Below are 144179 nucleotides of genomic sequence, written 5' to 3'. Positions count from 1 at the left end.
TGAACTAGAGCTTCTCATTTTATCTTTCAAACAAACAAACAAAACATCTCGGTCTAATCTGATCTGGCAAAAAAGAGGACCTACTTTTGATCATGCAATGAGCACCACTACTGGATAGACTTATAGTTATCTGGATGATTTGTCTGTGTATTCCTGCATCTTAACCTACCTCAGTTTCCACTAAAGCCTAACTTTCAGTCTGGGGGATCTGGTTAATCCTTAGTTTGAGCATAGCTACAATATCTTACATCGGCCTGAAGAAGACAAAGCTCTGGTGAGACCTCATTGCAGCCTTTCAGTACTTAAAGGGGGCTTCTAAAAAAGATGGAGAGCAACTTTTTACTCAGGCAGATAATGATAGGACAAGGGGGAATGGTTTTAAACTGGAAGAGGGTAGATTTAGATTAGACATTAGGAGAAAATTCTTCCCTCAGAGGGCGGTGAGGCCCTGGCACAGGCTGCCCAGAGCAGCTGTGGATGCCCCATCCCTGGAGGTGTTCAAGGCCAGGCTGGATGGGGCTTTGGGCAACCTGGTCTGGTGGGAGGTGTCCCTGCCCATGGCAGGGGGCTGGAACTGGGCAGTCTTTAAGGTCCCTTCCAACCCAAACCATTCTGATTCTATGATTCTATGACCCTCATAATGAATGTTGGCATCATAGGCACATTTCAATAACCTCAGTTCATGTTTAGCATTTTTTTCCTTCCCCTGAGAATACATGTGAGCTCAGTTGTTCCTAAACCTGAAGCGTTTATCTTTCTGTGAATTTCTAGCCTGTGTTACGTTAGCAATTGAACTTTCCCTCAGCAACAAAACCATGATAAATGTTCAGTTTCCAGTGAACAAAAGGGAAGTCAGAGTAGAGTCTGCTTAGCTTCCTTTGCCTGTGAACTAATGAACAGAGACCATAAATGACTGTCTGCAAGATCTAGTTATCTATCTGTGTGAGAGGAGCATATACTGCAGGAGAAAATGAGATTGCAAGAAAGAGGGAAGCAGGAGGATTAATGACTACAGGAAAGGAAACTCATTTAGAAGCCTAACATGATCATTACATAACTAAGCTTTGTTCATGACCATTCAGATAATAAAGCGGTATAAACTGAGAGTCACCTAATGACTTGCTCAAAATGCTTTAGAAGCTAGCATTTGTTAGCATGAGCCCTGACCAAACCTAGACCAAGGTGACTTATTATTAATTGATTATTTTTAAATGTGTTCTGTACACATGAGGAGTGCTTTCCTTTCCCCAGAAATCCAGAAGAAATAAAAAAGGCTAATGGGCTTGATTTTTTCCCCAGAGATGCACCTGCAGCAGGAGGAAACCTGTAGATATACTGGAAAAAAATCATGTGGGATCAAGATGTAAGAAAAGCCTCTAAGGACCAGGCTCAAAAAAGGGCTGGTATTTTGGTATCTGTCATCCAATTCAGATCAGGGGTGTATAGTGAAATGCATTCACTATCTCTCTACACTTCAAAAGACTATGGAAAAGCATTCTTAGGTAGAACAAGAGACTGCCAGGCCCCTCAGCAGACAAATTGTTGTAAGGCAACTCTGTCACAGCTGTTCATGAGGACTATGGTAAGGGTGGGAATGGCGTGTGCTCTGCATGCCTGGACAGAAGAGACGGGGCTTTTGCTGGGAGCGTTTGTCTTCAGAGGGTGTATCTGAATTCTTCTCAGTCTCTTTATCTGTGTCCACCTATCTCCTTCAGCCTAAATGGACTGATGGGGCAGCATCCCGGTTCACTCCTCCAGTGAGGGGAGTGCCATCTGGTCCTGCACTTGAGGGACACTTTGCCTCTTAAGGCAAGTAAACACAAGCAAGAGGGCAAAGCAGCCTACTCTTCAAAAACCAAGCAGCCTTTTAGCAGTCACCTAGCAAGACACAGAGCCCTTAGGCCAGAAAATCCATCTCAGACCTCAGCCCAAATCCACATTATTATCCCCCACCTATTCCAGGAATCGACTTTGCTTCTCTGTCCCAATGTGAGTGTGTGTGTCAGACTGTCTGTCTTCTGCTAGATGGCAGCAAAACCAAAAACCTGTCTCTTCAGTTTTGGTCTTGTAATCATGATTTTCCTGGTCTTCCTTCCTGGCAATCCTTCCTGGTGAAGGTAAGTAGCAACATCCAGCTCTTCATGGCACATTTCATGCCATGCCAGACACCCAGCAGTTGTTCCCCATATCTCCCCATAACCTTCCCTTGCTCACAGTGGAAACAATGTCAATATAAAAAAATGGAAGAAATGGAGTCATGAACAATAACTCTGCACTTATCTAACATTAGCACAGGGACTGTACATCAAGATATAAATCAAGCCAATGTTAAAGTACGCTAAGAGTTGGTGGAAATCTGAGGTTCAGAAGTATGTATGATTTTCATACTTTTATGAGCATTTACACTTTCTCAATGGTTCTCATCAAGACTTCTATTGCCTCACAGTGCTAGAGAGATCTCCTGTAGCATATAAAACCACAGCATGAGAAACAGAGGTACATCATTGGGGAATATTAGTCTGGAAGCACAGAAACAACACAACCATAGCTACCATAGCTGCCAATGTCTTCTGGAGATTCAGCATAAAATAAATTTACATATTTCAATCTTTTGCCATTTTAATTGTGCTCCCAGGTCTAAATAAGATTCTGCTGTTTGCTTGGGAAATGAGGGACTTTAGATTGTGTATCAGTCCTGATTGAGAAAAAAATCATGCTGTAGTTGCTTGGAGCAACAAATACTTGCTCCATGCAAAAATATTTCCTCTCCAGCATAATTTTTTTGTAAAAATGAACACAGTATGTCCATTAATTGCTGTAAAAGATTAGTCACTTTTAGAAATTGGACAGCCAATGACCATGTAGATATATAAAGGAATTTTGTAGCAGATAACAGCTATGTGTAAGATTGATGTGAATGATGCATTTATTTGTGGGATGGTTACTGCACTCCCCAGCTGGTGAGTAGGATGCAAAGGGTAACGTGCCCTTTTAATCTCAAGAAATTTAGAGTCATTAAACTAACAGCAGTATTTATGTCTTCAGAACACTCCGTAAACATTAGCTAATGAATCCTCACTCCATCTCCGGGAGAAAGACACTTAATAGATGGGGATATGCATGAAGTGATGCAATAATTTACCCAAGGTCACAGGGACAGTCAACATTTGCAAAGATTGGTACACAGTATTCATTAGAACACATTCATATCGGGAACAATTTCTTAAATATTTGATTAAAAAAATATATTACCCTTCTCATCCAAAACAGAACAATTCTGCAGCTGTGACAAATGCTTTGTCCAGAAACAAAACGACCTTGTGCAGTGTCATTTCCTCCACCTTTTGTCAAGTAGGGCACCCTGCTTGGTTTGATTCCCACAGCATCTAATCTGAAGACAAATTATAGCACAGTATAATTACCTACACAATCCTCCACAACTTGAGTGATTTTTGATAAGCACCTTATATATCAAATAAGACAATCACTTGACAAAACCTGCTCACACAGACCTGGCTACTCTCTCACATGCCATAGCTAACTCTTCTAATGCAGTTCTAACTGAAGGCATCAGTAAAAACATTAAAATTATATGCCTGCTCTTCAAATTCACAGCTGGAGCCAGCTCCACCTTAAAAGGGTGATAAATTCAGTGGGCCAAATTCACAGGCGGCTTGATACCAAGGACAAATACAGCTGTGCCAGCCAAAGAGATTACTGCTCTAAGCTTGCTGCCAACCACTTGTCACCACTCTCCCTGCTTCTCAGGGGAGCATCTCCTCAACCACTTCTCTTTGTCTAAACAACTGCATTTGTAGGCATTGGTTAGCTTGGACTGAAATGAGGAAGAGAGGTTCATGAGTAGCCAAGACAACAGATCTGAGCAAACAGAAGCTTTCAGCAGACCAACAGAAAAGAAAGGGAAAAAAAAAAAAAAGGAAAAAAAACTTCCACTGCTGTGTAGTCCAGGATATACGTACAGATTTCTGGAGTATGACCCTGCAGAAAGGGATCTGGTGGTTTTGGTTGATGGTACGGTACATGTGAGTGCCCTAGGTGGTCAAAAAGGCCAATGGTATCATGGGGTGCATTAAGCACAGCATAGCTAACCAGCCAAAATAAGAGATTGTCCCAGTATACTCAGCACTGATGCAGCCCCACCTTGAGTACTGTGAGCAGTTCTGGGCTCCACGACATAAGAAGGACGTAAAAATATTAGAATGTGTCCAGAGTAGGGCTACAAAGATGGTTCAGGGTCTAGAGAGGAAGATGTGTGAAGAGCGGCTGAGGTCCCTTGGACTTAATGACCCTTGTGGATCCCTTCCAACTCAGGATATGCTATGATTCTACGATCTGTTTGCAATTCATGTTTACTTGCATGCTGGGGCAACACAGCAATGCCGCTTACACCTTCCATCATCAGGTACAGGGGATGCTTCAGTCCCACTCCTACTTCCACTCCATCATAGCATCAGTCCTGTTGTGTATCTCAGTGCAGCCTCGCATCGGTAATTCACTCACCTCTGAAGGAAAAGAAAGAGAATGTCCATCCTGTGTTGTTTCATCGTTTCACTTTTTGAAAATTTTCTTTCCCCCTCTGTAGTGGAAACTAGTTTTGTTTCATTGTTTCATATTTTTTGTCCTCTTTTGCTACATGCTATACTGTAACCTGTTTTTCTCCAACTGTAGTTAAAGGAGATACAGCCTCAAAAGGAGAAACGAGTTTTAATATTGGCAAAATAGTACAGAGATCTCTCTGAAACAAGAGACACCTATATGCCTACTGAACATCTGCAAGTTGTTAAGGTAGTTATAATAATTCTTCCTTCTTTTTTCCTCCTAAACTATATTCCAACCTGTTCACTTTTTGGTGTTCATCTAACCATAACAGAAATAAACCTCGAGATTCATGCTGAGAAAAAAAAAAAAAAAAAAAAAAAAAGATTTTTTTTTTAGGCAAGAAGAATTTGATGCCTTTTCATAGTAAAGCAACATTAGCTCATTTCTTACTAGACCAGCCATCCTTTCTTTCCATTAACTTCTGCATGTTCTGCCTCAGGTGTATGATTAAAAAAGGGCCAAAGCTGGATCAGTTTATTTATCCAAATAATCCAATTAAGAACAGTGGGGAGTCCAACTGCTGGTAAGGAAAATAACCCACCTGTTGAATTGTTTGGACCAAGTAAGAGAAAATGAGTCCCATCTGTTTTCTCTATATTCTTAAGGCAGAATGAATAGCTCTGCAGGAAAATACATTTCTGGTGTATTTTTAAATCATCATAGTAAAGTTAGAGGCTATTTTCAGACAGTAGAAAAGAAAAAAAAATCTGGAAATGAGTACTATCCCAGATGCCTAATTTTTAAGTCGGGCATAGAGCTTCATTTTAACAGAACCATCACTGAGCCATCACTGGTGTGCCACACTTGGAAAAATGGAGTTCTGTTTTTCAGTGCCATTCTTAAATGCTTCCATCATTATAGGCACCAGCACTGTGGCAGACTGTGTCTCCTAAACATGTGTGATTATATTTAATAGTGTTTCATCTCAGACATCACATGCAGGGAATGAAGAAACTGCCTACGTGTAATAGAGCTGTCAGGCCTGGAAAAGAGATACCAAAGGGGCACCAAGGAACATCTGTAATTCTGGAATTACTTCAGAATGGGGTCAGTCCCTAACTGATTTGTCTTTTGTTGTTGTTCACTTGCTGATCAATTCCATAAAACAGAGTATTCTTTCCTATATATGCATTTCTACTCAGAAAAAAAAAATGGGGAAAATGCCAGAACAAGAAAAAAAAAATGCCAAACCACACATCCAAACAGCAGAAACATTACAAATCCTATTACAATTTACAGCAATTGGGATTAGAAATGCCACAGAATTCCCTCCTGCCATCCTCTTACTGACAAATCTGGGCTCCTCCAAGGAAATAGCCCGAAAGCAGTGACTGCCAGATTAGGCCCACAGCTCTGACTTCCAAGGAGACATTTGTTAAGAGCCAGTCTTGACAGGTAGGATTCAGGGTTGCTATCGTCTTGAATAGGCCCTTTGGCACTGAAAGCATTGTGGATCAACACCATGATCTAACGGATAATGAGGGCAATGGTCCTTGGGGAGAGGAGAGGCTGGGAATGTACAGAGGTCCTGGACCCACCGTTCACGCCACGTGCCATGGTGGTGCCCACATGACGTGTGGGTGTCACACAGAGTGGGGGTGACACTGACACGGGGTGTTGATGCCTTCCAGGTCCTGCCATGTCCCCTGGAAATGACCTGCATCAGACACAGGCCTGGGCTCCAGGGAGGCTGATGGCCACCACTCAGGTGCAGTGCAGGTACAGCTCTGATCCCTCCAATTAATATTCTCAAGCATCTCATGCACAACAAGCAACGAGTAAAACAAATTGAAACCCCCTGTCCTGAAGTATTCCTGAGTATCAGGACATTAGCACATTGCTCACTTTATATGAAGCGTTCAAGTGCCTTGCAATGAATTCGCACAAACCAGCAGAGAACAAAAGCTCCCCACACCCATGCTCACCTCCACAGATGTTTCCTTCCTGCACACAGGCACATGGGTGTCCTTTGGAAGAGAAACCATGGTCTGTTCTTCTCTGGGGAAACAAGATAGCCATCTACTTACGAAAAAGAAAAAACACACTTCAAAGTCATGCAGGAACACTTGACTCCAGAGTCCTTGTTGTCATTGTAACCCTACAAAACAGAACCACCATGGGCTGGATCAGCCCCCCACTAGCTGCTGGAGGCAGAACAGCTTCTCTGGGTTTCCTGTGTTGTATGGCCAGGAGGTGAGATGCTGCAGCTGACAGCACTACCTGGGGAGTTACACCCCCCCCGACCACCCCACAGCCCAGCCACCTGTCCCAGGGGTTGAGAGCCCATGCCCGCAGAATAGCTCTTCCAAGTACTGCAAGAGTTAACTATTTCCGTACAACTCATTTCTGTCTATATAAATTATTAATTCTGTCCACATAAATTATTAATTTATGTACATGTAGTTTTTGTTTTGTTTTGTTTTGTTTTAACAATTTCCATCTTCCAGATGACGTTCCTCAAACAGGAACCTACACCCTCTGTGGCCAGGCTTACACAGCACTCCAAGACGCCACCGATCAATCTGTTGCTTAGAGTCCCTAAGGGGTTTTGGATACCTCGGGGACATGTGGAAAGTTTCAGGACTGTTACACATTGCAAAATGAGGTAAACGTGATCTACTGCAAGGCAAAAAATGAGTTAATGCAATGAAGCACTTGGGTTTTTCCACTTTTTCAAAACGATGTTTTTGTTTACAGAAATGAATGTCATGTCCAATAGATGCACAATGAAAGGAAAAAGGATTTCCTACACTTAAAGATGCTTTTATACAGGCATGAAGTACACACTGAAAAAAGGAAAAGAAGGAAACTAACACTCAGCATGTGCTTTCAACTTCAAACAAGTGGGTAACTGTATGAAACAAAAGCTATATGTATGTTTTGATATCTGAACAGGAAAGCCAACATCTTTTATGGGTATCAACACCTTTATTTTATAGGAACAACTCTTGAGGCTTGGAATGTGTTTTCCAGGCTCACAGCGGGACAGAGGATTTCCAGGATGCAGACAACCTTTAACACCTCAGGAATCACAGCATGGTCCAGACCTGACCTATAGAAGATGGACAACAGAGAAAGATGGGTATTTTCTGGTGGTACCTGAAGCAAGCTAAATAAACCTAGCACCTGGAAGCAGCTCTACTGGCCAGGCTCTTTGGTACCTTGTTTAAGTGCCTGAAGTTGAGAGGTAGAAATCCAGGTCACAGTTTTGGAAAACCTTTCATGATGTCACAGCTGAAACTTGCCTTCACAGTGCCCCTTTCTTTTTCCATCCATAAACTGGCAACATATACTTTACTTAAAGTACAGAAGAGCTAGCGCTTCCATAAATAAATAAATAAATAAATGAAAATAAAATTAAAAAAAAAGAAAAAGAAAACTGAAGGGGAGACATAACTACATGTCTTGGAATGGGAGAAGGCAGAAGAAAGGGCTGTGACATCTTTCAGAATCAGTGTTTGGAGATGTTGTACCTGATGCTGGGAAATAACGTGGTTGAATCAAACCTTCTCAAACACTGCAACTGAGGTCCAAGAGGATCCAAGATGAGTACCTGCTATGGAAATATTTAACAGGAGGTGACCTAAAAGGGCTACAACAATGGAGACAGAGTTGTACATAGCTGCACAAGGAAGCTCATGGAAATCTTGGAAGTATGTCTGCTCCTTATGCACAACCAACATGACAAATCATATTGCTCTCACGGTATGAGATCTGATGAGTATGAGGTCTGATGTCTCCAAAGGAAGGACAGCTGCAGCATTTTGACAGCATTTAGCTGCTGTGCTGGCTCACTTGGGGGAGGGAAAAAAAAAAAAGCCTTCATGAAGCTGTTTTACAAGTTTAAACTTTATTCCCTTAGCTTACCTCATCTGTCCACAGCAGAGACACTTAGGTTAATAGCTCTTTTGTTTCCTCTGTAGTGTCCTCTAGACTGTGTGGGTAGTGTGTGTCAGCATGTGTCAGGCCAGAGCTGACTCACCCCAGTGAAGCAGTCAGCCAGAAGAATTAACCACATCTCATAAACTTTACATAGACAAAAAAATCTAGACTCTGACTTTTAAGCTGATAAACAAAACCAATCAACCAAACACACAAACCAAACCAAACCAGAAAGTCTTGGAGTGCCTACATTGCTCACACAAAGCTTCCTTAAAGAGGGAAACAGGTACCCTGAAAGAGCAATTCAGGTTGTAGGAGGACTAAATTGCATTCTGGAGCTCCTTGTCTACAGCAATAAGTGAGCTTAAGACAATGAGGCTCTTAATTCAGGCACCTTGTTAAATGCCTAAAATGAGATGGGATGAATTTGGGCGAAAGCGTTCATGCCACTGCAACACCTGCAGACTCTGGTGAGGGTTGTTGCTGTGCTTCTACCCGGAGAAAGGCTAGCTCATCATTTTCCCACGAGCCTTTGATCTCATCCCAGTGGCTCAGCTGAAGTCACTAATACCCAAAAGCCCAAAGCATTCCCTTTTCTTTTCAATTTAGAAAGAGAGTGGGTGGATAGATGAATATACCAAAAGAGTTTAGGGAAACCAGAGAAAGAGAGGGAATATAATTTCAAAACCCTGCTCTCAGCAAGGTATGTGCTTCTTTCTCCTCTTACATGTTTTAGAAGAGAGTATCAGACTTCTGCTATTGCTCTAAAGTCTGAGCGTTTAAACAGACATGCTGTCCTCTTGCCTGAGGACAGCTGCAATGCACAAAGTGCATTTTAAGAAATCATTACTTTTATTAACTGCAATAATACGGGGCTGTAATGAAAACAAGTAAAGACTATTACCCAGTCCATCCCACCTATCAAAATTCAAAGCAACAAGCATCACTTTGCTAAGGTATAAAGTCAATAACTTAAGCCAGCCAGAAAGAGCCAGGGTAGGAGTATGACTGACCAAACTCCCAGCTTTCACACACCACATTCCTGACCTTCTGCCCACCTGATGATTTCATGGTAAGTGTTCTTGTCTGGGGAGGGAAAAGATGCTTTGTGAACATCTTTATGCTTTATGAACATGTATTGTCTCAAGTTCATATTGATATAGAGAGAGAGATCAGCAGAATCTTTCATCCATACTTTCTCAGGAAACAAACAAAACAAAACATTAAGTTATTAAGAGACTGAACTGCTGTTGAAATTGAAGCCATGGGATCATGGAAATGTTGGTTGGAAAGCACCTTCAAAGGCCATCTAGTCCCACCTCCTGCTCAAAGCAGTACAGTTTTGGATCCCAAGGATGAAGATTTGACAACGTTTCTGGGCATCCTGCTCCAGCATGGCACTACTCTCCTTGTGAGAAGTTCTTCCGTACCACCAACTCCAACCTCCAAAGGCTCAGTTTGTGGACTTTGTTCCTTGGTACACCATCAGATGTTGCTGAGGAAATTTTGGCTGTCGTCTTTGTAACTGCTCTTCCAGTAGCTGAAGTCTGCCTCTAGATCACTCCCCAGCCTTCTCATCTGCAGACTCAGTAAGCCCATCTCTCCCAGCCTCTCTTTGCCCTTGCCCACCGTAGCAGCCCCTTGTTGGATCACTCCCAGTTTCTCCACATCTTTCCTGAGCAGAGGGTCCCAGATGGACACAGTATCTCAGCTACAGCCTCACAAGTGCTACGTAAAGGGGAGTATTGCCTTCCCTAAATCTGCTGGCAGTGTCCCTCATAATGTAGCCCAGTATGTGGGTTGTCTTATTGGCAGGAAAATGTCCTGTCAGCACTCATCCACCACAGACACAGACATTTTTAGCATGGCTACTACTAACCTGTACTGATGCATGGGGTTATTCTGCCACAGGTGCAAAACTTTGCATTTCTCCTTTTTAAACCACTAAAGCTCTTTAGGTTAGCCCAGTCCTCATGTCTTGGACTGAAGGTTAATTTTGTGTTATCAATCAGGTTGTTGATGAAGATGTTAAATTCCCGTAGTACTCCTCTCATAAATGGCCACCAACTGGATATGAGTTACACTTTGAGCCCAAAGCTTCAGCTGCTTTTCAATCCACCTAACAGTAGTTTCTCCAGCCCATCTTTCTTTGGTTTCCAAATTACAATTCTGTGAGTGATGGCACCAAAATTATTAACAAAGTCAATGTGTATTGCATTTGTGTCTCTCACATTTTCCACACAGCTATTCAACACATTCGATCCATGTTGACTATTTCTCATCACCTTCTTATCCATCCTGTCTGTGAGTGGATCCCCAGAAGACATGTGCCATGATCTTTCCAAGAACTATGGCGAAGCTGGCTAGCCTTCACTGCAGTAAAGTTGCCTGGGCCCTCCCTTTTGCACTTCTTAAGGACTTACTGCTAGCCTTTTTCCTGTTGCCACGGACCTCTCCTAACCACCATGATTTTTCAGAGGTAACAGACAGAACACTAGGAAATCACATAAGCCAATTCTCTCAGCTCACTTGGGAAAATATCATCCAAACTCGACATGAGCCAGCAATGTGTGCCTGCAGCCCAGAAAGCCAGCCATGTCCTGGGCTGCACCAAAAGCAGCGTGGGCAGCAGGGCGAGGGAGGGGATTGTCCCCCTGTTCTGCTCTCGTAAGACCCCACCTGGAGCCTGCATTCAGCTCTGGGGACCCCAGCACAAGAAGGACATGGATGTATTGGAGAGAGTCCAGAGGAGGGCCACAAGGATGATCAGGGGTCTGGAGCACTTCTCCTTATGGGGACAGGCTGAGGGAGTTGGAGTTGTTCAGCCTGGAGAAGGGAAGGCTCTGGGGAGACCTTACAGCGGCCTTCCAGTACCTAAAGGGGGCCTACAGGGAAGCTGGGGAGGGACTCTTTTAGGGTGTGTAGTGATAGGACAAGGGGTAATGGCTTTAAACTAAAAGAGGGTAAATTTAGGTTAGATATAAGGAGGAAATTCTTCACTCAGAGGGTGGTGAGACACTGGCACAGGCTGCCCAGAGCAGCTGTGGATGCCCCAGCCCTGGAGGTGCTCAAGGCCAGGCTGGATGGGGCTTTGGGCAGCCTGGTCTGGTGGGAGGTGTCCCTGCCCATGGCAGGGGGTTGGAACTGGGCGGTCTTTAAGGTCCCTTCCCACCCAAACCATTCTGTCAATCCATGAATTCTTGCTATCCTTAAGATTCCTCACTAATATTAGCTCCAGGGCTTTGACCTTCCTGACCTTCTTGAAACCAATTGTCTCATACAACCTCTTTGCTGCCCATACTTGTATTAATGCCTGGTATTCTCCTTTTTTGTGTTACAGCTCATCAGGTAACTCTCTTGCTCACTGAACCTGAAGCTGCCATCCACAGGTACATTTGCTCCCAATTCTTCCCTTCCTGGAAACAGCACAGAAAAAGAGCATTGCCCAAGTGGATATTTTCAGAGTTTACATTAGAAAATGGTTACTGACAGGTTGGGATCTGCTAAGTAACCTTTCCAAAATTCCCCCTGTAAACTCAACTACACGGTCTTCAGGAGTTCATGAACTAGAAAGGTTTCTTAACATTCCTCCTAGATGCTAAGATATGGAACCACTTTTAAAATATATCATTTTTTAATAGCATACATAATCTGTTTGTTATCTAAACACATCCGTTCTACTTCCACGCATATAATGAATTTGGTTCTATATCGGGCTGCTTCCTTCTGTCTTCTGCTGCTATCTGAAGAAACTTGATTTGATGCTTCCTCTACAAAGCTCACTTTTGCATAATGAAGAGAACAACAAAGATGAACCATAGCACAGTCAGGGGCTTAGACGATGAAGTTCTGGTTTATTTTTAGAGCAAAGCTAGAGTATAGAGTCCTGTACAGACTTAACATTGAGATCTTACTGCACTGCAGCTTCTGGGGCCTTGCGCTTTCTGTAGTCTTTTCCACTTGTGCAAAGTTAACAACAGTAATAACAACAAAAGTGAAAAAGCTGGCAAACCCAAAAAGTCATTGCATTTCTTTATTCATTTTGGTGTCCCCCTGATTTCAAGCACTGGGGTAGTGCAGACTCAGGCCTCTTATACTGTATTAAACTGTATCCTTAAAAGGATGCATATAAGAATGTATGCATTTTCTTGCAATATGTACAAGAAAAAAAAATCTCTGATGTAAAAGGAGCCAGAACTTACCCTCTCTTGGGAGGAGAAGGCCACAGTCAGCCAGGCTTGCTGTGCAAAGACTTGATGTGGTACTAAACCAGATGCAGCAGGGAGGTTTGTGTGTCAGGGAGCTGAGTTCTACCAGCATTGGAAACTATCAGTGTCTTAGCAGTGTCCATGTCCTACTGTCCAGGTTTTTCAGTCTTTCATTTCCCCCAGATCTATACATATATATATATATATATTATTATTATTATTATTTTTGCTGGGAGAGCTTCTCAAATAAAGGTCTGGCAATACTTAAGCTCTGCCCTGTCATCCTCCCCCTTCCCAAAAGCATATGCTTTAGCCAGAAAAATGGTTGAGTATAAAATGAGTAGAGGAGAAATAAGGGCTCTGCCTCTGCTTCTATCTGCTCAAGTGGTTACTTGTTCAGCAAGAACAAACTCTTTTTGTCCTTCTTGTATCATGCATCTCAGGTCAGGAAGATGAGAATCCTGTTACCCTTAGAAGCAGGGTCTCCTGCAGCCTTACCAGCTTTCAGAATCCTGTTTCCATCTCTTAAATCACACCGAGTGACTTAAACAGAGCCGTGTTTGTTGGCCTCCTTCCTTATCTTACACATACAGAGTTCTGTAACTCCTTTCAAAAGGACTTCTGAGGTTTTCTCCAGCACTTTGGGTATCAAGTTATCCATTAACACCGTCTCTGCTGTCTGAGGTCTAAGTGCCCAATGGTAACACTTAGCACCAGTTCTCCAGCCTCTCTTGCTAACCAGGATGTTTATTTTCCGTAAGAGCCTTACGAGTTTAAGCTCCTCACTGGATTTTGCATTTGCCTAGTGAATGTAAATTCCCTCCCCCTGGCACCTGGTAGCCTCTAACAAGGTAAGCCCTTGTTACAGGGTATCTGGTTCCCAAGAAAAGATGAAATCTCATCTCCCTGAGACCTCTTTGGCTTTCACCCTGTGCTGGCCCCAGGAACCCGTCAATGTGGGTGTCTTTTGCAGTGCCTTGGGGGTGCTCAGTTTGAAGAAATCATCGGTACCGTTTAGCTCAGTCTGTGGGAGCCAGCTGGTCATGATTTGCGCCAAGTGGCTTTTTAGTAACATTTACTGCTCTTGGCATGGCTTTTATGAGGACTTATCAATAACAGGGATTAGCCCTGATTTGAGCACTCGGAGACCAGACACTAGTACAGGCACACCAGTGCACACCAGGAACCAGCTCCTTGTGCACCCGAAGCCTTTCCCCATTTGGAAGCGCAGCGTGCTCTGCCACTGAAAGCTGCTGCTGCCTGCAGCTGTGCTCGGGCTTCGACCACAGCAGCCAGCATCCACCAGCAGGTGTGTTACACCTTCAGAGTGGATAATGCAGCCTCTAAGGCTTCTGCTCCTCAGTTTGCACAGGAACAGCAGATGCTCCTGGTTCGATCCCCCACGCAGATGCCAAGAGCTGGAAAGGGGCTCTGTTGCTGTTGTACTTCGTATATGCTGTGCTGGCAAGAGCACTTTTTGTTAGCATGACTGCATCTACGCTACGGCTTTTGCTGGCACGGATACGCTGTACTGAAACACATGCCTCTACCCCAGCCAACATTCCTGCTGCAGCCAGCATTTCCAGTGTAAGCCTCACTGGAGAGCTGGGCAGGCTGGGGTTGTACGCGGCCCGCAGCGTCTGTCTGCTCTAGGGTGAATTGTCTGTCCTGGGGCATCGTGTTCCAGCAGTGCCTCGCCTGCAATGCCTACCCAGGCGTGGAAACGTTTCCCATTTTTCAGTCTAAAGAAGCTGTCTCAGAGCGATGGTAGTACATGGTTACATATACATATACATATGAGTATACATATACATATGTATACATATACATATACATATGAGTATACACTCAGTACATGGTTACCTTTCCTGTGATTTCTGCCTCACCAGGAATTTTTCTTGGGCCTCAAAGAGCGTGGAAAGTGTGGAGCATAGCTGTTTTTAAAGCGAAACCACTCCAAAATACCCATCTTCAGCCAAACAATAGAGGTTTGGCACCATCCGTCGCAGTCTAGCCAGCTTTCAGCTCCCTCTGAGCATGCTCACCAGAAGTCACGCTGAGACAGCCACTGTCACATACAGCTAGGGAAAATGAGGTGCAGGGAGAAGCTCTGCCTCTCACCTCCCACTGATTCCCCCACAGTAAATCATTCTGGAAAATTAATTAAGGTTCTTTGTATCTTCAGTTCTATATTTGGCAATAACTCTTTACGCTTACACATTTTATAAGTGCCAAAGGGAAGAAAAATGCTATTAATTGTTACAAGTTATGTTGCAGAAAAGCTTTCTTCCCAGGGGGAAAAAAAAAAAAGGAAATATAAAGGAAAGGAGGAGAGGAGAGGAGAGGAGAGGAGAGGAGAGGAGAGGAGAGGAGAGGAGAGGAGAGGAGAGGAGAGGAGAGGAGAGGAGAGGAGAGGAGAGGAGAGGAGAGGAGAGGAGAGGAGAGGAGAGGAGAGGAGAGGAGAGGAGAGGAGAGGAGAGGAGAGGAGAGGAGAGGAGAGGAGAGGAGAGGAGAGGAGAGGAGAGGAGAGGAGAGGAGAGGAGAGGAGAGGAGAGGAGAGGAGAGGAGAGGAGAGGAGAGGAGAGGAGAGGAGAGGAGAGGAGAGGAGAGGAGAGGAGAGGAGAGGAGAGGAAAGGAAAGGAAAGGAAAGGAAAGGAAAGGAAAGGAAAGGAAAGGAAAGGAAAGGAAAGGAAAGGAAAGGAAAGGAAAGGAAAGGAAAGGAAAGGAAAGGAAAGGAAAGGAAAGGAAAGGAAAGGAAAGGAAAGGAAAGGAAAGGAAAGGAAAGGAAAGGACACTTACCTGAGCTTAATCAGGCTGTATCCTAGGGCTTGCCTTAACAGAAAGCATTCCTGAGATAAAGCAAACGTCATAACAAGATGAAATGTGATGAAATGTGTGGTTCAGTGCTGGTCATGGATGGTCAGTGTGAACAAGACCAGATATGTTGAGTTCAAGGACACCCGTCTGAGGGGTACCCACCTCAGAGGACAAGGACTAAGAGCAAGATCACTCCAAGAGCACACCCCTGGTACGGACTGTACCAGGCTGGGGAGTACACATTTTCAAAGGTCTCTAGCTGGCCCATGCATGCTGGCCAGACCAGGCCTCGATTTAGGCATTCCCCACGTGGGGAGAGTAATTTTGGTGGCCAGGAACCCGGCCTGGTGCAGGAGAGCAGTGGGAGCAGCTCTGGGGGCGCAGGCTGAGCTCTGAGTTATGCCTGTTGCTGCCTGAGGGCTAGCACAGAGACGCCAGCAGGCAAATTGTTGTACAGGCTCCTGGGAGAACCCCGTGTTGAGCAGGAAACCGAAGTGCTAAATGGCCGGGGAGAACGGAGGGGATCCATCCATTTAACACTCAGGATGTAAGGCAATAACCGACTTCAGACAGTTTTGCTTCACATCCCCAGGAGTCTGACAGTTTGTCTTATTGTATTGCCCCTCAGTCCCTGCCCAGGGACAGTGTGCATGCCAAAGTTCACCTGCTCCTGGCTGGGATCTTGCCTTCTCCGCAGAACCTGGAGCTGTGGGCTGCTGCACGGGGAGCACGGCCTCCAGCAGCCTCTGCTGTGCTGCCAGACAGACCTGAAGCCACGAAGGGAGCTGCTGCTGCTGCTGTGTCCAGCTTGCAGCTGGCTGCCTCCCAGGGAGGAATTTACAGCCCTTAACTAAGCAAACCTTGAACGGTAAGAGGCAGAAACCCGAGCTGGCCAAAAGGAAATGCTGAGGGGAAGTGCATAAAGTAACCTCAGCCCTGCTCCTTGGGGCCTGGATGTCCTCCCACAGCTCCATGACCGGGCAGGGGGTGCTCGCCCCTCTCAGCCACGTTGCTCACGTTGCTCCTCATGGGTGAAGAGATGTGTATGTTTTTTTCCTTTTAGCTTTATGTAATAAAGCATTGCCTGACTCAGCAGCAGAGACATCTGCTGTGTTCTTCTACCCTGTGCGTACAGATAATGTGAACGGCTCAGGCTCAGCTTTCCCTCTATCAGAACAGCACCTTGCTTTTTCCCCATGCCAACCCTGAATTTCACAGGTATTTTGTCTGCACCTACTGCACACATCCTGACCTTGTCCTGCCTTGCCTTGTCCTGCCCTCCACCAGCTGCCAGGACCCTGGGTCCTCCTAACCCAGAGACCCCCGGAGCTCACCCAGCTGCCATTAGGACCTTGGCCCTCCCTGCTGTCCAGGAAAAATGGGTCTTACTCACCATTGTCCCAACAGGTTTCATGATTTCTTTCATTGCACTGGGCAATGAAGGGCAGGGTTTGGGTAGCCATGGCTGCAAGGGAGGTGGCCAGGAGCTGGTGCCAGCTGTTTTCCCAGCCAGTTTGCCCAGAGCCTCAGGCATTCAGGTTAAGGAAAGGGGCAGGAGATAGGAGAGGAGGCACAGGGGAGGCAGATAGCTGAGAGGAGGTAGAGGACACACATGGGGAGACGTTGCTGGGACACAGCTGGAGATGCAGTCTTGGGAGGAGCACCATGTGCCAGAGGAGGTACCTCTGCGGGACCATGGCCATGGGTCACCGTGCAAAGAAATCAGTGTCCTGTGCTGCCTGCTGCCTCGCCAGAGGAGCTGGGAGGGACTGTGTGCGAGGGGTGGTGGAAACAAGGGGAGCTGAGTCTAGGGAGGGGGTGGAACATTGCTTGGCTTAAGTTGAGTCTGGGGAATGGGAAGGAAAGGTTCCCTAAGTGTTCAACTGTCTTCTTTTTCATCAAAACAAGTGATTAAAATTTTATGTTAACTTGCAAAAAAAATATATATATGAACTAAAATTTTCCAAGTCAAGATCATTTTGCCAGTGACACTCTTTGAAAGCTGCTTTTTTCATTAAACAGTAGTTTACAACTAGTCCCATCAGTCTATTTGGGACTCCAAAGTCCTTTGATGAGAGACCATGGTCTGAAAATAACACTGCTCTTTTATAAAGATATACTTCAAAAACAGCTACAAGTCCCTTATATGCCCCAGTTCCTGCAAAAATCCCTTTACCACTGTTGCCTAGTTGTGTTCTCTGCAGGTCTTTCAGTTTCTATGTCCATAAACGCTCCTCCTGAAAAGTACAGTTCATTTTCTCTGATAGCACATACTGCCTCATTCTCAACGTCTTGATGCACATTGCCTGGAATAAGCAAAACAAGGTTTCATATCAGAGGTTCTCAAAATGCAGCTGACGTGCATGCTCACCCATACACTCCCAGACTTGCACAGTGACTAAAATAGTTGTTTTTTTCCTATTTGTTTTTTAAACAATTGGCCAGTCAGCTACCCTGCATTTGGATAGGCAAAAAAATAAATTGTCCCCATGGGACATCTTTGCTGGCACCTTAAAGCTTGTTCTCTTCCGGGGGTTCACTCCTCCCATGCCCTCAGAGCGGTGGAGGTACAGCCCACCTCACTGGACCATGAGATATTTTTTGTGTGCACAAAGAGTGATATCTCCATGCACAGCCCTGCCTCACTTTATGTGGAATATGGGGAAACAGTTGTGCGAACCCGTTGTGCATGTGGAAACCATCACTCCAAGACCTTGGCTAGCTTCACTGGAACACCAAAAGGCCCACTACATCTCTGAGGGCTATTTTCCTATAGAGTTTCAGTCTTTCCTTACCCCCACCCATTTTGACACCAGAACACTTCAAAACAATCTATTGCTTTTTTTTTTTCCCTCCCTTCAAATGAAGGGAGAATATTTTCCCCGTCTGCAAGAGTAACTGAGCTCTGTTACACGCGCCTTTAAATTAAATTAATCCCAGGGAAGAAACCCAGTCTGGAAAACTTCAGCTCACATGCTGAAGGTTTCAGAGTGTAATTAGCATCTGAAAATAGAGCCACTAACCAGGAGTAGCTTGACTGTGATATTCCAGGTGTGTACCTCTGTGAAGAAATAGGGAAAGAATCACTCTGTTCCAGGCAGAATACAGATCATGGAATGCTAGAATGGCTTGGGTTGGAAGGGACCTTAAAGATCATTTATCTCCAAACCCCTGCCATAGGCAGGGATGTCACTCACTCCATCAGGTTGCCCAAAGCCCCATCCAGCCTGGCTTTGAACACCTCCAGGGATGGGGCATCCACAGCTGCTCTGGGCAGCCTGTGCCAGGGCCTCACCACCCCCTGAGTGAAGAATTTCCTCCTAATGCCTAGTCCAAATCTATCCTCTTCTAGTTTAAGACCATTCCCCCTTCCCCTATCATTATCTACCATCGTTTTTATAAGACCCCTTGAAGCATTGAAAGGCCTCAATGAGGCTTTTTTTTTTAATTTGATTTTTTTTTATTTTTTATTTTATTATATTTTATTTTAATTTGATTTTTTAATGAGACATTATTTTTTTTTGCCTATCCAAATGCAGGGTAGCTGACTGGCTAGTTGTTTAAAAAAAAAAATAGATAAAAAATGACTATTTTAGTCACTGTGCAAGTCTGGGAGTGTATGGGTGAGCATGCACGTCAGCTGCATTTTGAGAACCTCGGATATGAAGCCTTCTCTTCTCCAGGCTGAAAATCCCCAGCTCTCTCAGCCTTTCTTCATAGGAAAGGTGCTCCAGCCCTCTGAGCATCTTTGTGGCCCTCCTTTGGACTCACTCTAACAGATCCACATCTTTCTTACGCTGGGGGCCCCAGACCTGAATGCAGCACTCCAAGTGGAGCCTCATGAGGACAGAGCAGAGGGGCACAATCCCCTCCCTCCACGTGCTGCCCACCCCTCTGTGGATGCAGCCCAGGATGCAGTCGGCCTTCTGGGCTGCAGGTGCACACTGCTGGCTCATGTTGAGCCTTTCCTCCACCAGAACTCCCAAGTCCCTCTCTGCAGGGCTGCTCTCAAATATTTCTTCTCCCAGTCTGTCGTCATGTCTGGGATTGCGCCGACCCAGGTGCAGCACCTTGCATTTGGACTTGTTGAACCTCACGCCATTCACATAGGTCCAGTTCTCCAGCCTGTCCAGGTCCCTTTGAATGGCATCTCTTCCTTCTTTGGTATCAATGCACCACTCAGCTTGGTGTTGTCTGCAAACTTGTTGAGGGTGCACTCAACCCCATCATCTATGTCACTGATGAAGATATTGAAAAGCACTGGTCCCAAGACAGACCCCTGAGGGACACTGCTCAACACAGGCCTCCACCTGGACATAGAGACATTGACCACCACTCTCTGGGTGCGGCCACCAAGCCAATTCCTTATCCACCGGATGGATAAGATGTAAATGGTCAGTCTTCCCTGGTTGACTGATGCAGTCACTCCATCACAGAAGGCCACCAGATTGGTCAGGCATGATTTGCCCTTGGTGAAGCTGTGCTGGCTGTCTTGTATCACCTCCTTGTCTTGCATGTGCCTTAACATTGGCTCCAGGAGGATCCTTTCCATGATCTTCCCAGGCACAGTGGTGAGACTCACCGGTCTGTAGTTCCCTGGGTCGTCTTTTCTACCCTTTTTAAAAATGGGAGTGATGTTTCCCTTTTTCCAGTCACCAGGGACTTCACCTGACTGACATGATTACTCAAATATGATGGAGAGTGGCTTGGTGACTACATCAGCCCATTCCCTCAGGACCCTGGGATGTCATCAGGCTCCATAGACTTGTAATTGTTAAGTTGCATCAGGAGGTCCTGAACTTGCTCTTCGCGTACAGTGGGAGGGACTCTGCTCTCTCAGCCCCACCTAGAAGTTTGGGAACTTGAGAAGTGTGAGAAGCCTGACCACTAGTGAAGACAGAGGAAAAGAAGTTGTTAAATACCTCTGCCTTCTCCACATCTGTTGTTACCAGTTCTCCGTCTTCATTTGTCAGAGGTGATACACTCTCCTTAGTCTTTTGCTGAAGGTGTGCCTGTAGAACCCCTCTTGTTATTCTTTGCATCCCTCTCCAAGTTTAGTTCTGCCAGTGCCTTGGCTTTCCTGATCCCGTCCCTGCACATCTAGGCAGCATTTCTGTACTCTTCTCAGAGCCATGGCCTTGTTTCCACTGTCTGTGCATTTCCTTCTTTTGCCTAAGTTTGACCAGCAGATCCTTGTTCAGCCATGCTGGTTTCCTACCTTTCCTGCTTTCTTCATTACCTATGGTATAGAGAGCTCTTACACTACCTGTCTCAGTGGAGAAACAGGGGAAAAGAGGTCTCTGATGGAGATTACCACTTCTTATGGACCAGAGCCCGGAGAAGGTCTGTGCCTGCAATAGCCCCAGCAGTCCTTATTTGGTGGATTTAAGAACTTTTATGCCCTTTCATTTCTATCATTGAACCACCCTCATTCTTCAGCATACTTAGCATATCTGATGTAGAAAGTACTCTTTTTGCCTTTTACAGTTAGGAACTCTAAGAAAGGGATACTGAGATCAGAGACCTCAGAGATATTTTAGTTCCTAATTCAAAGGAGGGTCAAGTGCTTAAATGCATGTAAATGTTTGGGATTTACCCAGCCCGGACTTTTCTCCCAGCTGGGAAGGACACACTGCAGTATGGACGGACAGGCACATGGCATCCCACTGCTGAAGGTTTCTGCCTTTGTTGCTTTGGCCATGGCCCTGCACCAGCTTCTCAACCACCATAAAACCACCATAAAGCAATAGCTAGGAGCAAGTGCGTGGCCACACAACTTGCCTGTGCCAACCTCTTGCCTGACCTTGCCCTCACATTGCACGCAAAATTTGCCATTAGCCCCTCAAAGCTCCTCCTTTGTCTCTGTGAGCCCCAAGAACAGTGGAAAGAGCTGCCCTACAGAGAGGTATTTCTTCCTCCGTCAGACTTTTACTGAATTCCTGATGAATTCCTGAAGCTATCACAGTCAGCCCTAATGGCAGCAGATTTTCAGAGAATTAGTTCAGGTGTTTTGGAGCTGAGCCCTTCATAAATCTTCTTGAAACTCCATGAATTTATTGCTAATGTTGGTTCCTGAGAATCATACCTTCAGCCTCCAAAGCACAAAAATGTCTCTTTTGTTAGAGGATTTAACTACTGCTTAGATTCATTAGCAAAGGTAATTTTGGCCTAATTAGTCTTCTAATTTATATGTTATCCCTTGTAGAAATATGCCCTCAGAAATTAGTAAAATGGCTTATAATATATGCTAATCACCATAATCTAATACGTCTTTAATTATACATGTAATAGGGAAACTAATTGGCAGATGAAGGATATTCTGAAGGGCCAAAATATTTAAATCAGGAGAACAGAATACTATCAATTAAACGACTGAAAAAAAATATGTTTTCCGATATGTGGAAGAATATGAGTTTCCTAAAGCAGAAACATCAGATGGCTTAATTTCTATTAAAGCTCCTTATTGCAGCAAAACTGATTAATAAGTATAATGGTAATTGAGGTCTTGGTCTTACAATGCCTGCCTGGGCTGAAATGGAATATTTAATACTAGGGGCAAAATTTAGGAAAAGTTATTTACAGAATAGAAGGCAACGCATAAATAAAGTTGCAAATTATAACAGTGGTTTCCAAATGAAATTTTTGTACTTTCAATTTTTTCTCCTTGCAGGAATAACGTCACTGTAGTTTGAAGTTTCCTTTGTGTTTGAAAAACTCTTTGGGCTGTTGGGTCTTGTAGCAACTTTTCAGTGTATTTTTTTCCCATCCCATGGATTTAATTAGCAATGGCAGAAAAAAAATAGCAATTTCCTGGGCATTTACTATTTCTGTACTTGAAAAGTACACTTTGTATGAAGTACTGTCAAGTTCTATCCATGCTTTAAAGGTTGCAGTGTAATGTGACTTTGCACGCACAGCAAGAGAGAGAAAAGGAATAGGTATTCTGTAGTGATGTCAGAAGGGGGTCATTTGAGAAGATCTTATTACAAAAAGAGACATAGATTAATAAAAAATGAAGATATCCATGGTTTCTGGCATAAATATTTGAAAAGATAAGCATTTTCTGAATTGCGTGCTTCCTGATTAGAGAATTCAGATGAAGATTTGGAATTTGTCTGGATGAAGACCAGGTTTTTGTTTAATAGTGGTTTTTATAATGCATTTTTGTTTAGTTTACTTTTCCCGTTATTAGACTATAGTTGACCGAAAAAAAAAACACATGTTTTTGCACTGTAAGCACTCCAGTCCAATCAGTACCTTACCGAGCTCTTGAACTCAGTGCTGAGTCTGGAAACACCACAAGGCCACGGGGGGAAGCTGATGCATGCGCGCTGCTCTCCCAGCCAGATATTTGCCAGAGCTTGTCTAGCAGTCCTGCCTCTGCTAGCCTTACTTTGTGCCTGGCCCTGCAACTTCATCCATAGAAGATTTTCTATTAAAAACAAAACAAAACAAACAAAAAAATCACAACAACAAACAACACCACAGTTACACAGATTTGCACCAGTTTTTAAGCATTTGGTGTCCAGCTTCGCTGGTTCCAAGGGTAAGTTATGTATCTTAATCAAGTACATGGAGAGCATCCACACTAGATTTTGGGGTATTTTAAGAAACTTAAATTATCTGTTAATTGTGCAAGTGCATAGTGAAATCCAGGATGTCAGAAAGCTGTGTGGGGCTGTAGCTCTTCAGCTCTAGCAGGCACGCTGCCTCCTGTCATGTAGCACAGAGGGAAAGCAGCTGTCCCCAGGGAAAAGCACATCATCACCCCTTGCTGCAGCCAGTGCTGGACCTGCTTGTGTTCCCATCGACAGCAGAATTTGGCCCAACAAGTTCCAGCATAGTTTTGCATGGGTTAAATCTGTTTTCTTCAGTACAAAAGCTTTCAAGAAGACTTGATCCCATTGTTAGGCAGGTTCTTTTTGAGCAAAAATACATTGGTATCTGACAGTATTCAGCATTTCAAATCAGAGTGCATTTAAGTTATTAGAAAGATACTCCAACACCCCAAATTTCTCCTTTGTACCTTCAAGCTGAGATACTGCTGGACACAGTGCTGGCCACACCAGGGTTGGGAAGCTGACAGAACACATTAAAGAAGAATTACTTGGTTTTTAGCAAGCACAATATCAGATGCAAAGACTCTCACTTGAGCTGTCCTTTGGCATTTAAACAACAACAAAAAAATCATACCTGTTCAGTTTTTTTTGTTTGTTTTCAATATGAAATCTTGTACTGAAGGCTTTTCTAGATTGTCCAAATTTTAGTTTCATTTGTACATTTTTTTTTCTGTCGGTTTATGTCAGCAGTGGGTTCAGCCTAATGAATATCATGCACTGACATCTCCTAATTTAGGCAACTTAAAATACCAGTGATTATATTTTTTAATGACTTGTGCATACATGGGGGAAGATTCCAGCCTTTCAGCAACTGGCAGCCAAGGTCCCAGCACACTGAGGACTGGGATGCCATGACATCTGCTAATCTTCTTAAGAGAACCAGCAGCACAGTGGGACATGCCTTAAAGCTTGTTCTTAATTTTTTAATATATTTTATTAAATAGGGAATTTGGGAATCAGAGCACATTCATACATGTGTTGCTTCCTCTGTCAATAGGACAAAACCAGGCCAGCTACACAGAATAAATTAAACATGAGCCAGTTGAAATATTAATTTAAAATAATACTCTATATAGACATAGATTTTTCATGATGACAAAATATTCAGAAGACTTTCTAATTGTCTGTGAATTTGGAATATTTGCTGAATAATTTGAACAAATAACTTTCCCATGAGGTATTACAAATTGTTTGTTTCAACTATCCACCAAGTCTTCTCTTTTGGCTGGTAACTTAAGTCATCTGGTATTGATTACTGCTGTTGGAACACGAAATGGCAACAAATTTAAGCAAAAACAACCTGCCCATTTTGTAAGTGGTCACAATAATTAAATGATATTGTTACAATTGGGAAGCCTTCAGAATAACGGTAATTTTCTGAACATGTACGAACCATCAAAAAAACATGAACGGCCCCCCCGGCCAAGCACAAAAGGGTGACTTTTTTTTTCAACAAGCAGAGTGTATGTTATTCAACGTGTTATTCTAAAACAAAGAGAGTCTTAAAAAATCTCAGTAGGTCAGTGGAAGTCCCCACAGACAAAGTGGGTCTTGAATCAGACCTCTACTGATAACACCCTAGAGCAGCACAGGAGCTTGCCAAGGTGCTGGGAGATGCTCTGCCCGCCTGCAAGCATGATCAGAGATCAGCCCTTGTCTTCTCCTTCCCCATCAGACTCACTTAGGAAGCCACGCACATGCACAGTGCTGCAGACGTTGCCGCAAACGATCATCATGTGGTTCACCGCGCGATCCAAACGCTGCCACTGCTGATGACCCTTTCAAGAAAATACGTAGCGGATGTATTTAAACCTTTATATCCAAGGGGCTTTGTGCGGATGCAATCTGTCGGCAAATGAAGCCACAAACTAGAAGTGGCTTCCATTTCTAAAGCAAGCGTGTACTTTAAGGAAAAGTCAAACGGGAAAGGTTATCACCCATCCCTCGCGGGCTTCATTTGAACTTCATTTTAATTTTTTCCACAGATGTATCGCTGAGCGAGCCCAAATGTGGCCACACACCATAGATTATGAAAACACACGTACAAAAGATGCAGAGCAGTGAAGAATGATATGAACAAATCTGGATGACATTTAACATAACTGTTAATGGTCATATTGTTCTTGGGTTTTATTGAAAATTGCCAGGCGGGCTCTGGAAAATATGCGCTGTTGGGAATCTGTTCAGAGTTTTTATCAAAGCTTCTTTGCAATTAGTGGCAAATTATTGTTCATTCCTCTGGAATTCTTTGAAATAAGATCACCCTGATTTCAGCCTGATACTATTCACGGCCCCGCAACGCACAGCTCTATGGGAAATGAGTTTTAATAATAAACGTAATAGCAAGTATTAGCAAGCAGCAGTGATAAGAAGCTAGTGCCATTCATGGCATTTTCCCCTTCAAGGGACTTGACGAACCTTAATCTGCACGGCTCCCTGTGAGGTGAGCCCGTGAGCAGCTTATCTATCTCGGTAAACATGCCGATAGAAGCAGCTCATCCTTCGGTCCTGGGGCTGGTGAGTCACGGCACGATAAGCTCCAGCTCGGCGGCAGGAGGAGGCGATGGCCGGGCAGGCCTGCGGCGGGGCCTGGGCCCGCTTTGCCCTGCACTTACATGGGCTGGATGTGGGCACAGCAGTTCCTGGGCCTCCGCTGCTGCCTCGTGTGCCTGGGTACAAGTGGGGCAGGCTCAGCTGGTTGGAGCTGCTCTTCAGATGTGCTTCAGGCACTTCACAGCCCTGCGAGTTGATCTGTTTTTGTTTTGGATGGTGGGAAGACACGTCAGAATTGCTTGCCCGAGGCCAGAGTGCTAGCACTGAGCCAGAGAGCCAGAAGTTCAGTGAGGCCATCAGCCCCATGCTCCCAAACGTCCCTCGGCTCCTGGGCTGCTTCTGTGTCATGCCTCTGAGTGAGGAAATCTCTCACTTCCAAGTGCCAGTTCTCCCAGGTGGCCACCACAAGTCCCACCTATGGGGTCCATGGGCTGGCCAGTGAAGCCTGGACAAGGTACACAGGGCAAAGGTCCCCAGTGGAGATGTGAGGACCTCACCCTTGTTCCTTCCTTCCTGCATCCATTTCTATTTTATAGCAGCCCTCAAGCACCTTCTTCTGTAGGGGGCCTACAGAAAAGCTGGGGAGGGTCTCCTTGTCAGGGAATATAGTGATAGGACAAGGGGTAATGGTTTTAAATTAGAAGAGGGGAAATTTAGATTAGATATAAGGAGGACATTCTTCATTCAGAGGGTGGTGAGGCACTGACACAGGTTGCCCAGAGAAGCTGTGGATGCCCCATCCCTGGAGGTGTTCAGGGCCAGGCTGGATGAAGTCAGCCTGGTCGGGTGTGAGGTGTCCCTGCCCATAGCAGGGGATTTGGAACAGGATGGTCTTTAATGTTTCTTCCAACCCAAACCATTCTGTGATTCTATGATCAAGGACAGCAGGTACAGACATGGAGGAAGGAGTGCAGAGACACCTGGTTGGACTTTCTTCTTCAGGGGAGGTATCTACCCGTTTGCCATCCACTGTCTGTATCACTGGTCTTCACAAGGGGACACTCTGAAGTCACTGCAGTGTGTTAGTAAATGAGAATTAAATATTCCTCTGCTGGGGATCTGCACAAAGTCTTCATGCAGCAACATCTACATCATTCACAAGCGTACTGCTGGTGAGCCACCAGGGTACAGAAAAAAAATATATGTTATTATTACACAGGGCATTGAGAAAAAGATAACACTAAAAGTATTATGAGTAGCTGGTTTTGTTCAGTGCTACGAGGCATGAGGTAAAGAATATTAACCATGAGGGAAAGAGCTGGAGTGCTGTCAGTACTTTCATGGTTGTTTCTAACAGTATAATTGCTAGTAGCATGAACAATGGGAAAGCATTGTTAATTTAAGCTGCGAAATATTTTCAAGTAATTTATGCAGCAAAAAAAGCCCCTGATTTTTAAAACAGCCTGAGTAAAGGCATGTAATGATTTTAAAGGCAAAGACATTACTAACAGTTCTTTTGAATTGATGGGATGTATACTGCTTCTTTTCTTCAAATAACAAAAAAAAATATTACTAATTTGATTAATGATGAATCTTCAGAGATTAAAAATGCAGCATGGAAATCTTGATTAGCAATCATTGCTACCCAAAGTTAATGATTGTTAATGATTAATTAACAATTGCTGAAATGAGTTCCTGCAGCAATTGGATGAAATTATATAGGAAATTACTGTGCCATGGTACACTAGACAAATGATTCCCCTAGTGTATATTTATAGAAGTAAATTGCACAAAGAAAACAGCAGAACAATTATCGAAATGAATTACTCCTGGAACTTGGGATCTTGTTTACCTTTTATTTGGAGCTGTGAAATGGACAGTTAATACCCATGAAAAGCAGTATCATCAGTGGCAAAGCAGCATCTGGTAATGGATGTTCACCCAGACTACCAGCCTTACAGTAACATATGCTTGTCGTGCTCCCTCATAACCTTCTAGTTTTAAAGGAAAATGAACAGAATTGCAGGGACTTTGAATTTTTCAGTGATCAGTGATGTAATGATGGCTTTGTTCCTCTTTTAGGGCCTTACTCAACAGAGAAATGGTGCCAGGCACTATTATGGGCAGGTGTGTGACCACTGGTTTCAAGGAGGCAGTACAGATCTATTTGAATTCATCCCTCTGCAGGATCAGCTCTCAGTCATTTATTTTACTTACAGCAAAGTGGCGATGGAAAATGCTTGATATTATGTTGAAAGGGAAATGGGAAGAATAAGAAGGAAAAATTATGCAATCATCAGAAAATTATTTGAAACGACAATAAATTTTTAATAGTCTAATAAAAAAGATAAGTGGAATACAAATCTACAAAGCTTGTCACATGGCTGCATTTTGTTTAATAAAAGATTTTTTTTAAAGTGAATGGATGATTCACATGGAAAAATATGTTCTAAATGTTCATCATCTGTGGGAGAGTATTGTTACAACATGCATAATGTGGTTTCAGAGAGAACAGTTTGGCTTTGTAATAAAGATGTGGGCTTTAGTGGTAAGAAAAGTCTACATTACTTTAAAAATTGGTCAATGTTCCACAAATAAAACTTTATTTAATGGAAAAAAATAGTACAGTTATTCCCAAACTGTTATTACGGCTTGGTCTTGTCATGCAGCGAAATCCACAGTTGGTTATCCATGCCACTGAACCATTTGATAGTCTCCTTGCAAGACACCATCCCATCCACATTATAACACTACAGTAACACAACCATGGTGTAATCATCTTTCCTTTCACAATAAATGAGGGTCATAACACTACAGTGGGGAAAAATGTTCATATCCTAAAATTTTCATTGCTCCTTCTGGGCTAGAAACCCCTTCCTTGTCTATTTCTGCTCTTGTGCTTGCTTCCCCTTCCTTCTTGCATTAATTTATTCACCATGGGAATCTACTGTCAAATGAGCTTCTTATCTAAGTTTCCAGAGCCAAAAGCTTGTTTCATGTATGGAAAGGGAAGCCCAGGTTCATTGTTTCCTCCAAAACCAGTTCTGTCAGTGATTGCATCTGATGAGAACGGTTGGACCAGCATTTGTTCACCACAGGGTGCTCGTACACAGCACGTGGGGAAGGTACACATGTCCCTGGGCATATGTCAATGTAACGATGTGAGATAGCCCCGATGCCTCTGGAAGAGGCGATTTGCTGAAATAAATGGGTGGCAGAGATGCAAGCAGGATCCAGCTTGTCCACAGCTCAGAACAGAACATGTGTGGGTACTGAACTGAAGTACTTCAGTTCTTTTCTTTTTTTTTTCTTTCCTTTTTTTTATAAATTCTCAGAGAGAATTTTTAGAAAGATGGTTACCTGCTTATTTGTTTAAAACATTGCAAATGAAATGATTTGCTGTAGTAAAAGTATAGCTATTGCTTGTACAGCATAATTTGGATCTATCTGAATTTCATTTCTAGCCATGCCAGTATCTGGAAACTGAGAACTTCTCAGCGTTTGCAATTTAATCTAGTTACAAGTACTTATACAAAATACAGGTATATTAGAAACAAATAGGTGAGCCAGAGAAAGAGAGAAAGAGAGAGAAGGGATGTATTAACACTGAAAAACAGCCATGACCTGATCCATTATTCCTGCATTTCTGGTTTGCCAGAGCACAGGACAAGAGAAAATAACTTGTTTAATTCATTAAGAAACAAAGCAAAGATGAAGCATCCTTTCTGCTCTTTGATCATGGCTTCCTGAGATATGTTTATACCCAGTGCAAAGATGAAAATTTCCATACACCTCTCGTCCAATCTGAAAAATGCAATACTTTTTATTCCCTCACAAAAATAAGATGCTAGGAAATCTTCAAGCAGGAGACTGCATCCATCAACAGGTACTGCAGGACAGTAGCTATACCCCTTCAACATTACTTTCCAGTCAATGTGTATAAAGAAAGCAGATTTGCAAATTGGCATGGCTTTGAACCAGGTTATATATTTCTTCAATAAACAGCACTGACCACAACAAAACTAAAATATATATTACATAGCCATAAAGGCAACCCATTTAGAGTGTATTTTTAAAGTAATATTCAGGGGAAAAATATGAAACTGAAGAACTCCAGACCACTTGCAGCCGCATTAAAGGAGAAAAATGAACCTTTTGGTAATATTTATATTAGTAACTTGTATCAACCTCAGCAATCCTGATACAGACTGAAGTAAAATTTCAGCAGCCAGCTCTCATACATGCTGCATACAATTTGGAAAGATCAATATTTTGACTTTTTTTTTGGTTAAACTTCAACTTAAGATCCAAATCCTACTCATTACTGAATGTCCCCATGCACTGCTACATGCTCGCTTGGGATGCTGTTTGCCCCCTGATCCTAGTAATTCAAAGCCCTCTTTGTGGCAGAAGCCTATGAGGATCTCCTAAAGATAAAAGAAACACAGGTTACAGTTTCCTCTTGGGTCTCTCTCTAGGCCTGGGGAAATTCAAATCAGACAGCAGACTTTTACAAATGGAGAAAAAAAAAAAAAAAAAAGAAAGAAAAAACACAATTCCACAAAAAGGGAAGCTGCACATGATTCCCTAAGGGCTGGGATGGCTGCACCAGATTTGTCATGTCATTGGAGCGCACAACTGAGCCCTGTTCCTGATGATGAAGTTGAAGGAAATGGCCTTAATTGGGCTCTTTGAAAATGCCAAAGAATTAAATAAAACTGATGAGTCAACAACGAACATGGAAATGAGCCACTACAGCCGCTGAGCCAACAAACAAGCAAACAAATGAGCTGTCCATAACTCCGAAGTAAATACAAAGAACCCGTGCCTTTCACCCTGCCTGTACCCGCAGCACTCTTCTGTGGCAAAACCCATTCTAGCTACAGGGCAAGAGAGCTGCCTTCCTGCCCAAGCCCTCACTCCCTTTTGCCTTTTAAAATGTTTTTTTTTTTAAACATACTCTTTTGTAAACCTTAGCATTCCCTCCCCCACCATCAGACATCTAACACTGACGCTCTCATTCTGTATATACTGCCCCTTGATGCAGACTAACTCTGATGTCAACAGCCCTTTGGGGCAAATAATAGTGTGAGGACTTCAAGATTTGGCCAGGAATAGCACGCACGTGTGCTTTTCAGACCCTCATCGATATGCTGTTCACCAGCCCACCTGCATGAGCTAATTTCCGTGCTCTTTGTATGACTGCCCTTATTCCCATCCTAAGCAGAAGGTGCCAACGTTCCTTGTACTGTCACTCCCCCTGAATTATAAACAAACCAGAAGACATCTCAGATTTCAGAGCTTTGACTCCAGGATCAAGCAGCTCTATACAAGGATGGTGGAGCACATCCTCCGTCCCAGGTCCCCCGAACAGTAGTGGTGGTGGTGGGCCAGCAGCCCTTGCCTACAGAGAGCAGGCACGTGGGACACTGCAGGCACCTGTGCTGCACCTCTATCCACAACAGCTCATTCAGCTGCCTTCTCAGGAGACCCAGGTGCCCAAGCCCCAAGGAACAGCTGATGAAGGGCTGCCCTAGCACAGCCCTACAACTTAAGCAGCGCTGCGAACAGGTATTTAGACATCTTGCTCCAAACGGACCATTTGCAGCTATTACCTTTTGCTGAAATATACTCTCTCTCTCTTTCATCCCTGTCAAAATCAAACATTTATTATCAGAGCACCGGTGACACCCACATACTGCTCCCCTGTGGGCTGGAGGGACATCCCTGTGCTGCTGGAGTGACATTTCCCAACAAATGCTCTCAGACTGTCATCGGTATTTTCAACATCAGGTCTCTGTGTTCAGACTCTTCAAATGTGCTAATGCCTGCGAGGACTGTACTCAGTGAAGCTCCCCTGGGACCTAAGGTAAATTCATGTGTTTGTGCTTGCTGAGCTGTGCCTTTTGCAGCAAATCTTGGTACTCAAGATGAATGAGAAGCTGTCTCCTGGAAAACTGGATTCCTGGAGACATTTTCGTTGATTGGTGTTTAAAATAAAATGCTTCGAGAAAATATGGAAGTGCTTCAGTTCTAAAGGATGAGGATGACAAGGTATTTTATAAGCCTCACATGCGTAAATACTGCAAGTGTACCGTCCCTGCCAAGCTGTGCAGAAAACATGCCAGGGCAGCAGAGCCCAGAACAGGAGCACAGAGTAGTTTCTGTGCTGGAGACGCAGATGGGGGACTATATCCTCCACAGAGGATCCTGAGACCCTTGCTCAGCTCCAGGACCTGACTACGCCATGGTGGCACCAGCCTGCTCCTCCCACGAATTCCCATGCCTGAGCAGGGACAGCAAAATCAGGTCCTGAGGCCACGGTCCACTTCTGCAAAGCCACCAAGTGGTACTTTGGGAACCTACTTAAGCTTTGTTCCGGCTGTTCAGGGACTGAAGGTATGCCCTTAAGAGTGTATTTTACCAGGGACCTTACCTCAGCCCTGACGGAATGAAAAACACTTGCTGCATGGCAAACTGCAACAGCCCCGGGCACAGGGAAGAGCAGAGCAGGTGGCACCCTGTGCTGGGGAAAGCCTCTCCAGGACATCTTCTGCTGTCAGCCTGGTGAGGAGGGCAGTCCCCAGGGCCGCAGGATGCCATCCTCCCATCCTCCTGAGAAGTGAACGAAATCTGGGTTTCCCAGACTCTTGTCGGTGGCTCTAATTGCAAGGTTATCCTGCACAAAAGCACCACGAGATGCCCTCAGGGCAGCTGACAATGGTGTTTCTGTGAGAACAATCCAGCCTGTGTGTGAAGCATGAGCGATGGCGGTGGGCAGGAACATTTTGTTCGGGATCCCGGCTGGCCTCGGGCATCCTCCCCGCCCCAAGGGGACATCTGGGCCAGGGAGGGGGAGCTCCGGGTCCCCTCAACCTGCACCTCCAGCAAGGGGGAAACCTTCAAATCGGGAACCGAGGGAGCTTTGCAGCCAGGTATAAGCAAGCGTCTCCTCTAACTGCCCAAGTGCTCTGCTGGATTTGACTCCAAGTTTTTTACCTGTAGACTGTACACAATGAGTTAAGACACACTGAGGGGAAGAAGAAAAAAGAAAAAAAAAAGAAAAAAAAAGCTTGAAGCAGTCCAGGTGCTATAGTATTACATAAAAAATCATATCTGACATCTAGTGAACACCAGCAGCAATGAGAACTGCTGGTCGTAGATGAAACCACAAGTGCTGATGCCGCAATATGCAAGGACAATATTGTACATTATCTGCGAGCGTCCCCCTCCTGCCTACCCCAGATTAAGCCTGCTGGGAAGACATCCAAGAAAGAGTACACCTAATACTCAGGCCCCTGGTCCCCTGTGACAAAACCCTATAGAATGGGGCAGATTTAAGAGCAACACAAAACCTAAAGTAAAACTAAGAAAACCATTTTAAAGAGCTATGCTGAGTGCCAGAAGGATAAACGAAGACTTTATCTACTCCCAAAATAACAAATTGGTCCAGTGCCACGAGACGTCTAGCAGCTCTGGAAAGCGTATCACTTAGTGCCAACAATAATAGACACCTTCACTCGAATATGATCCCTTTACAGAAAGTTACCATATATGACTATTTCAAACAGACCGTAGTACATCGAATGTCTGTTCCTTATTTATATATGAAATTATTTATAAAACAATGAAATTCTAACATTAGAGTAATACATTGCATAATAATTTTCCTTCGTATGTTATTTTAATTTTCCAACATTTCTTCTCTGATGTATAGTTGAACAAGGGAGAAAAGAACCAAACTATAAAGTCCTGTATAAATTCAAGTGTAAACATGCTGCTAAGACAAACTAACATAAGACTGAAATTTGATATGAGTTATTTGAAAGGTCGTGACAATAAATGCGTGCTCTCCAGAGCAGGAGAAGCACTCAGAACTGTGGAAATAGCGGCAAGGATGTGCTGCCAGATGAACTGAGTGAGCGCCTATTGCAAGGGGAGAAGGACTTGAGCTAAAGCAGAGAGTAACTCCGGCAAGAGAACAATTTCATTACATGCAGAATAAATGGACACACTGCTGAAAGAATGGGAAGTGCCAGCGGAGACGATGTGCACAGTTGAACAAATGCAGATGGGCATGCAGAGGGAAAAGCATGGTGAAGAGCAGAGTGCAACTCAAAGGTGACAGAGCTGGCTCACCCGGCCGGCTGCTCTCACATCAGGCCCTGAACTACACAGGCACTCCCCTAGCACGGCTGGAAATACACATGCTGCCACAAAATAAAGCCATGTTGTGCTCCCAGACCATGTGAAAACAACACATTGGTACCTATGCACGTGTATACGTATGCGTATACGTGTGGTATTGACTTGGGATCTGCTCTCGGGCAGGGAGGAGGACCACAAGCCAATGAGGGCTTCGGGTTGGAGGTAGAGAAAAGACTGCCAGGCAAAGGGAAGAATGAAGGACGAGGCAACATGATGCATCCTGCATTTTCCATGCAGTGAGAGCAAGAGGAGCTGAGGCAATGACAGCAGAATGAATAGCAGGAAGTGTTTTTATAAGCAAACAAGTAACCCCTAGAAACTACCTCCATACATATTCCTGAAGCAATTAGCTTAGAAAACATCAGGAAAGGATTATATTTATGCAGGTCTGAACGTCGTGTGGAGTTACAGTAGCTAAAATAAATACCTCCAAGGACCACTGGCTTTCCTCATTCGAGAAGGATTTTGCTGGGTGGTGCAGACTCCAGCAGGAAGAGCAGCTCACTGAGGTCAGAGAAACCATTAGTGGTCTCTGCTTGCTGACTGGGTGACCCATTGTTTCCCTGATAATTAAGGCTTGTTTCAAACACCAGGGCCCCGTGGTGTGCTGAGGCCCCAGCAAACATCCCCATGCTGTTGTGGGGTCTCCGTGCTGGAGAGCCAGCCCCACTGAGCCAGCACAGAGGTTGCAGGAGCAACCAATTTGATGTCTAGCCGGTCTGCCTCTTACCTCTCAAAACGAGATCTGTACTCCTGGATCACACCAGCACTTTGAAAATCTTTTCCTAAAATACTGAATGGGTGAGAGCGACCGGAGCATACTGAGAGAGAAGGCGATTTGTGCGTGAGAGGTCTCCCACTGCGTGCCCTTGAATTCAAGTCCTCTGTGAACACAAAGCAGCCACAGGCTGATGGAAACCACCAGCTTTCATTACCCTGAACCTGTAATTATCAGCAGCTGTGTCACCCAGTGATTAAATCGTTGTGTCTTGGCCAATTTCCCTCTTGGTTTTGGTACCAGAGTCCAAGTGCACTGCAGACTGAGGAACTGTCCCATTGCCTTCGCTAAATATTAGACAAGACCACTAAAAGGACCGTCAAACAGTAAAAATCGCATTAACATGCAAAACAGTTTTATTTTGCCTTATGCCTTTTGCAATTTAGTATATTTATATATATCCTCTTATGTTTTGCATAAAATGACTGCTTTTTAGAAGAGCTAATTGCTACTGATTTCTGTTAACCTTTTTGCTAGGAACATAGGGCTGCATTGAAAACGGGATCTGATCGCATGACAAAACTTACATGGAAATAAATCAAAACAAGTTTTAGTTGTGAATTTCAGGCCTACGTAATTATTCGTGGGACGTTACAAGCTGGTTTTGGAAAAATGCGTACAATGCCAAGGAACCTTAAAGAGGCTTGGTTCCCTCCAAACAACCACAAGCTGGAAACAAAGCTCTTTTGTTTCTGATGTAAGCAAACACAAAGGTTGGATTTTGGAATGTGAAATTAATATGAAGGCTTTTTAATACTGCAGCACCTCACGTGCTGAGACCATGCGGCGCTTGTTGCACTTTTGTTCCGCTGCTGTTTCTGCAGGGTTTGGCCAGAGCTGAGCCAAGCGTTTTCTGTTTGAAACACCGGTGCCGTGGCCAGCTGCAGAAACAAGGCTGAAGCGTGTGTGATGCAGACAGACAGACGGCTGTTTGCTAAATGGCCACTACCGTAACCGTAATGTCAAGCATTTCGTCTTCAGACCGCTGAGTTCACCTTTCGTTAGTGACAGGTCTTTGGTTGTCACAAGCTGTGATCACGGTACAGCACCAGGTAATTAAAACTCATGCCTCACGCTCTGCTGTCCCAACGCTGGTTACTATTACTTCCATTTTATGGGTGGTGGAAGACAGACAGAAAAGAGGAGAGAAGGCTTGTCCAGACCTTACTGAAATCCACGAGCCCCTTTTAGGAGTTATCAGTGGGTTCCTGATGCGGCCTCAGCCTCAGCTTGCAGGGTTTTGCGGTTCAGCAGCAGCACCAGTGACCTACCAGTACCGCTGCCGTGGCCACGGCGGTCCTAGGGCACCATCGGCCAGCCCCACCAGAAAGCTGCTACCAAAGCCCTTTCTGCTGTTGTTCCTCTCCCCTAACCCCAGCCACATCGCCTAGGCTGTTACGTGTGCGCAAAGCACACTGCTAAACTGCACTGCCAAACATGAGAACAGGGGGTGTCTCAATTCAAAGTGGAAAGGTTCAGGTGATTTATGTCGAACTGACGGTGTGTACTCACACTGAGCTCAAATGTGCAGAACAAATAGTAGAGGACGAACAATAACGTGAGTAACCGGGGATTAAGAATGACCCACACATCATTGAGGTGATGTGTGTATTTCCATATACATACATATATGTGGCTATATACATTTCTGACTTGAAATTCTGTCTCTGAAAAAACATTTACAAATTATTTTGACTTAGGGGAAGAAGCTTTTTGGTGGTAAGGGGAAATAAAACCCAACACCATTAACTCAAAAAAAAAAAAAAAACCCAGCTAATTAATTGTTTATTAAAGTTTTTGAACATCGGAAATAAAACATTTATGGACTGCTGCAGGGAAAAAGAATCTTTGGACAGAAGAGCAAAACCAGTACCATGACTTGCAAGGGATACAAAAATAAAGATAGTTCTGCTTCTAGTAACCAGTCTGGAGTTAATAAACTTCTGAATTTTGGGGTAAGAATATTTCAGCCTGCTACCAAAACTTTTCTCACACTGACGACTGTCCTTAAACCTTGATCAGTCTCATGTCTCACAGAGCATTAGATGTTGGTTCTTTGATCTCATCCAAAAGACCTTCTCCATTGGGACATCGCATATTGTCTTCCTTGTTAACTCCGTTCCACTTTACCTTGGTACCACTCATCATTTTCCCCCATTTACACATTTCCCCTCTTTGCTCTCTTTGTTTCTTTTTCTCAATCCAGGCTTCATGTTTTCTGTGCTACTCATCATGTTCTCCCCATCTGCACTTACAAAGCAACCTGCAGAAACATTTTTTTTTAATATACACCTCTCTGCAATCCCTACTTTTCAGTCAATAAATCTCAATCACCTCCTCTTCAACTTCTGTATGTCTTCTCCCACTTTAACTTTTAGGTTAAGCAAGCTGTTTTTCTGACCTGCATACACGCTACCTCTTTTCGCATGCAATGCATCTTTTAATTAATTGCATGGAAGAATCTATGTCCCAACTTGGAAATAACCCTGTGAGAGACAATACCAATTTGCACAGTTTTGAAGTTAATGCAGATAACCACATCATCTATGTTAGAAAACAGAAATCGCTGTTGCCCAAAATCTAGAAAGATAAGCTGCCTTTGAACATAAAGTGGAATCAATGAGCACAACAACCTTGTTTCACAGCCTTGCTCAGTGAAGTGTAAAAACAAACTGACAGCACAACAAGAAGAGCATAATTGATTTTCAGGTGTATTCCAAAGGTGACATTTGTAATCCAATTAAGGAAAATATTGTAACTCGTTTGGGCTTTTTCCTGACCAAGGAATTTTCCTTTTGCTAAAGTTGAGTTTTCTTTTCCAAGTGATACGAGATCTCTAGAAGTCCTCTAGGCTCTTTCACTGCCTTTTTTACACCAGCAAAAGTGATCTGTATTTTAAAGAACCATTTGCACACTGTTACAGGATGATCATTATGTGACCGTGGCCATTATCATTTGAATGCGGCATTAAAGATAATTAATAAGCCAAATGTTGAAAGCTGACCATCAGCACCATACAGCAGAGGCCCTGACACCCTGTAGCATCCTAGCACTTCTGTATTTGTGCCAAGAAAAAGGGATGATTGCCAAGACTGCGTGATGTACAATAACTAGCCAACGTGATCTTCTTAAGCACAGCTTGTTTTCACTCACTATTTGTGGAAGGAGATCGTAAATTGTTATCCAAAGAAACCACAGAAAAGCAGAGTGCCTTACAATGATTTGTTGCTGATGACGCAGCTGTATGATCGGCCAGAGCCAGTACTGCCACTACAGATGATTTTTGCACAGTCGGCTTTAGATGTGCACCCTGATTAATGCTCTGGCCAGCGAGATGGACAGGGCACGGCTGAGGACAGGCACATGGGGGAGCAGGAAGGCCAAGTGACCAGGGGAGCCGCTGCTGGAGCCCCTGTGCACAGTCACCATTTCCACATATTGCCTATTTTTCTGGTTCTTAGAATCACCATAGAACCATCCAGGTTGGAAAAGGCCTTCGAGATCATCAAGTCCAACCACCAGACTGACGTACCGAGCCTCATCACTAAGCCACATCCCTCAGTGCCATAAACAACGTTCTAATAAATGATTTAGTGACAGAGGCCATTAAAATATTCCACCCGGTGATGATAACTCCATTAACGAATAATCAGCATTAGCTGATCTAATTCGTGAGGTATTCTCTCCTCCTCAGACAGCGCCGATGGGAACAGCTCAGCTTCGCCTCCTCCTAAAGCACACGGTGAAAGACAGGCATGAGGCGTTGCGGCCTTATCCTGAAGGAAGTCTGATGCTCTTTTTTGCTAAATGAGAACAGGAGCAGCTAGCAGCTACAGACCAGCCGCACTCAATACTCACTCCCCTTGAGGCTGGGTAGGTTTGCCAGGTGGCACGACCCATCCCGCAGCCCTGCTCCCTCTCAGGCAGGCCGGAGGCAGAAATCACCATCCCACCCAGCAAAACGCACCTCTGCGCTTCTTTTACTAGGACCAGAAGCGACATGCAGCAGTGCTGGGCTGGAGAAGGGCTCCGGGTCCTCACCACTACCCAGGAAGGGGCTGACGGGGAAAGAAATCATCTGGGCTCTTTGTCCAGCCTAACCATTGCTCGCTCACGTTATGGATCAAGCACGGCTGCCCTCTGCTATCCGGGTTACATCTTCCTGGCAAATCCCCCAGCAGCCTGATGGGGCTGGGAAGCTTTCAGAGAGCAGCAAAGTCAGACCGTCCCACCTGGCTATCCCCTCTAATATTAAACACATTTCCCTGCCCTCCTCAAAGTCAGGAACAGCATTATTGGAACAAGCTGTGTTCGTCCTCACATTTTGTCCTGTGCTAATGAAATCCTGTCAGTCAGCGGCGGAGCTTGTACGTTTTGGAGATTAACGAAGCTCTTGCCTGCAGGTTTTTCCATGGCAAGACGCGAGGGATAATCCGGCCTTGTGAGCGTCCTGTGAATAAATCAAGCTTTATTAAAGAAATCAATACTTTCAACCTAAATTATGTCTCCTGCCAGGAAGGTGACATCATTACTGGTGCAGGTACTAGTATTCTGCTGAGCTGGCATCTGGAATAGAGTCCGTGTTTTGCTAGGCCTCTCAGAAACCGCTGTCCAAAACCTCAGGACCCGAACATAATAACTTCAATACTTTGCTGGGTTTTCACAGCGCTGTCGCCTGATAGCATCAGTCCCAAGAGCCTATGCTGTGTGTTACATCGTTCAATGTATTTGGGATTACATACAGCCCATGTGCTCCTTTCATCTTTACGGGTTTAGGCAAACCTACAGAGGTCTCACACGAGGCTCAGGCTTTGCGTGTGACTGGGAGCTCTCTGCCCCGTTTCATAAAGACTTCCCCAAAGCGAAAACTTCACCCCACTCATATTTCCTTAATGAGGAGACGAACAATTCACGAGCATTTATCAGCTCCTACATCCTGAATGACTTCAATTGAAAATGTTTTGAAAGCCCACATCTAAGCGCTGTAAATTAGGACAAGTTTTTTGCAGGCTCAGTTCAAGGCAAAAAAGAAATTTGCCTTGCTGTTGTGAGCTGGCGAGCGTGCATGGGCCTTGTGTGAGCTAAACCCCAAATTATCTCCCTGGGGGATTGGGACCACACTGGGTCCACCGTGTGCAAAGCTTTGCTGAGCTGGAGTGGATCTGAGCAACTCTGAGCCGAAACAGAGAGCTATAGGGATTTTCTTAGAAGCCCCACAACTGAGTCTCCTAAAATCCCACAGCACCCATATTACCCACCGCTGCCTCCGCTCCTGCTCAGAGTCCTTGAAGCAAAGCCCCCAGAGAAGTGGGACCATCAAGGACAGGTATTCCTCTGCCCCTCGCACCTTCCCCTGCTCTCCAGGACACTTTGGGAGCACACCCGGAGTGAGAGGCTTGCACGCCTCCATCACCCCAATAACTTGGTATTTGCTATACTTGCTTCGGCCACATGAAAACCAGGCTCAGATCTTTGCATTTGAGAAGAAGACAGAAGTAGCAAAAGCCGGATACCTTTGAGGACCTGTGTTGAAGCACATACATCTCCCTCATTCATGACTTAGAACAAAGCAGGTTCTTTAAATTAAGAGTTTAAATCTTCTTCACTTCTTAGCTCTAAAATGCTGAAAGCAGAGAACCCCTCAGTATCCGCCCCTGTGTCTCAGGAATCACACAGTCTCAGGTACGATGTTAAAAAATGCATGCTCCATAAAAAGGAAAATTTGGATATATTTCAATTAGGATCACAAATCTGACTATTGACTTCTACAATGAGAAGTCTCACTGATATGAAGGTGTGGGTCAAGAAAGATGAAACTATAAATTTTATAAAATTAAGCTAGCTTGGATCATGTTGTTTACTGGACATCCAAATTGCTCTTTCTTATAACCTCTAGGCAAATGAGGATATTGTAATTAACTTTTCCTAGAAGCTGAAATTCCTAGAAGTAAAATAACTTTCAAATATGAGCAATAATAAAGAAATCAATGAAAACACAGCCTGCTCGTATTGGATGTCTCTGAGATCCCTGCTTTGGATTTAAACAGCTGATTAAAAAAAAAAAAAAATCTCAGCTCTGGTAAACCCTAGAACTGTCTGCTGCATTTTTTACAAATTTATTAATTTGTGTAAACTTCATTGATTTATCATTGCTGTATTTACAATAGAATAAATGTATAGCATTATTTCAATGCATGAATATTTAGATATAGCAATTAGCTGAATAGGTAAATCCTTCTAGAACAGGGCAAATACAGGTAACTGAGCAAGAATTAGTTTTTCACTAGTTGATGTTGTATAGAGCTCTTTTAAAAAGACCTTTTACTATGGGCAAGTGTGGGTTTAGCAGTGAGAAATTAGCCAAGGTACAACAGAACACCTGGAGAGGTGTCTGACCTCGAAGGTTAGTAAATGATAAGCTCTGACGCTAGCTTTAAAACAATTTCTTGTAACAGGAAAATTAGTTAAATTATGCTCTGTCAAGAGCATAATTAAGAAAGCTCTATCAGTAGTGTCAGTATTTTGATAAAAATACATCTGGCAAAAGCTATATCAGAATATGACCAAACTACCTGCAAAGTAAAGTCCCAACCATCTACAAAAACATACATAAAATGACAGCAAGGATTACCAGGGGAGCGAGCAGACTGACTGAGCTGTAAGCAGATACATGGGACTGTACTTACAAGATCAAACAAGGATAAGATAATCCCAGGTGAGTGGAAGGTATTTAGTGGATGTAAAAGGCTCGAGGCTGATGTGTGACAAGTGGAGAAAATAGGTCAGAAAGCCTGGTTATTTACTCAGTCTCCAAAACCCGCAGAACAACTTTTACGTAAGATTACAGAATAGGTAAAACCAGAGAACTTTGTTTTGAGGTGAAAGCAGTGGACAAACATGCTTCAGGTCGGTTTTGCAAGGGAAGGGAGGACTGGTTTTGTGCAGGTGGCCACGGAAGCAGAAGAAAGCAGAAGCACATGTCCCTGCTCGCAGCTGATGCCGGAGCTGGCCAACCGATAGAGGAAACGAGCAGTGGTTGTTGAGAACCTAAATGCTGCTTCTCAGAACAAACTGACCTGTTTGTGAACTGCTGAGCTCAAAAAAGCACAAGTCAGAAAAAAGCTGGCAGGCGGCAGGAGCGGGGCACCTGGCGGGGAGGTTGGACAGGAGCTCCTCCGCAAGGCAGTGAGGGGAGTCAACATTTGGGATTTGGGACGAGTGGGTTGGAAAGAGGAACGTACAGCGGGTGTTAGACAGGAACGTGGGGCAGGATGGGATCGTGTCAGCAGGGTGGCGAGGAGGGCGATGGGTCAGGGAGGCTGCTCGGGTCACCGGATGATGGAGTGTGCAGGACAGCGAGGGGTGCAGGAGGGTCAGATGCAAGCTTCGTCTTCAAATTGTTCCAAACTGTGTCCTCGGGAAAGGCAGGGACAGAGACAGAGAACAGATCTCCTGCGGAGATACAGTATGTGTGTGTATGGAGTTATACCTATGTACGTATTTATAAAATATGCACATATACATAAGAATGCATTTATATATATTTATGCCTATTTGAATATATTTATGAAACGTATTATAGATATAGTCATCAATAAAAATAAACTATGTGGTGAAAGTTTTCACTCTCATTTCTGCTTTCCTTCATTCCAAGCCACGATTCCTGAGGGTTGTAGTAATGTACTCCTTAACGTTGTTCCTACAGTAATGGACTTACTAACATATTTGTGTCAGTCCGTGTACCTACTCTGTTTCTGACAGACTGATTAAATATTGGACATGAGAAGAATAATCATGTCAGACCGTCTTCTAACTCCCTTGGCAGCGCTGAAGAAGGTTTTATTTTGTACCAGCACGGCCCCTTAATCACAGTGAGCATTTCCTTGCTTTGCATACGTTCACATCTTAACAGGACAGCAGCGCTGCTTTCTTCCCTTCAGGATCCTCGCTGTTTATTTTCTTTACAGTCTTTCGGAAACATTATCGGGAGGGAAAATCTCACGGCGTTGGAGGCTACCTGAGGAGACGTGGTAAATAACTCGGCCTCGTTACACGCAGTCCCAGCAGGACTGGGAGCGGGACTGGTTGGGCAAGAGAGCACAGGTACCTGGTGCAGTAGGCGCAGGCAGCCTGCTCTGACTCACACGCCTCTTATTTTCCTGAACTGGAGGGATCCTCTCCCTTAACCTCATCTCCAAGCCGAGCACCAACCACGGCCAACACTTCGGGGTATTTCTACTAGCACCCCGAGCCTCTGGGCCTGGCTGGCGGCCACCACGGGGGCTGGTGCCCAGCTCGCTCCTGGAGCCGAGCTGCGGGGGCAGGACCCGGGCAGGACCCCCGCACCCCCCCCACCCGCGCCCCTTATAACACCGAGGCCGCTTTTGGCCCCAGGAGCCCGGCCGCGGGCCCCGGCGGGCTGCCGGCTGGACGCAGACGGGCCGTTTGGGGGTAAAACGCCCTAAAACGGAGCAGGGCGAGTTAAAGCGCAGCCTGACCACCCCCCCCCCCCTCCAGGGCCCGCGGTGGGACACCTCGGACCCCCTCGCCCCGTCCCGTCGGGTGCCCCCCGCAGACGGGGCGGCCCCGGGGGGGGGCAGCGGGGCCGGGGCCGGGGCCGGGCCGGGCCGGGGAGGCTCCGCCCCGGCGCTTTAAGCGGCTGCGGGGCCGCGCCGGGCCGAGAGGAGCCGAGCCCAGCCCGAGGTGAGTGGCGGCCGGGGCGAGAGGGGGTCCTGGGGGCGACACCGGGCCGAGGGGGGGGCGTCGGAGCAGCAGCTACCCCCTCCCATCGCACCCCATCGCACCCCATCGCACCCTACCCCATCCCTGGAATTCTTTTGGGGCACCCTTTGGGGTCTGCCCGGCCGGCGGTGGGGCTGGGGGATGCTCGCCCAGCCCTGCCTTGTGCAGAGGCATGGAGGGAGCTGAACGGGGAAGCCCTTCGGTTTTCCCTCTTCCCCTTCGGCTGCTGAGGAGCCCCCCGGCAGTGCATAGCCCGTCCCCGTAGGTTTGTGGGTTCCCTTGGTGTTGGCTATGGTGGGTAGCCCTGTGCTGGGTGGCTGTGGGTGAGCGGTGGGGCTGGGGATGAGGAGAGCAGTGTGGGGCTGCTCGATGCCCATCAGCACTCAGCTTGTCCCATGGAGCGTGTCTGGGTCCCTGAACGGGTCACTGCAAAAGCTGTTTTGCGTATTTTAAGGATAACGGGCTAGCTTGAAATTCCTCACTGTCTGTCCTGTGTCTGCTTTGGGTATCTTGTGTTTAAACCCCATTAACAAATGTGTCGGAAAGGACTTTGCTGTTGCCCTGGCTTGTAACTGGCATTTTGGAGAGCGCTGGCTGAGGAATGTAGCCTCCTCTCAGCTGGGCACGAGCTTAGCAGAAGCCAGGGTGCTCTTATCAGAGGGAAGGCGCTGCCAACAAACCTGCAATTAGAAGTCAGAAATGTTGGTGCTGCTGGTGAGATCATCTGGATGCTTAATTACTGCGCTGGAGCTCCCCGGAGGCCTGCCCAAACTGGCCAAAAAGCCTCCTGGGGGTGGAGAAGGCTTCGTGCGGGCGCTGGGGTTGGGAGCCGCTGCCCGCGGAGCTCCCGGAGGAGAGCCCCATCCTCCCGGGGCCTGCACGCCGTCCTGCGCGCCCCCACACCATCAGCCCTTCCTCCCCAGGTGCCTCCCAGGCACCGCCGCCTCAGGGTAGCCCTCGCTGCCGGATAATCGAAGAAATATTGCCGTTCTTCCCACGCAAGCTGTCATGGGAACGTCGCGGGGAGGATAAATGGGAATCTCTTCTGTGGAAGAGAGCGAGGTCACCTTGAAGCTCTGACTTCAGTTCCTTTTTTGCTTTTCATTTAATGAATTCCCAGAGCCCTTATCAGGGTATTGGAGTCAGCTAATGGTTGCCAGATCCTCTAATGCTTCGTCTCCCCGAGGAAGGAGGGGTGGAGCTGCACCCTGTGTTGGCCAATATTGCATGGGAAATCTGGGGCGAAGCTGGAAACCGGATCCAGGTCTTCAGGTCTAGTGTGTGTGGAAATTAGACAACTGTTTGCTAATAAAGCAATTAAAATAATTTAAGCTGAAGTGAATGCAAAAAAGGACGTGAGCATGGGGATGGTGAAAGGAAACTAGAGAAGAAGTAGTTCTTGTACCAAATACCTACCACTTGTGCTTTGGAAAGTGTACAAAATGGAAAGGAATCTCTTCTCCATTTTTTTTTTCCAGTTAACACATTCCTTTTCCAAAGCTTTGTGCAGCCTATATTCCCGTTAGCTAAGGACGCTGTATGCCATGATTGATGTCAGCTGCTGTGCGGTAGCACAGCCAAACACTTGAATAAAAGAAATGGAATCTTAATTTTTAGACTCTATGGTTGTGCCAAGAATGACAGAGACAAACTGGTGAACGTCATAAAACTAATTTTATGAGCTTGGTCGGAGTATTAGTGCTAAACCATGAGCAGTAATGTTGTTAATCCCATGGAAGCATTAAACAAAGGAATATCTCAGTAATTAGTGTCGGTGCTGTAAACGGCACCGCTCAGCCACTCCGAGGAAGTTTCTTAAGCCTTTGTGTAGGAATGTACCAAAGATGTCCTAATTCGCGTTAATAACTAATCTTATTTTCCCACATGCCACGAGTGGCTGCTTGCCTGTCTGGGACAAAGGTCTCCCTGGGGACCCGTGCAGCCCTCCCTGCACACCCCGCGCTGCCGAGCTGGCACTCAGGCTGCGTGGGCTGGAGGCACTTGTGCAGCACGGGTGAGATGGGTGGCTTCGTTTGGGCTTGGCAACGTCACCTCGGAAAGGTGTACCCCAAGCAAAACCGCCCTGCGGCAGAAAGCTCGTAGCCCTCAGTGGCGGCAGGAGGAGGAAAACCCCATACAAGCCAAAGGTAGTGCTCTGCATCGGTGCTTTAGCCCAGGCCAGCTAACGGGACCCTCTGGGGAGCAAGAGGAGCTGCAGGCCAAGCTGGGTGGGATTTGGTGGGGGTGACAGCGTGAGGACAGGGCAGTAGGTTGAGGTGGGAGAGCTGCTGCTTCTGGCTTCGGGTAGGCGACTGCTATTAGGGCTGTAGCTGGATACGATCGGTAGTGATAGCCATCCCTCCTTGCCAGCCTCCCGGGGCCTGCTGCAAATCATGCACGAGGGAGAGTTCCTCTTCCTCTTAGGGCAGCTGCAGTCCCTGGAGCAGTTGGGTTTGGTTCCCGTAGCTGTCTGGTAAAGATGCAGTTTGTGTAACAGCGGTGGGGTCCCTGGGAAATAATCCCCCTTAAGCGGCCTTGAAGTGCAGGCGTGATCCCAAGGGAGTTCAAAATGCCCCCACAGCCCTAATAAATGGCCCTCCAGCGAGCTGAGCTTTGGCTTGTGCTGCGTCCCGAATGTTGGGCCCTGCAGGAAAACAAAATGCCGTTGTTGGCACAATTGGTTTGCTTCCACCAGACGAGAGGCCCAGCGCTAATGAAGCATAGAAACTGAAATTACATCCATCTGGGGGGGCATCCGCTCAAGGTACAGTAAAGCCCTTGTGCATGAAAGCCTAATTTGTGCATATCCAGTTTATGTAACGTTGAAACTCCTGAGCAGGCACTGGAGGATGTGCCTCGTGGATTCGTGTCTCTGTTTTCCTTGCCTGGAGCACCAAGCTCGGCAGATTTCATTGTCAGTACCCAAAACCCTAACCCTCGGGGAGCCGGGGCCCCGAAGGACACGGCAATCAGCGCAGCTAACGAGCTTCTCCTTCTCCCCTGCGGCCTGCAGCACCGCCATGCCCAACTGGGGAGGAGGCAACAAGTGCGGCGCCTGCGGCCGGACGGTGTACCACGCCGAGGAGGTGCAGTGCGACGGCAGGAGCTTCCACCGCTGCTGCTTCCTCTGCAGTAAGTACTGCCCCCGGCCCGGCCTGCCACCCCAAAACCGCCCGGCCTAGCTGGGGGTCGCGGCGGTGGCCACGCTGTTGGTTGGGGGTCACGTTATTTACTTTGAACACTTGGCAAAGCGGCAGCCTGCCTGACCGAGTCAGGGAATTTTACCTCATTGCAGCCGTGAGGTATTGTTTTGTCTTGCTGGCATTTAATACCTGCAGACGGAGCTAGGATTTAGCCTTCTCTACAAGCCACACTTGCGGCTGGACCTCTCGGTCTGGTTTGCCATGAATCTGCAGCACAACGTCAGCGCGCCGTGCTGGCACGGGAGCCCCGGCGCACCTATGCTCCTTTTCCTTAGCTCTACAGCAGTCACAAAAATTAGATGTCTCAGCTGCCTCATTTTTCAGCCTTTTATGGGAGTTTCTATTAAAAGAAACCTGGAACTTGTAGGCAAACAATGGCTCTAGTGTGTTTGACTCCGTGTTTGCTTTTGCTTCGTGCATAGTTCTGCTGGGGTTAAAGTCTGTACACTTGAACAAACGTGCACGAGTTGATTTACTTATTGGATATTTGTGTCTTATAAAAAGAGCCTTGGAGCTAATGAATGCCATAAGCAAAGGTCGCCGCATATTTTGAAGACCCTAAATTCTTTTTGAACACAAAATTCTTAGGGCTCTCTATCTTTTTTTCCCCTAAATCCAAATTCTTTATCACTGCACAGTGCTGCTGCAGACTGAGAGAACATGTCAGTGTGGTTACAAAGGAAGGTTTAAGAAGCAGCAGGAAATAGTTCTGCCTTCAGCTGTAACCTTGAGCAGGGTGCTTACATTGTGCTGAAGGACGATTTACGAATGCCAGAAAAGCGAGGCCCCTCTGGTGACAGCTGTGAAACAGCACCAACTGTGCCCCAAACCAGAACCAGGCAGGGGGGAAGCCTTCAGGTTTTCCTTCCCTGGCCAAAAGGGCAGGACGGGGACTCTTCTGCACTGATCTGCTCTCTACTATACGGCATCTGTCAAGGGAAACTGCTGACGGCACTATCTGGGTTTCTGAGCGGTCTCATTCATCAAACCACGGCAAGTTTCCAGGCTTTAAATGTCATGGCTGTGGAAAGGTGGGAGGGAGGAGAGCTCTTTATAGGGCTAAGCATAATTCACTAATTCAAAAGACAACCTGCCCCCTCTAATCTCCAGCCATCCCACAGCCTAATAGGAAGACTTGTGGACAAGGAAAGCCATGTAACCACTTCTCCCTTGACTTCTGGCTTTCTACGTGTGCTGTTGGAAATTGTCCCTTAAGGCTGTTTAACTTTTTTCCCTCTAGTGGTCTGCCGGAAAAACTTGGACAGCACAACTGTAGCGATTCATGATGCTGAAGTTTACTGCAAGTCTTGCTATGGGAAAAAGTACGGCCCGAAAGGTTACGGATACGGGCAAGGGGCAGGCACGCTGAACATGGACAGGGGAGAGAGACTAGGTATCAAGCCTGAGAGGTGAGTTAACCGGGCTGGGATGTGCCTCACCTTTGTCCTCCAGCACTGTTCTCACAGGAGGCTTTCAGGGTGGATTTTGTCTAATTCATGTCACTTGGAGAGGAATGCTGCAAAAGATATAACCGAACGCAGCATAACCGAACGCGAGGCGTTTAGCCGACAGTGCACAAACCTTCCACGATGTCTCTGAGTAGGCACTGTAAGAGCAGGGGTCAGCACAGGTAAGGACACAAGAAGCAAGCCATATGGATTAGGGTGGGGTGGGGTTGCTGCCCTGCTGACGGTTCGGAGGAGCCCTCAGCTGGTCAGCACCCTGGTGGGTCTTGGGGTGCTCGCCTAAGCAAGCTGCAAATGCAGCTGCTCTACAGGTTTGTGGAGGGATGGATTCAGGGAGCTGCAAATCTGGGGCTACAAGAATGAAATTTTAATTGGTAAATGAAGAAGCATTTGTGCTTAATTACAGCCAAAACCAAGTGGTTTATTAAACTGTAAACAGTCCTAATCTGATTAAGTTCTTGCTGTAAAGCAAAGCACGTGAAAAGCACCTGAGGTATGCCTCGCCACTGGCCTCATGCAAGCTCCCGAATTGTTACTTGACTTTTATATGATGCCTGCTCTTCAGCCAGAGCAAATCTAGAAATGACACATAGCTCAATGCATTAGGTTCACTGATCAGTTCAGGTTCCAGAAATGATCTGATGACAGGAATTTAACAATTGTTTTTAGCTTACTAAAGGTAAAATAAATCTGTGTCCTGATAAAGGTCTTTGAATTCATCATGTCTCTAAAAGTGGCATGTGGTAACAACCTCTCAAATTCTGGAAAAGTACCGTATTCTGTACTGTGTGTTAGATGCTGCACTGTTAGCGTTGTCAGGAAGAGCAAGAGCTCTTTTACTAAGAAAAGAAAACAAATGTCCTCTTTCTTTCAGCATGCCCTCTCCCCACCGACCCACAACAAATCCAAACACTTCAAAATTTGCTCAGAAGTTTGGAGGTGCAGAGAAATGTTCCAGATGTGGGGATTCTGTTTATGCAGCAGAGAAAGTAATAGGTGCTGGAAAGGTAAGAGAATGTGATTTTTTTTTTCTCTCTTAAGTGGACTTTAAAGTAAGTGAGGTATATTATGAAGGCTTCTGATAGTGAGTGCTATCTAGAAGGTATTGGAGAACCAACTGTGGGGTGGTCACCTTAAAACTTAATTTTTCAAAACTGGAAATGGTCAAAGTAATCTAGTCTTCATTTTTGTTTATATATTTTTTAATTTTTTTTTAAAGAGCACTTGAAATGGAAATTCTGGGTAACAAGGGCTCGCCTTGGATTTTAGAGATGAAGCTTCAATACCTTCTCATGCCAGAGGCTTGAACCAAAGTTCAGGAGACCTCTCCCTCCAGAAAAGAGAATGATCCTTTTGTGCGCAGCTCATGAAGGGCTGAATGTTTCAGCAGAAAGGGCATATTCTCTGCAAGCACCACATAAAACTGTGTGTCAGTCTGCCAGCTGTCTGACTGATAGCCAAGATCAGAATTGATTAGGGCAAGCCCAGGCCTTTCAAAATGCTTCCCTGAGCAGTAAGCTGTGTGGAATCCAGGGCTTTGTGCCACCCAAAAATGCAGACACTAATCGGTGACTAGTGCACTCTAAGTGGTTTTCATTGCACCAATATATGTAAACAATACTGATACAAGCACGTCTAATTAATAGCTTTTTATTTTATTTTTTTACAAATTCAGGCATTCTGTGTGTTTAAGCTTTTTTTTTTTTCTCTCCTAGCCATGGCACAAAAACTGCTTCCGATGTGCCAAGTGTGGGAAAAGCTTAGAATCTACGACCCTAACTGAAAAAGAGGGAGAAATCTACTGTAAAGGTGAGGAAAAACAAAGACGATTTGTTAATGGTTCAAGGTAATGTGTTACAAGGGCAGAGGCTGAATTTATTCCTGTTTCAAGAGACTTTCAGAAGCCTCAGCCCCTACCGCTCCTCTCTCTTGCAGGCTGTTACGCAAAGAACTTCGGCCCCAAAGGATTTGGCTACGGGCAGGGAGCAGGTGCCCTCGTTCATGCCCAGTGAGGGGGCACAGCGCTCAACCTGTACGGCCCTGCTCGGATTCTGCTGCAAGAAAAGAGTTTCTGAAATGTTACTAACTACTGTGAAACCGATAGTAGTTTACTGTAGCGCTTGGGCCATACTTCTAGACGTTATCTTTGAAAGCACTGCTTTTTTCCTTGCTTCATGTACCACACTTTAACACTTCTAATACTGTGTATCGATTCAATAAAGCTTTGCTTGTTGACGTATCCTAAAGCCAAGTGTCACCTGCTTTGCCAACTATGAACGAGCAATTAAAGAGACTGTTACTGGGGTGCTCCAGCGAGCAGGGGTAAAGACACAATGGCATGGACTTGGTGCAGATCTTCACTGAAGATCCAGCAGGATTGGAAGGTGAGAGGTGCAGCACTGGCCATGGCCTTCGGTGGTGACTACCACACCATCACACGTGTGGAAAGTGGCTAGCCACCTGCTGCACAGAAGAGGTGGGTTTTACGTAGCTGTGTGCATAAATGAGCAACCGTCCCGGAATTAGATTCTCTAGGGAGGGGACATAGCCTCACCATAATATTCTGTGGGATTGCATCTGCTTTGGTATTGAGGTTTTATTATGCACAGGACTTGCTTTTTGGACAGGAGTACTGTACCAATACAGCTGCAGATTAATAACATCCCTACTTACAGTTGACCAAGCTCCAGACTAACATGTCAAATGCAATCTTAAGAGAAGCTTTTGGCCTTTTTCCAGCAGCGTTACACCCCTCGGTTTCCTAAAACCATGGAGGATTACAGCCATCTGAGGACTGCACCTGCCAGAGGCAGCTGTAGTGCCACAAGAGAGCAGAACAAAATCCTGCCTCCAAATGTTCTGGTAGATAACAGGACATGGAGTCAAGCTGACTAGGCAAGGAGCGCTAGCAATTACACATCGATGCATGGGTAAGCACAGACTTACTCCATGTGATCACGCCAGTTGTGTGAAGGCTGCAACAGCCAGGGCCCTCGAACCTGCTAACCTGAGTGTTTATTAGCAGCAGTTTGCTAAGGTTTGGAGAAAAGTGCTTCTGCTGTAGCCATACCTTGAGTGGAAAGCTCACTAGCGAGCTTGGCTTATTTTAGGGGCTGGAGCATCTTCCACCATGAAATTGCTGGGCCTAAGCTGACAGCACCTCAGGTTTCACTTCTCGTGGTACAAGCAGGAGTCACTTCCTCATGAGGAGACCAAGGTCTAGCCCAACACAGAGGCCTTGCGTGAGAATGAGGTACTAAAACTGGGAGGCAAAACATTTGAGGCAAGGTAACCAGCATTTAGTATGAACAGCTTAGCTGTTTGTTTTGTTTTGTTTCCTGAGTGCCAGGAACAAGCATTTACTGGTGCGCTCAGGCTGCTCGGCCAACCTTTTGCAAAGCTTAGGGCTTCTTCTTGCCTACTGTTAGGAGGAAGCACACGAGATCAGGGAGTCAGCTCCTAAAACCACACACCATACCTCAGGGGAGCGTGTCTGAGCAGGTAACAGGCTGCTGTACGAGTTTCTTTCCATCCCTTCCCGTGAAGGATGTGCTGCTGCACAGCGAGGCCACCAGGGCAAACTCCCAGAGCAGGGCCGCCTGGGTGCGGAGGCACGAACTCGTGTTACAGCCCAAGTGGTGGTCTGGGGGGAGGTGGGAGGCTGTTGTGTTCTCATCCTGCCCAACAGAAGTTCATTACAGAAGACATGAGGTTTGAAGCAGTCTGGTTTTGGACGCAGGATGATACCTTTGGGGGAAAAAAAGCCTTTACAGAGCGAGTTCACGGAGGCACATTCACGACTGGGAACGCTACAATAAAATGGTAATCACAGGCGTGAGCGTGGTCGCAGGCAGGGTTTCAAGCAACATCTACCACTGCAGGCTGAGGTAGTGCGGCAGCGCGAGCCAAAAGCCTGATTAGAAAAATATGTACGAGTCAAAATAATACACAAAGAGCATTTTGTATGAGTTATAAAGGAACAATGTGGGTACGAGGAAGAACAGACAGACTGATCAAAACTCGAGCCAAGAGCTTGCACGGCTCACACAGAGAGAAAAATTACAGCTGAAAAAGACACCAGTAATGTGGAAGCAGCACACACTTGGGGTGGGAGCGAGACCACAAGCAACAGTGCAGCCCAGGAAACCTGGGCAGAAACCTATTCACACTGCAGAATTTAATACTTTTCTCCTAAAAATCATTTTTCTCCTTTGCTGACTCGACAGTTGTGCAGGAAGGCTCCAGCACCCCCAATTCTTCCATCACACCGAAGGCGTGTGCCTACACCTCTGTGACCATCCTCAAATGAGTCTGCCTTTGGACTAAATATATAAATACACGGCTGAGAAGCTGGCTTCCTGAAACAGGGAGGGAGGCTGTTACACAACAGAAAAAAAAAAGCCAAGATACAACTTCCAGAGCAACTCAAAATGAATTAATGTTATGAAGTGGTAATTTATCACAACTTTTCATTCAAGCTAAGCTCCTACTAGATTTTTTGCATTAATATATACACTAGTCACAAGAAGCATTACATTCAGGATAGAAAATAAGGGTCTTTTAGGGAACACATTTGCAGGTTTGTTAAATTCTTGCAAATTATTACCATTTAATAGCAGAAGAGTTCGTTATTCATCAAGTTCTGCTGCAGGGTTGTGTCACTCTAACCATCGGGATCAAATGCAGTCATCTCCAATGTGCAGAATATCTCAACGCTAAGGAAGCAGCTACTCTTTGCATGCAAATTTGAGCTAATGACAAAATGAAAAAAAGAACATTTAATCAATTCAAGCTTCCTAAATATATTTATGCATCCACACTTATGCTGGAAGAACAATCTGTTTGATCACCTTGAGCATGCCAGAAATACAGCACAAAATTCACCTATTTCAGAAATCTTTACAAGCAGTTTTGCATCTTAGCTCAATAAAGGGTACATGTTATTTCCTTCTTGACACCATGCAACACCGCTAAGACTTTTACAATCTTTATTCTATTCTATTTATCTCCAACCAAGGTCATTATACAGCTGTGGGTTTTCAGAGCAACCAAACACAACCCCAAGAGCATTTCAGAAAATAGCGTACAGATCACAGCACCTAATACCGGAAACTATACTAACCAGAAAATAGAGAGAACACGTAGTCTGGCTTATTAATACTTAGGAGGAGAAAGCTATAAGAAGGAAACGTGGACTGACATTTTCTACCTCAGCTGCAGCCAGAAGCTCTGCCTGTCACTGCCTAGCAATGAGCAGACCATCCACAAACACCTGCCGTGCACACAGCTGCCTTACAAATAGCTGCAGGGAGGCAGACAGACAATTTGTGAGCACAGACTTTGGCTCCCTTCTGGACTGTGCAGCAGCCGAAAGCGGAAGGGAGAGAGGCAGAGAAGTGTTTTATGCAGCCTTCACGGCTGTGGGCTCCTTGCCAGGCGCAAGGCTTCCCCCTACCACAGAGCGAACCTGGACACGGACAGCTCGAACTCAGAAGCTGTACCCAGGCCCCAGCAGCTGAGGACACAAAGACAACAACAACATCACTCTTCTGTAGCCTTATTACCTGTTGGAAGTGCTTCCTCTTCTTAGGAAAGGCATCGTGAACAGCTGGGTGGCACCGTTTCATAGACGGAAAGCAAACCAACGTTCTTGACATCTCAGAGCTGTAACAGACCGAGCAGATGAGACCGCTCCCCGTTACCTGGTGTAGCTGCTGTAGGTGACGTAAACCTGCCGCATCACCGCTTGGTGGGTGAAATTTGTGCTGACAAAAACCAGCATCCAGCACACTGTTCATTTATGTAAAACCAAGAGCTTTTCATTCTTAAAAAAAAATGAACAGAAATTATCTGAAGTGATTTAACTGGCTAAACATCCAGGGCTTTCCTCTCATTTTGTGCTGGGGTCCTAGTGGTAGCTCACAGCTCCACGTGGGTCTGCATCCCGAGGAGTTACTGAAATTAATGACAAAGACAAAGCAATGAAGAAAAAGAGAACACTTGTAACCACAAAGACAATATACCTGTCAAGAGAAATGAGTGTCCTACACTGAAGTGCTTTCACTTGGTTGCTGTCAACTTTCCAGCAGCAACAAAGGGCCGATGAATAAGCGCTCACCCCAGGCTGAAGTCATGCTCTGAGGTATTCTCAGTTCGGAGCCCTAACCAAGGAGAGCGGTTCTCACGTGAACTTTGACTTGGTGAGCTGGAGATCTCAGCTGTGCGTAGCATTGGAAGCAATGTGGAAATAGCACTAATTCTGCAAGGCACTGGAAAGAAACCTAACTTGGAATCAGGAGGTGCAATTTTTACTGATCTCCCCTTAGTAGCCTGAGGCAGCCAAAATCCAAATGCAAGTGTTTGCACAGACTTTGCTTTCCTAGGAAAAAAAATAAAAATCTGATTTCACTTAAAAGCAGGCAAGTGCAAGAGTGAACTTGGATCATGCCATAATGGTGACACAAAGGGCACACTTCTTCCCATGTAAATAAACCAAGTAATCAGCTTTCCTCAGCAGCAGCAACTGGGAGGCAAGGCTGGGCTCAAATCTATGATGGAGATCTTCAGCACACAAAGTTTTTCTTGGTGGTGGTTTTCGTCAAAAAAGGATGGTAGAGTTAAACTTGGGCCCAGTCTCACCAGAACCAACATCTGGAGCAGGGAAAAACAGCAGCAACAATTCTGAATCAATGTCAATACTGAACCTACACCCAGCACAAAGCACAGAAACATTTCCCTCTATTAAGTGTACCCAAGTCCCAGCCTTATATGTTAATGTATAGGCTGGTTATGAATATCCTGATTAAATTACAACTTGGATGGCTACCTTGTTTCTACTAAAACCTAACTTTTAGCACAGACCAGAGGAATTAAAGCACTTTGTCTGCTGCAACTGCCGCCTGGACGTGCACATCTCGGTCATATCTACTAGCCCTGTGTAGGTGTCTTGTTTACCCTTAGAATACCTCAAACAACATTAAATACGTACATTTGAACACCTAACATGCTCCCCCAAATCCCCTTCCCTTTAAGAAAGCAGCTCTGTTGCCAGCATCCTTTACTCAAAAGAAAGGAGAATCTCACTGGGGAACAGTAACTTAACCGGTAGTAGAAAGGTGTACTTTACTGAAACCCAGTGAAAAAGTGGCCCTACAGGATTTCCCATCAGCACAGAACTGGGTGCCTGCCAGCTTCTGAGACACCTGTAAATCTTTCTGGAAACCAACACTGCTAAAATCAGATGCAAGGTAGCGGCTTTTTCCTTGAGGTATGGCTTCTGAAGTTGGATAAAAATGATGCCGTGTGTAATCACATTTGAAGTCAAGACAAACACTGCATCTAAGAGTCAATATTTATTTGATTAATAACTTACAAAATTTAACAGATTTAATTTATGTAAGGAGAGCTAATTTATTAAACATTTTACAGATTTTTTGTTCACAATGTAATACATCAAGATCCTGACAGTATTAAAATAATACTTGGCACAGTTATAAATAAAGAATATACAAAAAAATCCATAGCTTAAAATGCAGTGATGCTGTTTTACACATTAATTGAAAAAAAAATATATCTGGTGGACATCAAAGAATACAGAAACCTGCAAAGAAACAGCACATGTTTAGGGCCAAGACAAAATTCCCATTTATTCTACCTATATCAGATTAAGTTGGTCTGATCTGTTGTTGGTCTGGATCAGCTTCATGAAGTTTCAGAAGCGATGCAGTTTTGGTTCAACAAATGAATTGCAAGTTTGATAACTTGACAGAAAAATGCTGCATAGCTGGCTCCCCCCTCCTGCTTGATTTTACGACTCTGATCAAAAGTTTCAGTATTACTCAAGACAAATGACAAGCTGCACTGGAAACTTCACATCCCCAATTCACATATGCAAGTTCATTTTAACGACTATTTACTATTGCTCAAATTCTGCAGGTCTTAACAAAACTATCACCAGAGAACTACTAAAAGTAAATAGTGCAGAATTCACCACATATTACCGAAGATCACCTTTGTCTGCAAACTTTTTTTACGTGGACGGCGTGCCACAATTCATGGCAGTTAATGCTACTGGGCAACTAAAACCAAACCGAACCGCTCTTCTGGTGCTAGGTGACATTTAATAAAGTGGACTTAAGTTCTTCAAGTCAACTGACCCCCAACAGAAATGTGAAAAGTGAACAAATATGCAGAACATTCCTGATAAATAAAATAAACAACACTGTGAAGCCTTCATGCTTTTTTGTTTTCAGATTAGAAAAATATGAATAACTGATGTCAACTGTTTTCACTGAAACAGAACGTGTCTTCGTTGGGATTACAAATTTTGTCTGACAAAAATAGCAAAAGCTTCTTGCCTCCCCTATACCCAAACCTCTCCCATTAGAACTGTGTCCAAGATGATGTTGATTTTTCCAGTATTAAACATTCAAGTACTCTACTGTTGCACTTCTGTAAATCCTGATATCTGGTACTTGCAAACTAAGCGTGTGTCTTGAGATCAACAAACAACTACAGAAAGAAATGTTTACTTGCAAATACTGAACATCAACTATTTACAGTTTCACTGCTCCTCTGACTAAGGCAAGGGGCGGGAATACCACTAGATTGCTTTATTACCTGTAATCTGCGTATTACAGAAAACGCTAATTTTGCCAAGCATCAAACATGCAGTGAATTTGCAGGGCACAATGCCTATTAACAGCAATATTTAACATCACTAAAAGCTCATTAGATATCTTCCTACACTTTTTGGTTGAATAAAATGAAAATGAGCAGCTTTAAATATACTAAACACACACTCACAGAGAGAAAACTATTTGATAAATTATTTATATACAGATACACATTCTTTACACTGGTCTCAGACATCTGCTTTCAGGTCCCCTCCCCATACTCCCCTCACAGGTTTCTCGAACCACTAGGTTGCTACAGCACTTAGAAGAAAACTAACCTGATTCTCAGTCTCTCTGTAAACAATAGTTAAGGAAGCAGTGAACAATTCACTATGAGTATATGAAAACACCATAACAAAAATCAGTGCATCACATTCAAGAAAAGCCCCCTTGGAATGCAATTTCAGGTCATTCCTTACCTTCCAAACACATCTGTAGCATGAGAACTTAAAAACATTAAGGGTGATTTCCACTTGCCAATACACCATCTTCTTCAGAATGTTGCATTACATTTTCTATGTGCATGTGCTATTTTGGACATTTTTTTTTTTTTTTTAAGTTTTCCATCATTTTACTTCTAAACAAAGTAAGTATAATTCAGATGACTCTAGTTTCTTCTTCTGCAGTTGCAGTCAATTAAAAACTATTTCATCTTGTCTTTTTATAACTGAGATTTTTGCTCTCACACCTTTGGTTTCCCCCATGCAATTTCTCTTTGAACGTGTCTGCAATTACACTACACTGTACTGTATGGGGACCAAACCTAGTACTGAAACATTGCTAGTCTGTAAATTGTTTATACATTTACTTCAAAGATAATGAAGTTTTTCCACTTTTTTTTTCCTGAACGTTATATAACCTAGCTTTACAGGTATATCATGCATTTAAGCAGGGCTTTAACTTTGACAGAAGAGCTTTTCTTACTTGCACAATCATTCATTTCAGACTACATAATCTCAGAACAGGGCCTTTACAAGTATTTAGCTGTACCAGTAACTGGTGACAGTAACATTCACCTAAAAACGTGGGCAGTTCTTTTTTCTTTTTAAAACCATTATCTGATGTGCCCTACTGCTCTAACGTAACACATTACAGGGGATTCCCACCACATGATGTTTTTCACAGTATTGAAAAGCACATTTTTCAATGTACATAATACTACAGAAAATCTGTATTAAAAAAATCACATTACAGGAACTACACCATAGCGATCAGTGAACTCTGCATCATGAAATTTAGCTTTATATTCTAAATTCTTGTTTCAGTGGAATTATTCATATTGGGAAATGAATTTTTCTGCTCAGCACAACATAACTACTTATGTCAATACTTCAATAAACTCATGCTCCATTGTGAAAGATCTTAAATAAAAAAACAACAACAAATACTGTGAATATGCTGTTGCGAATAATTCTCATGTTAAGAACTGTTAAAATCCCTTTTTGATCCTCCTCCTCTTCCTTATCAGGTTTGGCAGTTTATTCTGTCCATTTTCACTCTTGTTAATAAAACTCTGATGAAGAGAAGGTACCTTAAGATTCATCACCAGCCCTACACATAGCATGCTACTCTTCAAGGGATGTGGATTCGAGAGAGAGAGAGAAAAATTTTCAGGCACCACTCAGATATGATATGCTCACAGGACGAAGGTGGTGCTACACTAGCTGGTAGCCTGATCCTGAAGTTTGGTCATATTCAATTGTGTACTGCCTTGTCCAGTCCACGATGACAGGCCGAAAAAGACCACAGCATCTGAATTCAAAGAAGTCTATAATGTTCCTTATACATCCATGGCTAAAAACAAAATAAAAACACACGTTAATAAGCAGTATCATAGCTCTTTTAACAAAGTACATTTTTTGTCTTTTTACAAATTCAGTTATTGTCTAAGTTCCTAACTGTAAAGAACTGACTCGCATAAAAAAATATTTTAGTGCTTGCTGATGAACAAGTTCTATAGTACTTCATTAGACTCATCAGTGTTTGATCTTGGACACAAGCAAGACACTATCTGCTATCGTATTTCTTCCACTATCCACTGTTCTTATCTAGAATAGTGTCCGTCTTTATTGATACCTATTTATTTCTGTCATAAATACTTTCTCAACAGTTGTAGATCTAAGATCAATTAAGTCCCCAGAGAAAACAAAATTAAGAAAGCATTATCTTCACGAATTAGATTGGCCTGTTCAAGTGCTTTCTGACGCTTAATCAGTTCACATATATTGAACTGATTATATATATGACATATATTCAAGATGCCTACATCAAAATTCCATTTTTTTTTTTAAATGGGCTGAATAAATTATGGTTTTCTGGAAGAGAAGCTCATGTTGTAATACACCAAACCAGTTCAAAGCAACAAGGAGATGACTGCTGCTTCGTCTCACAATGCTTCATCTGAAAGGTGATGCCAAATCAGTTATTTTAGACACCTGCTGTTATTTTTAGGAGCCGTTTTTATGATAGTACCTGTTCCAGTGAAAATGGTTTGTGAATGTGACATCAACTGGGAGATAAAAACAGTAGTTTTTTTCCTATCCTGTCTTCCACCTTTGTTCTTTCTTCAGGCAAAATAATTACCTGATTTTGCTACAACTCTTATCTATAGGAAGACTAAACCATACAGAGATGCTCATCTGTTTCTCACTAGAAGTTTTGTACAGAAGGATATTAAAAAAAAGCATCACACAAACTTCTCTTCTAGCACTCTTATCTCCTGTTCCCTTGGGTGCTACCTGAAAGAGGAGCAGCTCCCACAGGACACAGCATGTACAGTGGGATGAGACATGTTTTTCTGTCCTTTCTCTGCTCCTTCTATAACACTACCTTAACCCACCCATATTCCAGCCTCATGCCTTCATTTATTTCCTGCTTTGACTTCACAAGCTGCTGTTGTATTCATCTCCTACAAGCGCTAACATACCGGTGCCACATCATCCCTGAGCTCTCCTCTCTTTGCTTGCACCCTCATCCTGACACCCAAAGGCATGCATCTCACCCACACAACACCCACTTCAGCTCCCGGGACACCCTGCTCCCTGCCCCACAACCAGCTTTCGTCAATGACCTTCCTCCTGAAGAGGAAGTGCTACCTGTATGCTCACAGTAAAGAAAAAGGGAAGCTAGTGCACAGAGCAACTAAGTACCTCTGGGTTTAAGCACCTGATTTATAGAGAGAGTATTTTTGGTTTATTTCCCCATAAACTCTGCAGTAAAATACGATCACTGCTAGAGAGCACTATTTTTGGTGTTTATACATCACTGTCTAGAGTCACCACAAAATATTTGCCACTTCCTTTAACTGGACAGAATGCGTTACTATAAAAACTGCTGACAGCTCCAGCATTCCAAGTATTGAAAATCCTTTAAAAGTATTTAGCTATGTTTTGTTTCACCACGCTGCACAATTCAACCATGTGAACAGCTACACAAGCAAGAAATGTATGTTTACACTTTACAACTTACTTGAATGGGCTTTCAATAGACGTGGTTGTAACTTTAAAGTGCTTGTATCGTCTTGCATTCATTCTTTCATTTGTAGTGATTCCTAAGCAAGATATCTGAAGACAGGAAAATAAAGTAAGCAATTTAGCCCATGTAAAAACAGGCAGACAAGTCCTGCACAAGACAGACTGAAAAAGGATTTGTTTTTTTTATATTCTTGCTTTTGAAGAACAATTTTTGTCTGCAGAAATTGTCAAATCCCAACATAAAACACCATACAGCAGCTGCACCAGATTGTGCAGAAGGTTTAACATTCAAAGTGATTGGAAATAAATCATGATCATTGAACAAACTGTGACTTGTTAGTTCATAACAAAGAGATGACTGACTGATACATTGTCAGATGACGTGTGCTGTAAATAATAATAGATTCAGGAGTTTCTTCACATAGCATTTGAATCACTTTTCCTCTTGACATTCTGATTATAGTATGGTATACAACAGTAGTGTATTTCCCTCCAATTTATATCTTTGTTGCAGTAACATAACTTTACTGTCTGCAAGATAAAAAGACGACTAGAAAAAGGTTTTTTAGTTTGTTTGTCTTAAACCACAATCATTTGGCCCACAGACTATGATTTTCTGTAACAACTTTCCAACTACTTTAGCCTAACATGGTATCTGATATAAAACTGGAACTTACTGTAATGTGATGTAATTAGAAACAAAAATATGAGAACCCCCTTAACAGCCTTATACCACAGCAAGATAAAATCTTTTAAGTCCCAGTGGAATATGAAAAGTCAACTCTGCTGGATGGTAGAAAAGCAAGAACATTGAGAAAATTAAATTTGCATTTGCCTGCCTCATTTAGATTTACTTATTTTCTCAAGCATTTTCTCTGCCTCCATGAAACCCAGTGGAGTTTCATTTCTATGTATATAAATGAAGTGTTAATGGCCAACTTTTGAAGTTGGAAGCAAAGGTTTTAAATTACTTTTCTTTTGTATGCAGTGCTTTGGCAGGAACCCTGGCCAGTTCAATATGAAGGGCAAGTCAAAACTTGACAATGGAGAGGAAAAAAAAGCAGCAACAGCAGGGGCTGTGTAGTTGCACAGCGAAAGAAATAATTTGGAGAATATCAATTTCATCACTATGTCAAACTCCAAAGAAATAATTCTCCTAAACAATCCTATGTTTTCTATATGTAACACTCTTTAGAAGTGTATTAATTTTGGAAATGTATTAATAATTAAAAGTGCTAAACTTATTTCACTTAATTACATTAATGATACATAATACTACGAGATGTATTTTTCAAGGTGTCATGTAATTCAAAGATTCACCTGCACACAGAGTGCATTTAAAAGGAATCCATTTAAAAGGAATCCTCAATGCAAAACTTAATAGAATAGATCATGACACAAGGCTCTCTGGAAAGTTACATGCTTATCCTGCTATAGAAGTCTGGTGGTTTAGACTGGTTTGAAAGCCAAATGAAATGCATGCAGTTACCTTTGCTCATTTGTCTTGGGCAAGAAAGACCTCTAAAAGACCGAATGGCTCATACGCAAGACTGAAATTGGCATGTATTGTAAATAATCATTCTAGAGAAAGGAGGACAAAACTCAAATTTGCTAAGAAGTTTCACCTAAGCCTTATAGGATGATTTTCATTTCCAGGATCTCTGGACAGATTAAATCAGTGAGTCTCACTGTTCATTACTGACAAGTCATACTGAAAGGCTTCCAGTATGACTTGTCTTTCATTAAAAAGGTTACAGAAAAAAATGGGTTTGGTGAGATTACAGTTAAGTCATGTGATGACGAATTACCCTGAAGCAGTGTAAGAAATTACTGCATCCCATTTGAAGTTACCACCCTCTTAATGCTAATGACATACTGCATTATTCCTACTTCTATCCACAGATTTTATCCTCTAGGCTTCTATTAGTCTTTATTGCTTTTCTCTGGTCTATTTTGCCTTTTTGTCATTCTTAGAATGGAAAGCAGGAGGTAAGTATTTTAACCTCTTGCAAAAAAAAAAAGCGAACAAGAAGAGAACAATGCCTTCTATTGTGCAGAGACAACAGATACTTTCCTCCTTCAGCTGTGGCTGAGAGACTGAACACCTGGTCTTGCATAATGAACATGAAAATGTAAATGACAACTGTTTGATATTTCTATATCACTCCCAAGACTCAGCATTATGAAGGAAGTGCTCCTCCATACCTGATACATCTGACACATGAGTAACACAGCCACCCACATGAAGTGAAAAACACTGTTTAGAAACATCCAAAACATCCAAGGAGAACAGGTAGCAATCTGTGTAATATAGGTCCAAAATCCATCCTTTGCGTAACTTGTCTCACAGTGGAAACCCCAGTCTAGAGAAAAAAGGGATCAAACACCATAAAAAAGATTTAAGATATGTTTACTATACATCAACATAAAGACCACATTAGAACATGCTACATGAAATCAGAAAACAGAAGAGTTTTAGTTGTTCTCACTTCCTTTCCCAAGTCATTGAATATATGACATATGCAGATTCATGCTATGAGGATGAAAATAAACTAGGACAAGAAAAACATCATCTAATTTAAATTACCTAGTATAGAAAATGATTAATATGCAGTTCAATTCCAGAATAAAAAATATCAAAAACTTTGATAAGACAAAAAATCTTTAAAAATCCATACCAGGAAATTAAGTATTTACAAGCAATTAAAAAAAAAAGTCAAAAAAAATCCACAAAACTATTTACTCACAAGAGATACATCCATAAATCATCCAGCAGATCATAAATAGGAGGAAGAACAAGTATCCCATAAAATAGCGATGGTTCCCTGCTCCTAAAGTTGTACAAGAACAACGGGGATCAAATTACTCCACTTTCAGAAGAAAGACAACAATACACACAGTAGCTTAATTTCTTACTTATATGTACTGTTCATTATTGAATATAGAAATATTACTCTCCAATATTAAGCCAGTATTACTTTAAAAGACAAGTGAAACAGCTAATTTCACTATGATTTTTCCCACTACTGAGAACAAAGAACTTATTTACTTCACTTTGTTGCATTACAGCTGAAATTCACACAAATGCATTTCATTTTTAGCCATTTAGGAATTACACATCAATATATATTTTTTAGAATTCCATTAGAAAAAAAAAAAAAGCCAAACTGCAGAGTTCACTTACTTAAAAGAAATAGGAATATAAAAAAAATACAACCCCCCCGATAATAAGTTAACTCAAAACTTAGCTTTATCAAGCATGGTTAAGCCTAACTGAAAATAAAATATCTAAAAGAAGTTAGATATTAACAGAACAGACCAGCCCCGAAGAGCTGGCTAAGATAATGAATGGCATAAAAAAACCAGAACATTCTGACTGCATTTAAACACAAGAAAAATCAGTTGTTTAAAGGATGATCTATTTCTAACATCATCTAACATCATCAGAGCTAAGAAGATGCCTCTTATGTATGTTGTTGTTTTGAAGGACTCAACCTTCCTTCTGTCTCTAAAATATGCCCACTGCTGTAACCTCCCAACAGCTCTAGGCTGTGAACTAAACCAACAGAGACTGTAATGGGCTAAAGAAGATTTGGCTGTCAACATTTACCAGCACAGCATTTACTTCTTCATTATGTCAAATGTTTTGCCTGCTAAAGCAAGAGCATCCTCTGGAGGCAGAAAATAATCAAGTGCTTTTAGCAAGAGAACTGAAAGACTGTATAAATAAGAGATAAGGAAAAATACACAAACACAAGCTAGACTAAACACGACATTTCCTTGAAAATCAAACAAGTTCCTTCAGATGTAAAATATGTTGCAACATTGCCTTCAGTCAGCTCTGAGCACACCAGAAATAGTGTTTGGGAATGCCCCTAAGGTATCACTTCCACTTGCATCCTAAGTTTTGGAACAGTTAGGTTTCATTAAGAAAAAATATCAAAAAAAAAAAAGAAACTTAAATGGTGACCTAGAGGTCCATCTGATAGGTGTTTGATGAAACATTCCTTGCAGTAGCATCTCCAATGATCCTGGACCAAATTTTACTTAACAGGAAATCCAGGTATTTGGTGAAAACATATACATAGAATTTAAACCTATGAAATAAGACAGGTACAGCCTTGGTAACTATTAAAAGACATCAGAAAAGGAAACTGGACTTTTTTTTGGAAAAGAAAGAACTTTCAGAAAGGATCACAATCACTAAAGGAAAGAAATTCCTTTTTTATCTTACATAAAACTGAGCAAAACACAGCACTGTTTTCTACAGGTTCACCCTGGACTGACAGGAACACAGTCACTGATCCTTCACAGTTAAGACAATGCTGTAAGAATAGTTGCTAATTTCTTTTATATGCTTTTGTTTATATTATACGTAAGTAATAACATATAATAAAGACAACTGCTTTTTATTTTTTAACTGATGGATTTACACATTGCATGACTTGGATGATTTGTTCATTCCTTCCTCCTCTTTTCCTACTTTTAGCCCCTTGGAGAAGAATCCTTTTTTGGGTTTGGGAAGAAATCATTTTTCTAAACCATAATGTAATTTCTCACGTACACAAGACCTACCTTTTCAGTTACTGCTATCCAAACAATAATTCAGTACATTGTCAGCACAACTTGTGACATAACAGTATAAAATTTGGCTATAGCTCCTTTCATGCTGTTACTTGTAAACTAGATTTCTGTTGCAAGTTTACAGTTTGAGTTTGAAACGTAACTGCAAGTTTGAAAATGAAAAATAAGTTATTAAACAACTGACTGTAAAATGCATAATGCCATTTTGATACTCAGTTAAAAACATAGGTATAAATCAATCACCTCCAGAGACTTGAAAATTTTGAAGGTATTTGCCCCAATTACCTTTTTTTTTTTTTTTTAACTAGACTGCACTTCTTGTCAACCTCTTCAGAATAGTAAAAATACTGTCTCTCTTTGCATTGCAAATAAACCCCAAAGGATTTATTTTTAGGGTGCCTGCACACACACTTTCTGCAATCCTATCTTTAGTAAAATTCTTATCCTTTTAACACATTTGAAGGAAGACTATACAAAGTGTTTCCAAATTCAACCTTCCTGGGAAAGGCATAATTCACGTTTCCCTTTTTGGGAAACATACCATGAGTGCTGTTTTAAGAATGGATTCTGTTTTGTAATCCTACAAACAGAGTCACCACGAACAAATTGGAGGCAGAAAAGCCATGTAAGGTCATTAGACCATCATTCCCTCCAGTTCAGGACTGTTCCCATAGTTCAATTTCTTACGTTTTTTTTCCAGCATATTTTCAAGTTTCCTAATGTTTACTTTTACCACCAGTTATCCGGATCTGTTCAAGACCAGGAAGATTCTGCTTTTTCATCACCACTGTTTTTGGGGGGGGGGGGGGGAAATACACTATACCCTCCCACCACCCCCAAATCACATCACATTTCCTCCCCTTAACTTAATCCTACTACTAACATACTCTCTTATTACACACAAACTATGTTTTTTTTTTCCTTCCCCATGTTATTTTACGCTTTTTCAAGTTACTGATTGAAATCATGGATCTTTGTCCCACTGACAAGTACTCCTCAGCACCCTTGAAAAATAAATATCAAGCTGTCACCCAGCGTTGTCTCCGAAACCTGAGCCTGTGCCCACTCTGCCTTTGTGCTGTTGTTTTTCATTACATTAAGGATGCCTTAGTTCCTCATTGTAAAACATTCAAAATGGAAATCAAAAGTAACTCAGATAATGACAGTAGCAGGAAATGTAAAATAGAAGGGAGTGATACAAGACTATCTCAATGAGATTTCAGTGATGTTGTTATAATTCAAATGTCAGCACTGACCATTTTACTCTTGACCATAACAACAGTCAAACTACGGTGACCATCTATTATTAGTAGTATTTGGAAGGACTAAAATGTCAATGAATCCAGGTGCCTAATTCCTGCCCAAAATTCTGCTTGTGTCCTAAAAAAAAAATGAAGCAAGCTATATTAATTTCCTGGCTGTGAAGCTTTCCCTACATAATAAAGGATTTCAAGTAAGTTTCTCAAAAAACAAGACATAGAATTTAGAGACTTTACTCATGTTCTGTTCAGTTCCTTACATCATCGCTGGGGAGAATAAGTGAATACCTGTGAATCTGGGGGCTGGGGGAAGAAGGGGCCATAAAGAAAATAACACCTCATCAGTAAGCCATTCTGTATGTAAGTACTATAATCATTGCACTTCTGAATATGCACACTTTGCCATTAGAAAATTATTAGTAAAGATGAAAAAATTACATTATGTAAATGGATAAATAGTTGTCGAATCAGTATATGCTCTTTCTGTGGAAAGTAAAAATGCAGTTAAAGCTTTTCATCTTTTAAATACTAGAATGTAAGTGAATATAAATATACATACAGGAAACTGAATTACACAAAACAATTTTGAGGATGGGTATAAAAGAGACAATACAAATAAGAATAATGCTGAGAATTGCATGTAGAAAAAAGCTAAGCTCAGTACTAAAAGCAAGTTTCCTTCTATCAAAAGTATTCAACAGTTTTTCTGTGGCTTGGGCAGAACCCAAGTCACTTTCACCATAAAACAGGAACAGAAAAAATCCCATAAAACACACGGTCAATTTCAGAAGCTTTTCCCTTCTTTATCTATTATGAAGGCAAAATATTTTAGAGAATTACTTACCTACGCAGTTACCCACCCACGGGCAGTGGTGATCAAACTTTGCTATACATCGATTGCACACACCACAATGTTTGGACCTCACTGGCTTCCGTATCTGTAATGGTTATTAACGTTTAGAACATCAAAAATCTGACATTTTTATATAGGAAAAGAATAAATTTTAATGCAAAAGAAGTATTATGTTAACTACTTAGCTTCAATTTTTAACAGTCTTAGCTAATAGACTTAGTCTGCATATGTTTATGTTAAATAAATTATAGATTACAACCTAATTTAGATGACTTTTACACTGACTGGTTTATATAAAGGATTTTTTTTTCCCCAAAGTTCTTCTATCCCTTCCAAATACTGAGCTTGGTAAAGCAAGCATTTTCATTTCAGCTTTTTAACAGTGAAAGTACAGAACGAGTTTGAGTTCCACAATTCTGTCAGTATTATTGATAACTGACACCTAAACTGTTCCAGCTTATTTTCTAAAGACAGGAATGCAATTCAACAACTGGAACTCACAATGCTAGATTACTCTCAGCAATTTTTTTAAAGCATGTGTTTTGAAAGAAATACAAAATGGAAATGAAGATTAACAGAAAAGATCTGTTAAGTATTTTGAGATATACATATGTATATACACACAGATGATTTTAAGGTGCCACATTTATACCTGATTTTCCAGATTTGATTTTAAGAATATTAACATCATTCATGTTCTACATAGGTCAGAGCATTACAGTGAAATACTGACTGCCTTAATAATTAACTAGCTATCTTTCCAAAAAAACACAACACATTACATTTACTACAAATGCTTTTTTCCTTATTGTTGCAAAGGCTTTTTGTAGAAGTTATTTATTGAAAATACTGCTTAAATTAAAGATAGCAAATAAATTCTGTCCCTGATATTGCATTACTAAGGCCATGCATGTGTTCAGCATAGGAAAATCTATTTTTAAAAAGTGCTGCAACTGATTAAAAAAAAAAAAAAAAGAGAAAGCAACTACCAAGCATGTGCTGCAGAATATACTGAGGTCCAGACTTCCCGTCTCTGCAAGTTCTACTATTGTCTGAAAAAAAAATAATTAGATTTTAGTATACAAACAAATGTTGATAACCACTGTTATATCTGCACATCCAACCAAGGTTGTGAGCTCCATTAAATTCAGGTACTTTCTACATACAGTAACAATTTAAATTCATTCAAAATTGATTTTGAACCAATATAGACATTTACTTCTAAATTGGTTCTAGTTTATACTCATTCCTACTCTCTATCTAGGTTTAATTAGAGAAAAAGCAAGTTTATATTAATTTGGATACATCCTCACACTGGTTACCACCAGTTTGACTAGATTATTGTTAAGCTTATTAAAATGAATGCAGCTGAATTTCTAAACAGGAACACAATTAAGACCTTTCATGAAGCTAGCAAGATAAACCAGTCTAAAAACCAGACTTTATTTCTAGAGCTATCCCATCAAAAACTTTAAATCTATATTCACCTCTTTTCTCAGATGCTGAAGTTTCTAGGAAGAAAAGAATAATAATGCAAACCAAACCTCTTCCAGATGTTATACTCATGGCTCAAGTGATGCACATAAATAGGTATCAGCCAAAGCATCCCTATTCCTCCACACTAAACGACAGCTCTTTTATTTTGTGCACTCCTTCAGTATCTACTTTATTGCTGGAATAGAAGTAACGTATTACTCCATTAAATGGCTTCCAACAAGTTTTAAAATTCAGCAGCTGAAATCTGTCCCACATGAGACTTGTAAATGACATTTGCAACATATGGAAAATATCCGGAAAATGTCTTTTGCCAAAGTACCCTTCCTTGATCCAGAAGGAATTTACTCAGCATAAATAGCCTAATGGCAAAGAGGTCAGTCTATTGCTCCCTTTCAAACCACGTATAGCTTATGCATCAACATGGTTTCTAACTGGAGAGGCAGTAATATAGTTCTTAATTATTAATATCGTTCTTAACATTATAGCAGTAAGATAGTTCTTAATTATTTTCTCACCACAGCAATAAAATCATCACTTCCTTCATTAGATGATGAACTCTACGATGGGTAATAGGACTGAAGCCACAGAAGTTTTCCTCCACAATACTACACTTAACTGGTCAGGAAATGTTTATGGTAATTTTTGCCTCCAAGTAGCCAGTAAAAGCTACAGTCAACAGTCCAGGGGTGAGCTTTGTCTTAAAGCTTCCCTGCTGATTTCAGGCAAACAAGGAACAACTTTCCCATTTTCTAACACTTCTTAAATAAACTCCAAAATTTGGACTACTTTTTCTCCTTGCTTGTTGTATTTCTAGTTGCTTTTGGTGCAGTATTCATCTCCACCACGGGAACCTCCTACTGAACCTGAGTTCGGTATGGTCCACAAGCAAGATCCCAAAGCTCATGAGAACAGAGCTGACCAGGAGTAGATAAAGCACTTTTAAATATAATTTTTTGTAAAACTTACAAGACAAAGACCCAGGATACTTGAGTTACTGCCACGCTTTTGTGCTTTGTAAACCCTGGGTCTATTTTATGTGCTTTCAAACTATTAATATTTGATTGTGAAAATGGGATTTTTTTTTTATTTTATTAATTTACTTATTTTATGAGTAACTCAGGTTATTTTGTAACATAGAAATCCTAGATGAAAAAAGAACATGAGATATCAAAAGAATAAACATCTGAAAAATGTTGCTTACTGCAACATTTCCAAATATACTTAACTTGGTCATCTGGAATTAGAAGAATTTTTTTGGTTATTTGTTCAAAAGCTAAAGGCAAACTCAACATAAACACATTTGGAGACAAATTAAGAAAACAAGAGATAGCACTACACTGCAACCAGTGGCTTATGCCCCTGATAATAGATCATTTTACAGCTGGGTTAGCTGCAACATAAGAAATCTAAAATATTCATGATGATATTCATCTAACCGGGGAAGTTGCATTTCATATTTCCTATCCAGTTCAGCAAGGCTTTTGCACCCACACATAACGACTTGTGCACTTAGATCAAATGAGTTGCACGTTCATGCAATTTGCTGAGTCTGAGTCCAGGTGCAGGTGCTGATTGTTCTATTTAATTTAGACCCACTGAAGGAAGAGAATTTAGTCTGGATTTTACTTTGGCAAATTTGCAATAATAGAAAGGGAATTTGCACAGCCATCTGTATATTGACCAACAAAACTCAGTAATAATCAGAGAAAAAATCGTTTAAGCAATCGCAACCATGTTTTAAAGGCTAACATATATTTATCCCTTTGTAAGGCCATAATTCCAAGTGGTTTGATGTTAATCCACACGTGTTTTCACAAGTAAGCATGAAGGGGAAGCAGAAAACTCAGTTTGGTGGTACGTGAGCTTCTAGTAAACTTAGAATGAAAAAAAACTGTTTCTGCTGCTTGTATAATTTTGGCATATTCAATGCTCAGGTTAGTTGCTGTGAACAATCCATAACTAAAAGATATTAGAAATAAATAATAATAATAATAATAATTTTTAATTAGCATTAAAAAGTGTTAGAAACATCTCAAAATCATCCATAATTTCTCTAATATTTTAAAAAACAACCACCCCAGACTGCCTGTGGTTTTGGTTGTTTTACACTTAAAATCTTCGTCAATCTAATACTTTTAGAGACAAACATAAGGAAAACTAGAGGTGCTTGAAAGTCTGGAAAGTTTTTATAGAATCAATAAGTAACACATAATCCATAATGGGTCGTATGTTTCAGTAAGGCAAAATTCTAAACCTTTACATTTGCATTTTCATCCAACTGCTTTATAACTTTTTCTGTTGAAAATCTGATTTGTAATTCTATTTTTCTACTGAGAACAATCTAAATGCAACTTTGGACCAGTAAGACTTGAACGTATATTCCAAACGGAAGAGAGAAATCTGCAAGAAAAGGGAAATTTTCAACATTTTAGACCTACTGTTATACAACAATTTACTGAAATTTCACATACTAAACAGCAAACTACTGTGACCAACTGGCAAAGGCAGCTGAAGAATACATTTGACGGAGCTCGTGGCTTTACCTTTTTCTTTTGTTCTTCTGTGGCTTTGATGATTCCCGGATCAGATTTCCAGGATTTTCCAAAATTGTAGAAAAGTGCAACACTATTAGCAAGGAACGGAAGGTGTATAAAGAAAAAATTGAGATGTGTTTGAAGTCAAGGAATTTAAAGTTCAAAATCAAACTTCCTCTTGAGAACACCCACTAATAATTCTGAAATGAACTTCAGATGAATTTTTACAAATGCTCTGGAGTCAGTGCTCTGAATTAACAAAATTCAACACAGCTGTAAGAACTTCATTGGTATTCAATATTTTCTATTGCTCAAAATTCCAAACTTATTTTTCTTTAAATGTTGTTTTCCAAGAGACACTTCTAAAACACTTATCCTTCTAAAAATGAATAATGACGGTTCAGTTTTGTAATTATTTTCCTCTTTAAATAAATTAAATTCCATGAAATTTATCTCCTTAAAAGTATTTCCTGTTTTCACAATAAACATCTCAAAGTTCTATTTATAAGATTGTCATTTGACTGCTTCTGTCTTCACTTGCTCGAAATTCCAGTTAGATGACAAAAAGGCCCGTTTCTAGCCTTTTAAGGGATTGTGCTCCGTGGCACAATGCTGCCTGGCGATCACTTCGCAACCACCACTTATCTCCAAGAAAGGTACCATCTAAAACCTGGTCCTGTCGTAAGGCAATACCCGTATTTCTCACCAACAGAAGCTATTTTTAACATACTAATACATCTAATACTTAGAAAAACACAGGACCCCGTGAACCTGGAAGTGCTTATGAAATCAACTACCATATAAAGACAGAAAAAAAACATTAGCTTTAAAATATATTTCCTGTGATGAATGATTTTCATTATAACGTGCATAGGGTTCTAACACTTGACATTTCTCAGAATGAGAACATTTCTTAGCAGTGATGCCAGAAAAGCAAATACTTCAGATACACCTCTTCCACTAAAATGGGAAAATCAGAGTATTTGCTCTGTCTGATAAACCTGTAAAGGACCTGGCCAACACTAAAGATACCTTACAGCTGCCAGTCATACCTGCAAAGAGATGCCGTATTTGACAAAGCTTTGATGGGAGAAGACTTTAAAGAATTATCTGTGCAAAAAGGACACTTTTCTTACTCTGTCACAGATCACTGCACACTCAAACTACGTTATTATTCTGAGTCATGTCAGTGACTATTCCTCTCTACTTTGGGAGTCATTAAGACTTCTGTAATTAAAGCTTAATATGGATGTGTTTGTGCTACAAAACTGTATACAAGCATTATCTGTTAAAAAACTTAAAAATATCATGCAAAAATCTGTATGGAAATGGCACAGAACACTTTAAAAACAACAGAACAAAAACATTTTTGCAAGCTTTGAGAAAACTGGATTTTGAAACTAGAATAGATGCTCAAATATATTCTACTATGTATCTACAAATCTATTATCTTCTGTTTGTATTACTGGAAAAATGTTTAAGAAAGGCATTAAACAGTGTGAAGAAAAAGATCATATAAACCATTTGTAAATAAACCTACGTGGCATAGATATAAGCAAATATTAACTAAAAAAAAATAGAAGTTCTGAGGAATAACAGTAAGCCTCTCAAATCTTTCTGCACCACTCTCATGGTGTGAAAGAACTCTGAATTATCAGTAAATGCAACCAAGGCCTTTTTGGGACTTCTGAAATCACCTTCTGGGCTGCAAGCACACACTGCTGGCTCACGTTCGAGCTTTCTGTCCACCAGAACCCCCAAGTCCCTCTCTGCAGGGCTGCTCTCAGTAAACTCTTCTCATTGAGGCACAGAGTTGAGGCTTACAGTTCTGTAGATCCCCGGTCCTCCTTTCTACCCTTTTTTTAAATGGGTGTGACGTTTCCCTTTTTCCAGTCACCAGTGCTAAGAACAAAGTCCAATTGTTAATGTAAGTGCATCCCAAAATACTTTTGTTTCCCTTCTCTGTTGAGGGGAGAAATTGGCTATAAGTTTCCAATAAAAATATTGACAAATTAGGTTAAGATTATAATAACATACATTATATAGTAGAATGTTGTTATTGACTTCTTAAAGGCTAATCCTTCCTCTAACAAGCTGTTTCCAGCAAGTTTGTAATAGGGGAAAAAAAAGAAAAAAGCAGCGATACTACAAACTGAACACTCACAGTTCTATTTCATACATTACAGATGAAAAGCTCTGACTGCAGAATTTATACAATCTAATTTCTTCCTCGTTTTCTTCTAAAACTACCTGCTGCCAAGAGTAAGCTTGTTCAACTTATTTTTATAGCTTTAGAGAAATTAAATTTTCTTTGCTATATTTACATTATCATTGGTGTTCTTGCCACAACAGTGATTTTTTTCCTTTAAAAATACCCTAATCAGACATCTGCTACAAACAATAAAGGCAAAACCGAAAAAAAAAATTATGGACCATTCCTTAATTACTATACGTCATGTCTAGACTTTTAAAGAAGATAGGAGAAAATACAATTTATTTTCTATCCAATAAAACAGTTTTGAAACCTTAAGGTTATAGTTTTTTTCTGTTTTTACTGGCTAAACTTTGGACAATACGTGATCAAGAAGCTGTCTATGGATCCAAACCACCGGAGCAGAAATTCAGTACACAGAATTTTTCTACATGTGCCCTTCCCACTTTTTACTCTATAAAATACATGGAGAGCCTAAGAGACTCCCTACAGAGTCTACGTTTTGCCTTTTACTGTGGTGTTCTGAGATGAGTGCTATACTGACCATCTAAACTGTGGCAGTAAGTACCACAGACGGGAGACATTGAGAGTCCATATGAAAAAATATATCTACATATAGGCAAGCAATAACTACATATGTGAGGAAGACAAAAAAACAGCATTTTTCATCAGTACCTTAAAAATACGTTTTGTTTTGCCTTTTTTTTCTATTTTTTTTTTCCGGAGGTTTGAATCAAAGCTGGGGAGAAGGGATAAAAACCATCCAGACTTCAAAGGAGAAAGAAACGTTAGATTTGTATTTTCTATGACATTTCTAGCATCTAGTGTGAACAAAACTCCAATTGTGAGATTCACCTCACTTACTTTAAATCACTTCGTATGCCTTCAGACACTACATAAAGAAAAATCCACTTCCCAGCTTCAGCACTAAGATGTTCAAGTCAGACAAGCAGTGCCATGCAATTATTTTTTTTAATTATGAATTCCCCTCTGATATTTACTTTCAAAGAGATCTTTGCAACTTGTATCATAGACATCTCTCAAAACTCTCCATACATAACAAAACCCGTGTAGCTTAGCATTAGCTACAGAGGAGGGAATTGGTTCTCCAGAGACAGTGCCTCATTTGTCCTAACATCCTCATTTACAACTAGGCAAAGGAAACCACATTACCATATTAACGGCTGCAAAAAGCATGATACAGCATTTACCTTTGGCACCACCACCAATCTGCTGTCTTTTATGAGGCTTCCCTGGTTTTCACTGTGAGGGGCAAGGCAGAAACAAGCATGAAATGTTTCCTACTTTTAGTCTCAATCAGCATCCTTTAATTATAAGAACAACAGGCTGAAAATTATTCCAGGAAACCACTTGGAACCAAGAGACTATCTCATTAGAAAGAAAGAAAAACAAACAAGCGATCCCCACCCCACCCCAAACCCCACGAGTGATGCAAACACGTGAGCAGGTAATTTTTTTATCCTGACTTGCAGCCTATTTAGAACGGCCCAAACAAATGCTGATTCCTGGTATCACAGCTACACACCCTGCAACAAACTCTGAAACCAAGCCAAAGCACACATTATAAACCAAGATATGCTCTTCCACTCACTACTAAGCCAGTAATAAAGTCCTTTTCTCCTAAAGAGCAAGATCTGCAGCTAACACAAGATGTCAGATCAATACCGGCTAATGAATCTGCCAATTCATAACAGCTGTACATCTGGATCCGAGCCTACAGGTAGGCAACAGAAGACAGGTACACGAGAGGTCTCATTTTGATAGGTATTTATTAGACTATATTCTTTTTTTTTTTTTTTAGCAACAAAAGATCTGCAAAGGCTCTCCACCTCACCTCCATCCTCTATTTATAAAGAAAAACCCTTTAGTTTCCAAAAAGTAATTGAACTCGCTACCATCTCCTCCACCCCAGAAATGTTTACTTTTTAGTTAGAAAAAATATTTTGACAAGGGAATGTAAGTCATGGACAGCTGGAACTGGGGTTTGGATTTTTTTCCCCTGGTTTTAGTTCCTCTAGAAACAAAGCCACTGCCTTCTTTCCTTCTCCATGCAAGACTTTCTGTTGTTTTCCTGGCGGCAACCTTTAAATTTTGACACTGTCTGCTTTGTTTTTACTGCTTAACTGTACCAACTGGCTTGTTACTGTCTTTAAAACATTATGCTACTGTAACAGCTTTGTGAAAGCATGGAAATCATCATGAATTCTCTTACAACCAGTTTTAAAAACTACTATTTCTTTCACTAATTGAAAAAACGTGCAGTACTTGTTTTCCTTCACCTAAATACCACTAATAAATGAAGTGTATTTGTCATAATGTAAAGGTAACTGATAAAGCATCAGTCAACAATAAATTATTAACATACAGACCATTTGGTTTCTATCTCCTTACCTCAGCTTTGCAAGTGGCATGCCATGACAAAAAAGCATAGTTATTGAAAACTACATACTCACAATTGCATCAAATGGAAGGGGTAGAACAACAACAACAATTATCCTATGAATATTTTGCGTTACAGTACACCCTAACACCTTAGAAAAACAGAGCAGCAAAAGAACCTCTGACACAACAGGATCTATTTGTTCAGCTGTAACTGAAAAGATTGTATGAACAACTGAGATATAAACTCAGTGTATGTGCCCTGAACTTTTACAGGACACAAGAGAACATACTACCTGTAAATGCTAAAAGAACAGAATGAAATGTTAAATTCTACTCCATTTATTATTTGAAAGTGTACTTTCAACTGTTTTTTCCCCTTTAAAAATAAAAATCAATTAAAACATAATGATTCAGTGTGCGGGATTTTTATTATTATTATTTACTCCTGCTTTGGAAACAGTAGAAGATTACGATACACTACGAGAGCAAGACATAACTACCCTTTGTTATGCACAAAAAAAGCAGAAGGGAAGCATGGGAACACAGATTCATACATAAATACCCAGCTCACACATTTCTCATTCCCATCAAAAACAGTATTTCTCTTTTAACAAATAAATTAGTCTTAGAAACCGCAGGGAAAAATCCAATCCAACTGAAACATTCACATAATTAAGTACATTAGATTCATATAAACTATTTCAATTTACTTTCAAGATTGGTCTTCTGAAAGACATACCGTTAGGTCTTCTAACTTACAGAAGGCCTTATTTTCCACGTGACCACCCTGAAATTCAAGAAAATGTGCTGCTAATCGTCAGTTTTTTATGTTCTTTACGATACACTGTCCTGTTCTGCCTCATTAGGCTTAAATCCGGAAGACTAGATGATCTTTCAGACACCCTAAAACATATCTATATGAAAAGAGAATTCTTAACAAATACTTGAACATTAAATGTATCACTTGGATCAGTAAAGACTCACATTACTTATAATATTACACTTAAAGTTCTAGTATGGCATTCCTTGACAATTGTTTCAAGTTAGTGCTTTTTTCCTGAGCAAGATATTGTCAGCATTCAGGAAAACTACCAGGACAAGTTTCATTACATCAGCATTACAGAGTATAAAGTAGTAGTACTCTAGTCTGCTGTAAGTAATCATATAAAGCTGTAAAAATACAAGAATCCTTTCCCCAACCACAATACTGTGCCTCATGCTATAAAAATAGAGCAGGCATGCAATTTCTTTTTTTTTCCAATAAAGCTACAGGGCAATTTTCCAGAAGAAGAAGAATGAATTTGGAATCTTATTACAAAGACTTCCAATTTAAAATCATCAATTAAAGGAAGATGGCCTCAAGTAATGTCATTAAAGCTGCTTGTCACACAGAATTGTGTCAGCTCTAATGAAAGCAATCAGTAGGAACTGAAGTTTTAAACTACTACTACTTCTGCGTGCAAAAAGACTGTTGCAAAGGTGGTTTTTTTTGTGACATCTACCCTAAGTTACAAAAGCAGCACAGTATTTTATTGATGTTCTGAAGTCAGACTTTTATATTAATGTAATTAATTGTCTATGCTGACTACTTCTAGTGGACAATAAACATTATCCTGTGACATAAACTTCAAATTACATTAATCAGGACAGCTACCAGAAATAAAAATCTGAGTAAGTTGGTACATAGGAAATACATACATTTTCATATGAATATGGAAGAACTGCAAGCCTCAGGGAAAAAAAAAAAAAATCTCACAATTTGCTAGCATTAAGGCACAGCTTTTTACATCAAGATAGAGGCTATCAGCATGCTGTGCTGGCTGTGGCAGCCATTTTAATACGGTCAAGGACTACAACTTAAACACATACTTAGATTTGGTTCAAGATAATGTTGTGTTAGCACAAGAAAGCATTTCACAGCAGCTCAGTATTTGCTACCCAAAACATGCAGTAGTGTTAACAAACATGAGTTCCTAAAGAAAACCTATAAGGCTTGGAGCACAAGGATTCAGTAAAGCAACTTCAGTCTAATGGCATGACATATTTAGACAGTATCTACTCTGTTCTTCAAGAAATGGAAAAGTATACCTCCACTTTTAACCACTGCTTTTTTTTAAAATACGTTTTTGTTATTTATATTGTATTCACGTTCCTCATTCTGCACTTACCAGTAAGTTAAATTGAAAAACCAGAGAAAATCAGACCAGAAAGAGATTGGTAGTAGTATCAGCCTTTCTAAATGCCTATTTCAAGACATGCTCATGTTAGTATGGATAGAAATATTTTCTGTACTTAACAGATACTAGATTTTCTTGTTAAAAAAAAAAAAAAAGTATGCAATAGCAGTCATCTCATGATATATTAAGAAAGCTATTATTCACAGCAGCACCTTTACAAACACAGTAGCCCAAGGCAGCATGTAAACAGGATCTCCTCTCTGTTCGCAGCCCAAAAACATGAGGCTCATTTAGCTGAGATAGGAGAACATATTAAGAAGATGATAAAAGGGGTGCTACTACCTTATTTCATACTATAATTCCTCTGGAACAGAAAAACTATTTCCAGAAAAGTCAAGCTAATACCCATTATAATATATTGTGATGGGTACTAATTTATTAAGTTCATTTCAACTACTTGCAGCTGCAAGAACTACATTAAACATTTAAGAAAACATTAAATCTCTAGTCGGTTTGGAAGTTATTGTAATTACAATACTCAAGTCGTTTAAAAATTTAAATCTATTTCCTTAAGGGGGATAACTGATATTTTTCAGTGAACCCTGAATCAATTTCTACCCCCAGCAGTATGTAGGGTTTATATGTAGACAGACAGTCAAAAACATAAACCATGGGTGTATGCAGAGTCTCTATAATCTAGTGTTGTTAATACATTCATCTTCAAAGACTGAAAATACAGTTAACTTAAACTTATCTACAGTGTGTGTGGAATAGAATTAGCAAAATCTTCAAGAACTACCTACAAAGCTAACTCCACTAGAATTATTACATATCATTAAACTACCTACTGCTTTTCAGAAAATTAAAATTTGTCAACATACAGCCACAGCACACTTTACAGACTTGCTTACATTTCCCCACTGAAGAAACTGGTAAAACACAGGAGATTTTGCTGACTGCCTCCCTCTTACTTACTGAAGCAAAGCAATAATATGCACATTTTTAAAGTAATAATTACCATCAAGACAGAATGTTTTTATTAGTGACAGCTTTTTAAAATTTTAATTAGTTTACTTACTCTTATATGTAGGATGATTCTGGGTATTACCTCATACTACTAACATGAAAGAAATATTACTGTACACAAAAAAGGATATCATTCCAAAACCAGAAGAACCACGTCACATACATCCAGAATTTTGTTGCCAAGTATATTCCAAGAGGCAATGCACTGTGCATAGAGTGATCAAAGAATGACCTGTAAAGCAGGAACAATGTCACATAAATTTGAACTTATAAAGCATAAATCCTAAACTACAGCTTCTGAAAAAACAATTCCTAGTATACTATGTACTACTATATGGGATACTGCAAAATATGTCACAAAAACACTCTTCACTTTTATGTTCAAAGTTCAGTTTTCAACCTGTCCAGATGAGTGGGCACGAGTAGAATGTGTTTAATTAAAATTTATACATTCACTTTTGAAGTTCTATCCCAGAAAAATGAGATAAACGCAATCTGTATATCTTGAGAAATGTGCTTTACAGAAAATAAGACATTAATAGCTGAATTAAAAAAACCTGTCTTTATAAAAACTGATCTTTTCTATATAATCTCACAATGTTTCCTGATCTTATTAAAAAAAAAAAAAACCTTTGCTATATACTTTAAAAAAATGTTCCATCCTCTCAACAGGAAAAAAAAAAAAAGTATTCAGTTTGATTGTTTTGAAATTGTTCATTATATCAGAAAACCCATGTTTTTTCCTGATTGCTATTTTCATACTCAGTGAACCATTGTACTTTTAATAAGTCACAAGCCAATAGCACCACAGCAGTCAAAACCTGGACAAGAAATGTAGAATGCTTAAATATTTAGCTACAACTACACTGACAACAGGTACACACCTATGAGATTCCTAACCTACAGCAGTTGCAAACTATATTTACACAAGAGATTCTAAGGTATTCAGGAAACTCATACAATGGAAATTACATGTTAAAATTACTTCAGTAAGAAAAAGGCTTAAGAGACCTTGGTATTATCAGCCTACGTGTTTGAAATATTTCTGATTCCTGAATCTTCTGCTTCTGTTACCGTTGCCAACAGAAAGTCAGAGGAAAAACAGACGATTTCCCACATCACTAGATTTGCCAGGTTCCAAAATTGAATGTTAATTCTTTAATATAAAAAATAAGCCATTCGAATTCTTTTCACCTTCTTACACTCTTGCATTTTAAAGAATATTCTGCACAGAATCTGAACTCAGTTGGGACAAACTAGCTTACTGACTAGGTAACTCCATATTCAAGAAAAAGTTGCTGAACATATCACACTCTAAACTGCTCAACTCCTTGAAATAAAACTTCTTTCAAAACCTGTTTACACATCCTTACATTGAAGCTTTTCACTTTTTGTCCTGATAGTGCCTCAGGGCTGCCATGGACTAACGTGTGCATTGAATAGTTTTCATTTTACTCCATTACTCCCTTACAGTAACTTTCATTCCTCTACTGGAAGCTTCTTAGGTATTTTGAGAAAATCCTGTAAGGCAGATGAGCTACGATGGTAAATAATATGCAAATATAAATTTCAATACACAGTGGTTATTCAGCAATACCCATTCTTTCAGTGATTTATATTTAATTTTTTTGTGAACAGAGTAGGGAAGAAAGCAGAGCTAAGCAGATTATTAAAATTTGAAAGGGAAAGGAAATACTACTAGAATAATAGCAAAAATTTCATTCAAATCTCAACCTAGAAATAGGTTTTGAATTGTTTTTCACCAATTAAACATTAAGCAAAGGATGAGAGAAATAATGTTAATCCTGAACTAGTGCAAGGTAGGTCAAAAATATAAAACTTGAAGAAACATATATCTTGAGAAACTTGAAATCTTATCCTTGCCAGTAGGAGGTGCAGTTGAGGATTTGCATTGCCAAGTAAACTAGCTGTGGGAAGAGGTCAGTAGATTGTACAGCCTCAGAGGTGACAAAAAGACTGAGATTATCACAAAGATCCTGCAGAGACTAGAGCCTGATGACCACACCTCCCCAGGTGTATTAAGATCACTTAGATTCTGTGAATTTGGTTTACAGAGCAGAAATATATTCTTTTCTTCTAAACAGAAAGGAAAGAGGAGGAACTGGCTCTAACAAACATGACATTCAATGCCAGAAGAGCATTAAGTTCCTAAGTATGATGATATAATAGGTTTTTCTATACATGCCACACATAATGAAGAGAAGCAAAGCACTGATGAAATAGTCTAAGGATCTTGAAAATACACTGAAGTACACCTGTGTGTGTGTGCATTCGTATGTACATTTACAGTTATTTAAAGAAATCATGAAAACATCTGAAGTTCTTTATGATCAGGTAACAAAGCAACATTATAAGAAAGCAGCCTTTTTCTTTAGTCATCCCTTTCCACAAAAACAGAAGCTACAAATCCTACATGACTATTTCTCTCTGTAAGTCTCTTTAGATACCATTTGGGTATTTAAATTCTAAACCCATGGGTTTTAATTTTAATTTTTATTTTTTTACTTGCACATCCTTCTTCTATCCCTTTCTGGTAGCTTTCCCTTGACTGTTTTCTACAAAATTCACATTGATAATGCTTTGTAGGCAGACATTCAGCACCCTCCTCTGGAGAACAACTGAATTTCTGTTCTGCTGTTAGCTTCTATTAGCTCAATGGCATTCAACCAAGATAACTCCATGTCTATCTGCAAGACAACTGAGCACTCCAAGAGCAAAGTTGCACAAGAACTTTCCCAGAAATAGTTCTTACAAAAAGAAAAAAAAAAAGTTGCATGTCCAAAAACTGCATAAAAATAGAAATTTCAGATTATTTATCCAATAAATATGATGCCAACAAAACACTTCTTGAGTGCATGCTAAGCAGACAGTGTCCTGGTGAAACACTTACTTTGAAAGAAACTGCACCATAGCCCAAACGCCACCATACATCAGCCCTTTAATGAGCCAAGAATCAATGTCTAGGTCTGCTATGAACCCAACCAGCCAAATAACTAGGAAAGGAGTTCCCAGCATCACCTTCTGACGGAATTCCTATATAGAAACAAATATCAGTAAGCAATTCTGCTTTTAGGAACAGGTTGTATAACAATATTATATAGTAAAAAGGACAGTCACAAAAACTTGTATAGTTTTTCAGGAAGTTTGACATACAGGAAGGAATAGTCAAGATTTTTTGTCATTTCCTATATTTATATATCTCCAGTGTCTGTGCAAGAAAAAAATCATCTTCCTAAAATTCTGTAACAAATTAGTAATTTTCTTTAGAAGAACTCTCTTTTAGAGACTTTGGTATTAATCCAGAATAAAGGCAATAGTAGTTCTTTTTTAAAAAAACATTGTGAAGTGCATAAATGACTATATAAATCAGGATAACCTCAGCAAACATTAACAAATGAAGTGACGTAAGTAATAGATTAAGTCATACTGAAGAGTATACGAAGAAAGATAGGACCTCTTTTGCCTCATATTACATAGGTACAATTCCTGATCAAGGCACTTTGAACTCTTTCTGGATACTGAAAGCACAGTCACAGTGCACATAATGCAATGCACAAATCACTTAAAGTCCATACTCGTTGCATTCTTATATGGCAATACAGTTAAAAAAATAATCAAGATGCAATGTATCTTTAAATCAAGAAATAATTACAAATCAATGACAGCAACACTTAATATCCAGCACAATACTCTCATTGGTAAGAAAACATTAATGCTATGTAAGTCCTCAGTACCACAGGCAAACGGTTTTTCATGCTAGAGCAACACATTACCCTTTATATCCTTATTTCTTGTCTCCTCCTATCTGCAGTATTAGATATTAACCTGAGAGCATGAAGGCCTCCACGTCAGAGATTCTTATGACATTATGATACTGCCAAGACTGACTGCTTTTGGCATTGAACAGAAAATAGTACATAATAGGGAGTAGAGTTCAGGCTATCTAAAACTCTCTCTTCCTTCAGATATTTGAGAATCAGCTTTGTAATAATCTTGGCTATGCCCAACACTACCACTGCTTGGTACTTTCTTAACAATTAGGCAGCAAAATAGCTAAAGGTAATTGTGGAGGTTTATGGTTTTCTTTCCTCCTGCCTTCAATAAAGTTGTGGGTGTTTTGTTGTTGTTGTTTATTTTGGTGTGTTGTTTTTTTTTTTTTTTAAATTTATTTTGAAATTACTTTTGTCATAAAAAATGATGTTTCCTAAGACTAAAATGTGGGGAATGCACAGTGTGGAATTGCTTACCTTAAACAAACAAGACCCCTCTCCCACCAACATCAGCAGTAACACTGATTTACATAAGTGTTATACTACTTCTCACCTTATCAGCTTTTAGTTTTCTCAGAAAGGATGGACTGTCATATCCCTTAGCCTGTCTTGCTTCCTGTAGGTGATTGATCATCCAAACGTTTTTCCTCTGTTTTGCTAGATCAAGTGGTGATTCTCCCTGCCAGGAGTATAAAAGCGGGAAAAATCTAATTTAAAAATAAAATGCATTCAGGGAAATATATTTAAAATCAGATTAAGCTAGATTCTGGCTTTTTTATTCCTTTGCAGCTTACTTGACACCAATCATCCTTCATTCCTTTTGGTCTTTTTCACACTCCCATAACTACACAAGTGGACAAATACAGAATTAAGGTGTGACGCTGATGTATGTCTTGACGTAGCAATAATCATTGCCTTTGGCGTAACACATCTGTGCTCCACTGTTCTATACACAGTCCACTAGCCTGTAAATGAAAGACTGTGCTTCCCCCTTGGCTATTGACAGGCAGCAGAAATCAAGCAAAGAAAAAGAACTCGTGACCCACTGGATCATGGAAACTCTCCCAGTCTAAAGCCTGACTTCGGTTAATTCTCTGCTTTCTTGGCAGAGAGAAGTTACTAATATCACGGAATGCTTCTGATTGCTTGCGTTCAACTTATTCCAAAACTCCGAATTTTTATGCTTGGCTTGCGCTTCACATACTTTGGGTGCAAAGCCAGCAATGGTCCATGCTTTCGCATTCCCTACACTGAGAGGACTGACAGACAAAGCAAAAAGAGAGAGAGATACAGGGGCCAAAGGTGCCTACCGAATTGATTTGAATTTATTGCTTTCTAAACTTTTAGGAAGAGAGCTAAACTAAAGTTACTAACTAGGTCTAAAATTACAGAGGAGGCAAGAGACAACCAATTGCAGGTACCTCCAGCTTCAGTTTTGCATTTGACTCCTCCTCTCTTCTACTGGAGTTAAATCCCCTCCTAAACAAACCATTCATGGAGGCTTGAAAAATGGCTGAATCCTCCATCGCTTGGCCCCCTCCTAAAAAAAAAGTGAGACAGGTACCAGAAACTGAAATTACCCACAAAGGGCAATAATTACTATAGACAGAAGAGATGTCAAAGACAAAAAGGGCAGTTAGCTACCTACATCCTGTAGAAAGAAAATGGGAATCAACTATTTAACTGTCATCTCTTGCTCCAAATCTCTAAAAGGAGGGTAAACAGCACATGCTACAGATTATGAGGGGAAGCTTTTTGCTGCCTAACAGGATCTTGCATGATGCCTGCCCAAAGAGTTCAACTACCAAAATCAGTAAGAAAAGAATAACCTTTCGACAAAATTTGGCTTCAAAGTTATTTAGCCAGATGATTAAGAAACAGATTAAGAAACAGATTGAGACTTCTCAATTCTCAACAGAAATGCCTGAAATCAAACGATGGTGCCTGCTTCATCACAAATGTAATTGCATCTTGAACTGCTACTATCTGAAAAACTCCAGGCGTGTTTTTTTTTTTTTTTTTGTTTTGTTTTTGAATATCACCTTAAATATCCAGACTGTAAAGATTACCTGTGGACAAGCAATTCCCTCTGGGAGTTGATCTCCCAAGTAAATCCTGAAGTTGTCTTGGGGTCCAGCTGAGCATCCCTTCCACTAGAGGGCCATGAGACACCTAGGAACTGCCTAGATAAAAAAATTGAGGGAGCTTTAAAGAAGTCTTTGACTATGTGTCTAATCATCTGGCCATTTTAATATTTTCCTTGTATTCACAGGGATGGGTGGCTGACTTGCTTAAAAAGCGAAACAAAACCAAAAAGTATCAGGGATCTTGGTCTAGTAAGCAACTTAGTTTGCCAGCAAGCAACAAGGCTTCAACAGATTATATTTTAAGATTATTAAGCGGTTAGACAGAAAGAATAGTCTGAAGCGTCATTACCATAGGGAACTTTACATACAGGCTTCCACGGACAAACCTACAGATACACTGCATAACCAAGAAACTACACCTAAAATCCATTCAATGATTCATTAACAGATTTAATTATTTTTTTCTAAAAAGTATCTTCTTTAAATGATAAAAGCTCTTTTCACACTCTAGGGAAGAACAAAAAAAGAGTTTCTGCTTATACTTAAGTAAAATTTACGGATTTCCCTCCCAATCCCAGTAATAAACTGAGTCCTTGTGAAATCCTGTTCTCATCTGCCCAGTCTGTCTACTGGCGCGGCAAGATACTTTACCTACACAAAAATGAAAAAACAACAAAACAGAAAAAGAACAAAACAACAACAAAACAAAAAACCAACATTCCTTTGACTAGTGAAAAGCAACTTCCACTTCCAACTGTAATTCAGATCTCAAAAAGGAAAAAGAAAACCTTACTACCAAAAGAAAATTGTTATTTCTTGTACAGCAAAATACAAAGAGGATAAATAACAAGAACAGGACAAACCCACTTAATAATTAACTTGAAACAACTAAACCTGTGATATATGTACATTCTGGCGTTACTAATCCATGATGCTACTTTACATCATTTTACTTCCAAGATGGGCGTTCTCTCTCTCTTTTTTTCTTCTCCAAAGTACCAAGCTTTATTCTAGAAGAGTGCAATTGTTTATATTATTCTCTTACGTAGCCAGCCCCCACTAGCTCTCTTGAACTGTCATGCAATGTGAAAGTAGCACCTCACTGAGATGACTGGTTCCGATCTGTTCCAAACCTAGAACGCCAGCACAGCATGCACTTCTCTAACATACGCTGCCTAGAGCCGATAACAAAAAGATCAACATTCGCATCTAGCATTTCATCTACTTCATACCTGGAAAAAGACAAAGGGATGTCAGCCAGTGTATTTCTTTAACTTTAACTGTCTTATTATTACTTCTGTTCATTTACATGGACTGGCTGAGAAAAGGACTTCACTAAATGCTGCTACAGAAATCTGGAAATGACTGCATTAGAGAGAAGCCTTTCATGATTCCCTTATCTAGAGAAACATGAGCCACCTAAACAGCTTTTTGCTGAAGAAAACTTTTTTTTTTTTTTTTGCTGAACAGTCAAAGGAGAAGCACAAAACTGAATTTATATCTATCTGTCTAAAGAAATCTACCAAAAATTTTATGTTTACTGTGAGCTTTTGCTGAACGTAAGATGTATCACCCAAATCAGCTATCTGTTATAAATCCAACAACAGTATGGCAAAACTACCACTGCTAGAATGATTTTGACAACTGAAGATCCTAGAAACCTGTAGGAAGGCATGCAAGAAACTTTGACTCCACTGCAGAAGGCAGGCAACAGATAATGAAATCAAGCACGTGTCTTCTGGCATGACTGGAAGGATATTATGATCCAGCAGGTTCAAAAGCCTGTTTTTCTACTGACTGCTGCTGTCTGTCAATAATGAAGGAGAGACCACGAACTGCGTTCAGGCTAGCTGATACAATTTCAGTTGGCCAAATGTACAAATTCGTATTACAGATTTCCTAAGAGTCCAGAAGAGTAGGTAAGGTGAGGACTTTCAAACTCTAGTTGCACTAATCAGTCTGTCAAGGGAAGCAAGTTATGACACACTGATTTTTTTCCCCAAAAAAATATATATATATTTTTTTTTAACCAGGTGGCACAGGGAAGAGCTTCTCAACAGTTTGCAAGTGTGAGACTAGAAGCATAATTCATCCACACAACTGACCTTACAGACTAGGACATGTATTCACATCAGTACACATCTACTGGATATAGAACCTATAAAGTTACTAGCAAAATTAGACTGCACCCTTAAAAAGACTGTTCCATGCTGTTTAAGAAAATGGATGAATAAGTTTGTTTGTTTAAAGCATATTTCTATCACTTGTGCCAAGTGAAGTAAGGCCTAGTCATCTTAATTGGTAGGCCAAATGGTGAAAGGTCAAATTATTTTAATTAGATACTAAGTATTTTATACGTGTAGATGTACAGCAGTATTTTCCAATCTATCCACCCCAACTATAACATTAGGTGAAAAATACAAATATTTGAAGAGAAATGGAGTAGTGGAAAATTCCTTTTCTAAAATTGCATTCTTCTGACACCACAGAAGAAACAACTTAGGCGATGAAGTACATCTCATTTGCTACACAGAACAGTCTGGAGTCAATGGACAAGAACACTGCAGAGCAAAGGTTCAATAAGCTCACCCTCCACCACTGAAGAATCTCTTAAAGACTCCAGGTCTACGGCATAAATTTTAGCAGCTCCATGGCTGGTCTAACACGCTACGAACGAGCCCTGTTAGTGCTGAATCTAAGTGACTTCATTAACAGGTTCTGGCAGAGTAACCAGGCAACTTGAAGTTCTGATGTGAAAAAGAGCCCATTTGCTTATTTTACTCTTAGTGATATTTTTCAGTCTCAAACTTCCTTGCTGCCACTGGGAGATGGACTGTCTTGCATCTCACTCCAACAAAAAGACAGGTACCCCAAAATTTCACTAAACGATATTCAGATTTTTTTTTTTAATCCGAATACACAGTGTTTCATTCATGCAATCTAAGTGTGCGCCCCAGCTCCAATGTATTTACACATAACCACTGTTAAATTATTTACATGGGTACTTTTGAAGGTTCAGATTTAATGGTTATGCATCACTATTAGTAAATACTGACTCCCAGGTTAAAAACCAGTGGCATGACTTTTGGTCCATCTTCATGATCTCCCCCATACCCACAAGAATCATCTGTTCTTCAGATTTATCATAGGCTCTGCTATTTCTGCCTTAAACCACTTACAATAAAAACAGACTGTTTACCTTTATATTCTGAGCATCAACATTAGCTCCAGCTTCTAACAGAAGACTAATAACTGTAGTATTTCCCGCTAGCACAGCCCAGTGCAATGCTGTGTTTTTGTGATATTTGTCTCCAAGATTAACAGAAACATTAAACGTAAGTAGTAATCGCGTTGGATCCACACTAGAAAGGAAAAGTCTTGTTAGATCTACAGAAGAACTCAAATACATTCCAACTTCTTGTTAATGAGTTCAGCTTCTATGAGCAATGTTTATCGAGTACAATATGTAACAGAAAAGGTTTTTTGCTGATGATTTTGAATGGCTCAAATTTTGTCCCACCAAAGAGCAACAACATTTCTGTTGAATTTAAAAGGAGCTTGTTCTGGGATGTCATGAAACACATTTGGTACGCAATTCTGTTTTCATTTCTTTCAAAAACTAACAGTACTAAGACAGATTTGTAAAAGCAAGCACAGGATTATTAATTTGACAGATAACCAAAGTTCTAAATACGTCAGACTTCTATTTCACATTCCAAAAGATGAAAATAAAATAGGATGATAATGTTGTTAATGGTAGGTATTTGCAGAAGCTCGCTTATGCTCCTCTCAACAAGCAAAGGAAACAGGCCTCTCCAAGCAAGAAACTAACTGAAACTGAATTGCTCTTTGGAGAACTGTCTTTTTACACCAACTTTTTCCAGTAATCTCCACAGGAAGATTTACTTAGCAATCTAAAGTTCATATTAGTGAGTACATCTGGATGCTATCTTATCTGGAATAGATCATAAATGAAGAAAGATAAAGTGGCAATTGCAAAAAGTACATTGGCTAGTTAAACCAAAGCACTTGCCAAAAATCAAAACCAATCACCATTATAAGCTAGTTAGTTAATGCCAAGACGAAGTCAAAATTGAAGTGAGTTTATATTACCTATGTGTTCTGTAAGCTGCCCACATTAGAGGTGTCATTCCATTTTGATCCATCATATCCACATCCTAAAAAAACAGAAAAAAGTTGGCAAGATAAATAAGCATGCTCAAGCTCCAAGAGATACACAGTTTGCAAATAAGAAGCAGTATTTTCTGACTAACCAAATGAGTTGGTGAAAACCTGGCAAGCTTTTAGCACATAATAAAATAGTATTTAAAAACAAAAACAGACATTAACACCACCATTGCAAAAACATAACCATTCCAGTGTATTTTGGAAACTAAGGAACAACCATGATATTTAAGACTAGTCACGTCAATTGTACTATTCACTTTCAACATAAACACATAAATAGATGGTGTAATACTGCACTCCAAAGCAAGATAAACCTAAAGTAACACATCAATATTTAATAAACTACTTTATAAATTTGCATTAAAAGCATGACTTAGCACCCTACATGGCTGAATACTAGCTGCAGCTATTTTTCCACTTACAGAGCAATTTTCCTTAGTTCACACAGGTCCAAGGGTATTTACATATTTGGATATCAACTTAATGGATGCCACAAAATTTTTATGCCAAAAAAAAAGCTATTAATGAAAACAATTAACTAGTCTATAATAAAGTGGTGACTAAACTGATGACTAAAAATTAAAAACGAAAACAAAACAAAAACACACCATTTCATTATTTTGCCTAACTGAACCTATGTTCAGTTAGCCACAGAATAACGAAGCAGCACCATCCAGGACATCTGAGTTAAGACAACTATTTAAGATCAGAAAGAAAGTATCTGTTACCTATAGGGTTTTGTTCTGCCTCGCTAACATGGAAGATGGGAATTCCTAAAAACGTTCAGAGCCAAATCAGACTCTCAGGCACATTTAGGCAAGTTCCACAGCCTGCCAACAGAAAATTACTCTAAACTAACTTAATTCAAGACCTAACAATTGTACTTAGAGGCAGTAGAGCTGTATCAATATCTCCTATGCTACTCCCCTCAGCCCTTATGTCTTGGTTTCAGCTGGGATAGAGTTAATTTTCTTCTTAGTGGCTAGTATGGTGCTGCGTTTTGGATTTAGGATGAGAATAGTGCTAACACCCCAATGTTCCAGTTGTTGCAGAGCGGTGTTTACATTAAGCCCTGGACATTTCAGCTTCTTGCTCTGCCCTGCCAGCGAGGGGACTGGGGGTGCAGCAGGGGCTGGGAGGGGACACAGCCAGGACAGCTGGCCCCAGCTGGCCAAACGGATGTCCCATACCGTATGGGGTCATGCTGAACAATTAATATGGGATGGCTGGCGGGGGTAGGTGGGATTGCTACTCCAGGACAGGCTGGGCATTGGTCAGCGGATGGTGAGCAACTGCGCTATGCATCACTTGCTTTGTACTTTCTCTTATTACTATTATCATCATCATCATTATTAATCTTCCTTTTCTGTCCTATTAAATTGTCTTTATCCCAACCCACAAGCTTTTACTTTTTTTTTCCTTCCCAATTTTTCCCCCCAACCCATGGTGGGCCGGCGGGTGAGGAAGGCAGTGAATGGCTGTGCGGTGCTTAGCAGCCTCCAGGTTAAACCACAACACCTTACTAGGAAAATTAGGTTGAAAGTGTTTCAATATCATTTGCTAGAGACACCCATGAGAGAAATCAAAAATGTAGATGATGATGCTTTCTACCTGCCCTCCATTCCCTCCAAACCTTCTCTGTTTCAGTGTCTGCCAAACACCCAGCTCCCTGGGACCCCCACCCTCTGTACTACTTCTAGCCTGACCTAAGCAGACATTTTCCAGAAAATCCAATTTAGTTCTACCAAATAATTGCTTTAAAAAGACCTCTAGATCGCAGATACGCTGACATTGTTGAATTTTTACTCCATCGTTTTACTAAAAAAAAAAATCAGAAATAAAGTGACTGATGAAGGGGGAGAGAACCATTACTTTATTGCACAGTATATTCAGAAACAAGTTACACGCACTGAGACCAGCATCCAAGCCTGCTGGCTCTAGGTACGTGTACAGACTACACCCTTTTGAGCCTCCTAGGGCCACACAATTGTTGGCACTGCCTTCAGCCGCCTGTTGCCGAGACTGGGAAGGAAATGAGAACCACAGCCTAACCTCAAGTTCGTTCATCCTTGAGAAGCATGCCTTTGATTCACAGGTCACACTGTGTGAACAACTCATTTTGAAAAATGCATGAATTACTGAGACGTGAACAATCACTCTTTCATCTTTAGATTACATACAGAAATGCAAAGCTTTGTGACCAACAACAGATGCTTGATTGCTTGGAAGGAGGTAAAAAAAAAAGAGATTCCTTTAGTGATTCCACCTGACAAATCAAAACTACACTTCACATACTACGTGACAGTTAAAAGAAGGGGAAAAAAAGAAAAGATGAGCTCCAGATTACTCCTTCCACGGATTATATAAGCAGGCTATACCTATTACTCATAATAAGCCACTAAGCTCCAGCATGGACGGAGGCAGATCCCTCTTCAAAGGAACTGTACCAAGAGACAAGGAAACTAAGATTCACTTGCATACAGTTTTATAGTCATACTAAAGATGATGTACTTGCGGATAGAAGAGACATGTCTAACAAAGCTCCCGTCAAAAATTCTTTGTTATTCTGCCAGATCATTACCACATCCACACAATAAAAGGGCACATTTCTGAAAGAAACTTATGTTGCTCTTCTGTACCAGAGGGCTGAGACAAAAAAGTAAGCCTTCAACAGCCTATACACCTCAGGAGACTGTTCCTCTGCTCTGGTGTGTACCAACAGGCATCTCAGCATTAACTTCTTGTTTAACTCTTGCTGACAGGTCAGCCTGATACTGCTCATGAACAGGCATCTATGCTATTAGAACAGGAACGTGAGCAATACAAGCACCAGATTTCACTGAGTACAGTGATGCAATGATCCAAAATTGTGCAGACTGATACCCTATTGTATGTATTTCAAGTGTGAGAACACCACCGATCATAATTGGTAAATTATTAAAATTGTTTCCTGTATAGGACAACTCTGGTTCTGCATGAGAACAACTTTGTATGCAGAAAGATGAGCCAGATTTTAATCTTACAACATGAATAGAGGATTTCACAAAAAAGCTTCTGGAGAGGCAGAAGTATAGGGGAGGAAACAGCTTCCTGCATGGAAAGGAGCTGTGGCAACTATGCTGCTGCTTGAAGCCACTTTTCAGAAGCAATCTAGCTGACGAGTTTGAATTCTGAATAGCAGCTAGAGATCACAGCAGCATTTAGGCTTACCAGGGCATGGAACAGTAGCGCTCAGACCAGTCCTGTGTTAGTTACAATACAGCCTTCTCAAAAGCACAAAAAGCATCAAAGGATGCTTTCCAGTTCGAAATGCGCTGAATTGCACAGAAAGGGACCAGGAATTTGATCATCTTCAGAAACATTGCTGGTTATTTCACAGATCACAGACCTTTGTATAAAGATTCACTATTATACTTGTGGTGAATAGGGTTCTGAATAGGGAAAAGATCTCTCTTACAGGGACTGTCAGCCAGGGAAAAGGAAACTTAGACTCTCAAAGAAACAGCATATTTAAAAGCAAACAGTAAAGAAAATTTATCAGGAAGGTGGATGTAAGAATGAAAATGTTTCCTAATTTGGGAAAGACTTGCTAGTTATTCACTGAAATAAGAGATTTGACAGGGTCCTAGCGGAACAAACTGAGTGCAGACTGACAGGCAATTTACCAAGCAAGGTAAGGCACACAACAGAAGCTACCTTGTTCTTCTGAACAAAAAAAGCTCTGTTCTGAATAATCTAGTCCAACAGAGTCTGTTTTGACAATCATGAAGAAGAAACATGACTGGCCTTACAATTCTGCAACTAATGTGCTGTAGGTTAGGTCTAGGCGGTAAATGCTTGGTTTAGTAACTTCCCTGGCCTTGTGGATCCCTTCCAACTCAGGATAACCTATGATTCTGTGCAACACAAGAGGTTCCCTCTGAACACCAAGAAGCACATCTTTAATGTCTAAGTGACGGAGCAGTGGCACAGGCTGCCCCGAGAGGCTGTGGGGTCTCCTCCTTGGAGATCTTCAAAAGCCTCCTGAACGTGGCCCTGGGCAGGCTGCTCTGGGTGGCCCTGCTTGGGCAGGGCTTGGGCCTGGTGGGCTCCAGAGGGCCCTGCCAGCCTCAGCCCTTCTGAAACTCTGTTAAACTTACTTATTTGCCATTTAGTACCCAAGTGCTACAACTGGGTTGAGAACAAAGGCAAGCCTACTCTCTGGATATAAGAGAACCTGATCTCTGTAAAGGCAAAAGAAAAAGAAAAAAAAGCTTGCAAGAAGCAGTAGAGTAAGCCCACATAGGCAAAAGCACTTAAACTTTCCAAACACAAATTATGATACTATGAAGGAGGTAAAGACCATTGTGAACAAAAAGCAGAATTAACAACCTCGTATGCACTTACTAAAGGAGAATAAAAAGCAGGATCATTTGTCTCCTATAGCTTCTACAGAAACTAAGTAGTTTCTTTAGTTGTATGTAGTACAACTAGAAAACTGTGAGTTTAGGGATTGTTATTGCAATGTTGTTGATATTACTATATTTTAAATATACAAATCAATAAATAATTTTAAATTTGAGCTTTTTGAAGTGCTTCTGAAACTTGTGAAAATAGCTCAATTCAAACTTATGGCATGGAAAGAATACTGAAATCATACTTGTTAACACTTGGGAGTTTTAATAAGAATCCTCATTAAAAAGCAATTGATAAAGATCTGTTACCAAGATAATGGGTTGGAATTTTAAATAAATCTTAAAGCAAGTTCTTTTATGTCTATGTATGTACACACGTACACACATGCAGCTTCTCTTGGACTGAAGCATTATATGCTCAGATAAATAAATAGGCCAAGCCTGTATATAAAAATCAGGGCAAGCAAACGTTCACAGGGAGGTTTCATAATCATGATAGAACATTTTAAAGACTATACCTCGTTGATGCTGTGCTTTACATGAGTTGGCACATGTAGAACATCTGCAAGATTTTTCAGATATGAGTGCATGGGGTTTTCATTTTACATAATTTGTGAGCAAAATATAAAACTTGTTCCTGATAAAAGAGCATTTCTCTCCAATCTCTATGCTCTTGAAATACAGAGATTATATATGATCAGCTTCCTCTTGTGTCTAGCTTACTCTGTCATACACTAATGTTTTACCAAACAATTTTTAGATAAAAAATAATTATTGAAAAATACATTTTTTATTGTATAGACACAGATCATTTTCTCCAGCAAATTTAGTATTTGTTCTACAATACAGTAGCAATTTGCAGCTGAACACAACTAACTTCATAGTCATATTCTACCAGACTCACTGGATTGTACCTCACTTGATACGTGATATATGCAGAATAGAATTGGCAGCAGCATTAGCAAGACTAAAGAGGAGAGTTTTAACTTTCTTTATGGTTTACAAAGTAAATCAAATTCGTGGTTCAAGCACATATTTGTGGATGAGTAAACCTACAAACTGTAATGCAGGGTCAGTAGACAAAAAGGTGAACGTACATAGTGTTTTGAGTATACATAATGAAGGATGGGACAATGAGAAAAGTAATAAATGCATGTGCTATATATACACATTTTGTAAATCTAACCGTAATAGAAGAGGCAAGAAGGTGGTTTTATTTTTTTTAAAACTTACATACGCATGCTATTTTAAAACAGCAATAAATAAAAGTTGTAGACATAGGTGTCCACAAAAAGAGAAATGACCTATGACAACTCTGTCACTGGATTCTTTACCCATGCTTGACTTTATGTTTCTATGAAGATTTCCAAAATATTTGCTATTATCATCACTGTTAATATTTAAAGATTAACTTCAGTAGAAATAAAGAATGGTAAAAGACTATCTGCTAGAATTGGCATATATTATACCAAGATATGAATTAAAGCCGAAGTACTCTGACCTCTGTTCCAGGAAATTAAGTTAACAGATGGTATATGCATCAATTAAAATACAGTAGTCTACAGTAAAATACATTGAATTATTGAGGTTTAGTCAGGCAAATATTTTGCATTTCCTGAATGATTTAATTTTCAACTCTTTTCTTATTCTGAGTAGAATCTATTTAAATATATTATTTAAAGTTTACCTGTCCCTTTGCTATCAGGTAAGCAACAATTGAAGTATGTCCAAACTGGGCAGCCAAATGAATACAGCTACATCCTTCTCCATCAATTAGCGACGGATCTGCGCCATATTTCATCAGCTGTACAACCATGGATAAGTGACCCTGTCTAAATGCAAAAGAACACAGAAAACAAACAACTGAATAACTATATGCAAAAAAAAAAATATTAAAATGTTAATATTTTAACACAACAAATGTGTTTAGAATTTAATTACACTACTGGAGCTTCTGAACTCTGACTTATATTTTGAAAATGGTGATTGTCACGATTTGATTCTGTAACCAAGTATGCACACTCATTCAACATGAGCAAGTTCTATGCAGCCAATGCACGCATCACAAGCAATTGGCTTAGGTGAGTTGTGAAGTAAAAGGCCAGTCAACAAAAAGCCCAAGTTCAGTTTGAGAATCATCTACTATGACTGATTCAAATTCATGTATGAAACCTGCTATTTTAAGAGATGTCCAGCTGGCTATGTAATCCTGTATTTTGTAGTGCATATGGTTTAACTTTCTACTATTAATAACAGCACTAAAATAAAAATAGGAAGAAAATGGAAAATGTAAGGCCTACTTTTCCTCCATGCTACACTTAAAGCTCAGATATCTATTTGGCGCAATAAACATAGGCACATCCTTCCAGTTGATAAGGTGTACAACTATGACCACAGTGTTTCTGACATGAGCTAAAAAAAAAAACTTTTGAATCTGTCAGAAGCAGCTCTGGAAAACGCTTCACAGAACAACAAATTATAGCTATGAACACCAGGAAATTTAATCAAATATTTGTGCTGTTAACATACACAAAGTAGAATGAAATCTGTAACAAGAAATATACAAGCTAAGATCTTTAAAGGAGTGTTACAAGCAAGTTGTCATCTTTAGTAAAGAAATTATCTTGATACATTATATGTTCTACAAGATAATTTTCTAAGCAACCTTTTGCAGTCTGCAGTTAAAAATGTCACTATGGACAGTGCTGCTTTCTTGTCCATTTCTAGGCAGTTGTCTGAAGAAGCAGTCACTACCAGAAGGCTGTCTTCAATTTTCCCAGCCAGTCACCATTCTCAGATGACTTTCAACATCATAAACCTGATTTTAAGTGTATGTTAAAATATCCACAGACATAGTTAGAAAGTTGCAAGGACAATGTCACACGAAATCATCCCAAGCCCCAGCTGCAGAAGCATTGCTGACCTTCAGAAGACTGACAAAACTAAGATCTCCAAAGTAAGAATAAACCAAGTTGACTACAGACTCCAATTTTATTTTACTGTTTATCCTATCATAGAAGTCTTTCTCTGCATCAGACAAAAACTGAACTAATGCTGAAAGCTCTTGTAGCTCAAACATACTACATTCATATCGTGCGTAGTTATCAATGACTGAGTTCATTCCTGCGCAGGTATTCCCATAAAATACAGCAATCACATAAAGCTTTCAGTAGCAGATACCAGGTTAAAAAAAACACCCAGGTAAAAAAAATTATAGAAGACTTTTCCTCACCTTGTTGCCCAGTGAAGTGGGGTAGAATTTAAATCTCCTCCAAGCTGATCAACGATAGCACCTTTTGATATATAGTATCTAGTACAACAAAAATAGTAGTAAGCATTATTGCTCACCGTGGTTACAAAGAAAGGACACAGCATGCTGCAAAACAGGCAATTACAGGTCAGAACTTTTGCTTTCATGTAAGCTTCCTTTTTAGAGGTCAATATTTTTTGCCTTTTTGATATGGGTAAGAAGAATAGCAACACCCCTTCCTGTGTTTTAAGCACACTGCTGTTTCCTAGCTTGGTTTCGACATAAAACAGCATAGTTGCTCTACGTATGCAGACCGTGCTACCATGTAAGTATTTGATAAAATGGATTCTTCTAAAATTTGTAGGGGTGCTTGCTAGGTTAGAAAGAATTCTGAATTCGTGGTAAAGGAAAATGCTGCTAGAAAAGTAGCATATTTAGAGAATTTTGGCAAAGATGACAAAACTACATATAATTCATCTCAGAGCATGTATCATCACTGCAACTCCCCGCTGAAATCACTGTTCCAAGAGCTCCTGCTTAAGTTATAGTTTTAGCCAAGTATTGAGATTTTACATGTTTCTCTGTTGTACTACAATATTAAATACAGGACAAAAACATTTGAGTACTTTAAAAATATTTCTAAACGATGGGCTAGAGATTATTTTTTCCTCAAGAATATTTTTAAGCAGATGGGAACAAAATAAGCAATCCACATTTAACTAAAACAATTTATATTCAGTCATTTGTACTGTTTTGGCCAACTGCTTTCCTTGCTGTTTTATTTGGTACACGAAGCTGGCAGTATTATTTTTGCTTTGTGAAAGCAAAAATTCATGTTTTTAAAAACGAGGTCTTCCCACAAGGCATAGAAATTTGGTTCTTCATTCACTACTGTAAATGCCAATGGCAAAAAGTTACAGCTAAAAGATCTTTGAAAGGTACTACCTAGGTACAGATTTCTAAGCACTTGAACATTTTGAGTACCTGTGCCTGCAGACTTTTTGCTTTCATAACACCTTTAAATACTATATGGATCCTTCTTTTCATGCCCACACAAACTGGCCTTCAAATCCTCAGCATTGAGCTTCTGGCACCTCGATTTCCTCTAAGTGTTTCAAGACAGATGGCAAGAAGGAGAACAAACATAGATTTGAAAAACATTACTCTAAGTAACTACCTTCTTCTCCTCGAGTGCTTTTCAATTCACAGAGTGAAACTTCAAAAAGAGACCACAAGTTACCTATAGAAGCAGTATCTGAAGAATGCATTTGCTAACAATGTACATGCTAAAAAACCTAATACCTAACCCTGCTCAATACAGGATAGTCCACTCCACTGCTCTCCGACACCCAGGGAACAGCAATGCAGTGTATCTCTCTGCTGAAGTTAGACGTTTGGACTTTCAAAGACAACAAGGAAGATTTTCTGAAAGTCTTGGTCCTGTGTAAGTGAAAATGCAAAGCCTGCATAAGCTAAAGGGACGGCATTTCATTGTTGTGAAGCAAAGTCTCAGCTACTAAAGAACACATTTCAAAAGACACTGAGAAGCAGATTCAGTCCATTTTAGGAAGGAGTTCCCAAAGCAATCTTGTCTAGATAAAAAGACAACACAGACATTCACAGCCAAAGCTTGGATTCATCTCACTGATGTGACAGCCATGCATGGGGAGGTGAACATTAAACAGATTGCCTTCATTCAAACACTGGTCCCTGCAGAAACGCAGAATATGTTCAGATTTTACTGAGCAGAAGCATTACTTACTGGCTAGGACATTTTATTTAGAATGACGAACTTGCAGTTTGACAACTGGGAAAATACAAGGCGTCTATCTCCTGCCAGATGGTACACTGAAATAACTTTTTATGTTTCCTTAAGGGTGTTCTAGACTAATTTGAGATTTATCACTGTATTACAGTACACATAGATGGGGAGATTTTTCTGCAAAACTAGTCCAAGAACTTGATTTCCTGGTCTAGATAAACATCTAAATAGAACAATTTTGTGCATCGTGAGAATGTTACTGAAAGGAGGAACTGAATGATCTGACTCTCCTTTAGTCATCCAGGCATCCACGCTAGAAGATAACAGGTGTGCAAGTCCTATTTAAGCAATCTACTTACATTCAAAGCAAGCAGATCTGTTAAGAGGTTGGCTTAGGAAGAAAATACTTCCACTGATCTCCACATTACAGTCACTAAGTCTTCGTCATGCATTTGTAAACTGCCCCTATTTGGATTCAGTGGTTGTGAAATTAAAGTGCCTGCAGTCACTGTTGCTAGAAAGAGGAAAAGTAGAAAGGAAATCCTCATCTGGAGAAACAGGGATGGTGAAATGCAGTCACTAGATAACTGTAGAGGTATAATGCTAATTTTTGCCTTTTCACAAAATTGAGTCAAAGACAGAGCAACGGATCAGTGTCATGATGAAAACAGAACTACATATGGACGTCCGACACTTGGGTGACACTTATCCCTGATCCTATAGAAATAAGAGCAGGTTCTGTAGTTTTCATAATGAAGTATCTTCACTGGTACCTGGGCTGAATCCCAAGTTTCATAGTATGGATGACGAACTGAGAACAAGAGAAGTCTAGTTCTGAGTTGGCTCTTTCCACAAATGAGCTGCTAAGCTCCCTAACCAGGATGACACGATATAGTCAATAGCCAGTAAGACAGGCACTAAGATCTTGTATCATGAGACCACACCTAGACTCCTCCTCTGTGATACCAAGCTCACTGTCAACACACTTACTGGAATTGTCCATTGCACATAATGGACAGAAATGGCGGAGACCTGGGGAGAGATGTCAGCACTCAGTTGTAGGTAGAGAGATCTCCCTATCATATAATAAAGAACTAAATGCAGGTTTAGCTTAGAGCACAGACTTCCATCTATCTAAATCCAACATTTTGATTTTGAACTGCCTCTATGTCCGACACAGTTGCTAAAACAACAAATTATTAGCAACACACTCAGAGGGAAAAAATCTTGCAAAATACAACACAAAAACACATGCTGAAGTACCACTCTTTAAAAAAAAAAAAAAACAAAAAAAAACAAAAAACAGTTTTAAAAGACAACTAATTAGGAATTTAAAATTTGTCTGATTTTACTCTATGGATGAAGAAAGGTCCTCAAGCATTTGGGGCTTTTTTTAAAAAATAAAAAACTGAATATTATATGAAATGCTACTGAACTAAAGCATTAGGTTGCAATCAAGTATCATGCAGGCAGTAGATTCATAACAAAGCTAATATGGAAACTCTATGTAAGTTAATAGAGAAACATTATCCACAATATAGGCCAATTTTCTTCATATGCCTGATAGTATAGTGATGTTTTTAAATGGTTATGGTTGTCTCAATGCCATTCAGCTTTCAGACCTTACAAAGACATATCAAATAAGACAGAAGACATTTGTTTTACAGATATTCCAACAGCTCAAATAAGATTAATAGTTTATTGCACATAATTAATTATGCATTCAAGTTGGATTTAAAAAGTGAGCTCAGAATAAAACAACTGCATTTATAAGTTGCATTTGTATTAAAGAAAAATTGCTATCTGAGAAATTCTACCCATTTCAATAATTTCAAACCAAATTCGAAGCTGCTAGCCATGAAAGACTCAAGAGAAACTAGAAGGAAAATGGGATGAAAAGAAAGAAAACAATAGCGTCTAAAACAATCTCACCAAGAAGGTTATTTAGCTAACCAGCATTTGCATTGGTTTTGCAAGAGGGTCTCTCTCTGTGTGCCAGAAGGCACACTGGTTACCCATCTTTAGTGAAAGGAAGATACCAAACACAGAATTACAGTTTCCATGATAAGCTCCTACCCACCATAAAAGCATAAAACCTGCTGCACTAGCTATTGTTTCCTTTGCTCAAGCACCTACATCAGGTGGCCCAGGACCATGCCCAGGAGACTTTTTAAGATCTCTTAGGAGGGAGAGTGCACAACCTTGCTGGGCAGCCCGTGCCAGTGCTCAGCCACTCGCACATGGGTAAATAAATAAATAAATAACATATGATGTTCAGATGGAATTTCGTGTATTTTAATTTGTGCCCACTTCCTCTTGTCCTGTCAGACAACAGAGAACTCTGGCTCTGTCTTCTTTATTCCTTTTCCATCTGGTATTTGTAGACATTGCTAAGATCCTTTCCCCTGAGACTTCTCTTCACCAGGCTGAACAGCCCCAGCTCTTGGAGCCTTTCCTCAGATATCAGATGCTCCAGTACCTTAATCATCTTTACGACCCTGCACTGAACTCACCCCAGGTACGTCCATATGTTTCTTGTACTGGATAACATTAGCCTTTTTTGCGGCAAGGGTGCATTGTTGGTTCACGGTCAGTTTGCTGTGCACTGGGACCCTAAGGTCCTTCTCATCAGAGCTAAATCTTCATCTGTTTATCTACCTTTAACCTTCTTTTAAAAGAACTGCATCAGGACAAAGTCCTTTAAAAACAAGAAGAGAAATATGAACGTAAGATCTGCAGGCAACTTCAGGAAACTCAAGATCTGTTCTGATGAAGGCACTGGTGATGGACATACATAGGGAGAAAATGCTTAAAATGAAGATGTTTTGCATTTGGTTTTGTGTACATTCACCTTCGTTCATAAGAAATATTTTGAAAAGTGGACTGATTGAAGACGTGCAGTTTAGGCCAAATATCCTAGAATACTGCTGATTCAATAATATTTTGTGTATTTAGATTCAATTGCACATACTTAACTCATCATCTTGCTACTAGTAGAGAAAAGAAACGTTCAGTATACACTCGTGATTTGTAAAACAGCAAGAACTAAGGATTAACCCTTCACAATTTAAGCTCTTCATGTTTTGAAGGATAGTAATAGGTTTTAAATCACAGCCTCAAATATTGTGGTCTAGAACTCATAGATTGAGAAGCATAAAAATATCTCAAATCTCACACCACTGTTCTTTATTACTTGAAAGGGGAGGTGTTGCAATGTTAACCACTGTAATAACTGTGTTTTTAAAATGCAAAAGTGTTATTGAACTCATAACTTCCTGAAATGCTGAATGAAGGATGCCCCTTCCATCATATTAATCTCACTTATTTAAAATACTTGCTATCACCTTGCATAAAATTTCACTCCCTAAAAAAAACAATGTTGGCAATTCAGCAAGTCCACCATAGTATAAAGGAATTACACATGCAGCTGAACAGCTATTCCACAGATTCATCTACCTGAAAAAAGCTTAAGCTCAAATACTAGACATTTAGCAGGTTTTATTTCTGTTAACTGTGCCATCAAAACAGTGTCTGTAAAACATATAGATTAGGTCTTCTGACTACTAACCCCTCCCTCAGATTTCAAGAACAAAAATTGACATTTTAAGATAATTAGGATTAACACATTTAAAATAACAGTATTTTAAAGGATGCAATTAGTTTATATATCACTTTAAGCATAATACATACTTCACCAGATCTATCCTGTTGTTGATTGCAGCCCAGTGGAGAAGCGTTACGTTTTCTTTGTCTGGCTGTCGTACATCATAACCTGCTTCCACCAACTCTCTACATCGTTCATATATTCCATACCTTGAAGAAGAAAATAAGATTTTCAAAGCTGTTACCTTGCATAAAAATTAATTAGGCAAACACTGTAATGATGATGATACACAACCTCCCACAGAAGAGAAACAAAGCAGAGACCTTCTGGCACTACATGAATACAGATCTCTTACAACAATAAGTTTCACTGGCAGAAGTTATATTAACCAGTTCAAGATTTTACAGAAGAATTGTCTCCACAGCAAACTATACAGCAGAACAAGGTGAAATACAGCTCAGTAAGATGCCTAGTGTAAAACAGGATTCTCCTCTTCCCAGGGACTCAGCTGTATTTGTTTCTCCCATGTTGGTTTTCCTTCCTTTCCCATCTCTTGAAGGCCAAAATAACACAGCCAACTGATTTGAAAGTATCTTCCAAAAATCAGTGGAACGGATAACAAGATCATCAGATCAGTTACAAACATTAACACATCCTTGACACTTTCCATTTTTCTTCTCAGATAACAAAGAGCAATCTGCCTAATATTAGTTAGTACCATTTTATCATATCCCTTCAAAATTCTGTTTTAATATGAAATTAATGCTTTCATGAAATTAATGCTATTGACTGTGAGCTAACTTCATCAAAAAAATTGCCGATGTTTTGAAAGTTGAAACAATTCAGGAATCATAAACATCACATATGCATCTAACTCCACACATCACATATGCATCTAACTCCAATATTAAACACCGTTTGTCCTGATGCTTACACTGTTTTACTCCTATTTTCAGTGGCAATAAAAGCAATGTAGAAAGGCTTGTTAAGATTACATTTAAATGTATACATTGAATGTATATACAACCCACAGGAATTTCCTAAGTCTCAAGGAGGAGACTGGTGTGGGCAAAACCTGAAATCAAGTTCAATGCTTCCTCTCTTTGTGACATCTGACTTCTGCTAAAGCAGAAGTTTAACAGCCTCTCAAAGTTGGAATTTAAGTATGTTTTCCTTACGTTGCTTCTGTATGCCACTTTCTGCAGAACACACAGCCTTAGACAACTGAAGGCCCCTTTGCTCCCCTTGCGTCAGCTGTCAAAACTGGTGTCCAGACCTTTTTTCCAGGGTAGTTACCATTCTTGCTTTTTCTTCAACATGTTTGAATGGCTCTTCAACCCAGACACAGTCCTGCCGTAGTGAAGCCTCAATTGAATCAAGTCAAATAACCTCAGGAATGCTCTCCAAGCCCACTCCAGGTTTGAAGCACATTAATCGGACAGTATTTAAAAAAAAATAAAAAAAGTGCTACACATAACCTACTTAAATCATATTTTCTACTTCTTAGGAAAGTCACACTGGAAATTATGAAAAATGCTAGATATTGCTGTCATGCCTGTAATCTTTCAAAAGCATTACAAAAGCAGAACAAAGACTACAGCCTGCAGCATATACAAACTGGAAACAAGCCTGTATAGCCTGAGTTCTTCAGACTCAGTAAAAAAGTAGCAGTCGTGAATTATTTTGACAATAAAGCTTTGTTTTTAATCAGCTGGGGGGAGAAGGGGAGGATGGGAAGAAGAGGTTTGGTTTATGAAGACTCAAAAATATGCAACCAGTTAGACAAAATACATCCAGTCAGACACATGTAACTGCCAGGAAAAGTGATAAGGTTTTAAGTCAGGCCGATCTCTGACACTTGTTTAAATGGGTTAACGTGATGCAATTCTTGGCTGTCCCTGCAGCTGCAAGGGCCGCTGAAGCAAGTTAGGACTACAGGCAACTTAGCCAAGAATAAGGAGACAAGACAGTAAAAGAGATGCAGTGAAAGCAGGACTTCTGAAGGCAAGAAAGCAAATTATGATCTTGCCACACAGTATGTAGAATAGAACAGTTCAGTTGGAAGGGATCTAGAGAGGTCATGTAGTCCGACTGCCTATTTCATGACTAACCATAAGTTCAAGCTTATTATTGAGGGCATTATCCAAACACTGAGGGCGTTATCTCTTGAACACCAACAGGCAGGAGGCATCGACCACTTTGCTAAAAAGCCTGCTCCAGGGTTTGGCCACCCTCATAAAGAGATTTTCCTCGTGCCCAGCCTGCAGCCCCCCTGGCGCAGCTCTGGGCCGTCCCCAGGTGTCCCGGGGAGCAGAGGCCGGCACCTCCCTCCCCGCTCGCCCTCCTCGGGAAGCTGCCGAGAGCCAGGAGGTCGCCTCTCAGCCTCCTTGTCTCCAGCCCAGGCAGCCCAAGGGCCTCAGCCTGCCCTCACACGACACGCCTGCCAGCCCCAGTACCAGCTTTGTCATCCTCCTCTGGAGGCTTTCAAGGACCTTAATGTCCTTTTTATATTGTGGAGCCCAGAGCGGCACACAGTATTCAAGGTGAAGCTGCACCAACAGTAAACATAGCGGGAGGATCACCTCTTCTGACCAGCTGGCTATGCTGTGTTCAGCACACCCAACACGCAGTTTGCCCTCCTGGCTGCCAGGGGTTCTGCCATTACCAAGGCAGGACTTTCCCCTGATGAGCCCGCATTGACTATGCCTGATAATAGCTTTGTTCTTAAACTGCCTTTCAACATCTTATCCAAGATAGTCTACCCCATAACTTTTCCAGGTACAGAGGTTAGACTAACAGGCCTCTTCCTGCGCCTCCTCTCATGCCCTTCTTGCAGACCAGTGTAACACCGGCTAGCTTCCAGTCAGCGGGGACTTGCCCAGACTCCCAAGTCCTTTGGTAAATTGTTGAGAGGTGTCCAGTTATCATATCTGCTAATTCTTACAAGCACTCTGGTGTGAAACCCATCAAGCCCCATGTATTATGAATATTCAACTGATAAATAAAGCTGGTCCCTCACAATTTCAGTGGCCACAACTGGAAAGTCATTTCTTCCGCGTTCATGGTCTTCCAACACAGAGGACCAGGCAGCTTACGATCTATCATTAATGTTAAAAACTAAAGCAAAAATGCATTAAATACCTCTGCCTTTTCCTCATCCTTAATTGCCAGGTGACCATCTTCAAGTATCAGTCTAATGTTTTCCTTAGACTCCCTCTTGCTGTTGACATACCTGAAAAGGCCTTTTTTTTTTTTTGTCTGACACCACATTGGCCAGTGTCAGCTCAAGTCGGACTTCAGCTTTTCTTGTTTCCTCTCTGCAGATGCAAAATGCAGCTCTGAATTCTCCCTGTGAAGCCCAAGCCTTGCTTCCAGAGATGATATAATTTTCTTTTTCTGCCCTAGTCCCAGGAGGAGTTTCTTGTTCAACCAAGCCAGTCTTCTGCCCCACTTGTTTGACTTGAAAGGGCAATGGGATTGTCTGCTCCTAGGCTTTTAAGAGGTGGCCCTTGAAAAGTGACCCACTATCACAGATCCCTAAACCCATCGGAGCCAATTTCCAAGGGATACTGCCAACTAACTCCCTGAGTAGCTTAAGGTCTGCTCTTTTAAAACCCAGGGTGGCAACACTACAGACCTTTTTTCGCATTATACCAAAAATTTTGAACTGTTTCATGACCACTGGGGCCAGGACAGCCACCTCCTGTCACATCTCCAAGGCCTTCTCTAATTTCTGTCATAGGAAAGGTGGCCTCCTACATCTGTTGTTTGAGAATTATCTTCAACATGCTTTCGGAATTTCCCAAACTTGCTTGTCTGTATATCACATTGGCATACAACAGCATCTGGAGTTCATAACTGATTATAAAATATGTAACAAGGTATAACTTAATAACTCTAATTTATTGTCATGAGAGGACATAAGGATCTAGATAGACAAAAACCACCTGGCAAAAGGTTAGGAATTTACAGCAATTTGTTCCTATTACTGGAAACAGTATGCTCTCTACAATTAAATAGAAGAAAACAGTGAAACTGATGCAGTCATAATTTCTTGAGCTCTGTCCTAGAAACGAAGCATTCTTCTCTTAACATACTACACAGAGTCTTTCTTTCATCAGTTTGCCACAGCTGACTTCACTTTGTCTTCTCCAACTATTCCTGATGCACTGCTGGATTACAAAATGCCAAAGTCACCTATTTCAGACACTCAGCATACTCATAATGTTGCTATAAAGGGGTGTATTCCCTTCAAGAGAGAAGACAGAAATCCTCTCAACAGATTAGTATATTACTGCAACAAATTCAGCATCTGGGTGAATTCTGGAGGATGGTATTTGTAAGCATCAATGGAATATAATTTAGGAATGTAAGTCAATACTATTGAATTTGTCTTGTTCTTGAGAAAAATGGGACTAGTTCTTCCAGAGCAAAAATCCCATTGTGCAAGCTCATTTCATTGTCACAGTCTAAGCCATTTCAGTAACTACAGTATTTTGTCATCGTAAATTAAAGATATTCTTAATTTAATACTTTCAAGAATAGCATCCTAGAATCCCTTTGTTTTAAATTTGTAATCTTCAGTTTTTGTCTGCAAGCACATGGTCTTAAAAATAGACGCTGCCAGCTTTGCCATATGAGCAACATCAAATTTGGTCACAATAGTAAGAAGGTATCTCTCTTCAGTGAGCACATCACCAGACCAACAACTGGTATATAAGCCAGGAGCCTACTCCCTTATCTTACTATCACCGCAAATCCAATCAAAGCTGTTTGAACTGGAAATGCAATTAGTACAAAAATAATCTTTTGTTTTGTTTCACCTTTTGAAGTTTCATTCCCATGAACTATGGCAGTTAAATACTAACATAGCCTTTCATACTTTTTTTTTGGGTGTGTTAAACAGTAAGACAGCTTTGTTTTCAACAGCAAAGATGCTCTTGAGCAAACTCAAGAGCTGCCTAATGAACCTTGAACAATGATGTTGAGAGACAAGAGAATTTCAGCTGTTGTATACACTCCAGAGCCTCAGATTGGCTAGACAGCTGTGACTATATTGTTAATGTGGTTAAAAAAACAACACCCTTCCATTCAAACTTAAATTATATTGTTAAACTGGTATGTATATAAACTCCAGAGCCTGAAATGAGCAGTCAAAGAACAAGTACTTTTGTCACAATCTGACCTTCCTCCCCTATGGATGGGTGAAATAAAAACAGGAGTGATCGTCACTTTGGCCAGCCCTCACCAATTTGAATTATTTTCTATGTATCTTTTTTTTTTTTTCCCTTCTTCTTGTCAGGTACACTGTGAATAATAAGAAATGGTGAGGACAAAAGCCAGTTCTCAAATGTATCCAATTTATTTATTTCTGAGCAAGATTCAGCATAGATCCAGCACATTTTTGTTGCACTATTTCACAATGCACACAAATCTCATTTTTAATGATACTGGTGAATGAAACTAGCAGAAAAGTTAATCTTGCAATAATGAAACCGTAATACTTGAGCACAGGGAATCAATCTCACAGAACCCACTAATGTTATTAATCTTATTAATGTTTAATACTAATGTTCATAATAGTTATTTAACACACTTCTAGCAGTTGGAATTTGCTCAAGGTCACTGCAAGCAGAAGGTGTCTCTTCACTCAGAGTTGAAAATCACAAAGCAAGAATTAACTTGTTCCAGAGTTAGTTCTAGTCATAACCCACCATATACTTCTTCACCTGTGAACATTAGCTATTTTTCCTTAGTTTCGTGGCTTAAAAGTTCTAAAACAAAACAGCCAGCAATGAGCTTTAAGTTACCATGTTAACACGGTACCTCTCCTAAGTCACCATATTCAAAGTTGACTCCAACTTGGATGATGCAGAGCTACTGGTGCTAATCCACAAGAAATGGAAATAAGCAGACCTAAAATATCCCCAATTACATTTCCACTTTTAAACAGCTTATGGCTTTTCCTAGTTTATACAAAACTCCATTCACTCATCTCTAGTGAGAGTAGGTATCAGAGAAACTAAACTGGTACAAAGCCCATCCTTGGATTTTGTAGAAACAGAAGAAATATAAAGACTTGCTGTGCAGTTCCAGGTGAAGTACTTACTAAATGTTAGTATCTAACATTACTGCATCAAAGGCAAGAATGGCCCATTTTTTACTAGTGCATTGAAAATATATTTTCAAATATACGAGTGGCTTGCTTCTACTTTCAAAAACAGTGGAAACTTTACATGAATCAACTTGAATTTTGCTATAATTGAATACAAGATGCCAAGAGATTGCAAACATCTTGTGGATGTTACAATGTGAAGGGTTAAGAAAGCAGTACTTTTAACTCTAGCTAGATGTCTTTGGACAAGTAAAACAGCCAATGGAAAGTGTCCTTTATATCAATGTGTATTAAAACTAAACACTATCATTTTTACTCCAGCACAAGCTTCTGCAAAATAAACAGAGTATTTTTGGTGTAAATCATGCCTAGACCCACTTTATGCAAGAACTTATGAGGAATATAGAGGGAGAAAAACACAAATACTGATAAACTCCTTGCACCAATAACATTGACTGAACTGCTCTTTTCCATACAGTCTTCATTTGATTTTAAGAGGTTATCAGATTTGTAGCTCAGTGTATAAGCAAGTTAATTTAGTAAGTGCTCAGACTACAAACTAAGAAGATAAAGCACATGAACAGTCCAATGCAGCGCGAAACAAAGAACAAAATATTCTTCTGGAAAAATGTGTGGAGCTTGCAAGCTCTCATCATTTTGACCTGCTGAGAAACATAAAAGCAAATGCATCATTTTACTAACACTTCTATTTCTCTGTAATCATGTGCCAATAAAGTCAACATCTCAAAGCGGAATTCTACAGTCAAACAGCATACAGAGAGTGAAGAGGAATTACACATTTTCATTCCATTTTTCATCATCAACATTAAAGTTTAAGGAGCTATGTTCCCCATTTCAATACGTGTTGCAGCAATAAACAATGCTAGTTGATTTCTCAGGAGAAACTTTTAATAATGTAGTACATGAAATACAGCATGAACAGTGACTGAAAAAGATTAAATGACTGACTAGGTACTCATATGATGTGACTGACTGCTTCCTGTGTGGATTATCACAAATATGATAACAGACAACTCCATGCTATGGTGAAATTCACCCTCTGTCAAGAAGCCTGCAATTTAACTGGTCTTACATTAAATGACAAATATTTTGGAAGGCACAATCAGACAGATTTGTTTGTCTTTTTAAAAGTGTCAGGTTTGTTTTGTTTTTTAAAGAAACAGAAAAATGCACAACTCTATTATTATAATTAGCTCTCAGAACAGTCCTGAGAACAATAGGATTTCATTTTATTAACGGTAAGCACCCCAGCTGCCATCTGATATCATCACACTGAGAAAACTTATATCCTTCTCGGGAGGTTTTGAAGTGTCAGGGGGGGGCACCAAACTGAAAGGTAAACTGAACCAGTTATTTTAATCTAAGTAAACAATGATATTTGAGGACAAGTGGCGAAGGATAAGATCACTTATTTTTTATTAAAAAGAGGTAAAAACATAATAGATGTAAAAGAGGTTAAAAGGTTATAGTTGTAAAAGAGGTTACATTTCTACAAAAGTAACTACATTGTTCATTTTAGCAGGAACTATGCATCAGTGATGCACCTTTTCACCATTGCTGTTTATCATGTGAAAGTTCACTTTCAACAGTAATGAGGAGACCATTTTTTAAGGCTTTTTTTTTTAATAACACTGAATTAATATATTAGCAGCTTTATTTTACTGTAAGCCTTACAATTCTTGGCTTCCCTCCCTTATAGACTGCTGTTTTACATAACACGGCCTTCAAATTTTAGTACATACTTGAAATAAAGTTGCGGTATCCCTCTACTGGGGGAGAAGGATATCCCAAGGAATACCACTAGCATAACTTGGTTGTTTACCCATGCTGAGTCAACTTTCCCTGAGCTATTTAGCATTTGGGCTCTGATAGGAAACAGCAGTCCTCTTAGAGAGGAGAGGACTTCTCACCGACTGCGTCACACCAAGACTGTGGAGGAATGTAACAGATAACTCACAGCCCTGCTAATTGTCAGAGGAGACCAGAAAAGGATTAAAGCACCTCAGTTGAAAGCACAGATCAACCTAAACCTGAGGGATAAGAGACAAATGTGTTTCAGGGCTTCGAGAATACAATGAGCATACAAAAATGGAAGCAGGTAATTTGCAAAATCATCACTTGTGGTGTCATAGTTCCATGCCCTTAAGAAGCAGATAGTTCCATGTTATACCAGTGCTTTCATTTCTAGGAATCCCCTGATTAGAGGATTATAGGTTGTAGTATTACTATTAAACCCTACAGAGCAACAATTGCAGGGTCAGTCAACATCTACATCAGGAAGTTAAACCCCTAAGAATTCAAAAGGTGAAGGAAAGTACATACTTCCTAAACCTACATGTGGCCTGTGTCAAATACAAAAGTGCTTTCAGTTGAAGGAGATGACTTTCAGGAAAGAAACTGAAAGTTTGTTTTTTTTAAAAAAGCAAATAGCTTGGCAATATACATAATAGAGTAGGAATTCAAGCTAACAATAGTTTTTAAAAATGAAATTGACCTTTGTTTTTCAGTAAGCTGAGATGATACAAAGTGATGGTGGTGGTTTCTGAACAGTGAACAACAAGAAGCTGAAAAGCAGTTCTAGGACGATTCTTCTGAACGTCTTGTGAGTTAGTTTGTATTACAGGACTAAACAGATTTGTCTTCTATACAATTAATCTGCATTGAAAAAGCAATTATTATTTAAATTTTCTTCACAGTTTACTCCTACAATTCTTCTCTCAGCAATAAAGTCAGTTTCATAGCAGCACGGAAACTGCAGAACTAGAGACGATGGAGGAAGTTACATACTGATGTATTCTTTCTAACCTATAAATGATGCCAAGAAATCAAGGAAATCCTCACATTTGCTTACCGATATGCTGCCCACTTACCTCTTAACCATCACTTACAGAAAATAAACACCACTACAAGCTGGAAGAAAACTGTACTTTCTCTTCCAACAATCTGCCCAGCAACCACCTATATTTACAACTTATCACAATGCTTCCTACATGTTTCTCACATTGCTCATAAAACCGTCTTAAACTGTATAGCTCACTTCTAAAATCTTGCGTTATTGTATCTACAAATACAGCTAGCCTTCAACTTTCTGCGTATTAAAAAAATACATTTCGCTATTTTTCAACTAATCCAGAAAGACACTCAAAAATAAACTTACTGTGTGGCTTTGACAATGTCCCAAGTGCTGTAATCATCAATGTGGCTTTTTCGTCCAAGAGATTCACTATATCCATGGTTGTAATGACTTTGAGGCTTTATTTCCTAAAAGAGACAAACTTGTTACTAGAGCACCAAAATGAGCATTACTGAAGTTTCTCAGAATAAAATACAAATCTATAAGTAAAAATCAAATAAGGACCCAGTTCAAAACACTATAAAGCTACTTAAATCTGAGGGTGACCAGCTGACTGGCCATATTGGTACTTTTTGCAAAGTAGGCCACTGTATTCCTGAGAACAGACTTAAAACACCTTACAGAACATGCTACCCATAGCAGCAGAGTTCTGGCAAATCCTTTCCTGAGGAAGTTTTAAGAATGCTAACAAAGGGAAACAGAATTTATTTTAAATAAATGCAATACATACAGTAACATAGCTAAAAAAACCTATTGGCCACGATTTGAGAAAGTCTCACTGCTACTACAAATTTTATAGTTCAAATCACACGGTCAAATATCTTCTGCAAAATAAATACTTGGGAATGGTTAATACTGGTGGCTGGAACCTACTAATACTTTATTGATTCTTCAACTCGAGTCCCAGCTTCAGAGGCGATCTATACGTTTAATCAATGAGTCTCTTTTTGGCACAAAATTTAAAAAACAGAATTTAATACTTTGCCAGAGCTCCTCAGCACAAAAGTAAACGGCATCAGCATGACACATTCTTCATCAGATACAGCTCCTAGTTACTTAATTACTTTGATGAACAGCATCGCTTCAACCCTTAATGTTCCCCTTGGTGGAATTTACATTAAAACACTGCACTGACAGATCACTCGGGTGGCAACGTACCATTTTTCTTTAAAAGCTGCACGCATGTAGAAACTCAGATAAATCAACTCAGCAAGTTGAAATGGAATGTATTTTATGTGGTTTCTCTACAATTTTCCATTTGTCACAAATACTATATAGCTGATTGCCTGTGTATCAGCACTGAATAACTTAAGCTGAATGTTTCTGTGTTACATACAACGCAATCAGAAAGAAAAAAGTCAAATGAAGATTTTAATGCATTCAGTACATTCTATAGCACTAAATTGTACTAAGTTAATATTGACTACAGAAATTTTGTACATAAAAAGCCTTTCAAGAGATTCAAGTTTTTTGGATTTTTTGTTTTGCTTGTTTTTAACAAGAACTTTACAACATAGCAATACTGCAAGCAAAATCTTCAGAAACAAATGCAAAAGGATAAATTCAGTCAAAAACAAAGACTGAATGTTAAGATCCATTAGCACTGCCAAATTCTTGACATAAAAAAGAGATTAAAGAGACAGAAAGTCGCAGAGACATAAAAAATTCCTCCAAATCAAGCTAGGATGTGGGCCCAGAATAAAAACAGAACATGGCATACAAAGAAGTCTGCCATGAACCTTGGACAAACCTGTCTTTTTTTCTGATTATAACATATTTAGGTAAACAGTGCAAATTATATTTTGCGCTTTATGGGATAAAATAGTACTTTGCATCCTCTAATACTTGATTCTCCGTCATCTCAAAGTACAAGCGCAAGCTTTTATAAAAGCAATAGCTCTATCTGGGACCTAATTGCTATGTCTTGTTCTCCACTTCAAACAGCAGGAGCTTATGGTTTTGCATCACTGGTGGCAGGTGCAGACGCTGAAGATGACCCAAACAGGACGTCCCTGCACTACCTGCATCCTCACTTATAGCAGGGATTTAAGTGACGTCTCGGGAATGGTCCGTAGGAACAAAGCAGGAATCCACTGGTGATAGAGTGCAGAAAGTGCTCCCTTTCTTCTCACTCATCCCCAGCTTCACCCATATCTCTGGATAACATCCAGTCAATCCTCATCACATACAGCCTCACCCAACCATCACAGCTAAGGCAATCAGGAAACACAGCACTGAACCCCAAGATTTAGCTACTCACACACACCTAACTCTGCAACAAGCCTGTCTCCATCTACAACCACATTGTGCTGCACTTAAGCACACAGACACAGTTGTAGCATCTCCGTATGGAAAGGCATGTGTTAAAAGAGAGCAGTCTTACTCAACGACATTATAGTATGTCAAGAGACTGTAGATAACTCATCGAATGCTCAATTTTTATTTCAAGATGTTTCTTTATTCCACAAAATACAAATTCCTAAAAAGCCATTCAGAAAAGAAAAAAAAAGACAAAGAGAGAAGGAGGCACAGGTAACACTTTTGAACCATCCTTGGCTGTTTAGGAACCTTCTCAGTCCAGTCAGAAGGAAAGCAATTCAACACCTTTATTTCTTCAGCACCATTTTCAGAACAAATGACCTATATGTACAACTTACAAACATTTCATTTTTATTCTGACTTTCCTTAAAAGGAATGATTTTTTTTCCAGTTTCGCTCAGTACCTGAATGATCCAAGCACATCTTTTCATGACCACAATGTTTTCTGTGGTGCTCCATCTTTTCACTGTTTTCCTGAGCCTTAAAACCTAACTGGATTAACCAATTAAGCATTGCCAGCCCGGCAGGAAGACTTCTCTGTTGCCATCTCTACAGGAGGAAACCTAAAACTGTAACAGGGCATCTGCTGCCATCCAAATCACACGCTGCAACCTATTCTCTTACTATCCAGAAACATAGCTTCATTTAGGATTTGAAGGCGGCAACAGCTTAACCAAACCTCCTCCACCTCAGCTACTAGTTACTATCTGGAGTAAAGATGCTGAAAAAAGTGCCAGATGACATGACAATGAAAAACAAAGCAAAATATAACAGCTTAATAAATTAATTCTTTTTGTGCCATGCCGTTTTCCCTCACATTAGGAAAAAAACACAGAATTTATACAGACATCACCTGTTATTATACTACACAATCACACCAGGATTTTTCATATTGTCATGCTCAGGCCCTGAGGAGCTAAGGGGAAAAATCCACCAGGCAGAGGCCAGACCAAAGGCAACCTGCTGTCCTGGAGTACCCCGATGAGGAGACATTCGCGTAGGGTGTTTCTTGGCCTGCCGCAGCTGCTGAAGAGGGGGAGGGGGGGGGATCTGTCTTTTTATCTCGCAGCTATTAAAAGCAAACAAACTTACTTTCAGGCAGATGTTAATTTACTAGGGAATGCTATTCCTCTTAAGCTGCATTTTCCCGAGCACTTTAAGCACACAAACCAAGCTCCTGTTCCCTTGGGCCCACGCTAGCAAGCCGAGAGAGCTGCCCGCTTAGAAGCGCTGCATATTTATGTCAGCCTGAAGTGACCATGAAACCACAGCCCTATGATACTAATGCTTTCACAACAGGGTTTATGGGAATACAGCAGAAGCTTGAAAATTAATTATTAACCATATAAATTAAAAAAAAAAAGTGAGAGGTCATATTCATCAGCCCCTCCAGCTTACCTACTACTTGTACTAAGCACTTAAGAGTAAGGACAGCATTCCTAAGTTTTTAAACGTGCACCTTTTGATCTCCTTTTGCACTGCTGGGATCACTGCAAGACCCACCCCAAGTGAATGCACACCAGACCGATGCTCAGGAGGTTATCTGGAAGCCTACCCAACGCAGCCAGTAAGCACTTCCCTTGAACCTTCAGCTTTTCATGTTGCAGTCGCTGTCAGCCTTGCTCGTTTCAGAGGGCAATCTGGTTTGTACGAGTCTCTGCTAAAGAATCCTACTCATTGGATCGAACGCTGACCTCTCAGGAAACTAAAAGCTGTTGTATTTAACACACTTCCCCTCCTCAGATCTCATGGCTTGCCATGCACTGCTATCTAGCCAACACAACTCCATTGTTAGCTACCTCTGGTTTTACAACGGCTATCTGCAAACAGACGGGTTTCAAATAACTTCAGATTAATTTATTATTATATTTCAAATAACTTCAGAATCAGATATCAAATAACTTCAGCCACACCAGTAAAACTTTGTGACTGAAATATATTTAGTCCTATTAATACCATCACTTCAAACTGAAGTTGAATAACTCCCTAGTTATTCAATGCAGAGCACTGAAACCCAATAGCACCTTCTTAAGATCCATAAGGAAGCTCAAATTATGTCCTTTTTTGTGTTCTGTAATTGGAAACTGTAATTTGTAATACAGAATCACAGAACAGTTGCAGACATTTTTAATTAAAAGATTTCTGATAGGTCTATGTCTTGAATGAGAAGAGATACAACCTGCAGTTACTACCTAGCCAGCAGTCAAATTCTGCCACGTATCTCTGTACTTATTTAGAAAGAAAAAATCAAAAATTTTACAATGTATTCATTTCATTTGACTACACTACCTTATTGCCAACCATCTGAAAGTAGACAAGATCTTCGAGCACGATTACAGTAACTCCTCTTTTTCAAGGACTGCAACTGTATATAGAACAGAATTTGCAACAACACTCAGTGCTGGGACAGCCCAACACTCAAAAGGAAAAAGGTAAGCATAAATATGCAAGGTTTCAACTCAGTCACATAAATAAAACCTGTGTAGACACCAAAACTCCTCATAAGCCCCTATGTGCTTGGACATATTCACCTGCTAAAAGCCACGTAAGAGGCACCGTTTAGAACACAAGAAAACTTTTGTGTCTCTTTATAAAGCAGTAAGAATTTGATGCCACTGAGCACCTTAGCTTTATAATATGCATGGTAACTCCAAATCCTTCAAATACAGCCTAGACATTAGTCACATTTTCATTCAAGAGATACAGTAAGAGGACTTAACATGAACACTTACATTAATCCTTCAAAATAAACAGGCCCGACAAAAAGACATAATCTTCGTTGCAAGTCTACCGCTTTGTAATCTACATGGATTATTTCACTTTCAGCCCATTTCTAGGTCTAATGTCACGGAAAAATAGCCCCATGCATACAAGTTTTTTTCTGATGAGGCCTCCCGAGTCTGAGTAATACTAATATAACACAGGGAAAAACAGGATTGTAAAGGATGAAGACATCTTGAGCAATCACTACATTATTTAATTCGCAAAATGTTTAAGTAACCTCTTTTTTTACACAGCAAGTGTCCTGCTTGTCCCTGGAAGGGCCGATTACAGGGCTGTGTTTGTCCAATGTTAGCTGGTCTGTATCAGCAGCTAAGATAAAAGAAACCCTAAGTCACAACATGCAAACAGCCTCTATCTTTGGGGTTTAACAGAAGATTAAAACACACAAAAACACAGATTACATCCTTCTACTTGTCAGATGGAAGGAAAAGCTCTGTTCAAAAATCCTATTCTGATCAAAAATATTTACCCACTGTTATTAACGGAGTAGGACAAAGCATTAAAAAGTGAAAAATAATAATCTGTTTACACCATGCATTTCATAGACCCTTGTGTCACTTTCACTGTCATTTTCAAGTTCTCACTTGAAATAGCAGAGAATGAAGCTCCTCTGAACTTATGTCCCCTCACAAATTTTAGGAAAAGAGTTAAAGTCCTTGCAATTATTACGTTTTTCCTTTTATTTTTTATTTCTGGATAGGTAACAGACTGGTAGTAGAGAAACAACATATCAGACTGAGCCTACAACACATACCATGTTCACAAATAGCTTCAAGAATATTCCTAAAGTGTTAAAATATTTTCCCCTTTATGATGAAAAGGATTTATTTCAGTAAAATTTAATTTTGTAACGATGACTGACTGTTAAAACCACTAACAGCTAATTCAGAGATGAAAACCTAACTGGAATCATGTATTTTGACATTCTGATCTCTATAGTCAATAGCGTTTCCATCTCCCCACTCTTCCCTGCCTGGCTGCCAGGAAAGCTAAATAGAAGGTCGCAGAGACGAAGCTCGATTTCACCGATTTGAAATAAGCAGGTTGCAAACACTAAATCTCTACTTACTTCATCCCGCTTCAAGGAGCCGCTTCCAAGGGTGACTTGAGCCAAACGAAGAGTTGACCATTGCTAAAAGGGAAAGGTCAACTCCCTGCCCACCCTCCCCCATTGCTCTCGGCTACGTGCTTCCCCTGCAGGGCCCAGCCAGCTCCGCACTGAGAGCTGCGGCCGCAGTCAGCCAGCTCGGCTCTTGGAGCAAAGAGACGAGGTTTTTCCGCTTCTTGCCTGATTCTTTTACTAGGGCTGCAAGTTGAATCTCTTTCTGCCATGGAAAGACAAGCTCCGCAGCCACTGGTAGAGGCAAAACAAGGTAGCAAGAAGATCTCAGCAGCTGCTGGTTGTTCATTTGACCAAGCAGTCACGGAGTTACACGCTCAAGTTCTTAAATAGTGAAGGACTCCAGGCTGGTGGGATGAAGAAAACGATGCTGCTTCTAGGAACAGGTAGAGGTGGTCGGCTGGGAAGGTTGCACGAGAAAGAGATTTTTATTTATTTATAATTAAACTTGGTCCCCTCATTACTACTTATTCTAGATGAGCTTCCACATCGGTGACTATCGTCTGACAGTGCCCTAATCACTCACATGCATCTGTGGCTAGTTTGTCATTGCTCATTAGGCACAAATCGTGCAGACTGCTTGCACAGATGCACAAGTAATGAAGGGTAGGGAAAAAAACTACGTAGAGAAGGCTGAAAAATGTATTTGGAAAGAAAAAAACATGGTGCAAGAGAAAAGGGAATCTGCTCTGGAAAACAGGACCAATAAATTGGGGAAACAGAAAATAAAGTGAAATATGAAAAATAAGCCTAAAAGAGAAGGAAAAAGAAAGAAATGTGGGGGATGAAGGGGAAGAGAATATGACTGCCAAGCACAAACAATACTGGCATTCCCAAGCAGTTCTCTTCACAACCGAATTCACAAGTTATGCTGATTTACCCTCAGTACCCAAATCTTAGTCTTTTCCAATCAAAGAAGCCAAACATAAAATAAGTTTAAAGATAATTCTGAAAACCGTATTCATAGAAAAAATTAGGAAGTTTTGCATGAAAGAATAAGATGACCAAGATGAAATTATTCTGTGATAGCAATTTCGTAACTCTCGATTATATATAGCAGAAGGATACGAATAGGTCAATATGCCTGCTTGGACATAAGGAAGGGAGGAAAATACTGCTGCTTACAGCTGCTACATATGGCTCTGGTAGGCATTAACAGATGGCTAGAACTGCTTCTCCTTTAACGTTATGCAATATTGCTGCAAAGGAAGAGATACCATGATCGAAGTCAGTCAAATCCTGAATGGCGACCAAGTTCATTAACAGATACTTGAAAAGAAAACATTAACAAGGTCTAAAATGAAAACGTAGAAATAAAGGCATTACCTTCAACAAAATATTGCACACTATTTCCTGTGTTTCTTAATGAAAACAGGAAAAAACAAAACATTTAGGCAGTCTGATATATATGTATCTTTACTGATGACTACGCTATTTCAGTATCTGGCTGCAACACAAAGAATCTTGATATAATCAGAAGTGACTACAACTACGCATACTATTTCAGGGTAGCTAAATAATGAAACAATCCTCATGTGTGCGCTATATTTAACACAGACTATTGTGGGTTAAAAGAATTAAAGAATTCCTTCCCCCACATTTGTACATTCAACTTCTCTGTTCTCCGTTTGTTAGAGCACATTGCTTTTAATAAGCTTTTGCAGTTTTCCTCCCACTTTTAAAGAAGCACAAGAAACTATAAAGATGAATTTATATGTATTTGCATATTACACGTACAGATGCACATTAGTGTATAAACACGTATATACCAGCCACTCATGGACTAATGTTAATAAAGAAGCACTCACAAACTAAAAACAAAGCAATTAATAACATTCCTAAAAAAGACCATGTTGCTATGTTCACATTTATAACGTTAACATTTTCTAAAATTGATGATACTTTCTTGTCCCTATCCCTTCACCTAACTCTGCAGCACAGCCACAGAAACAGATACTAAAGTTACCGTGGCTTAATTTTAGGCAGAATCATGTCAGAAAAGCTTTTTCTTCTCCAAAAACAGCAAGAAAAGTTCAGGCGATACCGGTAAGAGCTAACCTAACTTCTGGCTGTTATCAAATGGGAGCAGTCTGCTCTTTCCTATATTCACGTGAGGAAGTCCTAGACAGAAAGAAATCCTGCAGGGCTGTGTAGGTTCTTCTGCTTCAGGAGACAACCACGAGCTGTTAGAGTGCCGATATGGGATGATGCATATATACCTTCAGTTTAGGTAACACATGCTGGAAAACGAGCATCTAAACCAGATGGCATTGCCCATGGAAAAGATGTGCAATGCCACCTCCATTTGAATCCTATCTGGTCATATAATACATTAAAAAAAACTTTGGTGTTTGGCTTGCAAATATTACTCGCAAATACTACTAGGCATATGTTACCTGGACACACACAGTTTATGCTGGGATTCTCCCTGCCCTCTAGTACAGCATTAAATTACACAAAATGAGTATGACTTGACAAAAAAAAAAAATCTTCCATCCAATGCCAATTCTGTCGCTGTTTTCCATCACTTTTCACATTTGACAGCATCTTGGTAAGTCTGTTTCATGGTTTCCTTCCTATTTGCATGGATCCTTCACATGCCCATAGAAAGTAAGATAATTTATGAAAATCCCTGGAGAAGCTAATTACAGAATTAACACACAATGCAAAAAAAAAAAAAAAAGGCACCTAAAACAACTTCCTGATTTTATTTTGAAAGCAGGTTACAACTGAAGATGAGAACGCTTTCTTTAAAAAGAAGCGAGATCAATCGAGCAAGGCTTCATCCCGAAGATGACAAAGCAGATCTTTTGCTGATGCAGAGTTCCACCTACAAGCGACAGCCAGCCATCACGCAAAGTGAATAACCCTGCACACTCCAGTGCAGACTTACATTTTTACATAACGAGGAGTCAGAGATGCTCAACCAGAGCCTTTCACCCATCTGCTGCATGCAGATGCCAGAGATCTTGTGAATTAAGGTGATTTAACAGCTGGCAGCAACTCAGTCCTGTTTGTCCAAAGCAAGCATCCATCAGCAACTGACCGCTTCCTAGTCATGTACTTACAGATGCTTCTAAACTGAAGAGTGTCATATTTTAGTCAATACTAGCTTCACAGCTAGGGTTTTCATAAGGCCTTCTATTTGCACGTGTATTATAACCAGCAGGTGTTAAGACAGATGCATTTACAATGGCTAAAGCATTTGAAAGCTTAAAATAAGAAGCCTAAAAGGTTTACAACATACCTAATCACATTGATTTCCATGCAAAAGGCTTTGAATTCTCAGAAACAGTAAATACAAGTTTAAGATTTATAAGTACAAAAGTATCATCAATCAGCAGCTATCTCCTATTTTAGGTACATAGGTAAACTACTACGGATGGAGACGTGGGAGTTAAAGTGCTTTATTATATTATACACAGATTTAAAGAACTACGTTCTATGGTATTTTCTGCTTGTACCCTTACCTACCTCCTCAGTTCCTTTTCAGATGAGCATATTTCAAATGAAATTATTTTAATAATTTAAAATAACAGAAAATTCTCATCTTTGTCATTTAGCAGCAGAAAATTCTACAATGAAAGTATTCAGCATGGAACCGTACTTTCAAAAGTAAAATCCAGCAGCAGAAGCGTGCTGGAGAGAAGGCTGTTACATATAGAAAAAAAATCCCATTTATCCCCTGGGAGCACGAACAAAAAGCAAAACAGGCAAAACACACCTGCTGAGCACTACAAAATATTAAATGGACTCCATGCTCTATTCAAAACAAGCATTTCTAAACGATGGTAATAACAAAGTTTTTCAGTACAGATAATAACCAGAAACGCTGGTACCGAAGTTTTGTCAGGCGAGGCCACGCGCTGCGTAAGCACGCTGAAATCCTCATCTCAGGAACTTGAGTGCTTTGAAGCTGCTTTCTGGACCCCTGCTATATTTATGCACTTACAGGACTTAATTGAAGCTACCTGAAGATTCTCACAAGTACAGGCCCATAGGAAAAAAAAATCAGAAAACAAAAATAATTTTACAGTCCATGGAAACCTTTTCATACTACGTAGCAACCCTAAAATTGCCTTCGAGATCGTAATAACTACAGATATTCACAGGTCAAAGCACACTGACATTTTTCTAGTTAAAACTCTTCTCACTTTTTCTTAGAGATTTTTTTTTCTTCAACAATTACTTTTTCTCCTCCTAGCAAGGGAAGTCCATAGAACTTGTGTGTTATTTAGCAACTTGTATCAACACGTACCTACATCTTTTTTTGTTTGTTTTCTTTTACAAGAGTTTTGCATTGTGCTCACATCCAAAGTCTGAGCATTTTAACAGAAACAACTGTTTTCCAAGTGATTTAAACAGGTCTAGGTCTCAGAGTGTGAGAGCTTGCAGACCTCTCATTTAACATCAAAAAATCCCCGGGGAGACCTCACATTACTAACCAGTCATCATAACTTCAAACCAATTACAAATTTTGCTATTTTTTTTTCCACCAAATGCACATAAGCACGTATATAGCTGAATCTTGATACTCTACTACTTGGAGAAAAAAATAAATAAAATAAAATTCCCAGAAAAGGACATTCAGAAAATTATTTTGCAACGATGAAGATTCTTCACGCAGAAGAACTCTGCTAACATCACATAGTTTAAAAAAAAAAAAAAGAATGGAAATCCAGCAGAGTGATGGCTCTGCCTTGTTCAACAAGTATTTGCCACAGCACACACTTCAAATCTAAATTACGCTGTTTTGTGAGGTTGCAACTAACTCATCTCTGTGGAACAGTAGAAAAAAAAAATCAATCAGGGATTACAGAACTGGCAAGTGCGCATCACAGAACCAGCAGTCTGCCGAGCCATGAACCCTTTCTTTCCTCCTTAGCAAATACTATAGGAAAAAAAAAACCACCAACATTAGTGCAACTTGCAGCAATTCCTAGCGCAGAACTTCAATTTCCCATTCCCACCACCACCCTCCCGCAGCAAATGGACCTTCAAAGCAGCCGTCAAGCCATCGACCTGTCACCCCCGCTTTGGCTAACAGGAGTCTGCCACAGCCAGAGGTGCACAAGAGGCGCTCCCAGCGCCCCGCAACACGAGGCAGCTTCGCCCGTCTCTGCTCTGCGACTCCTGACCTCCCCAGCTGGCCATGCCACCCCTCCGTCTCCCTTCGGTACCGCAGCACGTTTGATCCTACAATGAACAGGTCTAGTGAACCCATAGAAAGTTTTTCACATTTTTTTTAATGGGACTAACGCTCTACCAGTTTATTTCCCTGACCTCGCTCATTCTGTGATGAGCATCCGTGGCAGATCAGCACACCCGGAGGTGTTTAAAAGCAGGCTTCACGGCCACCTACAGCTGCCCTGCCACCAGAAGGGGGGGCACCCTGGTGGTCCCAGCCACCCCTTCCCCGCTGCCTCTCCTACCAGCTCTCAGGGCGGTGCCTGCAGCTCAGGCCGCGGACCCGCAAAGCCAGACGTTTCCCAAGTCACCTCCTGGCCACACGCTGCAAGAGCTGGTGCAGGGACGCGTAATGGACTGCGTCCGGGTTCCTCGGTGCTTTCAAAGCACGCCGATGTCCCCCTCCCCCTTTACACCATGCTCCCCCCTTCCTGAGTCTTCCTCCAGACTTGCCTCGAGAGGCCTCCCAAGCTCTGACCACGGCATTCCCACCACCCTCCATTTTTGGTACCTCCTCCCTTGCAGGGAGGAGCAAGGGAACACTGCTGTGACCTCGGGGCATCCTAAAATCGTAGGAAGGCATCACAAAGTTGCACAAGGCAAACTGCACCCTAACGTTACACCACGCTGGGCTTGTCAGGCCCGAGGGCTCCACTCTGCCTCCTCTGACTTCAGAGGACGCTCCTGCTTCTTCCAACAGCCTCGCGTGCAACAGGCTCCGGCGTTTCCCCCGACTGCAGGGATGCTCTGGAAGTCAAACGCGCATCTCACACGGTCTCTGAAAGGCAGCACAGGACAGCGGGAATGCTGAACTAGAGATCACTGAGGCTGCACCCATCTACGCACGTCAGCATCAATGACAACATTACCCGGGTTGTAAAGCAACTAGCAAACTTTTTTAAACGTTGTCCTCTTCATTCCCTTAAACTGAACTTCTGAAAAGCTACCATCACCCCTTTCCATAATTTTAATGCCCCACTGGTTTTCTGAGCACAAGGGTACACACGGTGAAATAAATACTGTTGGAGGAGCAAACTTCTGTGAAGTCTGAGAGAGATTAAGAGCGTGCTTAACATGTAAAGGTAAACTGAGTCAACGCAAGGTTAGGTCAAAGCTGATATTTACCGCAGATGCTTCAGAAAGTTAAAAATCGGTTACTGTTGCATTTTTAGAAGAAAACATGTAGAAGAAAAAAAAGTAAGGTTCAACTATTTACAGTTTGTTTTACTAGATGCCCGAGAAGCCACAATGATGCTATTAAGGAAAAGCCTGCAATGACGAAAAACTGCATGGTTTACAAGGGGATTGAAAACAACTGCAAAAAAAAGAAAAAAAACATTTGTAGAAATCGCAAGAGAAGCACTGACAATGAATGCAAAGAGTTAGATAAATATGTAAAACTGAAAGGCAAGCAGAAGGAGAAGGCAGAGCCCCAGCCCTAGAAGGGCAAACAGGATACCAATACCCCAAAAATGCCAGACAGACAAAAGTTGTCGTACATAAGAGCAATTGAATTGCCAATAATAAAAACAAAACCGCAACATCTGTAACTGTTCAATAAATGCAAAACAAAAACAGCTGAGTAAAAAAAAATGGGAAACTGAAATCGCATCCTGCTGCCACAATAAAAATGCTTTCTAATATCACAGATACTCTCAAACTCCTTTAAAGCACAGGTTGTTAACGGCCAACCGTACCACCCCAAAGATGTGGACACTGTTTTTCATCTGAGCCTGAAGAAATTCCAGTGGGCTGCACAAAAGGCAACACGGGTTACTATTCTAAATTGTTACTGCAAAAAGGCAAAGATTAGTGATGCTAAATATCACAGGATCACAGACAAACAAACTCAGCACTTTCAGATCATAAGGAAGTAGTAGTGGTCAGAGTTAATGTCCTAAGTATATTATTCAGTATTGTCTGATATTCTGATTAAGAAATCAGAACATTAAGAAAGTGAACGCGGTGTATCTTGCATGTATTACAAACTAGACAAGCCTTATTCTTACGATTTGTTTGGTAACTTACACATACTGTCATTATCTATGCTGGCAAAAAGAAGTCTCTTCAATAGCTCCTATTTTAAAGCTGCAGTGGAGTGTCTGTATAACAACACTGCGAGAGCCCTAAGCATCCCATAGAGCTTATATTTTGACCCCATCCTATTTCATGTTGCTCTACAACCTAGGAACAAACAACACTTAGAGGCAAGTTTTCATGGCGAGCAAAAAAGAGCGACAATCTATTTCTGATACAATGGAGATTGTATCTCTTGGGAAGCTCGGGACCAGCCACGATAAGGTTTTTTAATTACCTACAAAGGTAAGGTCATGTATAAAATGAGGACCCAGCCAGGAAACTACCAGAAAGCACTGAAGAGACTTAGAAACAGACAATCAGCCAGGCACGTGCTTCCAAGGTGATGCAGTTTCTAACAAGACCACTACAAGGGTCTGCACATATGGAGAATACCGAGTAAGAAAGTGAAAGTTATCACGGAATGGGCTGGGTTAGAAGGACCCTTAAGTGTCACCTAGCTCCAAACCCCCTACATTACCCACCAGACCAGGCTGCCCAAAGCCCCATCCAGCCTGGCCTTGAACACCTCCAGGGATGAGGCATCCACAGCTGCTCTGGGCAGCCTGTGCCAGGGCCTCACCGCCCTCATGATGAGTAATTTCTTCCTTTATATATAATATACATCTACCTTTTTTAACTTTAAAGCCACTACCCCTTGTCCTGTCACCACACTCCCTGACAAACAGCCCCTCCCCAGCTTTCCTGGAGGCCTCTTCTAGGTACTGGCAGGCCGCTGTAAGGTCTCCCCGGAGCCTTCTTTTCTCCAGCCTGAACAGTCCCAGCTCCCTCAGCCTGTCCCCATAGGAGAGGTGCTCCAGCCCTCTGAGCATCCTCACTGCCCTCCTCTGGACTCTCTCCAATACCTCCATGTCCTTCTTGTGCTGGGGTCCCCAGAGCTGAACGCAGGCTCCAGGTGCGGTCTCACGAGAGCAGAGCAGAGGGGGACAATCCCCTCCCTCGCCCTGCTGCCCACGCTGCTTTTGGTGCAGCCCAGGACACGGCTGGCTTTCTGGGCTGCAGGTGCACATTGCTGGCTCATGTCGAGCTTCTCATCAACCAACACCCCCAGGTCCTTCTCCTCAGGGCTGCTCTCAATCCATTCCCCACCCAGCCTGTATCTGTGCTAGGGACTGACCCAGCCCAGCTCCAGGACCTTGCACTTGGCCCTGATGAACCTCATGAGGTTCGCACAGCCCCACCTCTCAGCCTGCCCAGGTCCCTCTGGATGCCATCCCTTCCCTCCTGCGTGTCGACTGCACCACACAGCTGGGTGGCATCAGCAAACTTGCTGGGGGTGCACTGGATCCCACTGTCCGTGTCACCAACAAAGATGTTAAACAGCACTGGTCCCAACACCGACCCCTGAGGAACACTACTCATTATCGATCTCCACCTGGACATTGAGCCACTGACTGCAAGTCTTTGAGGACAACCACCCAGCCAATTCCTTACCCACCAAGTGGTCCATCCGTCAGATCCATGGCTCTCCAATATAAAGAAGGATATCATGGTGGGACAGTGCCAAAGGCTCTGTACAAGTCCAGGTAGATGACGTGAGTTGCCCTTCCCCTCTCCACCAGCCCTATAACCCCATTGTAGAAGGCCACCAGATTTGTCAGGCATGATCTGCCCTTAGTGAAGCCACGTTGGCTGGCACCAATCACCTCCTTATTTTCCATGTACCTTGGCACAGTTTCCAGGAGGATCTGCTCCATGATCTCGCTGGGTACAGAGGTGAGATTGGCCTGTAGTTCCCCAGGTCTTCCTTTTGTCCCTTTTTTGAAAATGAGGCTTATGGTTTCTCCTCTTACAGTCAGTGGGAACTTCACCAAACTGCCACCACTTCTCACATATGGTGGACAGTGGCACAGCAACTACATCTGCCCGTTCCCTCAGGACCCACAGATGCATCTCAACAGGTCCCATACACCTGTTCACCTTCAGGTTCCTTAGAGGTCTCAAACCTGATCTTCTCCTGCAGTGCATGGTTCTTCATCCTCCCAGCTGCTTTATTAGCAGTCACACAGGGCCAGTTGCACCAGTAAAGTGCTCTGTTCCCAATTCTGCTGCCACATTGCTCTCAGAATAATGCCATGAAAACACTTAAAGAATACAAAAAACACGTCTTAACACGATACTCAAAAGATTCAGCATGACTGCAGACCATAGCTCTAGTGTAGGGATCTGATAATCATCTGCATATTATAGATATGTATATATTTATTTGGATAGATATCTCTCAAGACCTAATGATCTGAAACAAATTAAATTCATTTTAGAGGTAGGTTTAAGTCTTTAACAGAATAATTAAGTTTCGGGGCAACTTGCCCAGGCATACAGTAGTATCTGTTACTGCAAGATTTTATTTTCTTTTTTTACTGTAGAAGTAGTATCCTGGCTATAAAAAGAATTATTTCATAAAAAAACTCCATGCCTGCATTAGAAGGCAGATTAAATTTAGACTTGCATTCCCCTCTGGCCTCGTAGCCTATGAAGCTAACCACGATACATGAAACAAGATTCAACTTTCAATATTCAACATGCTAACTTCTCTGAGACGTCACGGTTCCATCCTCCTTTTTCAAATACCACAATAAATAACAACCGACTGAGATCACAAATGTAAGCTTAGCTTCTGGAGAGACCCTGACTAAACTCCAGAGTCACTTCCATACCTTCACAGAACAAGCAGGAACAACCTGCACCCCAGCGCAGCTTCCATGGTATCAACAGAATCCCACAGGGAATAGACTCAGACTGTAAAGTCAGGCCTTTCCCTGATATTTGAGATGGAAAAAATGAGAGCCAAAGCTAGGTACAGTAAGTTTACCTATCTGCTTCAAGACACCACCAAGAGACATCATGGAAATACCATGCTTCTAACTTCCTAGGTGGTTATGTACCATGGGGGAGAGAAACAAAAACAAAGGCTTCCAACTGGGAGAATTCCTGCCAGAACCCATAACTCAAAGATTTCTACCAATTTTGCAAGAAGATTTTTCTGACCAGAGTAAGACAAAAAAAAAAAAAACAAAAAAAAAAACTCAACTTCTACAGCCAAGACTTTTCTAATTATCAGTAACTTCCACCTCTAACCCATCCAACACAGCCTGATAGCACTGGAGAGTGCGCTCCATGGTCGTAACAAAGCAAAGCGCCCTCTCCAGAAAGAGTTCTCCTCAGGTCAGAAGAAGTACAGCCCTCAACAGCTGAAATACCTTCAGCAGTTCAGGCAATATCAACTCATACACAAGAATATTTTGCAGACAAGAAGAAGGAAGGATAAAAACAAGGTCTGCTTCCTAAATATTCCCCCACAATTCCTTTGTTTCGAAGGGAAACATCCAACCCTATCATCACCTACCGCAGAACCGTCAGGAAAGCGTCAAAAGAACTGTTTAGAAGACCCAAGGAACAGAATGAAGGTGCTAAGGACTATTAGGATCATTTAGTCCAAGTACAAACAGCGTAAGCAGCACTCCCATGGCAGTGCTACGCCATACAGATGGAAGCAGAGCTTGCCATTGCAGCCATCACTGGGCGACCTGAACACTGGGAGGAGGAACAAGCCAGCAGAGACTGCCCAGACCAGTGTCATGCCCTATGCTGGGGTGCTCCACGCAGGCATCCCGGCTCCTGCAGGGCACCCGATGCCACCTGCACCCTGGGATGCACGCCCAGAGGACTCCCCCTCTTCAGCCATCCATGTGCACCCTGATCATGCTGAAGAACTCACGTGTATGAAAGCAGCGACGCCACTCGGAGAACCAGTCAGCACGACGTGGCCAAAGCTCCTTCATAGGCACAGACTTGAAACGCCAGTTACCGGTGTGCCCAGTTCAAAAGCTATTAAAATAATTCAATTAATAGAGTCTCCACAAGGACACCCAAACTCAGCTGAAAGCATCAGGGGTTGGATAATGCACCAGTTCCCTTCTTCCTTTGTTAGTCGCCCTCACTGTTTACCACTTGTGCCTTTCAGTTCGGTCCCATCTGGCTTCACTTTCCAGCCACTGGATCCTGTCAAGTATATACTAAATAAAGCGCTGCATCCCAGTAACAGCGCTGCCAAAAGCCACTTCTCACTATTTCTAACAATGCGAACATTTTTTTCCAAGCCTTTCACCATAAGGCATTATTAAAGTCGTTTTTTAAACTCTTCCCCACTTCCCAGTGTTCAACAATCACTTTTAAAGACCCAAAACTTCAAGGCAGCACTTCACTGTTAGTATTACCTCATGCTCAGCCAAACATCATCTCCTTCCTCCTGATCAGTAAACCACCTTTAAAAAAAAATATCAAGGAATATATTGCACATTTTTAGTCACAGAATTATACAGAGCTTCTGCTGAACTGCTCGTTCATATTTATATCCTACCAGTCAATATATTTCTGGATACAGTCCCGTGCCTACCTTCCTTATCTTCAATGTATTACTTTGAACATGACTGCATAAAGGTGGACTTTGCTTTACTAGCACAACTTAATGTGAGCACCAGATGGTTTTGTACAGTTGTTCTGTCCTCATTGCTTAGTATCTATCCATCTTGCTCATCTGCAAGTTTTATTAACGGCAATTTTGTAATTACTTCCAAATCATTCACAAAAGTGTCTCAAGTCTAGTTGATTCGCTCCTGCAAGACTTTCAGGAACAATTCCCCCCAGCAACTACTTCGGAGACCTAACAGTTGGCCAGCTATCTCTGTCCCTTTATCATATGCTATAAGACCACATAGTGCTCATACGATGCAAAGTAGCTGTTGGTTACTGTACTTCACGACTAAGATGATATTTGTATGCTCTGCAGCGGGATCTACGCAGTAGTTCACCAAACTGAACTTTGATAGGAAAGAATACCCTTGGAAACAAGTTTCCATTAAATAAATTAAGCTGGCTTTCAAGTGGGAGGAAGACCAACAAACTCAGTCAATGAGATACCACCAAAAAAAACCAAACAAACAAAGAAAACACACACCATAAAAAGCAGTTGCTTCATCAAGTTCCTAAAGTGTTCACATTTTCAGAACAGTTTTTACCTCTTCTTACCAAAAATTACTTGGATCACTTGTTTATGCTGAGCCTTTCGTAAATAAACAAATACATAAATCTTTCAGCGCTTGAGTACTGAAGTAACGTTTCACAATTTCTAAGACCATCTTTCCTACAACATTCACACTGACAGCATTCAAAAATGCCTCATGGTAAAAACACAAAGCCATAGAGCCTACATAAAAGCCAAACCCCTCCCTCCCCCAAAAAGCTCCTTAAACTTTGGAAGTAGCTCAAATTAGTCAAACAAAAAGACAGTAAGAAACAAAACTAATTTTAAAAAGCACAGAAAGATATCTGAAAAAGATGCATGACACTGAGATAACACTAGCATGAAACATGGGAAACTGGGAAAGATTATGACAGTCCTATAAAAAGCATCACTTTTCTGTGTGTACAAACGTAAGAACCGATTATATGCTCCAACGTCACCACTTACATAAGGACATGGTGCTATTTTCTTAAAAGGTGGAAGTCACCGAGCACGAAGGCCGCTGACCTTCAGAAGAAGCGCTGACCACAGAGGCACCGCGCTGCTCGGTGAGCAGGGCTGTGACAGCACAGCCCCCTACGGTACCGAATCCCCGCGCTTTTACAGACACTCCAGAAACTCTCTTCACAGCCACCAACATTTAAAACATCCTTCTCTTTGAAAGGAATACAGGAATTTTAAGGACAAAGGGCACACCCACTAAGATCCACGCAAACACTACCCTTATATACAGCCAGATAGCATCCGACTGACTGCACTGACTGGTCAGATACTCAACGCTTCCATGTAAATCCAACTACAAAACCTCAAGAGGAGCGGTATTTACTGCAAACTGACACATTTGGGTTGGTGGTTTGGTACAATGTTATATTAATTTCCTTCCTCAACCTTCATAAACATATTCCTTTGGTGCATAAAATTGAGTAAGTAACACAGTCTACCAGGTCACCCAGCTAGCGAAACTCATCAGTTTAACCTGAGACGCGTTTGCCCGCTATGCAGCGATTACTCAAAAGTTAACCTAACAAATACTAATAAAGAGTGTATAAAATGCTATGGTTGTTTAACAGCTTGCACACGCTTTTTATTCCATTTTATAGTTTTTGTCCTTCCCTGCAAGCCTTCCACAAGTTCAGGATATTTCCTTTTAGGTAGAGACATCAGTTTGGATCGCTACTGCGAACTTCTGTCACTTCTGAAGAACGTCAGACACTGGAAATGAGAGTACCTCGCCAGTAACTCTGAAGAAACGTGTAGCACCTGTCTGTGCGCACCACTTAAAAATAATAAGATAATCAGGACGTATTTGAGGTGCATGCTTTGCTATTTAACCTTCAAAATACATTATTCTATTCTGAAGTCGTAAGAAAGCAGGGTTTGGAGCGGGTAGGATACACGGTCGCATCTAGAGGCCTGCAGAACCTCCTCAGTCATCAGGAAAGCTAAAAGTGTCCTTAAGATGTTGTTTAAGGAAAACGAGTGCCATCTGCTTAGCAGAAACCGGAGCCTGGCATATGCGCTCCTCTTTCCCGTAGGCTGAAGAGCCAGCCCCCAGGCGAGAGGTGCGCACCCCACACAAAACACCCTCGCGGCAACCCCCGCAGCCCCACGCGGGAGGAGCGGAGGCACAAGACGAGCCCCCCCCCCCCCCCGCCCCGCCGTGCCTGCCCCCACTCCTCCCCTCCAGGCCACCGACGGGCTGGGCAGGCCGGACACACGGCCGGACGGACCGACAGCCGCCCCCACGCCCCCAGCGCCGGCCGGGGGCAGCGGGAGGCAGCCTCCTTCCCCCCGCCCCGGGCTGGGGGGGCCGGCGGCACCGCCCGGGGGCACCTCCCGCCCCGCTCGCTGCCAGCCCCGCCTCGCTGCCCTGCCCGGCCGGAGCCCCAGTGCCATGCCATGCCGTGCCGTGCCGTGCCGTGCCCTGCCCTGCCCCGCCGCCCCGTGCGGCCTCGCCCCGCCGCCGCGCGCGGCCCGACCTCGGGGTGCAGGATGGGCACGCAGCCCGCCTCCTTCTCGTACTCCTCCAGCGGCGCCGCCATCTTGGAGCGAGCCCGCCGCCCGCTGCATGCCGGGTGCTGCGCGCGCGCCGCCGCCCGGCCCCGCCCGCCCCCGCCGCCGGCTGAGGGCAGCGGAGGGAGGAGGGCGGGCGGGTGGCGGATGGATGGGGGCCGCGGGGAGGCCCGCGGGCCGTGACGGGCACCGAGGGGCGCTAACGGGCTCTAACGGGCACCAACCGGCTCTAACGGGCACCGGCGGGCTCTAGCGGGCACCAGCCTGCTCTAACGGGCGCTAACGGGCAGAGGGCGGTAGCCGTGCCTCGATGCCCTTCGGGAGCGCGCTGCTGCTTGGGGATGCCGCTCTCGGCTTGTGGTTTCTGAGAAATTTCTGCTGGGTTAATTCATTATTATTTGGAATGAAAGCACAGCGAGGACTCCTCTGCCTGTGTTACGTTGATTTATTTCCCAAGTAGCGCTCGTCCGGTTCTCCGGGAGTTACCTTCGTGCCTACTAGTAGCTAAGAGAGCCCAGGAAGAGATCAACAGAGGTTTCTAACGTCTCTGCTGTCAGCTCTTAAAATAAATAAATAAATAAATAAATTGTAAACCGTCACCATGCTCAGAAAGTCAACAAAGGATCCTTTCCAGGCGCTGGTGCCTAACTGAACCAAACATTTCTTACATCTTGCCACACGTGCTATCCAAACAGCCAATCCGGGTGCTGAGGATTTAGGGGTCAGATTAGATTTTGGGGGGGGAAAATAGGTTTTGTTGTATTTTGTTTGTATTTGCTGTTCTTACCAGCTGCGTAACACGCTCACAGCCAAGATTAGCAATCCTAAAGCTCTTCATTTCAAACTCATGTAAATGCCCGCCATTATAAATTACATTCTTATAAAAAATGTTTTTCCAATTACAGAGTGTTATTGCTGGTTTGATTGCTGCTTTATGTTGTCATATCTATGGTGCTCTCATTTGCCTTTCTGAGAAAGGGACTTTATATAATACATTTTGTTGTATCATAATGCATTAAGCTCATAAGCCTAAAAACCCACCGTGATACGTTACACTCCTACCTCGTCTAAAATGCAACAGAGACGCGCTAATAAAATTTGACTACAGCATTATTAAAGTGTTAAACCGTAAATATCTTTTTGCTGTATAAATAAATACAAGATTAAAATTGTCAGGAAGAAGGATGACATAAGATTCAGAAAGCGCGAGTGTGGAACAGGTCCAAAAGCACAGACTTGAAATGTTAAGGTACTGAAGTGCTAAAAGAGCAGAACACAACACACGGTATATAGAAGAGGATCTTTTTTAACTGTGCATGTTATTAAACCTATGAGAGTTTAGATGTAATTTGTAATCTGATTTGCCTGAAGAACAGAGTCTTCAACCTCCTGCAAACCTCAGAAATAGAAATCCTATAAATCACTGCAGTTCTTCATTTATTTATAATAAAAGTAAGGGTCATAAAATAACCAAAAATCCTTATAGTATTTTTACTATGCACATTATTTTTTCTCACAAGTCTAAACAAGCTATGCTTCATCCCTTGGCACGTTCAATTTCTACTCTGAAGTGGGTTGTAAATGCAAACCCTGCCATTTCCCTATTTATACTCTGTTCTTCACAGGTCCACACGCTTTGAAACCGACTCTGTTCTGAGAGACATCTGCACAGAGAATTTTTGCTGTTGAACTTGAGGCCCTATGTAGCTCACGTGCAGCCCATTATTTCCTTCTTCAGAATGGAATCTCCCTTTTATTCAGAATCATTTCCTAATCTGTAACAGAATCGCTTGGAAACATGATTCTTTACTGTCTTATATCGTCACTTCGGACACACTTAACATCTGTGCAGAGTAAGCCAACAGCAAATACAAACCTAATAACCTGCTGTGGTGACGCAGTTTGCACCTATTTTCCACAAATGTAACAAGGTTAGATGTTTTTCTGGATTCTGAGAGAAAATTGTTACCTGACCTTGAACAATTATTTTGCTCCTCTACATTATACTTTGCTCGTCTGTTAATCAAGTATTTTGACACCTAATTCTGAGGGGTAGTCTGAATTTATTATTGCTGAAGAGCAATGTAAAGTTCCCAGATTAAAAATGCCTTGTAAATGCCAGGATTTTTACTGATCAATAGCAGAAAATGCTCTTCTTTGTGGTTTCATTGAATGATCAGTAGCTGATGTGTGAAATGTTTTTCATATTGACCAAAGGTTTTATCCAGTGCTTCCTACTCAGTATGCAGTAGGGACATGCCTATGATAGGGGCTAAACACAGTGCACAGTCAAAACTGGTTTTAGATTCTAGTCTGACAAAAGAAAGCACAGTTCACCAACACCATGGACCCTTGGCCTTGGCTGTCATTCCTTTCCTTCCTTCCTTCCTTCCTTCCTTCCTTCCTTCCTTCCTTCCTTCCTTCCTTCCTTCCTTCCTTCCTTCCTTCCTTCCTTCCTTCCTTCCTTCCTTCCTTCCTTCCTTCCTTCCTTCCTTCCTTCCTTCCTTCCTTCCTTCCTTCCTTCCTTCCTTCCTTCCTTCCTTCCTTCCTCCTTTACATTAATGACTGTAAAAAAAAAAAAAAAAGGAGTCAAGGTCCAGACACCTTTTAATTTTTGGCTAAGACAAAACACAGCTTAACGGAGAAGTAAGCAGCACAAAGTCTTATGATTCTCTTTTATGCAGCACGAATTTCACCTTTTCTGAATGAACTGTTAGGAAAAAAATAGTTTTGGCAGAGACAAGTCATAATATATTTGTGAAATAAGAATCCATATACAGGTTTCAGTACTAAGGATTATTTTACAGTTATTTTAGATTGGATCTTCTACTAAACTGTGAAATGTGACCGTGAAATAAAAGATATACATGTCTTAGTAGTATTTTTGTATAATGGCGTTACCAATTAAAATGACTAAAAGTGCAATTAAACAATGTTTACCTTTGCAACTAAATGCTACAATTCAAGCTAAATGTTTGCGCTCTTGGCAGGCAAAAACATGTAGTGAAAATATTGGAACGTCTTAGCACAAAAATAAGTGCTAAGTCAAAAATACTCTTCCTAACTCTACAAGAATGAACATCCTTAAAGGAACTGTGTTTGTCCTTCACTTCTCCTACGTAATTTTCACTAATCCTACTCTAATTAAAACACCACGAAGTGGATTTGCCTCCATACTTTGCCTCTCTGAAATTTTCTCTTGCTTAGTCACCCTAAAAAGTAGCTTCAGTAGCAGTGGCTGAAATATCCGTGGAAGCATATCGCATTCCTGTTCTCTGGGTATGTTTGCAAAGCAGCACAAGTAATGTAATTAACAGAGGAAAAATGAAATACCGCTAGAGTGACATCCTCAGCGCTCCTGTGGCCCGAGGTTTTACATCTTCGTTATTAGCTATCCACGCAGCATTTTCTAATCATGTTACTTCATGTACTCTGTGCTTCCTCTAGTGGTAATTGCATCCATCCATCTAAATGTGTGTAAGCAAATAAAGCACATAATTCGCTTGGGTTTATCCAAGTCTGAGCTTACTCTCCGCATTCCCTTCTAGATGGAGAGCACCCGGTTCTCACACGGTTTTGACCGGCTTGTGTCGACGAAAGCCTGTGGCTACAGCCACCCCCAGGTGCCTCCTTCTGGGTGCATTCGGGGCTCTGCTTCTTTGAAGTGTTTATACAACATACTTCTGCAGGCCAAACTACCACACCATTATCACGTTACTGGGCATCTAAGTGCGCACTGGGCTCAGAAGCCTACCGTTCTTTAAAGGCTGTGTAGGTTTTTCTTCGCTGTGGGGATCAGCATCTTTTAATTGCCCTAACATCTGTCTGGTCAAACCTCACTCCTTTAGCTGTGACAACAAACCCTGCATTTTCGTGAATGTTTCACATTTTGTTCTTTGCTATTGGAAGGCCAGCTGCCACCAACCATGAAACTTGCCTCAGTAATTTCATTTTAAATCCCATGCTGTAGGCCCTTTGCATTTTTAGAAACTCTTACTCACTAGATTGTGTCTCAGCATAGCAGGAGACAACTGGAGGGAAATTTCAGATGAAACTAGTGAGCCAATTTCAACAGCAGGTAGAATGTAAAAAAAAAAAAACCTTCATTCACAAATGACCTTTCTCCATCCAATGTGGAAAAAACTGGAGAAAAAATAATGTACGGTATGACCATTTTCTTGTTGAGGAGAGGTGTCTTCAGCATTCAGAAGAAACCATTAGTATATGAATGTAACAGGATCATGACACCATTACTGGTTTTCCTTTCATACCTTCTTGCAGTTCAGTTAGGTTGTGATGCCCCAAAATGCTCAGGTTAACAATTTAGAGAAAAATACTTAAACTGATGACAAACAGCTCTTGCCCCACTCTGGGAAGCGAATTACATCTGAAGTCAAATTAGAACCAGTTGTTACAAGACCAATCCAAGTCATTTATCTTCAACGAGAACCACAGCTGGTGGGGAAACTGGAAGTTTATTTTGCTTCATTCTGCCCAAATAGCTTCATGGAATTTGTCTTTAAAAATATAATCCAGATGAAAATGTTCTCAAAGCAAGCACATTAGGAGAATATTAAGTATGCAGAATTCATATCAGAAATCTAAGATATTGAATTGATAAGGATGGCTAGTGATAGTACCACTGTGACTGTAATGTGCCACTGCAAGTCAGGCAGAGCTATGGATAAAAGAGATCAGTGAGTGACGTGGTTTTCCTTACTACCGTGCACTGCCGGGCTCCTCTGCTCTGCACGGCCAGCAAAGAGAAATAGTCGCAGTGGCTGCATTAGGCAGTTGTGGCAGGCAGTTTGTTTCTGTGGATCCCATCAGAGAGCCAGACAGCGCTCTTACTCCAGCTTTATAACGATGTGTTTCTGAATTTCAGCGGTAATAGTCTTGATTTACACTGCTGTAAACAGAGGAAAGTCAGACACGGTGTATATACTATTTCTACTACTTCTCAAATACTACCACGTATCAAGGCAGCCAGTTTTAGATACCATGCAGTATCAGCAATCCCCCTAGAACAGGGGGAAAAAGGTGGAAAAATCCCAGCTTAACTATTATCTGATGTCTGGGTGCTCCCTCAGCCGTTGTAAATTGTGAAACACAACATGGACAGTAGCACTAACAGAGAAAGCCACCTTCTTCCTCACTCCTCTTGCATAAATCTGTTGAGGCAAGCTTCTTTTGACGAGAAAGCAAGCCATAATTTTGGCTACTGGTCTGCAGATGATAGGTGTTTTTCAGGACTATTGGTATGGAACAGGATGAGTCTGTCCAAGGAAGTCGTCTCTTCCCCTGCGCAGCCTCTTTTCTCCTGCAGAAAGTCTCCAGGAGATTAGTGTCTTAAAAAAAGGCCTAGCATGGTGTTTGAAAGAAAGCATCAGAAAAATAATGTATTGCTGACGTTTCACGCTCACCTTCCTAGAGTGAGCAAATTCTCCATCTGGCCTTTGGAAGCTGGAAAGCCCCTTGCAACACTAAAAGATGTTACCCATTTCATTTGAAGGGAGCCTTTTTTACTTGTAGCTTCCCACAGTGTACTTGAACCCCAAATTTCTACATTGAATTAAATGCAAGGAGCTTCTCCAATAATGTTATTAAAATATGATGCTGATGAAATAAGCATATATATGACAGTGACAAACAGCAAGATGTTAAACGTATTTCTGGAATCCTAAATGGCTTAGTTAATTGTTATTAAGGTTGTGATTTCAAACGGTATGGAATTCAACCTGTCAATACAACATCTCTTCCTGAAAAGCTTCTTTCACTTCCTGGTGTTTGTTTTTTGTTTGTTTGTTTGTTTGTTTAGCACAGGTTTTTGTTTGTTTGTTTATTTGTTTAATGAAATCATTATTTAGCATTTGAACACAACCAGAGAGGTGAACATTAAATTTAGGCTGTTACTAAGTGTAGCAACCTCACTCTTAGGCTTTTGGTATTTTTGTCACTTTACTGTGTTCCTCTTTCCTGTCAAAATAATCATACTACCAACAAATAGGTATAGCTCATGAATATAAAACAATCAGATTCTTTCCATAGGTGATTACTTTTGTTGACACAATTCCACATGCTGACAAATTCTTCAATGATTCATAATGAGTTAAAAGTACAGAAAATTAACAGCTTTATCTAACAACATTTTTATGCCCTCTTTTTTTTCTTTTTTTTTTCTTTTTTTTTTTCTTTAAGAAAATGTGCACCTCTTTCCCACTCATCTTAATTTGAACATCTGGCCTCATGTTATACTCATGGATGGTTTTGCTGCTATTGTTAATGTCAAAGCATAATTTCATCTTTCTTTATTCGTTATAGCCAAAGTTATTATTAGCTTGCTCACTACTTAGACTGTCCAATACTTAAATACGTCTAATAGGTCTACTAAAACATATTTTAAGGTACCTGTTAGTCTCCTTTGAGTTTTGCCCTAGAGCTCTTTCTTTAACACATCCAGGAACATGCCACATATACCAGTTTATTCTGCTAACTGGGGCAAAACTACAACTACTGTGATGCAGCTCTATGCAACATATGATACTGGTTTATGCTTAATATTTGTAAGGGAAGATGAACAGACTTGAAAATGAAGACTGACTTCACTTCATGAACTTCTTTTGCTATTTTTCACTGACCATTTGTTCTCCCAGACCTCTCTTTGCATACATTGGGCTGATTATTCCAACTGCCTTTGAAGAAGGTCCAGAACATGTCCAAAGGATGTATTACTGAAACGTCAGTAACTGCTGAGGGAGTAGCTCACTGCCAAACTGAAAAGCAAGAACAGACCAATAAAATAAAATAAATAGCCATGCTGCTTCTTTAGAGAGGTATTAATGAAAAAGAAGCAATAAATACTCAATTACAGTGCCCTTTCATGGAAATATAGGCTCCTCAGGAACTGAATTTGAAGCAGGCTGAATAACAAAATAAGAAACAGAACACAGGAGTTTAAGTTACCATCTTTGGCTGAAAGCCAATAAATGAATTATTTTTGGTAATTTAAATCAAATGAAATAAATATTTTCCCCTTTCAGTTCAAAATAAAGCTCAGAGGAGCGTGATAGGTTTATACTGTTCCCCTTTACAAACTAAAATCTGTTAGCTTGATTGAATTAATTTCCAGTAATTAAGATGACGCCCAAACATACTTACAAGACGTATTTATAAGACACTTTATAAGACATAAGTAGCATGACCATAGAGTACTCTGTGTTATAATCCTATTCAAGAACTGCAGTTATTTTCATCATTGTAGTCATCTAGATAGACATCTAGAGACCATTCTGCATATTTGCCAGAGATGGACCTGCCCGTTGACTGAACTTGGAAGATTGTTTGCATACATGTAAAACAAAACAAAACAAGGAATAGCACCAGGAACAATATATACAACAAGGAAACTTTCATCAAAAGTAGTAAGAAAGAAAATGAAAGATTAAAAGCCGAAAGCTTCCGATATTTCTATTGTTCACATTCTTTTAATGGGAGTTGTTTTATTTCTACATTTAATTCTGTAGAGGACAATTAATTGGCTGTTTGAAGTATTTAAATTATACCATGCACGTATTTTAGATTTATCATAGCATTGGAATTAAGGACAGACAAAATAAGCCAACACCACTCATGATAAGCTTTCAAAACTGTGACAGAAAAAGTTGTATGAATTACCATCTTATTTAGCTTTCTGCTTGATTTGTAGTGAATATTAATTAATTTTTAATATCATTAATCATTACTTACAGGCAAGCACTCTATTCACAGGTGCTGATATGAACTAGGCTATGTTTGAATGGGAAAGAGTGGTAGCACCAACAGGTACCTGCCCTGGACGAAGAAGGGCTATGTAGGCAGTAGCAATGTCTACCATCTCATTGATTCACCTGGAGAAAAAAAATGGACAAGGTTTTAGGGTTGAATTTCTTGTATTAGACATTAGTCATTCACATAATGACTGCCAGAATACTGAAGCTACTAAATGAAGAATTAAACCCTATAGTTAAGCTTTAAAATAAATAAATAAATAAGCAAACAAATAAAAACTAACACAGAGCAAACATTTAGGAGGTTTGCATGAAAATGTTCAATCCAAACTGCAAACTCAAACATTCATATGCATCATTAATATTCAGTACTGCTGCATGATGAAATTTTATTCTTTAAAACAACAATAACAACAACAAAAACCAGAATACTGGGGGGTGGAAAGTTGTATGTTTAGACAGTGCACTTGGGAATCACTGAGGACGTGTATAGGAGGTGTATAGCCAGCATAATGAAGCCTAGGAGCCGCAGGGAATGAGCCAGTGGCACCATTTTTAGAATAAATGCAAGAGAACCGAGCTGTCACGTTAAGGCTGACAGTGCTGTTATGCAGCTCTAATCTGCTGTACAAAGATCTGGGTTAGGAGAGGAGGAGAATCTATAGATGCGCTATTCCAAGGCTGCCTTTCTGAGAAAATGCAAAAGAAAATCGAAAACCATGCATGATCAGAAACATTACAATATGTTGGGAATGCAGATAACTCCAGAAACAGGAATAAGATAACAGGGTAATTAGGGTCACAAGATAGTTCCAGAAAGAGGAACCCCGCCTTTCAAACTCTTTTTCAAAAAAAAATAAATAAATAAAGAGTCCTTAGATGCTGAGACATTTTGAATGAAATGACTGTGTTATTTCCATCTATATATGCTGAAGTAACACAGTCAAAATAGCGTGGATGATTCCTACAGTGTACTAAGACAGACTTCCCTGGAATCGCTGTGAAGTTTAAGACCCATTCAGGCCCCGTCCTCAAAAGTGCCACCACTTGAGAGACTTCCCAGCACTCTAACTGCACATCTTGATGTTAATGGGAAGCAGCAATGCTCAGGAACTTGCGGGATCAAGACCTCGGTCCTCCTGGACTTCATTTACTGCTGACTTTTTTATCAGTCTTTTAAAAAAAAAGTAAAAAAGATTTGCTCACACTTTAATACAGTGGAACTAAAAGGTTTGGCAGACAATGGTATTTAATAGACGAGTATATAGCTGGGCTTTAAAACTGTTACAAATGGTCACACATTATACGGTAACAAAAACTTAAGCCATTTATTATAGTGTAACCTGCCACTGCTAACTCATAAACTATCTGGTTTAGGTTTTGGCCTTTTCTAGAAGTACACACATGCTTCCAGCATGTCTGGGAAACAAACGACAAAACATCCGCAGGGAATGCCACACCATAAAATTGGATTCCCTATTAAAATAGGGAAGGAAGGGGCTGCCAGCAAAACTCATCAATTTCATCTACAGAGCTGCAGATCAGCGCTGAGCCTATTCTGGCTGTTGGTGGGTGCGAGCTCCCCTCTATAACCCCGCCAATCTCAGGGAGAGACGGAGCGTCGTTCTGTGAAGGAGAAATGAAGCATAATGCAGACCGCATAGCCATAGGCTTAGCTTCTTATGAACGTCTTCATTTTTCCTGACAGCCCATGCCTGGTGTTCTCGGCACAGGGCCACGCAGCTCCTGCACCTCGAGGCAGAGGAACCGGGCGGCCGCCTGCTGGGCTGGGCTGCGGGGAGCTGGAGCCAGCCCTTCACGCACTGAAATGCCCAGTTGCCACACGCCAGCACAGGCAGCCAGCTACGTGGTATAAGCATGGTGCTGTTCGATTAGGAACTCGTTCGGTGCTCATAGCTCACCCTTTGCAAATGCTCAGTTCCTATCCTAAACCCTGGATAAACCCACGTGGATTTATCCACGTGGAAGGCCAAGCAGAAACACAAAACACAGTGAATGGATCCAGCTGCAGCCGTTTTATTCCTTAAAGCAAGCAATACTCTGGGAGACCCACAACATACCTGTAATCATCTGAAGTTGAAGGTTGTCTTGCATTAGCCTTGAGCACCTCAAACCTCTGGTTCTGAGTACCTCTCTTACCAGGGTATGGATTTTCCTGCTACTGAAACGATAAAGAAAAATTTTCCCTTGCCATCTTTTCAGTATCCCCGTTTTCAAGTAAAGCCTTAAGAAAAACAGCAAGTGAAGGCTGGAAAGGAAGGTTAGACGTCATATAACTTCGGAAGCTACTTAATGAATTTGACACTTTTATATGAGAGCTGGGAATATCTTCTAAAAATATATTTATTTACTTACTTTTTCTGTGGAAATCATGGAACACAACCGACAAGCCTAAAGCATCGCATTCTGGGAACAGTACGCTTCTTCCTGTGTGATCTTGGGGGCTTAAGGACGCCTGAGTGCATGGCAGATGAAGTTTTCCAGTATACAAAGAGGACGAGTTAATAGACATGAGCAGAAAGGACAGCTGAAGAATGCAGACATGCGAAACTATCTGCCATTCAGTAGCCTGTTACTCTGCAGTAAAGATGCTGGCTAAGAGGTGAGCCTGGCTCTCTGATGCATCATAACAGGGGAGGAAAGAGAGAGGCGTTCTGTTTGTCTGTCATGAATCAACAAGGAGGTCAGCAGGAACACGAAATGAATTTTTATGAGCATTTTGGACGTCCAAAACCACTCTGTCTCTTGCCCGGATTATCAGTCTGGCTCTTCTTTCTGTATTTATGTTTTTGACTTCTGGTGGGAACAATTAAGAAGAAACAATGAGCCTCTGCTGTCCTGACATAAAATCTGCAGTAAAATCTAGCCTCTGGAAGAAAAGCTTAGAATCCATCAGGGAGAAAATACATCCTCTTGATAATTGTTTAGCGATGGCAGAACACTGAGGATGCTCTAAGGATATGAGGCATGAGATTATAGATCTAATAAAAACGTCTGTAAAGTAGAGAGTAATTGAGATGTTTTAGAATACATTCAGCAACCATGAACTGACACAATAGGACAAAAATCTATCAGTCTGCTTGAAAGAACAGAACCAACAACCTTTCACTGCTCCTTTCAAGGACAATAGAGGTTTTTATTTTTTTTCTCTATTATACCTTGGAGGAGTTTCCAGTTTTTAAAGCACAGTAAATGCTGGAGCTGGTTCTGTCAAACATGAATAATTGAATTTGAGTGGAAATGCAGAGACTCTCAAAACACAACAGAAGACTTTGGAAAGCACTCAGAGAAAAATGTATGGGCTAGGTTCACTTCTCCTGATCTCATTTATATCACTAAACTTGGCCTATCTCCGCTGAAATCAGTAAAGTGTTGCTGGTGTGATACTTCATTTTCAGCAAAAATAAAAGTGAATGAGGTCCACTATTTGCAGGAATCATCTCTTCAGAGAAAGGGACAGTGGGTATTGTGAGTATCTTTGCAAGCACTGAAGTAGACAGTACGAGTCCATGAATATCAACAAAATTACTAAATCCTCCATCACTCCATGGGCTGTATCTGGAGTCTGCTCCCCCTTTTGCTCCAGTGACATGTATTCACTCCGTATTTGTTCTCATTGTGTTAGACACTAATGAACCTCAGCACTCCGTCTCCAAGGGCACAGTGAAGATTACTGAAGCCTGCTGACTTTCCAAACTGCTTATTTCTTGAAGAGGTCATCCATGGAGTGAAGCCAGGTCCTGCCCTTTGCCAATAGCTTTGTCTTAACTTGGCTGCAATTTTAGTAAATAGGTGGAGAAGTAAAAACAGGAAGAGACTAAGCCAAGGTTCAAAATGAGAGGGTAGGCAACAGGGGTATATGATAAACCAAAAAAAGAGAGCCCGAAGTAGAAAGAAAAGAATATGAGTCAGTAAAGAGTTAGAGAATGGAGAATAGCAAGCAGAGAAACAATTTACTGCCTAAAGCATGCAGTAAAAGATAGAGAAAGCAGGGTATTAAAGAAGCAAAAGGTAAGTGGGGGAAGAAAAGGGGCATTTCTTACTCATTATCTCTTGAAACTATTTTTTTTCTTTTTCAGCAAGTGTTGGTTAGTCATAAAGTTGCTGTTATTTAATTTTTGAGTTGTACTCTATCTTTTCCCACAGAATGTATACAACCTATAGGCTGGGGCAAGGGAGCAAGGAAGCCATGGAGTCTCATACCTCTGGAGTGAAATACTAGCCATATTCTTTTCTTTCTCTGTGGCTAAGCAGTATTTGACTTTCAGCTTAGCTGACTTTGAAATGTCAAGAATAGCATCAAGGCTTTGGCCTGTTTCTAGTGTTCACAAATCCCAGGCACTGAAAAAATGGAAAAAAATTGCCTTTCTTCCCCAGGGCTTTGCACAGAAAGGATGTTTCCAAAAACAATGAAGACAGAATTAGAAAATCAGGCAACAGACCTCCTTTTTACTCAAGCAGATGCTATTAAAACTGAAGACTGTGTGCACAGTGTGCAATTAGTACCATTGCCTGAGAAGTGCATGGTTAAGAAGAGCTTTACACTCCCCATGTAAGACTTTTAAAAGAAAGGTGCATGCAGGCAATTCCTCTTATATGTGTATGTCTGTTTTTTTTACTCTCCCACACTAGAAGAACAAAAAATATTTTTTAAAATTCTATTTACTCCCGCTGACTAGTCTTATTTCACATGGATGGTGTCAAGTAGGTGGTTCAAGACATGTAAGATGCAGAAAACATCTTGCTCTGACCAGAAAAAGGCCTGCAAGTTTGCCTGATTTGAAAAGCCATTGACTATTGATGACTTGGGATCACCAGGAATGGAAATCAATGTACTTGCCACAAGCAGGGTCATCACCCATTACATCCCTCCAAAGATGTACAGCAGTTTGTTTTCTAGGCCCAGTGCTTCATGAGACTGTGAAGATAAAAATCACATTTCTTTCATTAACAACCTCTCTGCTCACATTGATTCACTTCAGTTCTGACCCAATTTTAATGGCTGCTGCTTTCAAATGATTTACTACCATTGAAACAGTGACATGCTTTATTGG

The 144179-nt window shown here is 41.1% G+C and overlaps 2 protein-coding genes across 2 annotated transcripts; one reads left to right on the top strand and one right to left on the bottom strand.

The window, feature by feature from the left end:
• The first annotated feature begins 43181 nt into the window (after window positions 1-43181).
• On the top strand, window positions 43182-50275 carry CSRP2 (cysteine and glycine rich protein 2). Its single transcript, XM_066993234.1, has 6 exons — window positions 43182-43328; window positions 46381-46499; window positions 47811-47979; window positions 48911-49043; window positions 49752-49845; window positions 49972-50275. Exons 2-6 carry the CDS (start codon window positions 46388-46390, stop codon window positions 50046-50048), a joined length of 585 nt encoding a protein of 194 aa, XP_066849335.1. The 5' UTR covers window positions 43182-43328; window positions 46381-46387; the 3' UTR covers window positions 50049-50275.
• Window positions 50276-57251: 6976 nt separating this feature from the next.
• On the bottom strand, window positions 57252-131455 carry ZDHHC17 (zinc finger DHHC-type palmitoyltransferase 17). Its single transcript, XM_048047435.2, has 17 exons — window positions 131305-131455; window positions 111099-111202; window positions 101892-102014; window positions 96422-96499; window positions 94877-95021; window positions 88721-88785; window positions 87807-87969; window positions 83074-83199; window positions 81641-81783; window positions 78861-78961; window positions 70921-71045; window positions 67870-67932; window positions 66872-66965; window positions 62932-63015; window positions 62390-62547; window positions 60180-60274; window positions 57252-58505 (listed from the first exon to the last, which is right to left on the bottom strand). Exons 1-17 carry the CDS (start codon window positions 131365-131367, stop codon window positions 58367-58369), a joined length of 1869 nt encoding a protein of 622 aa, XP_047903392.1. The 5' UTR covers window positions 131368-131455; the 3' UTR covers window positions 57252-58366.
• Between the last annotated feature and the right edge of the window lie 12724 nt (window positions 131456-144179).

This window comes from Anser cygnoides, chromosome 1 (genome assembly GCF_040182565.1).
Source record: "Anser cygnoides isolate HZ-2024a breed goose chromosome 1, Taihu_goose_T2T_genome, whole genome shotgun sequence".
NCBI classification, from domain to species: Eukaryota; Metazoa; Chordata; class Aves; order Anseriformes; family Anatidae; genus Anser; species Anser cygnoides.
This window is presented reverse-complemented; position numbering and strand designations above follow the sequence as displayed.

Coding starts and splice junctions, on each gene's coding strand:
- CSRP2 (XM_066993234.1), top strand. CDS start 46,388: ATGCCCAACTGGGGAGGAGGCAACAAGTGCGGCGCCTGCGGCCGGACG. Junction 47,980..48,910: donor CTAGGTATCAAGCCTGAGAG/GTGAGTTAACCG, acceptor TCTTTCTTTCAG/CATGCCCTCTCCCCACCGAC. Junction 49,044..49,751: donor AAGTAATAGGTGCTGGAAAG/GTAAGAGAATGT, acceptor TTTCTCTCCTAG/CCATGGCACAAAAACTGCTT.
- ZDHHC17 (XM_048047435.2), bottom strand. CDS start 131,367: ATGGCGGCGCCGCTGGAGGAGTACGAGAAGGAGGCGGGCTGCGTGCCC. Junction 83,200..87,806: donor TTGATGCTCAGAATATAAAG/GTAAACAGTCTG, acceptor TACTCCTGGCAG/GGAGAATCACCACTTGATCT. Junction 78,962..81,640: donor ATGGTGCAGTTTCTTTCAAA/GTAAGTGTTTCA, acceptor CCTGCTTTACAG/GTCATTCTTTGATCACTCTA.